The following is a 144179-nucleotide window of genomic DNA, read 5'->3' as shown; positions in this document are numbered from 1 at the left end:
TGGTATATACCCTTTCTAACTATTACAAAAATATTCAATTTATAATTTGAGGAAGGATTTACTTTTAAGAAAGTTTGGTTAAGAGAAAGGGATGAAAAAAAAACATTTCAATCTGAGAACTGTTTTGACATGAATTTTTTTTTCCCAAATTGTTTTTTTTCAGTACGGGTTATTCTTCGCGCTTTGAATAAGTAAGGTTATTATTATTATTATTATTATTATTACATGGACATAGCCGCTCCAGATTGTTGGCAATATCTCAACAACACCACAATCTTTTGAAATATTCACAAATTAGTTTTATAGTTTGTAATTAATACCTTTAATAGGTCCTTTTGGTTCTTTTCAGAACCACCCCTGCCAACTCATTTAGTATATTCATTTTTTTTTATTAACGCTGCTAAAAATGGTACTCTTGAAATAACAAGAAATATATTTGTTTTAATTTTTATTGTGTCATTCTTAAAGATCTTAATAAAAACAAATTCTAGGGAGTGACACAAGACAATAGTGGAACATTCGTTCTTGTTTCAAGAAAACAATTTTTAGCAGTGAGTGCATGGGGCAGTCTGAAATACACACTGTGCATCGTGACTGTAGGAAGCCTGTGTAAATTCCAGGCAAGATTGGGTGGCGTGTAAATTAAAGCTTGCAGGGAAAATGTTAATAATTATTGATATTCGATGACTAACAATGTAAAGCAGATCCCAAACGTGCCCCCTTATTGCTTGCTCTATATCATCCTTGACGGCTCCCGTTACGGGCAATCGACCCTCCATATGAATGCTAATAGAAATAAATTTACAATTAGCAAGACCCAATTTTTGTAGTATGTGCGGGGTGCCGGTGTTTTTTGTCGTCCCTGGCGGGGAGGATATTTCAAACAAGGGGTATGATGAACGAGCTGTAATATAGGTCTACCTTTCCCTTTGTAGGTTTAATTACACTATTTATTTATTTTCATCCACTAAATTTCAGAACTTTTGACAGTGGTGCAATTAACGGATAATAAAACAGAGCTGTCTATAAAGCCACCAATGTCGAGGCTGAGCGTCCTGAAAAGTTATTCCCATCAGTAAAGGCCTACTGATTGCGTGTCTACACTATAGCTTAAAGACAAAGTAAACCTTTGGTTTTTGGAACAATTCGAGATGTTTTACTCAATATAGCTAATAATAATTATCTGAAAATTTCATTTCAAGGGGTGGTCGAGTTTTTGAGATGTCGCCGCCGGAAATCCGGAACGAAATGTCCACGCAGGGAAAAAACTCTCTTCTAGGAATACACAATCTCAGAAGCGGTACTGCGATATTGCATCTCAGATTCATTTTTTTCTGTATTCATAACTACATTACTTTAAAGTGAAATTTGTCTAAAAATGATATACTATCAAACTCTGCTGTAGGCTTCTAACCAAAGTTTGTTTTTTACTGCCACTCATTTCAAAATACATTCCCTTTAAGCCAACGTGTCTATCTTGTTTCTACAGTATACAATGTACTTTGGTGATTATCTTACAACTAGTGTGTTTTGGTTCTTTCAGCATTGACTGGATTTAATTTTATTTATTAATATTGCTGTATCTAATACATTCCCTTTAAGCCAACGTGTCTATCTTGTTTCTACAGTATACAATGTACTTTGGTGATTATCTTACAATTAGTGTATTTTGGCTCTTTCAGCATTGACTGGATTTAATTATATTTATTAATATTGCTGTATCTATGAACACCGGTAATTTATGCAATGTTAATGAAGCAGGCTTGTTTGAGTGGATTTTTCTTCTCTTTCAGACAGGGGGAAATCCCCAAACCCAGAACAAAAAACAAAACATAAGCAAACAAAACATAGGACTGCACCAACAGAAAATATAGTTGAATAATTAAAACGTTCAAAAATACAGCCAAACAGCCAGCAACAAAAAAATTACAAAGATGCATCATTGTGATGGGAATTTGATTGTTATTTCCTTTGTCCCTGTAATTAACATCCATATATAGACGTTGGACAATCCACTTTATTAAAATTCCCCGCATATAAGCCCGTTGTTCCGCTTGTTTAGGTCTATGTACCGTTAATAATAAAAAAAAACACATTTGTATGGCGCCGAATCCATTGCCAAACGCTCCCAGGCACTTGACAGTATTAAAAATTACAAAAACTTTAACATTCAACAAAGAAAAGTAAAATCATAAAAAAAAGTCAGAATAAAATCCACAAATGTGATCGATGTCAAGCAATACAGGATAAAGTAAACAGATATCAAATTATAAGCAAGCTATACCTGGCTTACTTTGGGCCTTGCCTCCACGCGCTTCTTATTCTTTTGTTGTATTTGATTTATACATGTATGCATTACAATGTAGTTCTGTATTATTTGGGGAAATGTGTTTGTGGAAATAAATGTCAATTGAAATGAATTGAATTTACCAAACCACACAGATATGCAGCAAACAATTCGACAGCGCACCAGAACAATACTTTGTCACTTTACGCTTCTCATAACCTTGCAGAACGCAAATCAAGCGAAATATAACTTACCACAACGTGTGGTAGCTTACCACACACAACCCACACATACTTGCTATGGTTGTTCCTCTGTGGATTCCAAGTCTCTAACAAAGAAAAACATGTGTGGGGTCCAATGTGTAAATTACCCCACAACGACACTTCCGTAAGGCCACACCTCTGTGATGCAAACACTGAGTGCCAACGCACTTACGAAAAAGCATATCGTCAACATGTAATAACATATTTTTTTGCAAATCCACATTGTGGTTCGAATCATGATGTGGACTTCTTTTGTTTTCAGGTTTACACTTCATATCTACCGCTAAAACAATGCAACCACCACCCCCCCCCCCTAAAAAAAATAACACAAAAATAGAGCGCAGTAAGGTATTTCGGTATTTAAACTATATAAAATCAATACAAATAAAACCGGTGTTTGGCGAGCAAACGTTGCATCGTGGCAGACCAATAATAGCTATACGGCAGTTTTATCGCTGAGAAGCAATACTTATTTTCCTTCAAACAGACGTGGTTTCGATCATAACTGCATGAAAGAACACGCTTCCGAAATATCATTACTACATATAGAATGGCTGTGGCCAATGATATGCAAGATACTCTCAATGAAACTCCATTGTCTATAATAGTGTTCATCTAAAACCAACACTTTTTCGGTATAAATATGAAAACAAAATCATACTTGTCATGTGCATGCTTCTACAGTTGTTTTTGCATTTGTGCATGTTTGTTATTGTCTCTTGTTCGCTGTGTTTTAATGTGTGATCAAGGGTCTATGTGGGCCTATGCCTATAGAGTATTTGCAATAAAGGTAATAAACTAACAGAAATTTTTGGGAACAGTAAACATAATGTGATACGATATACCATCCTTATACCTCCCCATTCCATCACATTCTAAAAACATTTCAGAAACCCAACCACACCATGTTTTGTACGTACCCTTTTTGTTCATAAAAGTACTTCAAATTACGTAAAAAAAAATATCTATAATAATCTTGGGTGTGTAAAGGTCATTCCGGATAGGGAAGTGTACAGGCAACCAGTTACAGGCAACCTCAAAGAAGAACATAAAACATCCACATGTTTTTTAAAAGTAATTTACTTGGGACAAAACTATCTAGACCAATATATGTTGTGCAACCAAAGTGTTGGTTTTTGTAAGTTGACTGTAAGTGCCCTTTGTGACACGACCTTAAAGCCAACAATGTTTAATATCTTTCATTTCAAGTTGGTTTCTTATTTAAGCAGGTAGCGTACATTGTACCTATTGGCGCATTACCAATCGCACTCGTTAAAATTAATGAGTAATTTGATAATTAAATTTTACTTACAATTTAAAATGTTTGTATTTATTTATATATATATTTATTTATTTATTTATTTATTTATTTATTTATTTATTTATTTATTTATTTATTTATTTATTTCGATAATAAAACATTATACCGCTATTCTGCACCACTTCAGGCGGGTTGTGCTTTATTTTTTAGTAGGCCTATACTTAAACAAGGTCTTTGGAATTGTTGATTATTTGCATTCGGAAAATAATTGTATACTGATTGTTGCTGGTACCTTTAATTAACCGGATGTTGATTCGTTGACATTTTTACCAAAGCAAATAATAACACGAGAAGAGCTCTACTGCATGGCAGTAATGCTAGTATATTCATGTTCATTTAAAAATGCACAGGGCTCATTATCGCGGGTGGGTACTAACATATTAATTGAGATGAGGTTTTTCAAACTAAAATACGGATTTGTATTGTCCGTTGTACTGGACCCTTTTGCATTCACAGAGTGTTTGAAACATGTCATTATGCACAAAATGGCATATTTAGTGGAAAAAGTTACCAGGGCCCAAGTTCATAGAGCTGCTAAGCACAAAAAGTTGCTTAGCATGAAATTTCTTCCTTGATAAAAACAGGTTTACCAACCAAATTTCCATGTGATTTTCAGGATAAGCAAACAAAAGCTGAATACCAGTAACAAGCACTATGCAACAAATGGAAATTTGGCTGGTAATCCTGTTTTTATCGGGGAAGAAATTTCGTGCTTAGCAAATTTTTGTGTCTAAGCAGCTCTATGAAATTGGGCCCAGGGGTGGAGTCGCGGTAAGGAGGGGGCTGACCTAGTACACATGCTTTGTATCGAGAGAGCTGTAACAACATGAGAATAGAAGAACAGGAAAAAAAAACCAAAGAGAGATAAAAGAAAGACAAAATCTTAAACCCCAACTAAAATCAGAAGGAAAAAAAACCCAACAACATTACAACAACACATTAAAGACAATGCATGCGCGCAAAAGGTAGACAGACAAGACTGAACATTCCCCCGTGCTTAATTTTGACCGAAAATTACGTCCAGTAACCACGTGATCAGACAAAACTGGTCACAGCTTTCTAAGTCATACATTTATCGGTAGAAACAAAAATAAGAATTTTATTTGAAAACTAGAAATTCATGATGGTTGTGTAACATTCCATCACACACAAAAGCGAATGTTATAAACCTAAATGTATTCAAGTATCGTTTGACTAATACTATTTCGATATCTTATATGGGATTTAAGGCATTGTATGATTAGTAATCAATATATATTTTGTTTGCGGTAACACCACGTTTGTGTCTACTGCCAGGTAGCGTTTGTTCTTTAGATCTTGATGTTTAAAATTATGGTTTGTTTAACTGTTTACAATCATATCTTTTTTATACTTATAACTAATGACTGGGATGGATGCAGAACAAACAAGGCAATGTTGCAATAATTTATTTAAAAAAAGAAATACCCCTAGACGATTGTAAAAATCTCACATCCCAAGGGTGGTTTTTACGGTAGTTTGTTTGAAATAAATGTCCAACACACGGATCCATACATTGACGTGTCTTTCTATACATTAATGTAAAATGGCTGAACAAACATAGCAACAGCAATAGCAATAGCAAGGGGGCTTTCAGCATTCACCTTCAATTTGCTTTAATTTTTAAATGAAACTTCCAAGCAGCATGACGTGATTTAATCCCTTTGGAATTCTTGAAAGCTTTGCGTCTCAGCATTATGTGAATGCAATGTGATACACCACTGTAGTACATTATGATGTTCAGGCTATGGTCATTTCATATAATTATAGGAGTGAACACTTTTGGTTGTTGTCAAAGACCAGGTTCTAATTTCATGGAGCTGCTTAAAAGCAATGCTGAAGCACGAAAATAGTTGGCTTATATTGCACATGTTACTTGCCGAAATTCCATGTCATATACATTGCATTACTGGTATTTAGCTGGTTTTTTTTTAACGTAGCATAACAATTGAGTGGAAACTTGGCCGGTTATCTTATCTTACTGAAAGGAGGATTTTGCTGCTTAGGCAAAACTTGGTGCTTAAGCAGCTCCATGAAATTGGGCCTAATAGTTGCATACGTATCCCAACATAAAATAACACATCTATATGAAAATTATGACTCAATTGGTAATCGAAGTTGCAAAAACAAAATGAAAGAAAAAACACCTTTATTGACAAAATATGTGTGCTTTTAGATGCCTCATAAAGGCTTATAGGACTTGATGTATTTTAAAAACTTAGTGGGAAATTACGTCATCCTCAAAAATTACGTTACTTCACAGGGAGCCATTTCTACCAACGGTTTATACTATCAATATTTTATACTACCAACAGCTCGACACTGCTCGTGCTAGTAGTGTTTACGCTTGCAGCGCATTCAAATATAAACAAAACGTCGAGTTGAAACCAACGGTTCTTTTCAGAACCACCCCAACTCATTAGAGATAGTCATTACATGGTGTTACCGCAAACCTTTCCATACCGTATTTCCACCATGCAAAGTTTCAAATCCTACTGTCTAGCAAAGCAACAGAACCTTATTTATTTGCATTGATTGTACATGACAAACAGTTTCCTCTCTGATTAAAACAAGTTATGTGCGTGGAATAAAACAACCAAGATGGACAGGTATTTCAAGTCATTTTGTTCTGTTTCACTAAACACCCAGATGCCATGTTTTATTGTGGGGGGGGGGGGGTGATATGATTGATCAGTATGCATATACATCAACTCTCTGTGGTTCTGTGCTATTTGTTCAGCACATCTGCTGATTTGTGAGAGTTCCAGTGCCATTATATCTCCCGGCAAGGCGTTTCTATTTTAAAATTCAATTTAGAAGTCTCGTGATGACGTCTTTCTCTAACACATATCAGGTTTTTTCATAAATAGCTAAGGGCCTATATTACACTATCCGTGTACAAACAACCACATAGAGCTGTCTGTGGTCATTCAGTTTTCATCATCATCAAACCTTTTTACCTTCAAGACTCTTTTTAAACGTCATGTTTACAAATTAACCTTTGCCGTCAGTTTGTCTGTAAAAATAACGCATGCAAAGTCAGATAACAAGAGACTAATGGTGTGGTGGAGAGGCACAACGAAACGCAACGCAATTATAGGGAAGAAAATGGATGTTCTTGGATGGTCTACCCACAATTACGTTACTGTGCCTTCATGCTATGATAACGACTTTACAAATTAGGCAGGTAATGTCTGGTTAGTCAAGTCACTCTTTGTACTATATTGGGAATACAAACGAGAGCAGAATACAACAACAGACCATGGATAATCAAATTAATTTTAGTGTTTTTTTTTATTCAGAGAGAAACATAGCAGCACACATTGGCGTGGTTATACCCAGTAGAAAATATTAAGGGAATGTATTAAATTACGGTACAAAGAGGCGCACTGCATGCTCTTAGAACAGGAAATCTTCAAAATGAATGTAAATTAACACAGCAGGAAACAAACAACATTGACTAATCAAAATGTGTTTTAAGTAACCAGAATAGCATACAGGTCAGTAGGTGAGTGACTTCTTCATATCTGAAGTATAAGCAGAGGCTGAACATGAGAGCCAGGCCTTCTATAAGTGTCTGCCTCGCTTACCTCAATCGTGGTTTTTAATCAAATATATCGAAAGAAGGACAGCAAATTTAGCGAAGACAATTGCCCGGTCTGGCACTACGAGGCAATTAGCATCTGGAAAAACATGTCTCGGATGTCTAAGCACCTACATCGAGAGTAAATGTCAGTGATTCGGGCGTCAATGCTGACGTCACGACTGATGTCATCAACCAAGCGTGCCTTGAATACCAAATTCAACATTTTCTGAAAACAGAACCGTGTGCATATTCCGGATGTCACGTTTTTATTTTGCGAGTACGTGACGGAATTTACTTCAGTTTGTTTGAAGTAATGAAATTTCATGAATTTTTCTTCGTCTTCGAGAGAGATAAAACAAATTAAAATCTAAACACAAGCAAAGGAAACATGTTCTGCAGTCGTCTTTGATTACCATATACTACTTCAGTATTCGATTTCACCAACATGCGTTTCAGACAAACACTCGGTATATGATGGCAAGATTGTATATCTTATATGGTGTTTAAATTGTCTGTGCATTGATCAACAATATTCCATACAGCATGTCTTCTTATCAAACTCGATACGAGAACTTCAACTCACCTCATCAAGTTTTGGCGCGGGGTTGGAGAAACAACAATTTTCCCTCTGAGATCGTTTTCCTCGAGGTATTTTGACAATATCTTTTACCATTTCCCTACAGACTGGGTAGGATGAAAAATAACAGCAATGATTATCAGACGCTCCCCAGTGATAATGAGACAAATCTGACATGCCTTTGGGTATTAGAGACAGTCTTGGCTAAAGGGCATTGTTGATGACAGCTTCATGTGACCGTGTCTCAAGACAATACACAATAGAGAGTATAACAAAACATATCAGTCTCCTTTTAGAAAAGAGCGGGAATTTAAGCCAGACGAGTTCTATGAACAAAAACCACGAGTGTGGAAATGGAATGCATTGAATTAGCTATGCGCATGGTAATTCTAAGGTAACCCGATCTGTTCCTGACATTAAATTGAATAAAACATTACGATGAATTAAACAGCAAGACACTTGTGTTGACCTGCAAGGTGTTTTTAATGGAGAGAATGTCTTGCATTTATTTTTTATATATAGACATACTGCTTCCTCTACAGACATAATAATGCATAACATTTTACATTTGATGTGCTTTTACCTGTGGAAATGAACCTAAGCAAACTATTTCACACATAATTTAATAGAGAATTGAGTCAATTGATTCGTATTTTTTGTTCCCAATGTAGTAGCGTATAGGTTCTTCTTTTAGAAGAAAAAAAGAGAGGGGGGAAAAATACGAAAAAGGGAGCGTCAAGAGGTTTGAATGTATGTAATAGTTTTTATAATAAAGTATTGCCCTATATAAATTATTTGAAATTTACAGACGCATCTTCGACATTATTTTAATTTCCTGACCAACCGAGTATAGTGCTCGAAACGTCGAGTTATCTAAGGTTCTTCTCGGAACCACATACTCAATTAAGATTCAATAAGTGGCGTCACTACCTCGAATATTATGTTCAAAGTGTTTGAAAGTAAACCATTTCCTATATAAATATCACCAAGGAAAAACTTTGAGCTATGCGGTTCTTTCCAGACTCGATTAAAGGTGGATTCTTTAAAACAACTGTAATTTATAAAATATATATGTTTTGATATTTTTGGGTATAACGGTCATCTCACATCTTTCTACCTTGTCTCAGTCATGGTTTTATTTTTTTCATTGTCCAGCCAGAGTCACTGCTGTCGTAGGGAAAACCATAACAGTACTATATGCTTCTCTTTTTGTCTACTTATTGGATATGAGTGTGTAATGCTGTATACTTTAAGGGTTCTTGATGTTTTCACAGATTTTAGTTTTGGTTGCGTTGTTTATTACGTGGAACTTATTAATCACACCTGCATAATAGCATACTGGTAAACAAATACATGTACTTGTCTTTCTAACTGACACCGTGAACAAATTAATATTGAATATAAAATTGAAATTGAACAAAATAAGATTTTCTTCTTAACGTTCCCTCGATTCAATTCAATACACATATGACGGTGAATCACAATTTGTTGTTTTGCGAGATTAGTACGCATTTATCCTTTTACCAAAAAAACTACATCAAGATTGAAACATATTTCTAAGTCGCCTTGAAACCAATCATGCACATTCAAATTACGGTCAAACTTAAGTTGCCAATCGAAGTCACATGATCACATGTTGACCCGTACGATTCTGCTGTGCGTTCAATCTACACATGTCAAAAATTGACGCAGCATTACGACGACTTATTCCCCCATCCCGAGAGAAAAAACACACACAAGAAAGGAACATAGCGAGAGGCTTCACCTGTGGTGAATTGGCCACAAATTAGAACACACTAAACATGGTTCCTCTTCTTCGTTATCTTTAAAACAAAAAGAGATATTGCCAAGACTGTGTCGGGATCTGTGCTCCCGAGGGACGTGGCTATAGGCTATATTCGAGTCACTAAACGCCATGTTCAGACTTGTATCAATAGAGTCTCTAAGGATATATAGGCTAAATATGACTGGCACAAAACGCAACCTGAATATCTAGACTATGTTAATACTGATAGAAGTACGTTGCTCTTATGGGATCTCAGGGGGTAGTTTGTGTTTTTTAGTTCGTGGTTTTAAGGACAAGAGGTATTTGGATAACGAATTCAATGAATCACAAAGTTTGCCCCCAGTAGGTCTACGCGAATATCAACAATCTGCAACTCGCTGTTGTAAAACAACTATCACAAGAAATGTGTTAAGATAACAACGTAGGTGTGGGTTAAGTTACAATGACGGACAGGCCAGTGTTATCAGGGGGTGGTTTAATAAGCATCTTGCCTTGTTTTTTTTTTAGTGTTTTTATAAAAAGTTCATTTCTACATCTCCACAAATGATATGGATATTAGTTTTACCTGAAATACCCCAACATGTCTTTAAAATTGTTAATTGATTCATTAATTTGGCAAACCTTCAATTTGCCAGTTTACGAAAAGATTAAGTTTTTTTTTTTTGCTGCTTCTAATTAGAGTAGTGCGTGATGATTTCGTTCTTCCTTTGTGTTAATTTCTTTCATTTGGTTTATCGAACATGTTTAACTAAACCGTGGTCAATTTCAATAACAACTGTTATTATTTGTATTTTTTTTTTTTTTACTTTTGCAGTGCGCGTCTGAACATATTTTTTATAAAACTTGCACATAATAGATGAATAATTTAGTTATTTTTGGCTTAGTATTCTGCTGTCATTGAAGGTGATCATGTATAATACTTCCAATCAGGTATCCCTTTTACAAGAAAACGGGTTTGTTAAAGCACTGGACACTATTGGTAATAACTCAAATTAGTTAGCACACAAGTTTACTTGGTATCGATTTGGGTACAATCAAACTTTGTGAGAAACAGCTCCCTCTGAAGTATTTTTGAGAAAGGGGTAAATTCTCACTCAAATATTAAACGACTTCAGAACTCAAGCCTTGTATTGTTCCCTTGCAACTTCGATGATCAATTGAGTCCAAATGCTCACAGATTTGTTATTTATGTTGTTATACACCAAGTGAGAAGACTGGTTTTCGACAATGTCTTTAAGGCCAATGTATTTTCTTTGTTAGGCTGCTCAATGGCATTCCACCGTCGTCGTAATGACAGACTTTCAAGTGGAGTATTTATAGCTGCATCTTCTGTATGGTTCAGATACTGACCTAGATGATGAGTGAGCATTACAGGCAGATTTGACAATACATACTTACATCATGTGCATGACTTACTGTTGTGATGAACCTAGTGGTTCGAGGAAATTTTGCCCTTTGGTGTTCGTGTTTAGTAGCTAGACACGCAAAAACAAAATGCATTTTACTGTATTATTATATTTTACATACGACAATAAAACATGAATACAGGGATGGTTGATGGGCCATGGTTGACAGTCGTATCCATGAAGGTTGTGATTTCCAAAATTGCGTCATATATCCAATGATTAAAATTGACACTATGGGTGTGGTCACATTTTTATACAAAATATATAATCAAAATTAGCACCTCATTGTGTTAAAATGACACCAATGTTTGGCAGAATTTACAGTACAACACCATACAACAAATGTTGTATATTATTTCATCAAGAACACAGCGTTTTGTTTTACCCAGGGTGAGCCAAATCAGTAAAAAAATGGTTTCCATTTGGGCCCTGCGAACAAACTAACATGTAAAAAGTAAACATAAAATCACATGATAAAATTACGATAAAAAAAATTACGTAAATATTTAAGAATGTTACGGAAAATTAAAAGCAAAATAAACAAAAAATAAGAGTAAACAAATATTACAAGAGTAAATTTGTATAAACTGTCACAGTCATTAGTGTTATTTTATCACCCTATTTTGTATATTTTGATTCCTATTTTGAGGGATAGGGCCTATAACACCCATGGTGTCAAATTTTAACACCCCAGTTTGTGCAGCGTAAACTTCCTCTATATTTTCCCGAAACCCCCAAATCAAATCTACCTTTTTGATGCCGAAATAACAAGTTGAATACCCTAATAATAGTACACCGCATAGGCAAAGCCACGTATTGTGGAGTCGATGCAAGAAGCGTGTGCCGTTGGAATAGCGCTATATAAAGCTTATTATTGCAGTTTAATTGAATATGTAATTGAATTTCTGTGCGCAGCAACCGACGAATTACACATAGTGTCAAGACATTTCAAGTTGACCTTGCATGGGGATAATAACGTGTTGTTGGAACTAGCGAAACAATAGAGTACAATGCAAAGCGTACGAGACAGTGAGATTCACACCCACACAGATTTGTGTCAAATGAGTGAGAGCCCTTTTACTGATTGCAAAGATAACAGTTGTCATATGTTGATTATGATTTGAAAGTTTCACCATTGATTATATAGTACGACAGGTAGGGGGCTGTGTACTTATTTTCAACTTGAAATGCATTCATACTTGAAGAGCAAAAACATATCATATTATACCGTGGCATTTTGAGAAAAAAAGCAAAAGTAATGCAGTTGTTTGACTGTACACAATCTCTGATGGATCACAGTGATCCAGCTTAGATTATGCTCAAGAAATGTTCATTGGTTTCTGACTTCAGCCTTGGAAATTATAACTCAAAATTCTTACTCCTTTATGTATACTTACTAATTAACTATGTATTTTTTTTTTCGAAATGCAAAGGTTTTAAAAGAAGTGTATTTGATTAGCTTTCAAAGGGAATAAGAGTAAATTAATGTAGATATAAAAAACAAAATTACAAAGTAAATTATAATAGTGCTAAAACAGCTATTTGTCCCGAGAGCGGTAATCATTGTTTGATTTTAATTATTCATTCACTATAAAAACAAAAGTAGTTGTGTAAAAATTCCGTTTTCCTCTTTATGTCTTCCCTTTACCATCGTCCACTTTGCTCTTTTGTTCGTGTTTCAATTAATTATATTGTTGTCTTTTCAAAATGATTACTTGAACCATTTTCCAGCGGAATGTATGTATCATTTATTATACACAAACGGTGAAATAAAACCGAGCACATTAGCTTGAAGGACAATTTATATTCAGCGGAATAGTTTTACGATCTGCCTTCAGATTCTAAAATAATATTTCTGCCTTCAGATTCTAAAATAATATTTTTTAGTAAACATCGTCCTTCAGGAAATTAACCAATGAATGATATTATGGACTGAGTATTAAACGCTTCATTAACTGTACGCAATAAGGGATGTGAAATTATGCAAATCTGTAATAGAATGCCTGCACTTTATAAAAATAGCGAGCTGAAGATACCGATGAAACAGCTGGATTGGAAATTCATTTATTTTATTCAATTTTAAACTCTGAGCAAGGTACACTTATTGCCAATGACCAGTATTCTCACTTGGTGTATCCAAACATATGCATAACATAACAAACCTGTGAAAACATAAATTGCTTAATATTGGTCATCGAAGTTGATAAATAAGAATAGAGTTATGTGCATTCAAAAGCTTCATGCCATGATGCATTATCTCTGATTCAAATTTGAGCGCTAACTTTGTGTTCCACTGTGATGTTATTGATAGAGGCATCATTTCCAGCGCGGCAACAATTTGATTTCATGTTTTAGTTAAATCTGTCCCGTTAAAAAATATGTGGCTTTCACCTTCTGCACATTTTAAGAACGAATACATGCTATAGATACTAGCGTTTGGAAGTCATGTTCCCGTCTCTTTTGTGAAATAATCTAGCACAAAATGCTCAAAAGAAAATGAACCCACCAAACCCACCCCACAGTTATAATCCTCTAATTGTTTTACATTGTACATTTTAAACACCAGTAGCGGTTGGCTTTTTTTCCAGCAATGATACATAATGGTTTCTTGGGTACCCAAACGAAATTTGAGGCTTGATTGACAAATGGTGTCCAAAAGCTAAACTTGTTTAATGGTAGCGACTCTAAACATACTGAGCCATTCAATGTTAGTGAGGTGAAAAAACCCAGCCAATTATTAACGCAGGTAAAATTTGATATTGTCGATGGAACGAGGTTTTCACATATACCCCGCACCATACCCTTCCCTTGAAGGCAATACATGTTTACCTGTGGTTTTGTGGAGCAATTCGATTATTTCAATCCCACATACAATTGTAGATTGTGTGATAAAACTAACCTGTGCAAATTTCATTTAAAAAATTGGTAGGGATTTTGAGATATCGCCGACAATCTGGACCGTTTATAGGTCCACAAGGGAGGAATAACTGAAATTCACAATCTGAGAAACATTTTATCCAAGCAACGTTTCTCAGATTGCTTTTGAATACCTCTCTCTAAAAACTACATTTCTTGAAAGGATTTTTCAAAATATATGATATCAACTGCTGCATTGCTTCTTGGCAAGTAAGTTTTTAAGGTCGTTAATGTTTGAAGCAATTCAAAAGTACACCCTCGACTGAGAAAAGCACAGATGAAGATTACTCCTGAGTATACGACTATTATTTCAGTTTAAAATAATTGAAACTTTGAACAGACTCAATTGAAGCCCAACTCGACAACCTTTAGCATAGACCTACATTAACAGATCGAAGCTAGCCATGGTTAACCAGCATTGGTATGGGAGTACCCTGCAAAGTGCGAAACAATCGTTAGGAATCTAAAGCCATGGCCCAGCTGAGCTCTATGGTCGTACGGGTAATCCAACTGATTATGATCCAAAATTGCCTTTTTGTGCCCACAGTCACTTTGATACATTGGTTTGACTTAAATGAGCTCAGTGCTGAACATTTTCAATTAAAAATAGAAAAAAGCATCACCACAGCTCAAATTACAATCTAGTCGTTATATAGTGAGCCTTATCCATTCATGGCTGCTCAACTTTTGTATTGCCTTAAAAATGAAGTTGTATCTTTAAAGGCACTGATGGACACCTTTGGTAATTGTTGAAGACCAATTATCTCATTATACCAACATATGCATAAAATAACAAATCTGTGAAAATTTTTACTTAATTGGTTATCGAAGTTGCAAGAGAATAACGAAAGAAGAAATACCCTTGTTGCCCAAATGTGTGTGCTTTAAGGATAATGCTTAATAAAAGGCTTCAGGCATGAAATGCTTATTATTTGAGTGAGAAACTACCTCCGTTTTCGCTCGTTACCAAGTGAGTCTTTATAGCAATTATTTTGAGTAATTGCAATGTTGTCAAGTGCCTTTAAATTGAGCCATATTGAGTTTCCCCACCCTACTCTCCACAAAACCACCATCATACCCATTAAAACCAAACCAAGACCCTAAATTCAAACATAAAAATGAAAACACAAAATGGCACAAGCAAGCAAAGCAGCTTTGCCTAAAATATTACTACCCTTTGTTATCTGTCCAGTGAATAAAACTGACCAAGAGACGACGACAAATTCAAAGCACGGGGAGGGGTAATTTAGTTTCGGGGTCAGAGTTCAATCGTCTTGATTTCTTCCTTACTGTTTTTGATCAAACAGTAATACTACCCGGGCATCAAATAACCCCCTTATATATGACAAGCCACGTTAACTGTCGTGGGCTCATCATAAAAGAAACTTGAGAAGGTTGGCCTGGAGATAATGTCAACTTACAATCAATAAACTATATCTCGCTGTATAACAGATATCTACATAAATTTCATTATTTTTTTGAGATATGGGCCTAATACAATGACAAAGACGAAAGAATAAAAGACTTGCAAGATGTTTTTAAAAATACCTGTTAGATTTATTACTACTTCATATAATATGTTCAAGTTATGGTTGATCCAAGTTCACATCGGAATGTTCATTTTATAGTTTATGGTAATCAGTTTAAATATAAGTTACTTTAGCGAGTCTTTTTTTATAGTTCATGATTGCAGGTGGGTTTTCTAAGTGCAGCTTTCATTTCAAGTAGAAACTAACACTCAATATAATAATAACAATTCGGGACTTGAAATAGAACTTTATCATGCTGTCTTCATCTTGGTCATGTTCCTTGTATCAAATAACAATAATGAATGCTAATAATCATTTTGACTATTTAGTTCAACCAGTGGTTTGGTTACACTGATATCGATGGGAAAAATTCAAGATGGCTGCACTGTGATAAAGGTCTATATGAGTCAAGATTGAAACCAAGATGTGTTTTATTGTTTACGACGGAATGTAACACTTCTACTAGACTCGCTGAATTTGGGTCAACTTCATTGCCACACAATGTCTAACTTACTGATAACACACTCTCAATGCCAACTGATAAAACAATTACGAATTTTATCATTGTCAGTATTGTTTTAAGTGGGGTTGTGTGTAACCGGATTTTTGACTGCAATTCATTAGGTAGGAAGTGTCAAAGCAACCATCAACCTATTGAGAGTGGTATATTTATAAGTATTCTCCGTCATCCAGTAAACACAATACTTATAGTGTTATAGTCAAGTAGATGTCTTAAATATAACGATACTCTCTAAATGTAAGAGAGTAAAAAACATCACTCTTTACTTTTCGAGCTGTCCCTTATATGGCGCTTCAAACGTGTGGTGGTTAATTCACTCTTTTAGTGAGGTCTCACTCCAGGACAGAGTGAAAAATCACTCAAAAAGATGCAAACTTCAATCTAAAAGAGTGGAAGACCACTCTAAAAGGAGTTGTCCTTCATATGGCTCTTCAAAGAGTGCTTTTTCACTCCTTTACATCAAGAGAGTACCAATACTAACGAGAGTGGGTTGCAAATGGTCCGTATACAATTGGTAATGACTCTGAAAATTAATGTCATTACAATCCTGCTTTGTTATAGGTTCAGCACCTTTGGATGGTATGATTCATTTTGAGTTTTTTTCTTTTTTTTACTTTCAAGTAATGCGGTTATGGGGAAACAAATCATTTGTTATCCTACCCCGAAAAATAAAAATGAGAAGCGTTACTGGCAGTAACTTTCTCAAGCTGTGTTTTCTTCCTGCATGGCCATAACTGCCATAACATAACTGCTCCAGATTTCATGGAGTACCCTCTTTTTAAATGAATTGTACACAGATACGTTGCATGACACCAACAGTGGGTTACAATCACCAAACGTGTATACAATCCATATGGAAGTCATACAAAGAAGTCACAGTCTCCTAATTACTCGAAGTAAAGCTTGAGAAATGTTCTCATACTTTAGAACATAATAAGTGGAATGACTGGTCAAGACCTATCATGAGGGAAAACATAGATTAACAAAGCTAAACATGGACGTTTCTAAGTGGGGTTGTACAATGCATGCGTATAGTGTTCTTGTTCTAAACACTGTTTATTTGTCACCGTAAACATGGCATGAACTAACATTGAATTAAACAGAATTTGTTGAATATCAATATCAAACAACCAAGACACATTTCTGTAACGTGCCTTTACACTCACGACCCGTGAAATTATCACCGTAATTATATTTATAAACTATGAATCGCAATGGGGAATAGTGGCAATTCATTGATGATTTTAACCTAAGCCAATATACTATTGTTATTTTTCCATCTTTCTAACAAAGGCTATTGCCGATATTATTCTATCCTTTGTTCAAATGTATATCACTTAAACAATGATCCATTGTGTTTATGTAGATAGGCAATTATTGTGGCATTGACGTACACAGTGAATTAAAATTTAATTAATGGCATCTGTAGACAAACTTTTCCTAAATTGGACTTTGAATGTGATACAGTTTTTACATTAGCGAAATCATCAAAGCAATGTGAAGCTATGTGAGACGGGAAATATGAGAACTATGGAAGATCCAAGCTGGCATTATTTGGTCATGTTCACTGTTTGTTGGTCTCATAATTTTTTTTAACTAACGCTTAATTCAATCATTAAAAAATGACGGATAGGAACACGCCCTGTTTGGCCATGGCTGGATACTTCCCAGCGATGTATTAAAGGCAGTGGACACTATTGGTTATTACTCAAAATAATTATTAGCATAAAACCTTACATGGTTATGAGTAATGGGGAGAGGTCGATAGTAAAAAACATTGTGAGAAACGGCCCCTCTGAAGTAAAATAGTTTTCGAGAAAAAAGTAATTTTCCACGAATTTGATTTCAAGACCTCAGATTTAGAATTTGAGGTCTCGAAATCAAGCATCTGAAAGCACACAATTTGGTGTGACAATAATGTTTTTTTCTTTCATTATTATCTCGCAACTTCGACGACCGATTGAGCTCAAATTTTCACAGGTTTGTTATTTTATGCATATGTTGAGATACACCAAGTGGGAAGACTGGTCTTTGATAATTAACAATAGTGTCCAGTGTCTTTAATAGCTTAAAACATATGGAAGTTATTAATCCAGTACATACAGTTTACATCAAATAACCAAGATTCAAGTTGAGTGACATAAAACGTACATTTTGAGCTTTAAGCGTGTTTAATTTAGAGACTTGTGTGTAGGCAATCCAAACTAACGTTCTTTCGTCATTGAGACATGAGCGTAAAATACAACTACTGTTTGTGGTATAACTTCAATAACCTACTTCATTATCCCAAACACAATACGGTATCAAAAACACTGGACCCGTCATTGGTAATTGTCTATCATTCTCACTTGGTGTATCCCAGCAGATGCATAAATTAACAAATCTGTGAAATTTGGACTCAATTGGTCGTCGAAGTTGAGTATAACTGAAGTCTTTCTCAACTATCCTTGTCAAAAACTACGTTACTTCAGAGGGAGCCGTTTCAGGCAACGTTCTATACTATCAACAGCTCCTCGTTGCTCGTTACCAAATAAGTTTGTACGCTTATAATCAAACGTGTTCAATTTCTTTAACACGTGGACGGCTTGCGCAGTGGGCACGACTTTGAAAATCCACGCCCCCACACTCTGTGTATATTTTATTTTTGTGTGCTCCAGAAATAATGCGTTTCCTGCCCCTTCATTGAAAATCATTTTCTTAACCAATGTTTGAAATGTGCTCATGAATATCAACAGTTTCACTCCATGAATTTATCATTTATTCTTAATATCCCCTTGATATGTTTTTACGAACAAGTCGGTTTTGAATTATTTTTAATTTCAACCTAAAACATTTCTTTATGAACAAGTCCGGTTTGAAAATGACGGATCAATTTTTTTTTTAGATCAATTTCCAAAGAGTCATATCTTTAGAAAATGACATCAGGTTTAACTATAAATAAATATATATAAATTTATACTTATGATTGAGACTTTTTGTTATATAAAATAACTTAAACTGTTCATTCTGTATATCTACAGTAACTTAAGTCCAGATTATCCTTATTTTTGTCAAGGCTTTATAACTGATATCTGGAAGTATTTACTTTCATTCTTTATTTTATATTTTAATGGCATCCTCTGGCTTAACATGTTGTTGAATGTGTACTGAAACAAAGGTGAGCAAAAAATTAAAACTGATAGTGAAAATTAGTTAGGCCTATCTACGGTATGAATCTATGGCTTAATTGTATAAAAAAAAGGTTTTAGCGATAACGTGTTATGTACGTTGTAACCTATTACTTCTACATTTATCCCAAATCTATTTGAACTACAAAGCTAGTATAAAGACGACTGTGTGAAGCTAGTCAGATGGCTAAAGCGCTAAGTCCAAAGGGCAAATCCAACTCAAACAGAAAGTTATGAATGACCTTAAAGGCACTCGACACCTTTGGTAATTATTGCACAAAGACCAGTATTCTTACTTGATCTAGCATCATTCTAACACAAATATTTTGAATAAAAAATTTGTGAACAATTTGCCTTAATTTGTCGTCGAAGTTGCGAGAGAGAAAAAACACCCTGGTTGCATAAATGTGTGATGCAAAAACAAAAGAATCAGGCCTGAAGTCCTTTAATATTTGAGTGAGAAGTTACCTATTTCTCAAAAAATGTACGTTATTTCATAGGGAGCCGTTTCTCACTTTATACTATCAACTGCTCTACATGGCCCGTTACGAAGTAAGTTTTTATGCTAACAATTACTTTGAGTAGTTACCAATAGTGTCCAGTGCCTTTAATGAAAGTGTTTGTCCGTTCGCAGACGTGCCGTGCACTCAAAGACGCAGTCTTGCATGGGTGGCTTGCTCGAGTTGTTTGCGATCCGAATTAATTGGAATCACAGAATATCTGAATAAGCCATTTATAGAACTGTCAACGCATCCTAACTAAGATTGTGATAGATGTTGTCACAAACAAACAAGACTCAATGAATTTTTCTGCAACAGACAAGAGTAGGCCTATTTGACCGCTTCTTTCCGCTAAAAAAAGGCAACCGGTTTGAACCAAATCTTTTCAATGACAAATCGCTTGTATGGCGTTATTTTATTTGAAAAGTTTAATGTAAGTGTACTTTTTAGAACAGCTATGAAATACAATAAACATATATCTAATTCTATACAGGTAAGTAACTCTTGGTGGTTACTATTTTAAAAATAATTTACATTTTGTCTGAGTTAAAACACTTTGAGACTAGACATAAACCAATAAATAGAAAGCTAGTTTATATCTTTCCATTGAATCTAGCTCATAAAACAAAGGCACTAACCGTTTACACATAATTGATTTGTAATTTCCACTCCAATGATGTGAATTAGACTTGATTTGATTTCACAGTGACAAACCAAACTGACTTGCGTTCCTTGAAAATTCTAATTATAGACAGTTAGACTCGCTTCTTTAAACAGCTAGTCCTCCCACTGAAAAATCGTATGGAGAAAAAACAATCTACATTTCATGCTTCTTTTTTACTAATGACAAGTGTACATCACAATGATTAGGGCTGACAGAAAACATGATCATTAACAGACGCATTAAATGTGAGACAATTACTTATTTTGGTCCGTGGTCAGTTTTTTCTTTTCTAAAATGTAAGAAGTCATGGTTCACCATTACTTGAACGGAAGACATCGTCGCTTATTTCATTAATAAACAGGACAAACTTTGCTTAGCGGAAATCGTGTGTACCAATAAAACGCCTGAATAAATAACGTGTTTCAAATCAAACGGTTAACCACCGAGCGCTTTCCGACAGCGAGGCGGTCAATAAATACGTTGATTAACTTACGTACAATCAAATTGTCCCAAAAAGTTTGAACAAAAAGGAAAATAAACAAACAAGATTGAATTAAATCATTCTCCGTAGGAATGTACAGTTGTTATAATAATTACAAGATTGGTTAAAAATTCAAGCCCAACTGAATGAATTGCATATGACTTCGTCGGTTTCCCGTACCAACATAACTTATTATTGGTATTGGCCAGTCAAATAAATTGTAAATTTAGGGCATAATAGTCAAAATATAATGTGAGTTATAACATGTCGCTGTGGCTAAACCACCAAACCCATTTGGTCTAACTTAGACTTTAATGTGTCATTGTAAATGAACACTCTTATACTGAGTTAAGATGCACAGTTATATTTGGTACTGTGTTAATTGAAGCAGCAGCTAGCCGCTGAGCGGTGACTGTTACTTATATCTAGTAACTATTGGTCGGCACGAATGCGTTCCGCGGACCATTTATTTATGCTTCGTGTATAAATTGCATCGGGATAGGTCGTGCATTGAAAACCTTGCTTGAAATAGCTCTCTGCTGGCCCTTGAAACGAAACGAGTATGCAAGCCACTGAAAACACCCACAATGTTCATTAATATATAATAAACATAAGAAGCACAGTGCGCTTTACGCTCAGTTGGTTTTTTGGCTCGGGTTATTTTATCAGCTTCTTGTGATGATACGATTATCTCAAAGGTGCTTAAGCTTACTGAGCGAGAAACTCAACCTTTTAACGGGTTTTTCTTGTGTTTCCCATATGCCCGTGTTTGACAGGCCTGACATTTCCCTTGTCTTTTGTTTTTCTTTGCTCGCTGTCTGAACACCTTCCGGCGGGGTAAGTTGAGATAGCTGGCCTGCGATACAAAAGAGCTTCAAATGCAGGCAGCATCGCCGAGCACATTCAAGGAGATCTGATGCGTCAGGGATCTATCTTCAACGACGGATTGAAGGTTGGAGGGATGACAATAACACATCAACGGTGTAGGAGGAACTACTGGTAACAGTCGTCTGTTGTACATCATATTCTATGCAGTCTACAACTGTTTGCGGCATTACATTACTATACATGCACGGCGTTGTGTTAATTGATGAAATTTAACCCGGTCGACACCAGAATTTTGAGAGTTCATATTGTGGCACTGTTAAAAACAAAAGGCTTCTAAAATTATTCTCTCGGAAATCAGAACCCTCTGCATCATCTTATAATTTACATTTTGTCCAATTCATTTTTTTATGTAAAAATATAGTTTATTTCATCAGGTCCTCGTGCAAAAATGAGGAAAACGTGTACAGAATACACAGAGGCCGGCGCTATTCCCGAAGACACGACTTGCTTAAATTCAAAGCCAAGTTTGTCATTGTGGCTGCGGTTTTCATGGAAGAGAGTTTTGTTTGCACCTGAGTACATCAACATCATCATCAGCTCGTGTTATACCTGTCCCTTATTCTCCACAGCCTCTCTGAGCGGTTAACATGTCACTCACTTGATATGCCCGTCTTCAAAAACAGCTTCAAGCATTGGAATAATGCAATGCAAGACATAAACCATCTTGTGTGTGACCCGACAGGATTTAAGGCGAGAGCCAAGAGGGGCTTGTCGGATGTACGGAAGATCTCTTCCCATCAGGCTCGCTCAATAATATAGATCCAATTAACGCTGGCTGGACGTTTAGTTTCCGATCAGACGGACGTGATTCCCGCCAAAACTCTGATGTTAGAATTTCAGCTGTAAGTCTTCCATGTCGGTTGCATCGTTCAAGATGATGTCTTTTTTGGGGACTATGTTCATGTTAGAGTCTACGTCTTTACTTAAGCCGTACAGAGACTGTATGTCATCCAGATCTGATTTCAACTTGACTACGGTATCTGAAAGTGCTTCTATGTAGTTCTTGGCTAGGGTCAGAGTTTCAATTTTTGAGAGTTTTCTCTGGCACGTCACGTGGGGTATGGTGTTTCTCAAATCCTGGAAGGCGTCGTTGAGAGAGTGCATGCGCATGCGCTCTCGCTCATTGCTTTCAAGTCGGCGAGTGTTCCTCTCTCGTGCATTTCCACTTTTCCTGCGCCGGTTCCCGCCAGTTTTACGAGTTGATTTGGCGCGCTTTGTTATACTCTCCGGTTCCTCAGCAATGGATCCTGTGGAAGACTCCCCTTCAGCTGAACCATCATTGGACCCTTCTTCCACAGAGTTCGTTCGGTGTAACTGTCTCTTCTGTACGCGATGTCTGTCGTTGGCGGCGGCCTGCTGCTCCATAGCTGCTGACCAAGCCTCCAAACCTTCCCGGGAATGAAACTCTTCCTCCAATTGACTCCAAGACATTGTGACGCAAAATACAGTCTGTAATACAGAAACAGATTGCAAAAGAAGAAGAAGAGATTAAACCCCCAAACACATCCTAATAAGCGGAAACCATGGACTAATTGGCTCGAGTGGCCACAGTGCCCCCGGGTCAAAACACCGTGCACATCACCTTTTAACTATTTCTCTGATTCCACAGTACTAGATCAGTAATTGCTGCTAACTGGTTCCGATCAGCCACCTAACGGAGTGTAATTTTCTGAGGGCAAACGAATTCATGAATAAAATTAATTCTCCCACCCGCAACACGGCAACATCAAATAATAGTCTGGCACCCCCCCCCCCCTCCCGACTGAAAGCACTTGATGGCTGCTTGGTTGAAGCCTCTGGTTGCAGTAGTTTCCGTTCGTGATGAGAGCTTTACATTCATTCCGTCCCAGAAACTACTCATTCATTCTTCATTGAACTTATCGAGCTACGGCCCGTAAAGAAAAATATCAACGAAGCGCACTGCATTGAAATCTAATTGGAAACTACACACGCGTGACACAATCCTCTTTTTTTTCCTGAGACCTTCTAGCAATTTCAAATTCACAACAAACATTTTCACAATCCAGACATTTTGAGAGAATTTCTCAGCAGAAGCTTATCATAAAATTTTATATCAATAGTTAAAGGTTGTTATCAGTTGGTTATAAAAACCGCACGTGTGCGTTTTTATTTATTTACGCTATAGCCACGCGTACACATGTAAATTAGTATGAACTTAAATGCACACCAAAAAGAGCGAAACGACCTTTTCTCTGCTGATACTAAATTTCTCATCTTTGTTTGATAACTAAGATATTTTTATATAAATATTATTATATTATGGGCATGATTATGTTATGATTCACAGCTCGCCTAAATCTTTTGTTAAGAAATAATTATTTACCTACACAAATTCATTCTGTCCTATTTTTTTTTGAGACCAAAATAATTATGTTTTTTGTCGAGGAGAAGCAAAGTACACCATTTTGCCATCCATCTCACATCCATTTCAAAGGATGCATGTGGACATTATGATCCAACACTTTCTTTCCACTGCCATTAAACATTTGTAAAGGTCATTTTCAAAAATGTGCAATGTGGAAAGAAAACTGTTTCAGATCAATGGTGATGTCTGATTCCTTTTGATCGCCGCTTCTATGCCATTTTGCAAGCATTGAGTCCGTGGCTTCGATCGCTTGAAGACTCCTTGCATATTAACAAGATCGATGGCATGGACCTTGGAATTGGATTCTCTGAATCATATAAATATACATGCAGTAAATTCAAGGAGTTCCAGATAACACTGCTGCAGTAAGAAAGTCATGACAATTGCAGAATTTGAAGTTGCCACTAAACTGCATTTTCGTCGTCTAGTTTTGGAGTTAAATTCATTTAATTGAATAAACATTGTGAATATCGCAAAAGGTTTTTGTATTCAGAATTGTTGAGCGGTCAATCACCAAGAAACATAAATATCCTAATTTCTTAAACATAGCTACGGTTGGTGAGCGTGCTGTGTATTTTGTTTGTACAATTGTTAAGTTATTTTACATAGTTATACACCACTTGCTAGATTTACTGCCCTAAGCTTACTCTAATCTTACACGTACCTTGATTCTTCCGCGCTGGAATCTTGCAGGTGTTCTGCAGGTGGCTACACACGGAGAAAGATGTCCACGTATTATGCACGGGTCTCCAAATACTGCAGTATAGAGAAGATAAAAAACACACCCAAGCAAATTATGACAAGGGTTTTATAGAGCGATACACCAGTAATCCCACTCTTGGTAAAGACCCGCTAGTACTTCGCTCTCGTGGCTGCGCAAGCTAGATGAATAAGGGGGAGTGAGATGGAGTAGAGGAGAGACGCGTGGCTGCGACGCGTGTATAAAGTGCCCTCGCGAGCGAGACGATCTGGTTCAAGTGACGACCGACCGTGGACAGGCATATAACAAACAGGATTACAACCATCGTAATAGCTGACGTCACTACGCGGTCTGACGTCAGCCAATCACAGACTGTGGAACACAACGCCCACGTGATCAGGCTATGAATGGTTGCGCTTGGCTCGCCGGGACACGGCCGCCTCGGCCGCGACCGCCGCCGGAAACAATTGGTGAGCCTTTTTCATATTAATAGTGCACTCAATTTAACCGCCTCCAACCTTACATCCTATATGGTCAGTTTATTAAAAAATATTTATTAACGACAAAGATAGAATTCTCAGCTATTTACAAAGTTATATAGATGGAGATACCATTCAATGTATTCCCTCAATTAGAAAACACAAGACATCCTTCAACAAATGTATTGATCGCGACCTATTTCCTTTACCGAAATATTGAAAAACATGCAGCGGGAGGAAATGCTGCAACAAAATGAACTGGGTCCGCTGTGCCTTTTGAAAGAAAACAGTTACACCGTGCGTGAATGAATTGTTAAATATACCGTGCTTCTAACATGTGGCAACATTGTATGTGTCATTTGTTTGTTGTGTTCCTATTGACTGCATGTCCTATACAGTATAAACAGTCACCGGTGTATGTTGACTCTGCCTTCTATGTAAACCTTCTCGAAGTATATACAGTTCACAAAATTAATACAAATTATATTCCCGCTATGAATAATTTAGCTTTTGTTTCAATCGATGCTTTCAACAACGGCCGTTTACGGGTCCGGTATTTTCTATACACAGTCAGTTAAATTGTATTCAATACCTGTATTGAAAGTGTCATCGTCATATTCAAAAAAGCAAAATTTCACAAAATTAATACCCATGTATTATAATATTTATTCGCTTGTAGTTCGATAACGCAATTAACAGAAGGCAATGCAAGTGATTTTTTACATTGGTTTGTATTGAGGCACTATGTTATTTGAGCATATTATGTCAATCACCTGTTTCCTGACAGACACAATATAAAGAGCCATTATTTTAACTGATGTTAAATCGAACAGTAAATATGTTTTGACTTCACGATTTCCGTTTTAATCTGACGTGCTAAAACTGGACGATATCCCCGAGACTTATAGTAACAGGTGACTGCTGGACCTAACATTCACACGTTGATTGGAAAAATGATAGCATTCTACTTGATGGAGTACATTTCTTTATAAACAGTAATATGATATAGCTTTTCATGGCCATCGGTTGTGGTGAACAAGACAATATTATAATAATGTTAATGATTTACTAGCAAAATGTAATTTAAGGCGCAGCATGCTCTCTAAACAATTTCTGATTGAGTTTATAACTGTAAGTGATTAAATTGCAAAAAGATAAGTCTTCTAATACGTCAATCGTTGGATGAGTGAAATCACCCTTGCAGATAGGGGAAAAAACGCTTCCCAAAGCAACAACATAATTATCGACACATTGTATGGCAAGATTTCTACAGTCTTAAAATATTTTGCCCGAAGTGAAAGGAAAATCTAAGAATGTATTGTCTAAGTAGGGAGTTGATTAAGGGATAACGACGTTTAAAACCACTCATTTTGACCCCAATTAACAGATTGAATGGTACAAGGAGCAAGTCAGTTCAACTGTGCTAAACCCAATAATTATAAAGTTCGTTTTATCGATCCTAAAATAATGTGAAAGTTATTCACAATAGTCTGAAGAAGCTCCTAGCTTAGGAGTGAAACGTAACTTAAAGGCAGTGGATACTATTGGTAATTACTAAAAATATTTATTAGCAAACAAATTTACTTGGTAACAAATAATGGGGAGAGGTTGATAGTACAAAACATTGTGAGAAACGGCTCCCTCTGAAGTAATGTAGTTTTTGAGAAAAAAGGTATTTTTAGAATTTGAGGTCTCGAAATCAAGCATCTGAAAGCACACAACTTCGTGTGACAAGAGTTGTTTTTTTCTTTCATTAATATCTCGCAACTTCGACGACCAATTGAGCTCAAATTTTCACAGAGTGTTATTTTATGCATATGTTGACATACACCAAGTTAGAAGACTGGTCTTTGACAATTACCAATAGTGTCCACTGTCTTTGAATAATATGGAAGTAACGTCTACATTATGTTTGGATTAAAAAAAAAAAAAAAAAAACACGAAACTCTTAATTCATGATAACCAACAATCCAGATGAACTTATTTAATGATGTGTACACCACACTTTTATTAGACACCAAACCTATTTCTTCTTATACTGCTTTTCCATTCCTACATTAGAATTTGTCAGCCATTTTGTTTTATAATACACCTTGTATATCAACGTGATATCTCCTTGTACGTCAGATTAATTTATAATCCCTGGCAAGGCTTTTGTCAAATTTACATCAAGCGTGGGAATTGTGGGTCTTGTGCCGTCATCAGGTGATAACGAAACTGCGTGCCTCTCACTATGAAGCTCCGCTATAAATATACTGAGATGAGAACACACAAACAAGGGTGGCGTGGTAAGGAGGGAACACTATTAAACAAGCGGTTTTTTTTATATTATTTTTTATTAAGCACCTTTGTTTATAGATGTAGATCTGTACTCGTTACAATCCGGAACCTTTGTCATTTTGGGGTTGTACGAAGAAGTTCACCGACAAATCTTTTAAAACTGATTCAGTTTCCCTTGCGGTTTATTATTTTGATATTCCAAGGTGTTTCTTCAATTTTATTTGAATATACTTTTTAATGTTACAACACGCCTTCACTCACTGTAAAAAATATCCGTACAAATTGCGGTACTTTACCTAGCAGCTAGGGTGCAAGGTTAAGTGCCGTGAATTTCACGGATTGTTTTTTTTAGTGTACAGCCTACTACTCCATACATAAAACAAACAGTCACGTGACTGAATAATAATTAATCCAAATTTTGTAGGTAAAATTTTAATAGTTTATATCCAGACTAAAATTGTCCCCAGTGCTAGTAGGTTTATTCTACATTGTAATGACTGAACTGAGTGATTTGAGCAGTCTTTTATTCCAATTTAGTGAGCAACTAACTACATGATCTGAAAACAGATATCCGGTCGTTAAGAACCCACCAAACCATAATAAGGGAATCAATGTGTGGTGAAGAGGTTTTCAACTAGTGGTTTAAACCCAACGAGGCCTGGTTCTTGATAGTTTTACCAAGACGAAGTCGAGGTAAATTATCAAGAACCAGGCCTCGGCGGGTTTAAACCACTAGTTAAAAACCGATTCAACACACTTTGATTCCCATTCATAAATACATTTTCGGTTAAAAAACCGTCGCGCGTATCGCGTGATGTGGCACAACTGTTCCAGCCGTTGCTCTCGACCAATAGGAATGGAGAAACTGTCCCGCTCACAATCGCTCATAAACACTGGTCATTATCAAAGGTTTAAACACCATCACGTGACGCGCACTCCACCAATAGGAATAGCGAAACTGTCTGAGGTATTTATGAATTGATTGTCAAAACTGGAAAACAACTCTTGTATGTGATATTATACATTATGAATATTTTAAAACTGACTTATATGATCACAATTATATTACTTATTGTGACTGCTGAGTGAAAAAAAAAAAAACCGACAACAAGCTTGTTAAAGGAAACTTAAGACAGCTTATTTTTATGTATGTTTTGATCTGTTAAATACATTATATATAAATATATTTTTTTAAAGACAGGGGCTTTTAAAATGTTCTTCATTTCTTGGTTAAAAACAGACCGAGAGAATTTGTTTGTAAAAAAAAAAAACGTTAACCGCGTAAAAAATAATCCAAAACATGTCCGGCCTAATACCATTTATTCGCTTGGTTTAAACAAAGAAATTGTTTCGTGAAAAAAGGTCAACCTTGTAGTGAAGAATTAATTCAAAGACTTTTGTTTCTAGAATGAGGTATCTTAAAGACGTCACTCTTCTAAGAACAGAAATATTGTGCATTTGACAGGCAAGCAATGAAGCTTGGAAGCATTCAAGGTAAGTGAATGACGTAGAAAATAGCCTTTTATTTGTGGCGAAAATAATCTGTAATTTGAGTATTAAAATCGAGTCTGTACTTTGGAACAGCCAATGAAGAAAAATTGAATGATACACAAAGTAATGTGTTATTAGTCATACTGAAAGGTGATATTAATTCAAAAGTGCCATAAATCATGTTCTATGACAACCCAATTTGAATGATTAATATGGTTGGACACGATTGTTGCTATTTGCATGAAACTATGGCCTCAGGTTCTACCAATACTGAAAACAACTATAATTTATGGAAAATATTTCCCATCGGACTAAACAGAAATAAGCAGTAATTGAAGGTGTCATTTGCTGTAAAACTGGACACAATAAAACAAACATAGAACCTTCACAGGTGTTTTATTCTGATGTTAATGGATTTATGTCTGTAAATAACGCACCAAAATATAAGTTTACAAAAAATGTGTCAGCGAGTTGCCATACTTGTTTTCTTTGAATTAAGATATGCGCTAAATAAACAGCAACTCTTGTATTTAAACGTAACGCACACCTATGGTATAATGTGTAGACAAAGGGTTGGTTTTAATTTACATGGACTTCGATGTAGTGTGTTTGAGATGATATAGTTTCAATCAATTATTAGATATTCACACGTGTAAGCCTACATCAGGTTTTGTTCCTAAAGTGTTACTCACGTAAAGGCCTGTAAAAAAGCCATGCTGTTAATTTTGTTTTGTAAGTTTAATAAACTTGGGGTTGAACAAAGCAAAATTGACAATTTTTCTTAATACAATTACCAAATAATTTTCCTGTTATAAGTTTGGGATAACTTAACCAATATTTACAATTCGCCCTGTGTATGATTTTAAGAAACATGCGATGATGTTGATATTTTGAGGGAAATCGCTATGATTTATTATTTATTATTATTATTATTATTATTATTATTTATTATTTATTATTTATTTCACAGAACAGAACGACTTTGTGTTACATTGGGGCGTTCAGATTGGTGAAAGTATGCTATTCATTGAATGATAAAGAAAATTATTTCACTCCAAATAAGCTATTTCTTTTGCAGGGCCCAAACTCATAGAGCTGCTAAAAAAAATTAAAAAAATTATGCTTAAAGGCAGTTGACACTATTTGTAATTACTCAAAATAATTATTATCATAAAACCTTTCGTGATTACGAGTAATGGGGAGAGGTCGATAGTATTAAACATTGTGAGAAACGGCTCCCTCTGAAGTGAAGTAAATTTCGAGAAAGAAGTAATTTTCCACAAATTTGTTTTCGAGACCTCAGGTTTAGAATTTGAGGTCTCGAAATCAAGCGTCCGAAAGCACACAACTTCGTGTACCATGATGCGACAATGGCATTTTTTCTTTCATTAATATCTCGCAACTTTGATGACCGATTGAGCTCAAATTTTTACAGGTTTGTTATTTTATGCATAAGTTGAGATACACCAAGTGTGAAGACTACTAGTCTTGGACAATTACCAATAGTGTCCACTGTCTTTAACATTATGCTCATTAGGAAAAAGTTACCAGCCACAGTACCGCATATCATGTACAATACTGCCTGGTATCCTGCTCATTTCTGCTAAGGAGCAAGCAAACAATTATTAAGAATTGTTTTGGTTCATTAGCCCTATGTAACTGGGCCCTGGTGACAGGAGACAAATATAATGCTTTAAATTAACTGCCTGGACACTATTGGTAATTGTCAAAGACTTGTCTTCTCACTTGGTGTATCTCAACATATGCATAAAATATCAAACCCGTGAAAATTTGATCTCAATTGGTCGTCGAAGCTGCGATATAATAATGAAAGAAAAACACCCTTGTCACACGAAGTTGTGTGCTTTCAGATGCTTGATTTTGAGACCACAAAATCTAATTCTGAGTTCTCGAAATCGAGGGAGCCGTTTATTACAATGTTTTTATACTATCAACCTCTCCCCATAACTCGTTGGCAAGTAAGGCTGTATGCTAATAATTTGTTTTGAGTAATTAACAATAGTGTCCAGTGCCTTTAATATTGCGTCTGTTATGGGACATGTTAATTTGTTTTGTTTTGAAGTGCTCTTCTCTCGTGAAAGCAAACCAAGGCTATAAACAGGCCGGGGTGGAAGAGGGCGAGAATCAGGTGGCCGAACGTCTCCATCAATGGAGACGTGAATATGAAGCAAACTCTATGGACGTCGATTCAAAAGGAGGGGGCGGGTGAAAGGGAAGATATTCGCGCCATTAATCCAACAAGAAATCCCAACCGGCGTGGTCATAGGCCTACACCGCAAAGTCAGGACGACCAAAACAATATTATTTAACATCAACAACATACATTTTAAATTCTCAACGTTACTGTGTGCCTTTGCCAAGCGTTACTACCCGCATGAAGGATGCTACCCGCAACCAACGTGGTTTCAGTTGATTAGCTTAATAAATCAATATTTTGTGAGTGAAGTCTACGAACAATACTAAACAGTAAGATCCTACCATTTACTAAGTGAGAATAAAACAAAAGGAAGACATCAAGTTATCTAGACTCGTCAATGGTATTCTGTGCGTTTCTCAAGCATTACCATCAGCAACCATTTGTGAGAGCATTATTGTGTCAGTTGAGTAGTTAAATCAACATTTTGTGAGTGGAATCTGCAAATGATACTGAACATTCCGAGTGCTAATTTCCCACCTGGTAAAAACCCTTTCAAAATAAGGAGGAAACTTGTCGAACGGAATGGATCGGTAGTCGGTGATTCATTTCAGCGAGGTTGGAACGTGTATAAACATCTTGACGTATCCGACTAACGCCATTGGTTTTGCAGCGAAATAGTGATTGAATTCTCTGTTAGGTTTTTCATGTCGGTACATTTATTTCTTATTTCTATTTCGATATGCTACAAAAGAACTGTAGGTCTACTGTCGAAAAATTTGTTTATTTGAGCATGGACTGTCCAAGGTCCCTAATGAAATCTTGCCGCTCTTTATGGACAAATATTGTTATGCTTTCACACGGGATACAGTTACGCAAACATGCTAAAATTAAGCAATAGACCCTTGCTAAATTGCTGTCGTGTGGAAAGGGCGCAAGTCAATTCTCTCTGCAACGTCTGCATAATGGCCCTTTTTTTTTATTCCACAGGCCGGATGAACAATGGTTAATGGATGCATTAATCAATCAGTTGACTTTGCTGTGATTACCATGTAATGCTGATGTAATGTTAATGTTAAAGAATAATAGAATGTTCTCGCTCGTTCAAGTTCCGAATATTAAAAAGGTTTCGGAGTAAGACAACCCCCCCCCCCCCACTGCAGTATCAGCATAATTTTTTATACCATGCAAAGAAGGACAAGAATGCGGCCGCTTTCACGAAATGGTAGGATTATTCATACCTCGGTTCCGTCGGGCTGTGCTGACAAGATATACATTGTGGGCTGGGGTGATTTTTGGATATCAACTGTACTTATTGTTGTTTATTGGACATTGTGGAGTAACGTCCTAACTTAGGATGAGTTCAACGCATCCTAACGTAGATGAATACAGAACTTAGCTCGTCCTAAGTCCTAAGATAAATCCTAAGTTTGGAGGAGTTTTGTGAAATCGACGGCAGGACTTCCTGCAGGCACAACTTATTTTGTAAACACTCAAAGGAGTCTAATGTCAAAACACATCAAATATGCCGTACCAACACTCTAAAACTTTCGGGTGATCACTTGCCCCGGATCCGGGGCCCCGTGGGTCCTGACCTATATCTGGGTCAGTATAGTCCGGAATGGGTTGGCTCCGGACACCTTTAGAGGCCCTCGTGGCCGTCACAAAACCAACCTACTTGACATTCTACGGAAAGAATCTGAATACTCGTCAGTTGTCCATGAAAACCCACAATGATAATACACGGCTTCGTGACGTAGCTATCCTGTTAGACTCTGCTTAGTTTATCTTAATGTCAAGTTCACACTCCCAGCAAAAAGTCAGATTTAGTTTTTGTTTTTTGAGAAAACAAATACATTGACGGTAATGTCTTTCAAGGTACAATAGGGAGTATGTTATTACAGCTCACTCGCTTGCTTTATTGTTGCCTTTTTTTTCCCGTTGGGCTGTGCTTACAAGATATACATTGTGGGATGGGGTGATTTGTGGATATCAACTGTACATTTTTTTTTTTTACATTGTGAGGTTCACCAACAATGTTTTTAAAGACACTGGACACTATTGTTAATTGTCAAAGACAAGTCTTCTCACTTGGTTTATCTTAACACATACATAAAATAACAAACCTGTGAAAATTTGAGCTCAATCGGTCGTCGAAGTTGCGAGATAATAATGAAAGAAAAAAACACCCTTGTTACACCAAGTTGTGTACTTTCAGATGCTCAAAAACTTAAGATTTTCCCCCAAAACCCGAGATGTTATAATAAGGAACGTTCATCGCACTATCTCACATTGAGCTTATCATTAATATTAGTCGAGTATTGGCACTGTTAATGATGAACACGGGGTAATGCGTAGGCTTGCTCGAATGTAATAATTGCAATGTGGTTTATTTTAGTCAATAATTACAACTTAGCCCACTTCCCCAGTTAAAGGTATGGGGTGGATTTCACAAAGAGTTAAGACTAGTCTTATCTCGAGTTAAGACGAGTAACTCGTCCTCAGTTTAGGACTAGCCATGCGTTTTTTTTTTCTCCCTGGGGTGGATTTCACAAAGAGTTAGGACTAGTCTTATCTCAAGTTAGGACCAGTTACTCGTCCTAACTTAGGACTATCCATGCAATTTGTATATCTCCCAGGACTAGTCCTAAGTTAGGACTAGTCCTAAGTTAGGACTAGTCCTAAGTTAGGACTAGTCCTAACTCTTTGAGAAATCGACCCAGGCTTGGTCCTAAGTTAGGATTTGTAACTCTTTGTGAAATCGACCCTGGATACTATTGGCAATTGTCAAAGACCAGTATTCTCACTTGGTGTATCCCAACATGCATAAAATAACCAATCGGTGAACATTTGACTCAATTGGTCATCGAAGTTGCATGACAGTAATGGACGAAAAAACGACAATGTAGCACAAAATGTGTGTGCCTTCAGATGCCCAAATAAAAGACTTCATCAGGCTTGAAGTTGTTAAAATGTTTGCAAGAAGTTACCCCTTTCTCAAAACTTCTCGTTAGTTCAGAGGGAGCCGTTTCTCACAATGTTTTATGCTATCAACAGCTCTCTATTGCTCATAAAAAAACACATTTGCATGCCAACAAATTTATTTTGAGTAAATACTGATAGTGTCCCGTGTCTTTAAGAGGCTCACCTTTGAAAAGTTATATAACAGATACAACCGTGCTTTATTTTACTACCCCGTAAAGTGATGGAGTTGTCGAGATCGAGTTTGAGAAACTGTGTAACTTGAATGACTTTATCAAACAGTTTCCCGACTTTTAGCGTGTGAACAAACACGTTGAATAACTATCTAAAATTAGCCCCTTGGTCTTTTAAATTAGGCCTCCAGGTTTCTGACTTCGCGATTATAACATTCTTAATTTTCCTACGCATTTATTTTGCATTATTACCCATAGCCGCTAAATGTCAATGTAAAAACCGTTTTAAAAGTCACCGTATGAGGCCTACTGTGGAAATCGTGAACCAAATAATATGAACGGGAAGGATTGTGAATTCATTAAAAGTATAAAGTGCGTTCGGGTCGGAAGCGACTTCGCCTAATATGATATTAAGAACATAAGGCGCATACAATTTCCAATGAAAACCAAACCGCGCTATTTAGCTATTTTGCGTAGGCCCTCCGGATGGGGGGAAATTGGCACATTGTTTTCTATACAAAAAATAACAAGCTCATGGTGATTGCCCGATAACTATAGAAGCTGCAATACGCCTTCGCGCTATCGACATTGTGGAAAATGTCAATTTCAGTAGGCGAATGAAAGCTTTATGTTCTTCACACATTTTGAATTCTTGAGAATGGAGCTTATGATCTGAGTGGGCGGATTAACAATGATGACAGAAACCATCAAGTCATCTCATTGACATCAAGGAAGACACCTCTTAATCTTCAAGCTCGGCTTGCTTTAATGTAAAAGGGGCATCTATTAAAGGCACTGGGCACTGTTGGTAACTACTCAAAATAAAAACTTACGTGGTAACGAGCAATGGAGAACTGTTAATAGTATAAAAAATTGTGAAAACGGCTCCTTCTGGTGTAACGTAGTTTTTTAGAAAGAGGTAATTTCTCACACAGATATTAAAAGACTAAGGGCTAAACCCCCATTTCAGGCATTTGAAACCACACACACTATGCAACAAGGCTGTTTTTTCTTTCATTATTCTCTTGCAACTTCGATGACCAATTGAGTACAATTTTCTTTTTCTTAAGATGTTTTCTTGTACGCATTATTATGTTGGGATACACCAAGTAGGAACACTGGTCTTTGACAATTTCCAAAGGTATCCAGAGCCTTGTGCAGTGTTTTAAATGGCCGTACAACTGGACGGCAACGGTACATTTTTTGTTTGACCCCGTTGTAAAGAGCAGTAGTGTTTGGGATATAAATATTATACTTGTAAGGTTTAAAAGGTTACAATTATTAGTAATAGTCAACAAACCTTCATCATCGCTGTTGTAAATGATGGTGTAACATTTTGAAGTGTTAAATAAATGATACCCAAGCAAAGTCCATGAATTAATGAGTGCGTTGTTTCCGGTTTCCTTTCACAACTCAAATCAGGTTTGATACAAGCACTGTTGACGGTGTGTTCTCGATTGCCATTCGCTGATCTATATTTATCCATCAACCGACATCTGCAAAAGGGTCTTGATGATCTTCCTACAAAATACATCGTCGTCTAATTTTAATCACCACATTATTTCAAAAACACCCACAACAAGAAATAATTACCAGGACGAGTGTCTCTAAAGAGGTCTGTTGGACTGACTCGGGCTAAAGATGCTTAAAAGCATTATTTTCAATTTAGAGAGTTTTGTCTAAGAGTGTGGCGAGCTTGTTCACACGTCATTAGACCACTCGTCACCATACACTCTAAAAACTCCCTGGTCAGACCTGAATTCCGGACAGGAGGCTTGATCCATGTATAGATCCGGTCGACCGTACTGACCCGGAAATGGATCATTAAGTGGGACTTTAACCCGGATTTTGCCTCAATTTGACCCAACTTGCGTCAACTTTACCCAAGGTGCGTCAATTTGAACCAGTCTGCGTCAATTTGACCCAAATGTTAGTCAACTTGAACCAAGTCATACTGACACAAAAATGGGTAAATGCGGTATCCGGATCTGGCTAAATTCTGACCCTGGAGCGAACACCCATAGAGGATTTTTCTTTGAGAAAATAGAATCAGCTAAAATTTCTGGTATTAATGCAAAAAAAAATTAATGGCGTGGCGTTTCGACCATAGCAGAGTCTTTCTCGCAGGCTATGTGACAACACAACAATCATGAACAGGTAACATAAGCATGTTTTGAAACGAGCGATAGTCAGAAAGCACACTGAAAAAAGCAAGGGGTAAACAATGAATAGGGAGACAAGTGGAAGGTTGGCGGGTGGGGGCTGATAGGAGGACTATTGTCATACAATCCTCAGTGCTCAGATTGTCTAAGGTCTCATCTGTATGGAGATTAGCTAAATGAGCACCAAAGTGGTTTATAAATCATGATAATGAGAAAGTGAACGTACATAAACCATACACTGATTACACTGAATGTAATAACGTTGCACCAGCCAAGTACATTCATCATAATTGATGGGGTTTGTTAGTTATTGTGTGTGTGTCAAATGAAGTTCATTAAATATCGTAGACAACTAGACATGTTTTATCAGTATATGACCATACTTCAGCAGCGTGATCTACTTTCATGCTGCAAATCATGTTATATCGAATGGTAAGATAAATGACGATTGAAGGGTTGTGTTGTGGAGCACATCGCGAAATGTCGCCCCACAAAATGGGTAAAATGACGTGTAGATACAAGGTATGGTCTAAAAAGCTGCGACAGGTTCAACACAAAACTATACAAAAAAAATGGAAAGGGGAAGCAAGAGAACACAAACAATCTAAGCTTGCTAAATGCTGTTTAAAGTGAAATACTATGCGGACCATCTGAAACCATCTTAGTAATGAAATCATACCAAAACCAAGCAAAGTTTAAGACAGCAACAAATATATCTCTCTTATTTAAGTAGGTTCTAAATCGACTTAATGTTTTATTCCCACCACGCCTTACCAACATGTTATAAAATAATATGTTTAATATCACATTCACACAGACAGTAACGGTAGTTGATATTTCAATTGTAAATAATCCAAGCTGTATGAATAATTAATAAATGTCTATCAATAAAAGCTTTCCTTTTGATCTAGACTTGCAGAATAATAATATCATTATGTATTTTAAACGGCTGGTTAAGAGTTAACAAGTTCTTTGGTCTCTCTCCAAAGAGCGATCGACAGAAAAGGTAAAAGGAAACATTATTATGTTATTTTCAGTATTCTTTCGACCTCAACATTTCCAAAACAGAAACAACAATAGCAAACAAATATTGACCCAGCCCTAGAAAAATACAGAATATCAATGTACATCAATTTTGATGCCATGGCAACATAAGTATGAGTTATTACCTAGGCGAGAGGGTCATTTTAAAGGCACTTTTTGACACAAATCATAACTAGCGTACTGTTGATTATATAAATTTTTGTAAAAAATGGCTCCCTTTAAAGCAACGTAGTTTTTGAGAAAGAGGTAAGTTCTCACTAAACTATTTGAAGTTGAGAAAGGCTTCAGAAGCATGAAACCTTTCTAAGGCATCTTAAAGCACAACAAATATGTGTGATATTTAGATTTGATAGATTTGATATTTATTACACATACGTAATGTTGGGATGCACCAGGAGAGAATATCGGCGTTTGACGATTTCCAAACGTGTTCAGTGCCTTTAGTTATTCTATTGTTGATGTTATTTGGTTGAAACTAGTGGCTGTTAAACGATAAGTGGTTGTTAAATTAAAGCATGTAGTTGGAATTTTGCATTCTAGGTGCGTGTATTGAATTTACATACCTTACATGTATAACTCATGGGAGGACCCTAGTAGTTCGTGACTTGTAAAATAAATGAATCAGCCCATAGGAAATATATCCTGTTTAACATTTTTAAGGGGGGGGGGGGGAGGCAGCAAATGTTATAACTGCATCATACTGTTCCTGTTTCCATTTACTCAACACTATAATCTGTAGAGAAAAAGAATCAGCTCTCCAATTTCACAGGTCATCATTGACATTAATTAAAGGGAAATAGTCACACTTTTTGATTTTGTTTTAACCTTTTGATTGTTTTATTCCTTTATGTTACCAACCAGTGAATTAAAAGTCATTTCAAAAGGTTGTAGCGATTTTGTTTTATTTTATGGATGTTTGGATACACCAATATGGAGTACCGGGTCGTTGACAATTATCATAAGTTGTCCAGTGCTTTTAAAGTATGGGAACATTCAGTAGAAGAGGGGGGGGGCAGCATCTGATGATGGCGGGCATGTTGTAGAACGCTGTATTGGAACTACGTTCTTGACATGAGATAGTTTCAGTCATGGTTGATTGTGTCTGGTAGCCTGAATGCATGAATGAATTCTGGCATCATCTTGAACTAACCGAGAGTCAACGTGAAAGCACAAACAGCCTCAAGCAGTTATTACACCAAATGTGGAAAACGTATAAATATGCAGTCAAGCATTAGAATAAGTGATAATCAAGAGATTGAAAATTGCATGGACCCTAACAAAACATTGCAGTTCAGCTGAAGTCAAGGTTTTCTGGTTTGCTCAAAAGTATTGCATCTTAAACAACTACTCGAGCAATCATCTTTTAATTGTAATACAATTTAAAATTGCTTGCTTAGTATAATGTGTTTGATTATAATTTAAATGTTATGTTGATATTTGTACACTAATTCTGAATTGTTCGTAAATCGATTTGAAAATTACGCCCCAACTTCAAGGTTTTGAAAAACTAGCAACACTTCTGCCATTGACGGCGTGCGTCGGAATTACAATACTTTGACGTCATGTAGAGGACGCTCCTTTGCCTGCAACAAATCGGCTATTGAAAAACAAAGCTCACATATTACGTAACATGAGTGATGAGGTAATGGGACTATCGCGATTTTTTTCCTTCATAAAACCGGAGGAGAAAGATATCAAACATTATTGTTTTCTGTATCATCACAATTCAAATGTTGTGAACTCCATTTTCTTATTGATTAAATACATGTTCAATGAATTTCAGCAAAGTCACTTGTTGCCGTTTTCGTTCAAGCTTTAAAGACACTGGACTGTACACCACTGGTAATTGTCAAATACCAGTCTTCTCACTTGATGTATCTCAACATAATATGCACAAAATAACAAACGTGTGAAAATTTGAGCTCAATTGGTCGTCGAAGCTGCGAGATAACAATGGAAGAAAAAACACCCTTGCCACACGAAGTTGTGTGCTTTCAGATGCTTGATTTCGGGAGCTCAAAATCTAATTCTGAGGTCTCGAAATTAAATTCAACATTTTAGTGTGAAACTACTTATTTCTTGAAAACTACGTTACTTTCGAGGGAGCCGTTTCTCACATTGTTTAAGTACTATCAACAGCTCTTCATTGCTCGTTATCAAGTAAGTTTTTATGCTGACAATTATTTTAAGTAATAACCAATAGTATTCAGTGCTTACGTTTCACAGTTTACAAAACAGAAATACATTTATATCCCAACACTGGGAGTGTATACAAGCAACTGATTAAAATTATTGTCCGGAAGCTAAACTGTCTACATCTGAAAGGGGCTATTAATAATGTTATGCGCTTTTTATGTTTGGTTTATTAAATAACAATGATGTCATTGTTGTACAAATGAAAAGCACCATTAAAACTTCCGAGGACGCTGGGTTATTAATTTTGGAAAACAAGCGGGTCTGAATGAATAGTTGCTGTTGTAATTAGCTTTTTGTTTTTATAAGAGACCGGCTGGCAGAGAGATATGGGGCAGATGGATCATACAGAACTTGTGTATAGCTAATGATGGATTGCAGTAAGCTTCAATTACAATTGCATGCAACCCAACCGCTACGTACAGTCAGTCCACATAGCACACGGTCTCAGTCAGTGACTTCGGAAATTATGAATTAATAACAAGATACTTTTTGAACTAAAGGTAATTTCAAAATGTGTCTCCGGTGAGACACGTCCATTAAACTTAAAACTCAAAAAGCTAATAACCTTGTTTTTGTTTTATGTTAACCCTACACCGACGTGGAAGAAGGTGAAATGCAAAGTTATTTACCCTGCTCCAATAACTTGCATTGCTTTTACAGCGCCACGTGGTGTTTTTCAAAGTAATTGGAACAAATCTATGTTTCGCGCCAAATCCGCAAACGGACACCCTATAATACACAATGCAGGTCATTAATGTTTATGCAAGAGTAAAACTTAATTTTGTTTACCCCTACCCTACTAGTGGAGTTCATTTATTTAACACTTCACTGTATTTAATGCTAAAAAATTAAACAATTAGAAATACCAGGGGGACTTGATACAACTAAAAAATTAAAGGCAGTGGACACTATTGGTAATTACTCAAAATAATTATTAGCATAAAACCTTTCTTGGTGACAAGTAATGGGGAGAGGTTGGTGGTATAAAACATTGTGAGAAACAGCTCCCTCTGAAGTGCCATAGTTTGTGAGAAAGAAGTAGTTTTCCACGAATTTGATTTCTTGAAGTCTCGAAATCAACCATCCAAACGCACACAACCTCGTGTGACAAGGGTGTTTTCTTCTTTCATTATTATCTCGCAACTTTGATGACCGATTGAGCTCAAATTTTCACAGGTTTGTTATTTTATGCATATGTTGAGATACACCAACTGTGAAGACTAGTCTTTGACAATTACCAATAGTGTCCACTGCCTTTAATCTTGTATGAAATGAAAGATACTGCTAGGAAATCTATATATCTTCGTCGTCAGCTAAAACCATTTAATAATGTCATTCTCCCCACCTTTGCATACTTTAATCGACCAAATCAAGTCTCAACGATACATTTATAGCAACAAATGAGTCCATTTTGTTGGCAAAATGTCTCCATGTGAACGTGTAGTTGTTGGTCATTCTCCAAACTGTTAGTTATCGCCGTTACTGGTTCGCTCCCTGCACGCGCCGCGTCTGGCCCCAGCGGGATCCGATAGCACCGAGCGAAGGCCAGTCGGTCCGGGCTGAACGCTTGTCGTAATAAGCGAGGACAAACGTCTTGATGTTTGCGATGAAGGGTTTGACTTGAAGATGGAAATGAGGACAGGAGGGTGAGGTATAGAGTAGTGTATAAGATTCCCTGGAGGATGCTTAGCTAGAATGACCTCTTCAGCAGCGTCTTAGGATGAAGGAAGTAGTCATACTTCATCTACGATGGGTTAGGCGTTCATCACGCTGTGACCATTAATAGCTCTTCATCACGCACACGCTTTCTATGAGCATATTACATTTCGCGAAATGGCGGCGGCGTTGTTTTGCTATAAATAGTTTAGACTTGTGTGCTTACGTGCGCTTACAACATTATGACATTGTGAGGCTACATTAGTGAGAGATATTAAAACATTTTTTTAGGAGAATACACATGTTATTGTTTGCATCCCTGTGTGGAGACATCTTTTGTTCTTTCCTTTGTCTCTGCAGTTACGAACCTCCGATAGACTTTTGGATTTACCGCGGTGTTTCTGGCAGTGGCTATGGCTGCTGTATGCACTGCAGCACAAGGTTCTACACAATTCACGATTCAAATACTTCAAAAACCCGTCTTCTTAAAAATTATACCCTTTGTTCAAGCGCCTATAATATATGGGTGCGTTCGATTAGCTTCCCTGGGTCTACCCTGTGGTGCTCACGCGGGTGAGCCCCTGACAAGAGCTTAACGAATGATCACATTCACCCCCTCGTGGTGACGGCATGCACCTCAGGTCACCCCCAAGTGACCCACTCCACAAGCAGGGCACTGGGGGCTGATCCGGGTGAGCCCCGTCAAAGCTATTCGAACGCACCTGGGCAGACCGGGGTCGACCCAGGGAAGCTATTAAACGAACGCACCCAGTATAGTGCGCTACAGAATTCGATTACGTTCATCAATGTATTGTATACATTGCGCAAATCAGACGGTTGGATTTATCCAACATTGTATTAAATTGTGGGGTGTATTATTATGTCGAAGAGTACAAAAGGGAGTTTCACACTTCGTGGATTTTCAGTGAAGTAAAGATAAGCTGGCTCGAAGTGCTCAAAAATGAAAAACTAAACCATGGCGAACTCCCAGGAAAAAATAAAATCCCGCATGTGTAGACAGATAATCCGGTGGTTGGCATCTCTTGCGTGTACACTTTCAACCGACAAAAATCGCATCGTGTGAAACTAATTAAGGGGGTGAGGAGGCGGTGGGTTCCAAAATCCCCGGGAATTTCCCGGGGCTACGTGGTTGGTGGTATGCGGTTGGTGTTGTGAAAGGACCCATTTGAGGATATGTAGCATTATTTTGCATGACACCAACAACAATTTTATCGCGTTTAAAACACATGGGTCGTAAATAAAATGTAGTAAATACAGAGGTAATAAAATGACAGTATAGGTGTAGATTACTCTGACGACTGGCATTGGTAATTAATATTATTGGCAGACTTGAATATTGCATTCTGAAATTGTCCGCTTTGAATTTCAATCAAGAAGTCCAAGTTATTACACGGTGCAGCATCATAAAGAACATGGACTGTTTTGTTCTTATATCGCAGTTAACAATATACAATGGGAGATTTTGGGACGCTAGGTGGCAGCAGACTTACCAGGTATATTTCTATTGTTTACGTAGTTCTGAGCGTGCGCACATGACCGAGAACAATGGATTTTACCTGGTAAGTTTGCTGCCACCAAGCGTCCCAAAAGTCTCCCAATGTTGCACGCTGTGACGGGGTCCATGGCGTTTTGTACACCCGAGGGGGGAAAATGGCACCCGAGGCGAAGCCGAGGGTGCCATTTCCCCTCGAGGGTGTACAAAACCCATGGATCTCACTCACAGCGTGCAACAATTGTTTTGTTATACCTTTGAGTTTAACTGTTATTCCTCTTCTCGAAGTTCTGTTGTCATCTTCAAACATTATTACGACGGACTATTCATTGTTTAATAAGCAGACGAACAAGAAACAATTCCCTCGAACCCGCGGTTGTTTCGTACAGAGCGCTGGAAATCGACCAACGCTGGGAACGATCAAGGTGATGTACGCCGGTGTACATCAGTTTTCATGTTACCCGGCCAGTCGAGCCATGTAACAATAACATGCGTTTTTGTTGCGCGTCACGTGATTGGTTCTCGACCAACCAAACTTCACAGTTTGTTACCGAGGTATAACAAGATGTTTTGTTTTTGCCCGAGGAGTGGAGTCAGACTCAAGCATGATTCATAAAATCAAAGTTTGTGTCATCCAAAAATAATATTCATCTTCAATACATTCACGGGATGACAGCCTGTCGTTTTGTATAGATGAACACTGCAATGGTGTGGCGTAGACCTGGAACATTTTGTACAATAATTTAATTACTACGCACTTTTCATATCATCAATTCAGAGCTTTTTCCCTCTTATGAAATTAACAATGATTTAATTTGTACCCTTTCGTATACAACGTCTGTGATCAATGCACGTTTTCAAAGTGCTTTGAGGAAAGCTATCTCGCTTTGAAGTTAAAGTTAAGGTAGTGTACGTGGGGAGATAGTACTTCATGTATAGTCAGTTATATTTTAGTGTATGCTGAGAACTTGAGGTAAAGTAATTTTGTTTTGGGGTAAGTTTCGACTGTTTTAATAATATATAAATGTAGATGTAGGCTGTACAATAAGACTGACATGTGGAATTTCCATTTGAAAGGGTAATCCCGCTGTTATTATTTTTATTTATCAACGGTACAATTACAGAAAATACAAACAAGGCAACAATGTAAGGGACAAAACCCATTACAGAAACGACAACGCTACAAAACAATACGAGTAAACCAAAAAGACAAATAAATGAAAAATAAATAAGTGGGTTAATTAACAAACAATCAGTCAATCAATAAACAATTTAGTGAATAAATAAACAATTAAATAAGTAATATAACTCCACAAACAAACAAGCGAAAAATTAAACAAAATGAAATAACTGAATAAATAAATAAACAGAAAAGAAAGCAAATAAATAAATAAATAGATATCGGCGAAAATCACCCGGAGCGATTGAACACGCAGAAAGAACAATCCCTATTACAAGGTGCTTCTTCTCTCAAATTTGGGAAGATAAAAGACTGATATCTTTGATATTTTATAGGGCCTAACCACGTTACTTCGAAGTCACATGTTTTGAAAATGATTATACACGCTGTTGTAGGCTTCTCCCCACCACCAGCATTTTATAGCAATTAATTATAAGAGTGATTAACATAACTTAATATACCTTGCACCTTATAGGCACTGGACACTGTTGGTAATTATTAGCATAAAAACCTTACTTGGTAACGAGCAATGGGGATCTGTTGATAGCATGACACATTGTGAGAAACGGCTCCCTCTGAAATATTGTGGTTTTTGAGGAAGAAGTAATTTCTCACTAAAATATTTGAATTTGATTTCGAGACCTTACAATTAGATTTTGAGGTCTCAAAATCAAGCATTTGAAAGCACACAAGGGGCATTTTTCCTACCATTATTCTCTCGCAACTTCGACAACCTATAGAGCTCAAATTTGCACAGGTTTGTTATGCATTTAAAGGGAAGGTACACGTTTGGTAATTACTCCAATATTAACTTACAAACTGACTTGGTAACAAGCATTGGAGAGCTGTTGATAGTATAAAACATTGTGGGAAACGACTCCCTCTGAAGTAACACAATTTTTGAGAAAGAGGTAATTTCTCACTTAAATAATAAAAGACTTCTATGCTAGAAGTCTTTTATTCTTATCTGAAAGCACACAATTTCGTCCAACAGGGTATTTTTTCTTTGACAACCTATAGAGCTCAAATTTGCACAGGTTTTTTTATGCATTTAATGAGATACACAAAGTGAGAAGACTGGTCTTTTACAAATACCAAAGGTGTCCAGTGTAAAGTACAGTGGACTGAGCTTCAATTTACCGATATTACTTGGAGGTTGTTTCTTTTCCGGAACGCTATTTGAATGGTACCTGCAGGAAGTTTAATTGACTCCGTAACGTAATTGTTTTTTTGAAATGACACTTTCAGAATGTTTGTATTTTTTGTCTGTTTTGGTGAGAGAGTTTTTTGCAAGATATGAGGGTATACTTATATTTTATTGCATTTCATAGGGGAATAATTGCTTGAAAAATTAATTAAGTTAGGCTTTATTGATTACTCTAATGCTATACCAGTACAGATGAACAAAATATTGTTTGTATCGCCAAGCACGGTGTTATAATGGGACAAACGACAAACAGTGGCTGGTGTCCTCATCAAAGCGTGTATAGATTGCATTGGGGACCTTGTTAGTCTCTGATATATGAATGCTCGCATGACTGCGCCCATTATTAACATTTTGTCTCTTTGTCTTTATTCATTCACAACATGTAGTTAATGAATAGAAAAGGTGACGCTTGGTCCACCTTGGGCGTAGATTTGGAAGCCGGGTCGAATCCTTCTTCCAAGACAACACGTTCGGGTTGTAAACCCAAACCGGAACGTTGGCTTACTGTCAAACCAACCGGAACACCGAACACGCATCTCCATCTTTCTATAATAATGACTGCTCCACATGTACACTTGACTTCTTGAAGATGAAGGAATAAAGATCAGCTTGTGTATCAGTCATCAATGCGTATCCCTGATAATGAAATACCCTTCACTAGTAGAGTTAATGGACGATTCAGAAGAGATTAGGTTTCGGGAAATAGAGAGGTTTGAAGACCGACCGGAACAGATGCTCCTGGTAGAAACAAAACCCATCTTCCCGGTGTCCGGTGAACCGGATGAAGCAGGTTATAAATTAAAATCAGCATCCACAAAATGGCATTTATTGTTACGTGAGATTTCAGACTATCATTTTGGTTGTAAAGAGAATGTGAAATAGAATAAATTATTCTAAGAGTGGAACATTTAAAAACAACATCTGTATAGTTTTCCTCTCAATCTCTTGAGAGCCAACCCCACCATAAATTCAATCCAATTGGCAAATAAATTTGGATGAAAGTAAGTTAGACAAACACCAGTTTCAATTTCAAAAGACATAAGGAAAGTCACAAATCAGCAACGACTATATGCAATATTATATCACCCATTACACAGTGTTAGGAAACCAGGGGTCGATTTCACAAAGAGTTATGACTAGTCCCAACTTAGGACTAGTCCAAACTTAAGGCCAGTCCTAAGTTAGAACGAGTAGCTCGTCCCAATTCGAGACAAGACTAGTTTTATAGGCAGTGGACACTATTGGTAATTACTCAAAATATTTATTAAAGTAAAACCTTACTTAGTAGCGAGTAATGGGGAGAGGTTGGTAGTATAAAACATTGTGAGAAACGGCTTCCTCTGAAGTGACATAGTTTTCGAGAAAGAAGTAATTTTCCACGAATTTGATTTCGAGACCTCAGATTTAGAATTTGAGGTATCGAAATCAACCATCTGAAAGCACACATCACTTCGTGTGACAATGGTGTTTTTTCTTTCATTACTATCTAGCAACTTCGACGACCAATAGTGTCCAGTGTCTTTAACTAGTTTTGGGATCCACCCATGGTCGTTAATATTACATTGTAGGAGGGGACATACATCAGTCAAAGTGCGATGCAGTCCCTATACTAAAATTGAACTCTTTTTTATGTCGGTTATTTTTTTATTTAAAATTGTTTAGCCTATATTATTTTAATTGGTCTTGATTTTTGCCTTTTAGTTTTTATTGTTAGGCGCACTGAGGAATCTTTTATTCATAATGCGCCTTATAAATGTTGTTTACTATTTTATTATTATTTTGTTCTCATTCAGGTTTGATTGCTAGATCTGCGACGGGCCGCTGTTTGATAAAAATTCAGGCATTAAAGCAAATGCTGGACATAGAAGGTTTGACCATCTTGTTTTCACACCCAGCAGCAAAATTAGCGCCAATGAATTGATAAATATAGGTGACGATCAATGGTACTTTTTCAAAATGTCCATAGATTTACATTAAACTAACAGGGTTTGAAGATCATGTTAGTGGAAAGCTTCCCTTCAAATATTACTTACTTGAGGTGCTGTATAGTTTTTGAGAAATGAGTAAAACAATGCCATGAAAAAACGTTTGTAAATCCTAAATTAATGTTGGTCTGATGAGACCAAAATTATGTTCATGACATTGTTTTACTCATTTCCCAAAAACTACAGCACCTTTAGCACGTAATATTTTTAGGGAAGCTTTCTACTATCATTATCTTCAAACTGTGTAAGTTTAATGTAAACCTGTGGACATTGTGTGTTTGTTTGTCCTACAAAAAGTACATTGACCCTTTAAAGGCACTTGCCACCTTTGGTAATTGCCAAAGACGTATCCCAAAACTATGCATAATAAAACAAATCTGTGAAAGTTTTGACTTAATAGGTAATCGAAGTTGCAAGAGAATACTGAATGGAAGACACCACTGTTGCACTCAGTATTGCGTGCTTTCAGATGCCTACAAAGACTTCACAGGCCCTTAAAATCTTTAAAATGACATCCTTCTCAAGAGCTACTTTACTTAAGAGTGAGCCGTTTCTCGCAATGTTTTATACAGCTATTCATTGCTTGTCACCAAGAAGGTTTTTATGTTGACAATTATTTAAGGTAATTACTAATAATGTCCAGGGCCTTTAAGATATGGGAGGGAATCCCACGCTGTTTACACCACTTTGTAATACATGTAATGGGCTTATTGAAGCGCCGTGTTAACATCATTGAAGAGTGATAGAAACGGACATCTCGATCAAAATGTTGCGATTATCGCCTTACACAATACTGCCTCTTTAACTTTAACGAGATTGTCTTGTCATGCATTGCGCTCACTGCAAATCAACCCAACTTCCACTTTCATTTCATGTTACCCACGCGAACTTGCCATTTTTAAATTCTGTTTTGTACAGTTCTATGTGTTCAAGGCATCTTATGATAACATAATTTTCTTTATGAGGTTTGATGCATCGGTTAAAAACGGGCATTCTGTCAACCTGGGTTGATGCTTTGAAGGCACTGGACACTATAGGTAAATTACTCAAAATAATTGAGCTGTTGATAGTATAAAACATTATGAGAAACGCCTCCCTCTGAAGTAACGTAGTTGTTGAGAAGGAGGTAATTTCTCACTCAAATATTTGAATTGATTTCAAGACCTCAGCTGAGGTCTCGTAATCAAGCATTTGAAAGCACACAACTTGTGCGACAAGGGTCTTTTTCTTCCTATATTCTCTAACAATTTTGACAACCAACTGAGTTCAACTTTTTACCGGTTTGTTATTTTATGCATATGTTGGGATACACCAAGTGAGAACACTGGTCTTTGACAATAACCAAAAATGTCCAGTGCCTTTTATACTCTGTATTACAAGTGTCACTCTACACGTCACTGGTTCAAAGAACTATTGTGGGGATGGGGGTGATTGGGGAGGAGGTTGAGATGGAGGTTGATGGGGGGTAAGAAGGAAATAAGATCATGGAATCATGACGTAGGAAAGGACGAGTAGGCTGAGTACACGAGAGTAGAGTGGAGAGTGGGCGAAGTGTCGAGAGTGGGTGATGGGAGATTGCAAGGAGGATGACATGGATGATGGATCGATTATAGGGGACTCAAAATAAACAATACAGCGAATTAAAGGAAATGGAATGATTAAAACGATAAAATAGGACTTTTCTAGAAACACTTGTAGTTTGGGCACCCTCAGAGACAGGTAAACAGAGTGACAAACCATGGCGCTTACGTGTTTGTAGATAATCCATAGCGGTAACCAGTGATCATGTAATTTAACCCAAGCATATCAAACAAGCAGATAACAGTAAGCAGACAGCAAAGAGACACCAAGGATGACACTTAAGTAGAGAGAGAGCTGATGGGGTCAGATGTCTTTTTACATCACAATCGCACACACCAGTCTCCACACAAAAACCATCAAGTGTTCATAGTTCAAAGTTTTCAAGGTCTTTTTTTTGCAATTCAAGCCAATTAATCCCTCTAATATTGCGATATTGTGTATGACAGGACGAGTATTGAAAAATCATTTAATTTTGAACAATAATAAATGCATGGCTCACTCGGCCTGCGCAAGTGTTGTTCAGACTCATTTATGTTTCTTTGTACGTTAATTTTAAAGTGCTCCGATCTTTGTGGGCGCTATATAAATGCTTACACTGTAGTTTTATTTTGGTCAATTTCGGCAAATGAGCAGACAATTTAACCACCAAGCTATTCTATTTCGCGCGAAACCGAATGCAACTGAAAAGGGTCATTCGATTTCGTTTTATGATTAGTCAAAATGTAACGTAATTGCGTCATTCGATTTAACAAAATAATCATTAAATTTAGCAACTCATCAAAGCAGAATTGAAATTCGCAGACACTTCTTGAGGCGTGTTTGTCACGAAAAAGGCGATACTCTAAATTGAACTAAGAGCTAAAGAAATTTGACTTGACCCAAAACGAAATTGAATGGCCGACTTCTGAATTTTAAACGCAGTAACAACTGGAGTGGCGAATTAGCTTTAATTTGAACGCATGAAAATGAAATTGGCTGAGGCTCAATTGCCGAATGTTACCGACATAAACCTATATTATTATTATTTATTATTATTTGTATATATGATTTGTACTAATGAAAGGGCGATGACTTTTGATCATTCCGGGGAATTCTTTGGTTTGTGTGATATTTTGTACCCACTCGGCATCTCTGTTTGAATTGCAATTGCAAATAGTTTCATATGCATTTAGCAACGTAACCATCTCTTGTATATTCTGTTCATAAAGTACTCCTTCTATCGAACATGAAACCTTATGCGAGTCAAAGAACTTTTATAAACAGATTTTAACTATATGCATTATACAAAACGAGTGAATTATTAAAGGCAGTGATGGCGACTATTGGTATAATTACTAAAAATAATTAAACCTTACTTGGTAACGAGTAATAGGGAGAGGTTGATAGTATAACAAATTGTGAGAAACGGCTCCCTCTGAAGTAGCGTGGTTTTTGAGAAATAAGTAATTTAAGACGAATTTGATTTCGAGACCTCAGATTTAGAATTTGAGGTATCGAAACCAACCATCTGAAAGCACACAACTTCGTGTGACAAGGGTTATTTTTCTTTCATTATTATCTCGCAACTTCGACGACCAATTGAGCTCAAATTTTCACAGGTGTGTTATTGTATGCTTATGTTGAGATACACCGAGTGAGAAGACTGGTCTCTGACAATTACCACTAGTGTCCAATGTCTTTAAACACTACCGAACTTACAAAGATAGAGAAATATTGGCAATGAACCAAGATATCTTATAAGATACAAGCAGCGTCGTATACGGGCCACAAAAACACAACAAACCGTCTCTCAGCTTACGTCACCAAACACATGGAAGGAGAAATGGGGGAAGACAAAAGCTCATTTTCAGATTCGATTATACGCTGGCTGCCCTGCAGATGACAATCGGGCGTAAAAGGTGTTTAGTTCAAATCTCTACTGTTAATCACCAGCCATTGCAGCAATGGAACACTGATACATAAGGCTTTGGGGTATACTCGTGACAGAGAATACCAAACTGGGTTGTCTCATGAAAGCCGGTACTAAACCAAATACATCCAACCTCACTGCTAGCGGTAGCGTTTTGTCAAAATGCACTGTGCTTTCCTGTTTGTGTTTTGTCACTGTCTTTTCATTTGTAACTAGTTTTTGTGTCTTCAATTATTTCAGTATAATCTGTTATTGTTCTTTCTCATTCGTATGTATATCCACAAATTCGGGGGGGGGGGTCTCCATCCAACAAGCTTTCTTTTAGGAGACCTCCTCACCCATTGGACACTTTCGGTAAACAGTAATGTCCAAGGCCCACACTTCGTGTATCACACCTTTTATATAAAATAACAAACCTGTGAAAATTTAGGCTCAACCGGTCATGGGAGTCGGGAGAAAATCACGGGAAACCCACGCTTGTTTCCGCACGTTTCGCCGTGTCATGACATGTGTTTAAAATAAATCCGTAATTCTCGATACCGAGAATTTATATTATTTTAATGTTTTCTCAAAAAGTAAAGCATTTCATGGAATAATATTTCACCCTGTAAGTTATTTGTAAATCTGTGAACTTTTAATTTGTTTTCTGTACCGAAAGTGTCCAATGGCTTTATTTTTTATATCAAGTTTTTTTTCTCCGGCAATGTTATATTAAATTTGTCATTTTAAATGATTGAGTGCATTGTTTATCTAGAGAGTGCATTTTAAACAACCGTCTGTTTCGTGCATTTTATCACCCGATTTGGATTACAGTCGTATGGTTGATAAAATTATTCACAGATTGCAGATCCATAACTCAATGAGTGATTCTTGGGACGCTAGGTGGCAGCAGACTGAGCAGGCAAATTGATCTCGGTAATGTGTGCACGCTCACCTGGAAGTATGCTGCCACCTAACGTTCCAAAGTCTCCAATTGGTGGCAACACGTGACTTGCATGATACAAGAGGTCGCTGGTTGTTAAAGAGTGAAACAATGTTCACCCTCTGATTTCATCTAAATTAACCACCTGTTAATAAAGATTTATCTGGACCGATTTATGATTGGGGAGGGATGCAATGAACGTTCACACGTTCTTATTTCGATTGTGACAATCAAAATAGGTGATTGTGAGGTCATCAATGAGATTGTCTCTGCTTTGACACATCATCATAGCAGATGGAGTTTTACTCTTGAGGGTTGGCACTAAAAAATAAATGTCTTCCCTAGGTGTTTACTTATCATGTACTATTTGTCTCTGACACGAGTTGTGTGTGAATAGACATGTTACTATAGCAGGCCCGATACTTCACGGAGGCAACGAAGGCGTTTGCCTTGATGCCACCTGGCCACTGCCGCCTTGTTGCCCTTGAAATGCCCCAGTAGAAGTTTTCGTAGGGTGCACCTTACCATGAAGAACATGCTTTTGTGCCCCTGCCCTTTTAAAGACGAAGCATGCAGGCCTGCTAATAGTACCGTAGGATTCACGATCTATCAGTAAGATGTGTATTCCTAAACCCCGCTATCAACGTCCCCCCAACAAAAGGGGTGGGAGGAAGGGGGGGGGGGTGTAAGTTTGTTTACACCAATATAATAATTTACATCAGGTTTTCTTGTAGGAGAGTCAATACTGTGTCAGATTTATACCAGGGTCTTTCACAATGCTATTCCTAATTGGGGCTTTAGTATGACTACATTTCCGCCTGAACTGATTTTTTTAAATTTTAATTAAGTTACCTTACACGTGTAATTAATAATAAGTGCTGTCGGGTTTATGATTGTTTGATAAACCGTGGCATAGGAGTTCTCGTTTAAAAATGTTGACTTGTATTGGCTGTAGTTTGCAATCCCTGTCTATGGTTTCATCTGTTGTAAATAAAATAAAATCAAATTATTTTGAATTATGATTATTACAAAAGTATTAAATTTTTCATTTTTGTTTTATTTTTCACTCTCGACTCGATTTTTTGATAAACCGTGGGGTGAGAAGTGCTCGATTCACAGTGTTCATTTCATTATTATTATTTTTTTCTGTTATAAATTATTTTTCTCAACCGGTTCTTAATTGTCTTTGGTTTAAATGATTGTATGATTCGTTTGTTATTCTCCCCTTTTCACCAATAGGAAATAAATAATGATTTGATTAAAAATGTTGAATAACTGTGGATGTCCTGCATCCCTTGTCTGCTGTTGAATCTTTGTGTAAAACCAATAATTGTTGATAAGATTCGCTACAAAACATGAACGATTTTATTAATTATTTTTCACTCTTCACTCGAGCGCGAATCCAATAAATGGAAGCGTTTTGTTTTTAAAGCAATTCTGAGAACTCCGCCCGGTTATGCAGCACGACGGTATCTGATATAAGTTTAGTTATAAATAAAGCCCGGTTCATACTTCCTGCGAATGCAAAATGCTATACAAATATTGACGTCACACATTTGCAACGAATAATTTGCATCAACCCAAATGCGCTTGACTGTGGCGAAACTTTCGCTGCAAAAACAGCCATGAGACGTCAAATTTAATTCGCGATCGCGTTCACAGGAATTATTAAATCTGGCCATAACATGGACGTGTGTCGGATTGTGAACAGAGCGGTGTTTCCACTTTCCGGATGGTCTCAAAATGAAAGAGACAGCACTCGTGTTTATCAAAACGTCACAATGGTGAAACGTGTCGTCCTCCCTTTACACTAAAATAAACGAACACTGAGAAATTCTCTAAAACAAGTTGCACGTGTCTTAACCGTACAGTTGGCCCTTAACGAAATACTACAGCATGGACTCCCAACGGCGACATAGGAGCAATTTACCCATACAATTAATTAAAGACCGTGTATTCAGCCTTGGATGGAGTTTATGATAATACAGGTCATAATAAAATCAGACATATATTTAATTTCTCTTTATGAATACAATGTTTATTAGTTCAGATATAAAGGGGCAATAAGGAATTGAAAGTACAGTCCAGTCTTTGCACATGATACACACACGGGTCCTATATATATAGACCACCCTGCACCCGCAATTGCTGCGCGTCGAACCGCCATTGTTTGGACTTTTGGAGCGTGACGTCATTTTGCAAATAATTACGTTGGTAAGCAATAATTGTATCTTCTGCCTTTCTTTACTTTGCGCATCTTCCTTCAACGAATTAAACAACTTCCTGACACTTCACCACAGCACAATAAAAACGAACGTGCTTCAATCAATGATTACAGCTTAACAATGTTTAACATACTGAAATTTTGACCAAAAAACCTTCATGATGTACGCATTTCAAACCGGACCGTGCAATGTTCGTGTAGATAATTATCACACACACAACTAACCTACTGTCGCTGTTGTTTTAAAGTTCAGTTTATGTTCAATTGCAATAATATAAATGGGCGGTGTTCTGTATCATTTGTCATGATATCATGTCAGAGAAAGTGTGTTAATTTAGGAACAAACTTGATTCGCCTAAGACAGAGTGTTTTCCCATGTCTTTGCGTAAACAAATCCTTCTGTTGCCTAGCGTCCTACGATAGTAATGGTAACACAGTGCGCATCATTTTTGCGCATATGGATTGGTCTATATAGGCAAGGTGTGTTTATTTATAGGCAAGATATACCGAGTCGAGTATTTGACAAGACGACCTCCTTCATATCGACGTCACAGAAGTTACTAGATGACGTCATGTTTATTCAGGACGTCAGAGGTAGTAAGTATAAATATTGTCCTTTCAAAGTCAATAATTTAACGGGTTGTTATGGCCGGAGGCTTATATCATTATGGGGGCAAGCTTCCGCAAAGACATTTGCTTTGACAGTGTTACTTGCCTAATATACTGGGTTACAACAAATCAATGTTTGTTTGTAACTCACTAAAAATATTGTCAGTTAATTCGCTGAACGCTATCTGCATCATTCAACTATATGATAATAATACAATTTTATAACGTTATTGGAGGGATAACAAGTGGTAAGGATCATGTGGCAGTTTACACACTGGATTGTTTCTTTCTCGGACACTTCTCTCTTTCTTCTTTCGAAAAAGAAACGTCCTTCTGATACTGTCAACTTCCATATTTTACTGACACTTGAACCAGATTGATTTTTACAATCCAAAGCCGGGATCAAAAATAAAGAACACAAAACAAGAACAACGCGGTTGAGTGGCGTAATATTATTAACAAAGCTAAAAGGGGAGGGCTCAATAGTGGGTTAGGATCGTAATTATCAATAGAGGGCGACATTTCACACAAGCGCTGTGATAAACAGCTATTAGTTCATTATTTTATCCATCGCGAGAGAAATTACAGGTACACATGACAAACACAACGCTAGGCCAAATATTAATTTTAACCAGCTAGATGTATAAAGAGTGTTGAGGGAGAATCGCCTCTAGAATTCCGTGAATTGGAACAGGCAACCAAAGAAATTAATGTTTGTGCACATTTTCTCAATTTATTTTTGTTTACTAAAACAACATTCTTTATAGAAGGGAATCAATTCTGAAAAATGTTATACAAAGCTGGCTGCATTGCTTCTTCTTAGTTTTTTGTTTTGACATGGTCAATAATTAACAGAGGTATAGGCTAACATTCCTTAAAGCACCCTGAAATGGTGAGCTTTGAAACGAAAATCAACAACTACTCGGCTTCATTCGAAATACGTTAAGCTTTCGAAAAACACCCGACCTACATCCGAAGCAACCGACACCTTCACGCATCCCTTGTACGAATTATATATTGAATGTATTGGGGAGGTCGACCTGGTATTTCAAATCAGGTTTAGTAAGACATCACCCATAATCACCGCCAACCACAGGTATCATGCGTCATCCAAACCAAAATGCATATGTATTTTTTTCGCTTGTGTCTTGATCTGGAGATAGGTAACGGGAAGCTAGCAAATCCTGCCTTTTAAATTATGTATGCACTTCTCTACTTCCCGCCCGAGCAGTGAGATATACCCTTTAGCGGGACCAATCAGTCCAGTTTATAGCCTCAACTATACGGTATTTAAGAAGCATCTTTATTAAATAGAAAGCGCCTCCACTCAGATTCTTTCATTAAGCTTCAATTTCACGCAGAGGGTCCCCCTGTACTAGTTGGCTGTGTACTTGGCTGGTAAACGAATACTAAATCGACGGCTTACCATCGGTTAAGGGGACCGGAAAAACGCGTTTCCGCGCCCGGTGAAGTCGCCCTGAGAAACACGCTGCATTGCCGGGTGTTTTATGGTAGAGTGATCCGAGGAAATTTTTTAAAAGGGGTTAGGCCAACTTGTGAGTTGTTTGGATGGGCAAGTATGTAAAAAGAGACTTCAGTGAGACTGTAAATTGCTCAAAATTTATTAAAGTGGATGGGTTGGAGTAGGATTTCCAAAATTGATTTCATAGAGGATCTTTTGTAAAAAAAAACAGTAGTTTTACTTGGTGTATCCAAACACAGCCCTATGCATAAAATAACAAATCTGTGTACATTTTGGCTCAATTGGTCATCGAAGTTGCAAGAGAATTATGAAAAGTGCGCCACTGTTGCACAATGTTGTGCGCATTCAAGATGCCCCAAAAAGGCTTCAGGTCTGAAGTATTTTAAAATCAATTTGAATGTGAAATTATTGTACGTACACATCTTCTGCTTTCATAATTAATTGAATTTGACTAAGGCTGGTCTCACTGTCATTGTCGTGTCCACATCTTTGTCTTTTACATGTGTACAAAGGCAGTATATGCTTATACCTTCCCCCATGTCTGTTGGTTATAGCATGTTATATACACTCGATATTATCTTTGAAATGCTTATAATTATTTATGTTTTATTTAGTTATATTTGTGTTAATTTTTTTATTATACACTTTATTTTCTCTCCATAATTATACTCCTTGTTATTTGTTTCAACTTTATGTTTAGGTTTTCATTGTCAACATACCAAATAATTATGCTTTGCAGTGAAGTTGAGTTGAAGTGCCACATTATTATCAATCATGTGTCATGGATAGTGTGTACATAATTCTGCTATTAGAAGCGCCATAGATTCTAAATAACTGTCGTGTTATTGTACATCTTCTGCTCTCTCAGAAGTGCCACATATTCTAATTCATGTGTCGTTTATTGTTGTACCCTTTAAGGTAATTATCTACGGCTGGGTGACACCACCTTTGGCTAGGTGCTGCTGCTGCTGCATGGATTACAGGGCGAACCATTGAAGCTACAGCACGGAAAGAAAAGCTTGAGTGCCGATCTCAATACCCAAATATAGGTCAAATAGCACGAAATCACCCGTGCAACTACTGTACTCATGTGGGAGATCGTACTGTTACAAAGATTACTTAAAAGGAAGACAGAACGACTTTTTATTCAGTTTATTTTGAGTTTATTTTAATTCCTTGAATATTACAATATTCGAGCAGAGACCGGCATGTATAGCAAACGTTATACAAAAGGGGAATAAAAAGGTAGTTACAAATATTGTGTGCTACCAGACCGTATTCTCTAGAAACAATTATTGGCCTAAAATTTACGATATAGAATACTATAGAATACATACACGGAACACAAAAAATTAATGTTTATAGTGAATATAATGATAAAATAAAAATAATGAGCAGAACCCCCGAAAAGCCAATAAAGTTGAACAATGAAAAACTGTTATATTAAATTTAAATGTTATTCGTATGATACACTCCTTCGCCCAATAAGCAACAACATTCATTCATGGTGAGTTTTTGAAAACTTTAAAATAAAACATGATTATTTCACACTATACGATATTGTATTGCATCAATACACGAAGCGATATTATTGCAAAAAACTGGGCAGTCCTATCAGATCATTGTGGCAACCCAGTGTGGCAACAGAACTGAGCCGAGAGAAGTTCCGGGTTGAAAAGTTATGATTTAAAAGTGTGTGTAGCAATACGAGATATACGTAATAACGTTTGCATTTCACTTTAGTTATTTTGAAGATCGCGTTTTTTTTTGTTTTTTTTTTTTTTATTTGTAATTTTTTTTTTTGGGGGGTAAATTAAAGGTACGGAAATCAAGAACGACGAGGCGAGCTTGATCGCAGTGTGAAGCGACGGCGGATAGACCTACTGCGGGGCCTACTCGCAGGGCTAAATTTCATAAAGCTGTTGAGCAGAAGATGCTGCTTACAAATTTCTTTGCTATGCAAAATTTAAGTCGAGCACCAGCCACAACAATTTAAACTTAAGTAATTTGGGCTGGTAACCTGTTTCTGCTAGGCAATACTATCTTGTGCTTAGCAAGTTTTTGTGCTTAAACATGTTTTATTAAATTGGGCACTGAGGCTACCGACACTGCCCTTTAATGTGCCTCATGCATAACCAAACTGGTAAAATCTGGAAGATAAGACTAGCGCTCTAATAAACCCATTATCTGGTTTTCCTTTTGAGAATAAGAATTTTGACGTGTTTACCCCTTTCCTTGTATTTAGTGGCGCAAAAATTAACATGGAGTCTGTGAGCGTACATTGCGAACACGGCAATAATGCATGGGTTCATCCGGGGTCCAGCTATAGTCAAGGCCAGGTCCCAAGGGGAAGGGGGGGGGGGGGCATTGCGGAGAGCACCCGCTTGCCCCGTGCACGTGTATATGGGGCATCAAATTGTGCAGTTCAGCAAGTCCCAAAGCTCAAATCGAACGAGCCAAGTCTGGGCTTTGTTAAAATGCAGTTTTTTTTCATCACATTCAAGAAATAATATATGTATAATTATGGTTGAAAACAGGGGGTATAGCTTGTGAACAACAGTGGCAATAATGTTGTCAAAGACTACCCATGGTATAATCACCGTCTAAAGAAAGCTGAAGAAGGCTCAAGCGGTCTTTGTAGTTAATTAAATAAAATTAAAAAACAGTATTGGGCAAAGCATTATATGTTTATGTATGTATATTTTCAAACATCAGGTTTTTGATAGTTGAAATTGCGAGATCGAAACTAATTTGATTAATTCTTAAAAACTACAGCACTTCAAGCAAATATTATTTCAATGGACTCAGTGTTCCATCATGACCATCTTTATGCCAGGCATGTGGGTTATGCGCAATTAAGTCAGATAAACATTTTATATTCTCAATCTTACCAATGTTGTGCACACCCGGGCCTTTATAAAGGCACTGGACACTACTGGTAATTACTCAAAATAGTTTCAGCATTACAACTTACTTGGTAACAAGCAGCGGAGAGCTGTTGATAGTATATATTATTGTGAGGAACGGCTCCCACTTAAGTAATGTAGTTTTTGAGAAAGAAGTAATTTCTCAGTAAAATATTTGAAGTGATTTCGAGAACTCGCAAACAAGCAACTGAGAGCACACAATTTCATGTGACAAATGTTTTTTTCTTCCATTACTATCTCGCAGCTTCGACGACCAGTGGAATTCAAATTTTAACAGGTTTATATTTAAGGTATAGTGTTGAGATATACCAAGTGAGAATACTGGTCTTTGACAATTACCAAAGGTGTCTAGTGTCTTTAAATACCTGTTTTGATTTTAGCATTGCTCATTTTAAAATTAGAGCCAAACCCTTTCTTCTGTATAATAGGCTACACAAAAATTCCGAATGCTCCCAATATTAATGTTATAGGTTGATATGTCATTACTTATCATTCCCCAATATTTTTATCCACACACCCTTTCAATGCAGCTTTATTTTTGCAGGTTTTGACCTCAAATAATTTGTTTTGATTGATTCAACACATAATAATATTTTATGCACTCAACTTAAAATCGGAGTCATGCCATTTTCTCCTATAGTTGGCTGCAACTGGAATACGTTCCCGAGTGTTCCGGTATTAAAATGTTATAGATTGAAATGTCAATACTTACCATTTTTGTCGAAGCTTGACACGTGGATTTAAAGGTGTGTGACTCGTCGTTTGTTGTTGATGTATAACACACATGCAGTTTTAATATGGCTAGTTGGAATCAGTCCTGTAGCCTCCATGAACTACACACAATTGGCTCTCGTAATGTATCTGCATTTTAGGTGATCCAGACGGAATGGAATAGTGCACGGGCACTCAGCCCTAAAACGTCTTCGAATTTTAATCCTCTTGCATGTCTCCACAACGTTTAATTCACGAGAAAATATAATTAGCCAAGTCAAAATTGACTAAACCCAATGCTCAGCATCGCCGTGTCTCCGTCGCGCTGGGTACAATATTCTTAAACAGCTCTGCAAAGGAAAGCCACATAAAGCATAATCTTCCAAATAGAATACAGACAGATCACCTGTCGCTAAATTGCAGCGGAGTAGAAAAGCTGCAAGTGAGGATTAACTATACCTGTTTCTTGCAGAATTGAGCAGCAGTTACTTGAAATATTTAACTGACACATATAATCACATAATCGGTGTGCCCATAGAAACTGCTGACTACCAGATTATATAAAAAAGAAAAAGGTTATGACTCTCGATATGGATCGCCCCCTTGTGTACAGAGCTTTCGACAACTCCATGGTGTACCTGTGTACTGCACGGTGACCTCCCTCGTCATAATTTCGCCTGCTGTAAAATGAATTAGGCCCAATAGAAACTGAATATTGGAAGCCGTGGCCAATTTACTTGTTAAATAGGTTAGGCTTGTCCACCTGAAGAGTAAAACTCGACGTTTTGATCTTGCTCATTTCATGAGATTTTTTTTGGAACGGCTTGAAAATGGTGTGTCCCTGAATTTGAGCTGGGGGTGGAGGGCCATGATACATTACGTACATTATGCCTATATACGGCATACGGAGAACATCAGCAAAATACACATATCTGATGACAAACAGTTAATATCAACTGTCTGTTTGTGTCAGCAAAATCCAGTGCCTGGTGAGTATTCTGTAGCTGAAATATGTCGCACAGCATTCTTTCAGATAGTCTATGTATACGATTTGTTATTTCGATCTATAAATAAAATAAAAAATAAATAAGTAAAAAACTACATGTACCCTGGTCGATCAACCAAATGCACATGTGTTCTTAGAATTATATAATAGAACAAGAGGGCGTAAAAGCTTTGTTACACGGCCAGGCCAACAAACTAAAGGAATTTGTAACTTAGGTGAAGTTCGAACCCGCGATCCATTTTGAGCATGCAAGATGTCTTAAAGGCAGTGGACACTATTGGTAATTACTCAAAATAATTATTGGCATAAAACCTTACTTTGTAACAAGTAATGGGGAGAGGTTGATGGTATAAAACATTGTGAGAAACGGCTCCCTCTGAAGTGACCTAGTTTTGGAGAAAGGAGTAATTTTTCACGAATTTGATTTCGAGACCTCAAGTTTAGAACTTGAGGTCTCTCGAAATCAACCATCTAAATGCACACAAGGGTGTTTTTTTTTTTCATAGTTATCTTGCAACTCCGACGACCGATCGAGCTCAAATTTTCACAGGTTTGTTATTTTATGCATATGTTGAGATACACCAAGTGAGAAGACTGGTGTTTGACAATTACCAATAGTGTACACTGTCTTTAAGTGCCAGGAGCGACTATTTCAAAACATTGTCAAAGATAAAATATCAATTTGAGCTCATCTCATGAGGTGCGGAAACGCACAGCAAGGTCCAATTTCGAGTGATGCAACGGTAAGCAAATGTTCGTGCTTACTGTGGCAGTTGCTCGGATGTACATACTCTCCTAAAAAATGTAAAAGAGTGAAAAAATCACTCTTTTGTCCGAGTGGTGGCATTTTCGCTCTTTTGAGAGTGAAGGTCAATCTGTATCACCCTTTTCGTGAAATTGGAACGAACTTCACTCTAAATCGAGTTGAACGCACCCGTCTTTCACTCCATAAAGAGTTGTCCGTCACATGGCTCGTTGCAATAGTGGTATTGCCGCAAAACGAGTGGATTTTCACTCTTTTACATTAAGATAGTATTTCACAGGTTAGCGAGGCAATAGGCGGAAATCTTGCACGTTCATCACCATGTATTTGTTTTGACGCAATTCGTTTTCGTGCGGTAAGCACCGGAAACTTTGGCATTGAATTTTAGCTCTATGAAAGAACACCTTGTGGGGTAGCACTGTTCCAGTGTTAAAATTTACCCCGTAAATTGGAGTGTGAGGAGTAAGGACATCATGCCGTGCGAGATCGTTCTTGATGACAAAAAACTGCTCCCACCACCTCACAGCCCCAAACCCCCTCCAATTATGTCTTCCATAAGCTAGCACCAGCAAGTGAAGCCCATCAACATTGTTCCTATGAAATATACATCTATGACTCTGTTTGTTTTCTCATCTCCCAGATGGATGATCCTTAAGCACACGGATAAAACTCCACGCATGGTTGACTCTTTTAATATAATAATCGAATGGATGTATTTGAGGCCAGCCAATCCTATTAGACGGTGAATCGAATCTTGTCTTAATTCCACTCGCCTGAGCATCAAAGTCAATAAAAGGCATTTGCTTCTAATACCAACGGTCGGGCCTGTAACAGTGTATACTTGGATGACCTTGCCTGTTGATTTGAGGCCCGCGGGTCAGTATAAAATACAGTGATGTCCCTTTGAGCTGGAGAACAGGTAAAACAATGTGAAAATTTAATATTATTTTTAAGTCTTCCCTCACGCAGTCAAAAGTAAAAATCAAAACAAACCTCAAAACACACTTAAGCACATATTGGACACTGTATTCACTTTAAATAATTATTGTTAGCATCAAACCTTACTTTGTAAACGAGCAATGAGCTGTTGATAAAACACTGTGAGCGAAATGGCTCCATCTAAAAGTTTTTGAGAAAGAGAAAATACTTCAAGCCTAAGCCTTATAATCAGGGGCTAATTTCATAGAGCTGCTTAAGCAAAACATTTGCTTAAGCACGAAAATAGCTCGATTGTTTTACACATTTACTGGTCAAAATTTCATGCCATATACATTGCTTGTGACTGGTATTTAGCTGTTGTTTACTTAGCATAACAATTGAGTTGAGTCTTGGCCAGTAATCTTATTTTACAAAGCAAGGATATTTTTGCTTAAGCAAAATTTTGTGCTTAAGCAGCTCTATGAAATTGGGCCCAGGTATATATGAAAGCACACGATTTTGCTCAACAATGATGTTTTATCTTTATCCCCGATGCAAATTTAACATCTATTAGATGTTTTATCTGTTAGTATTCTCTTGTCTAGGTTTTCGCCGTTGTTATTTTATACACAAAAGCATTTGGGACACACCAATATTTAGTATATTGGTACTCAATAGCTAATATTATTATTAGTCTCCAGTGCCTTTAAAGGCAGTGGACACTATTGGTAATTACTCAAAATAATTATCAGCTAAAACCTCACTTGGTAACGAGTAATGGGGAGAGGTTGATAATACAAAACATTGTGAGAAACGGCTCCCTCTGAAGTGACGTAGTTTTCGAGAAAGAAGTAATTTTCCACGAATTTGATTTCGAGACCTCAAGTTTAGAATTTGAGGTCTCGAAATCAAGCATCTGAAAGCACACAACTTCGTGTGACAAGGGTGTTTTTTTTATTTCATAGTTATCTCGCAACTCCCACGACCAATCAATCTCAAATGTTCACAGGTTCGTTATATTGTATGCATATTATGTTGAGATACACCAAGTGAGTAGACTGGTCTTTGACAATATTACCAATAGTGTCCACTGCCTTTAAGCAAGTTCGTCTGGTATTGGTATAAAATTTGGGCCCTGGTAAGAAAAAAACCGGATATTTCGCTCGTATAATATACCATGACAGGAAATGTCACAACGGGGAATTTTTTTTCAGATCTCTAACTATGGTTTCAGTTTTGTCAAACAAATTTAGCGAGTGTTCGGTGAGTGGTAAGATGTCGTCTTTATCTATAGCAGTTTTTGTTGGTACAGAGCTGCAGTGAATGACCGTTTTTTCAGTCGAGCACTTGCCCGATCCTATCGTTACTTTTTGTTAGGAAATAAGCGACTGTACTTTGATAGATCATTTGCATCGGGGATAAATAATAATAATGTTGGTTTGACCATGGAGGTAGAAATACAACGATGTTGTTAGCACTACTGTCACGGTGTTTGTATTACTCGCTAGGCATATAGGCCTACTGTGTTTTCTCAAATTCCGAAGAATTTGGTAAGATAAGATACGATAATAATAATAATAATAATAAGACTTGTAATGCGCACATATCCACCCTGCTGGGTGTTCAAGGCGCAGTAAAACCAAAAACAAAACAAAAACAAAACACAACACAAAGAAAAACAGACACAACAAAATTAGTCATTGAAAACCTGTGACATAAGATAAGTTTTGAGAAGAGACTTGAATTTTGCAGTACAAAGACAAGATCGAAGATTAAGTGGTAGAGAGTTCCAGATGCGTGGCGCGGCTGAAGAAAAAGACCTGTCACCCCATGAGTGTCGAGACTTGGGTTCAATGAGGAGAAGCATAGAACTTGATCGAAGATTCCTTGATGGAGTGTAAACTTGAAGCAGTTCAGAAATATAGTGGGGAGCCTTGCCATTAAGAGCTTTGTGGACAATGAGCATCAGCTTGAAGATGATTCGTGGGAGCCAGTGTAGTTGTTTCAGAATGCTGGGGGTGATAGAACACGATTTTCTAGACAGTGTCACAATGCGGGCAGCAGTATTTTGGAGCCGTTGAAGTCTGGAAATCTGGTTGTTAGGAAGACTGTAGAGAAGAGCATTGCAGTTGTCAAGACGAGAAGTAACAAATGCGTGAATGACCTTTTCAGTGGCACTTTTGTCCAAGTACTTGCGAATCTTACCTATATTCCTGATGTGATATGATGATAAACGAACAATGTTGTTGATGTGTGGCTGAAGTGTCATTGATGAATAAAAAATAACCCCTAAGTTCCGAGCTTTCAGCGAGGGAGCTATCCGAGCATCACCGATGGAGATGTATGGCACTGAAACCTTAGTTAACTGTTGACGTGACCCAAATAGAAGGAACTCTGTCTTATCATCATTTAACTTCAGGAAGTTTTGTTGTGTCCAACGTCGAAATCTCTTGGATGCATTTCTCACGATGTTTTATTATGAAGATGGACAATGTTGCAATCCCTGCACCATGCAGGTACAGTCATTGCATATAGTAAAAATTACGGATGCCCGCGTTTGAATACTAACTTGGTCTTAATTAAATACTTGTGATGTTTTTCAATACATTGGCTTCTGATTGGCACCCATACCACGAAGAGGCTGCGGCATGACTGGCACTCACACGATGGACACTATGGGACAAGAGAGCTTAGTTAATCCAGAGGTCGCTGACCCCAAACTAAGCAATTAGAATTGGTGCATTATGATTAAGTTGAAAGTGAATAGATTGAAGTAAAACACGCTTATGTTGTTCACAAGTTAAACCCCAGGCTAGCGTAATATAAGTCCCCATCCCCGCGTTCATACATCAACCCCAAAGCAAAAACTTTTGTTAGTTTTGGCCACTCCCGGAGGACATTTAGGCCGTTCTTGGCATTGGTCAAGGTGACACCAATTAACATCTTGGAATTTTATAGCACCCCGCCCCACTTTTAAGTTGTAAATGCACCCCCCCCCCCCCCCCCACCGGCGCCGCCCACCCCCTCCCCAATAGATAGGTACCTGAATTGTTATTGTGTGTTCTGGAATTTAGCCTATTGAAACGGGTACCATTCAATTAAAAAAGTAGGGATAGGTACCTGTCTATATCATTGCATAGATAAATTAAAAAATTGAGTCTGGCACCCAGTGCGGTTTACAAGCCCACAAAACGCGTACGAAAGTGTGACATTCGCTGCGTAGTGTGTGAATCGAATACACGTGGTGGTTTCGTCGTCGGGTCGGGTTTTATTTTATCGCAATAATTCCACTTCCAGTGAGAAACGGCTCGTGACGGATGAGTGATGGCTACCTCAAATTCGATTTCAGGATTCACAGGTAGATTACATGAATTGAAAGTTCCCGTTTATTTAAATAAGAACGTGCGTTATAAATTAATAACCATTCGTCCGATGATAAAAAAATCTCATCACATCAGTCAGTGCCATAGAAAAGACAACTCGTCCTTTACTGTAGTCACATTAAAATCCAAACTGGAGCCAGCCCACGCTCCGCTCCGCTTGGCCCTTGCAGATGATTTTGTTTTGGTATTGAAACCCATGTTTTTTGCCGATTTTTTAAAAATGACCATATCCTGACACTACTTTTTGCTTTCGTTACTAAACAAATAAGTATTTAATTCGGATAGCTTTCCGTATGGCGCCACATCTTTTTCACTCATTTTTACAAAAAGTGATATCTCACTGAGGTAAATTAGTTAGATAAGATACTATATTATTTCATATTGAATGAAAAAGTGGTGGCGCCATCAAAAACACTTTTCCTTTAATTTCTCCCCCCCCCCCCAGCAAAAAATAAAAATAAAATAAAATAATGAGAAATTCCTTTTTTGATTTTTAAGTGCATTTTAAAAATCTTTCTTGATTTTTATCTCAGTTGTAACTATGCTTTTTTTTAGTAACTAATATTATAATATTAAATAACACTAAAAATGGCAATGCTCCAATCCAATAGGCAAGCTCGTGTAGCCGTAGGTCGATTTGGTGGCATTTTATAAAAAAAAAACTGAGCTGACATTTGCTTGATTTTAATGGTGGTCGTTCAGATTGCGGTCCTACTAAAAGCTGACAACAAGCCGACAACGCCGACAACAAGTCCAGAGCGCCGCCAACACGCCGCCAACAAGTTTTAAATACCTCAAAAATGGCAAATAAACCATAGATATAAATATTAGAACTTCTTCTAGAAACTATAAGGCTCCCTTGTGAGAGCCTTATAGTTTCTAGAAGTATATTAGAACTATGTGTGCTCTGTAACGGTCCTACTAAAAGCCGACAACTCGCCGACAACGCCGACAACAAGTCCAGAGCGCCGACAACTCGTCGCCAACAAGTTTTAATTACCTCAAAAATGGCCAATAAACCATAGATGTATTAGAACTATATGTGTTCTGTAATATAAACATAAAGTTAATGGAAAAACTTCACAATTTATGTTTATATAACAGAGCACACATAGTTCTAATATATCTATGGTTTATTTGTCATTTTTTAGGTATTTAAAACTTGTTGGCGGCGCTCTGGACTTGTTGTCGGCGTTGTCGGCTTGTGGTCGGCTTTTAGTAGGACCCTCAGATTGCTCATTCATAGTTAAAATAACTGAAGTTAAGATTAGAGTCTAATCTTAACTTAAGTTATTTTATCTATGGCAAATGTTCACCAATCATTCGCTATCCTAAATGTATTGTTACTTGTAGACCCATTAATGATAAGGCTCATTATGATTCTAGAAGTACTCCAACCCCATCACCATGTGTTTTGTATTGGTTTTATTTTTTGTTTTCTGTTTATTATCATTATATGATTGCCTTTGCTTGTTTTTTTGTATGTAATTGTTTGTTTTAATTGTAAATGTATACTTCATTGCATATACATGTACTTCATATTCATTATTTTTTTTACATTGCATTTGCTTGTGAAATATTATTCTGTATTCACTACCCTGGGTTTTGTTTACTTGATTGGATTTGATAAAATAGTGAATTGAATTGAACTGAATTGAGTTGATCGTCATTGGCGTCTTGAATACTGATATGATGCCTTTAGCTTAATGTGATTTGTTGGGACAACATGGTAGTGGTAGTGTGGCCGTAAGTCGGGCATGTCGGGAGTCGAAGGGCTTTTAGTTTAAGTTTTAGAACAACCCAGAAACTTGCGATTTCATTGTTTTCTGTCATCTTCTTTTAGTTCTTCCAATCCAGTTGAACGTGAAGAGTAAAGCAGGACATGTTCTGTATTATAGAGAACACAGAGTGAGAGAAGAAGACATCACTAAACCAGCGAACAGAACACTCTTTGTCGTTAATATTCCACCTTTCTGCAACCAGGTAAAAAATCCAGGTGTAAAGACATTACTGCAAACGATATCTCATGATTTTGAGCCACTCAATACTAAGCCTGTGTGACTAGGATAGTAGTCGCGACTATTGATTGCTTAGTTGAGTTGCAACTCACTACCATTTTTCAACTACTCCCGTGCCGATAGGACTAATACAAAAAAGGCACAAGTACCTGTTTGGTGAACCAAATGTGTCACTAACGACTATTCGCTGTAACATAAAATACTTATGACACACAGTCAGACACCAGTGACACAATCCTTTCTGTGTGAATTTTACTTTTGTGTCTGCGGCAAACACTATGCTGCAATGCATCTTGGGAATTAAAAATTAGTGGCGGCAAGTGCCAAATTTGTGACTACTTGAGGTGCGACTAGTCAAGTAGTAAATTTCACTGTTCGCCCAGGCCTACTTAATACTAAGAAAAGAAATGTTGTTTCTGAATACTTTCACAATCTTGTGTCGAACAAAGATTGTTGGCTGATGTAGGTGGTTCCCCCCCTTATATTGTTGATGTCTTTGCTCAAGGATGCCAGTCAGAAACTAGGGAGGACTTTATCTTTGTTAAATTTACTAAAAAGGTGTCTTGAAACTTAATAAGTTGAAGTGAAACAGTCACTTCAATGTTATTTTTTTTTAAATGTTTCAACCGCTTTTTCCCTTGTTAAAAAAATCATAACACTTTGTTTTTATATCAAAGTTTCATTTAAAATAAAACAGATTTTAGGTTTTATAAAGTTTTGAAATTTGGAAATATAGAACATTTTTTTCTTCATTTAATTAAAAGTGTGAAAGAATGATTGCACTTTTTGTCAACAGTTTGTCTTAAATAATGAATTAATCTTTTGTTATTTGTGTAGGAATGTCTTGAGAGACTGTTTGAACATTGTGGGACAGTTGAGAGCGTCGTCTTGCAGGACAAACCCACATCATCACACACTTCATCAGTGAATTCCTCTAAGTATTTCACCTCTCCTTCAGAAAAGTCAGAGGTAAGTCTTAACTAGGCCTGGGCGAATTATTTGAATATCCGGTTAATGGTGAATAGGTTTTCCTATCCGTAACCCATATGCCTTTTTTTTCTTAACCGGATATCCGCATAGGGCGCGAATAGCTATTTATAAACCGGATAGTTCTGTAATTACAATCAAGTAACCGGATATTCTTTTAATATCCGAATATCCGCGGACGTCGGGCGACAACTGGTAGGAATGTTTTGTCTGAATCCTTATGAAACTTCTAATAAGACAGCATAAAACAGCATAAATTAAGTATTTAACTACGCTCACCTCCGTGAAGAGTTAAACAATGACATTTCTGACGTAATTTGTTCAACGATTACGAAAGTTTTCCTTCACGTAGAGTCAACCACAATCAAAAGAAAAAGCAAATCGCCATCTTTAAATTAGATCCAGTTATTTTTATGAATGAACCGAGTGACACTGTCTAAAACTAATATCAATCCGCCCATACGATGTCATTCACAAACGAACAGCGCCCTCTAGCGGCAAAAAAAATAATATTTTTTTTAAATTTCTTTTTTAAATAGCGCCCTCTAGCGGCGAAAAAAACTATTCGAATATCCGGTTAATTTCTGATAGTTGGCCAGCGGTATCCGAATATCAAAATTTCACTATTCGCACAGCACTAGTCTTAAAGAAATTTTCCTTATTCATGAAAGATTTGAAAGTGATGCTTGTTTGGAAATTCATGGTTAACCTGATACATAATTCCTTTCTCAATAGGGTTTCCAGTTTGCATTTGTAGTATTTGAGAAGTCCTCGTCGTTACTGAAGGCAAAGCAGCTACCAAGCATGTTATCCAAGCCATTTTTGTTATCAACAGAGAATCGCCCTATCCTGACTGGTTACAAAAGTGAGTTTTCATTGGTGCATAATGCAGTGTACCGACAGGCTGCGTCTTGCTAGCTCGTCTTAAAACGCAGGAAAGCCTGCAGTCGATTTCACGAAATGCTGGGATTAATCCTATCTCGAGTTAGGACGTCGTCCTAACTTAGGATGGGTTCAATGTGTCCAACGTCTATTGATATAATAATAGTAATAATTTGGGGGGCTAATCATCCTTACTCACAGCTAAGAGCTGAATTGCAAAGGATGCGGCCTAAGATTAATCCTAGGTTTGGGAGAGTTTGGTGAAATCGATGGCAGCAGGGACATTCCTTACAGAGCAACATTGAAATTGAGTACAGTGTACAGAGAATAAGACTCTGCTGATCTGAAACGCCAGAGTTTGAATTCGGTGCTCTTACCCGCTCTGCCTTGACACTTCCGACTTCTTGCATGTATTTGAACATTGGGACTTGTTTAAGTGCACGGTTTGTTTTTGTCACGAATTACCGTTATGTACAATTCCCAAAAATATTAGAATTTTGGTGAGATGTGCAAGTTCTATAGACATACTTGTATCTGTTAAGAGAAGCATTGATGGTGGACAAAGTTCAGATAAGAAGCTGTTATTCAAGTACATTGTGACTCCAAATGTTTCTTAGCCGGTCAAAATCTCCCCCAGATTCACATAGACCTGAAATATCTTCACTGTTTCCTTCTTGTAAATGCAGAGTGGTGTTCAGAGTACTCAAAAGGTCGTCCAAATTCAGAAGATCTCCAAAAAGATATTGACGATTTCATGCAAGATCATGACACCAAAGTACATGAGGTAAGTTTATTGCATAGCTGATGGCAGGACATCGGTTAGTCCTTTTCATAAAAACAAAATGCTTACCATTAATAAAAATAATAATAATATCAAAGTCTTATATAGTGCAGATCTACCAATCTACAAGGTACTCAAGGCGCTGAGTATATACAAACTTTCAGAAAGATAGGTTATTGCAGTGATGAATTTAGAGACCCAATTAGATTAGCACCTAATAAGGATTTACAATTGTTCAAGTGAATCATTTCTTTTTTGTCCGACCATATCTTTTTTCTGGTCTAAACTGATGTTTTCTGTCGTTGATATAGGCTGAGAAGGAAAGCGAGGCACAAGAGGGCGTCCCAGATGACGAGGGTTGGGTGACGGTAACGAGGAAGAGCGCTAAGCCAGCCGTAGCAAGAACTGAAAAGAATCAACGACGACTACGAGCCAAGGAGAGGAAGAAGAGAGAGAAGACAGAGTTACTCAACTTCTATACCTTCCAAATGCGGGAGACAAAGCGGGAACGTAAGTTGACAATTTCATCGTTTGTGATGTATTCCAGTAAACCCGGGCAAAGTTTCTGCATTGTATTTAGATTCCATGCCTTTCCTCAAAATTGGTGGTGACTTAAAGAGGGGCACTAAGGTAAAATTCAGTTTTTCTTTTTTGGCGTGTCATGGTTGATTGGTCTAGTTAGTTTGGACCCAAGCTGCGGTGTTTTCAGCAACGGACTTTAATTGCCAATGCCATTCTTGCATACTTTTTTTACTCTTACTCCAACTTTCAATTGAATTAGTTTAACCCTCTCATTACAAAAATATTGTTTTGACATCAGCAACCGCTCGTGAAAAGTTGTTAAAAGTCACTGGACACTATTGGTAATTGTCAAAGACTAGTCTTCACAGTGTATCTCAACATAAGCATAAAATAACAAACCTGTGAAAATTTGAGCTCAATCTGTCTTCCAAGTTGTGAGATACATGTATTAATGAAAGAAAAAATCACCCTTGTCGCACCATGGTCACACAAAGTTGTGTGCTTTCAGATGCTTGATTTCAGACCTCAAATGTTAAATCTGAGGTCTCAAAATCAAATTCGTGGAAAATTACTTTCTTTCTCGAAAACTACGTCACTTCAGAGAGAGCTGTTTCTCACAATGTTTTATACTTTCAATCTCTCCCATTACTCGTTACCAAGTAAAGTTTCCTGCTAATAATTATTTTGAGTAAATACCAATATTGTCCACTGCCTTTAACCACTCACAAACGTAAAACACATTTTAATACACTATAGCGTGCGTTGTTTGTTATTTTGACACACTCTATTCAAAACAGTTTGACTCAATTTTATTTTCTTTAAATCTTTCTATTTATTTGTAGATATTGCCGAGCTGCGCAAGAAGTTTGAGGAAGACAAAGTGAAGATAGCCGAGATGAAAGCTGCAAGGAAATTTAAACCTTTCTAAGTATCGCAAAAGTAAAGTGAGTTTTTATATCATCTGCAATCTTACTGCCTATAAGAGATAGAATACATTGGCTTCATGTACATGTACATCCATTAAATCATGTCTCAACCAGAAACAAATCCAATTGGTTTAAAGGAACACATGGCCTTGGATTGGACGAGTTGGTCTATAAAAAGCATTTGAAAACCGTTTGTTATGAAATGCTTATGGTTAATAAGATGTTTAATAGTAGAATATAATGATTCACACAAGTATCACTCACAATTGCACGGTTTTCCTTTTACTTCGCAAACCATCACGGTCGGACATTTGGCCGACCGTTTTAGTTGAAGAGGTAAAGAGAAAACCACGCAATTTCGAGGCATATTTGTGTTGATCATTGTATTCTACTTTTACAACTTCTTTCTAACCATATGCATTTTATACCAAAGGTTACAGAACGCTTTTCAACTCGACCGATCCAAGGCAACGTGTTCCTTTAAGGCTAGCAATAAGCTTGGGCGATATCACGATATTATCGAATATTGCGATATTAATTTGGAAACGATTTCGATATCGGATGGATTTGGTTTTAATCGAAATATCAATATATCGCGATATATCGCGATAATCACGATATATTGCGATAATCACGATATATTGCGATATCGATTAAGTATCACGATGTATTTGCTAGCTTAGACATCTTGCACCCCATGGGTTTGAAGTAAAACCAGAAGAATAGGTCATTAGAACACCTCTCTTATGCTATGACTGTCTCATCTACAACTTTTACTTGGAGTTTGAAGACTGATGATGTCAAATTTAATTAATCGCGATTATATCGAATATCGCGATATATGTCGGCGATATATAACGAATAAAATAAATCGATATCGCCCAAGCTTAGCTAGCAATAGCAGGCATGAAGTGTTAACAACGGTGCATACTGTGTATGTCTTTGTAAACTGTTATAGACTTTCCTGTTGGCTTCTAAAAGGACCAAGTCTATGACCCTGTTAGGATGTTTACACTTATTGTTGTTTTTAGGACACTATTTAATAAATTTTGTGTTGCTGTCTTAAAGCAATTGGACCCTTTCGGTAAACAGTGTTGTCCAAGGCCCACACTTTGTGTACCACAACTTCTATATCAAATAACAAACCTGTGAAAATTTAGGCTCAATCGGAGTCGGGAGAAAACAACGGAAAAACCCACCCTTGTTTCTGCGCGTTTCGCCGTGTCATGACATGTGTTTAATAAATCCGTAATTCTCGTTAACGAGAATTTATATTGTTTTGCTGTTTACTCAAAAAGTAAAGCATTTCATGGAATAATATTTCAAGAGAAGTCTTTCACCATTGCCTTCTGTAAACCCTGTAAGTTATTTGTAAATCTGTGATTTTTTTAAATTTTTTTTTCTGAACCGAAAGGGTCCAATGGCTTTAAGTATAAGTGTAGTGAAATTTGAAGTACTTGCATTTGTAATAAGGTGTTCTGAATGTCCTCGATGAGTAATGTAGCAGTTTGTAAGACATCTCACATTACAAAAATACCACCATCCCAAGAATTCTACTCCACCCTAGCCTTCAGCAAGGCATTGGCGGTTTTTGAATTTGTTTCAAATCTATTTTCTTTATTTATTATACTTGCGCTGCGCTACTGACTCGAGCTACCAACCCAGCCGGAGCTGTGTGCAAGGTGGTTGTGTTTGCAGTATCAGTGTGTACGTATTTTTAACGAATCAAAGGTTTGGCGATTCTGTGATGTAGCCAATTATTCTTATTACTATAGAGTTTTAATTACTAACCAGTAAGGAAATTGTGTACTTATGGAATTTGGTGCTTAGCATCTCTTCCCGCCTGCCGCTCTCCTGTACAAGTTCCTGAATGTGTCATGGGGGGGGGGGGGCTTCATATTGGACGACAGTGCAAAGGGCTTTCACGTCAACCCCCATTCCAAAAGCCACGGTGGCAAACAGAAGTCGGATGTGACTTTTCTCATCCCTCATTGCAGTTTGGATATAGCTCTTTATGTCTTCATCTGTCTGAGAGTGCTTGGTACCTTTAAAGGGGTGCCTGTTGGCTCTGATGTCCTTGCTGCCTATAGTGGTCAGTTAAATAACTAGTGAAAGTGGGTGAAAACATAAAGTGCCCCCACCCCTCCCCTCATATGACCTCATATGAGAGTCTTTGGAAGCAGGATTAAGAATATTATTCAGTTCAAAACGAAACTTTGGAAATACATATTTTTTATTGTAATACCGCAATCTTAAAAAATTCACAATTGTTCATACACAAACTAAACCATCTGTATTTTTCTTGGGTTGATTTTTTAAGTGAGATGTCTTAGGAATTGCAAGAACATAATTGCAAGGTATTCAGAGTATTGTTTAATGGGAATTTCAATGCAATAGAAGATGACACCCATAAAATTATACTTGAACAGTAACCAGAAACAGAAGAAAATTTAACTTTTGAAACAAAGTAATAATTTTTGCAGTATGTTATTTATTACATAGGTCATGCACTCTGTGACATCAGTGTTTACAAAAAAAGGCACGGAATCTGGGGTCGATTACACAAAGATAGTCCCAACTTAGGACAAGTTCCAGGTGTTTAATAAACATTTAGGGCTAGTCCTAATATTTGTCCTGACTCTTTCTGAAATCTACCCCTTTTTCCTGGCAGTACGAGTTACACACAGCTCAATAGAAAACTAATAGAGATTAAACTATAATCTGATTTTCAACTTTTAATATGACAAAAAGGGCGGTGTCTTTTTCAGATGTTATTTTTACACTTCTTGTTGTATTACAGTAGGTATTAATAATGATAGATAAAGGAACTTCTTTATCAGGGCCCAAAGTAGCTAAGCATAACAAAAAATGCTTACAAGTATAAGGTTACCAGCTAAACTATGTATAATGTCACATGGATGATTTTGGACTGGTATCCTGCTCATTTCGCTTAATAGCAGTGGTCACTATTGGTAATTACTAAAAAATAACTATCAGCATAAAACCTCACTTGATACTGAGCAATGGGGAGATGTTGATGGTATAAAACATTGTGAGAAATGGCTCCCTCTGAAGTGCACAGTTTTCGAGAAAGAAGTAATTTTCCAGGAATTTGATTTTGAGGTCTCAAAATCAAGCATCTGAAAGCACAAACTTTGTGTGACATGGGTGTTTTTTTCTTTCATAGTTATCTCGCAACTCCGACGACCAATGGAGCTCAAATTTTCACTGGTTTCTTATTTAATGCATATGTTGAAATACACCAAGTGAGAAGACTGGTCTTTGACAATTACCAACAGTGTCCACTGCCTTTAAGCAACTCGACCCAGACTAGTGCAGTATCCAGGAAATTCGGTGGAATATACATTAAAAGGTCATGTTTTTTTTTCATAAACAAGTTGACAACTTTGTACAAATGTACACTTTGTAAAAATTACAAAACGGAAATGATTAATGAATAGAAATACATACTATGTTATTTCATGAAAAATATTTTGTAATAAACTGATTTAAAAAAGTACAGTTTTTATTTAGTGTTTCTTTCTGAACGCAGTCTGATTTAATAGTTGTATTTAAGTAGACTTCTAAGTTAACATATTGGCTTTGTTTAGATGATGTTCCCATTAAGGGAACTCGGTAAACTCCAACAAGGGGATATAGATACCAAGCTGGCAACAGCCAATTTCTCTTAGTCATACAAAACATTGGAACCTCTATGCACAAATCAAAATACATTTCCCTTTGAAATTAAATGGTACAGTTTAGTTTTATTGTATATACATTTACATGTATAGGATTCAAACAATCAAATGGTTTATCTATCCAAAAACCAAAGGTAAACTTTCCCTTTAATTTAAAGTTGACCAATCAAGGATTAAGTCCACCTTGCTGAGTGTAGTTCAATTTACTTTATGGGAGCCCAAATGCAGTCAATAGACCTTCATCATTGCATCTTGCAATCAGGGATTTTTTTTCAAATTTGCTCATCAGTTTATTTTCAGGGCACCAGGGGCCTTTCGTGGCACTGCTTTCACATAAGCAAAGAATCCACACTTACAAAAGCAGAGAATGCCGCGATAAAATCAAGCGAATTTTACAGGTTGAGCAGGGAACTGTTTGCTTGTGCACAGGTGTATGCCATTATACATTGTACTAGGCATATACTTTGCAAAAACAGCTAGTGCAGAAATTCGGCGCTTGCACAGTAAGCGGAGAATGGTGAGCGCCGAATTTAGCAATTAGCAGAGCCACGAGACTTGGCCCTTTCCTGATGCAAAGAAATAGTAAAATATACTTCTTCATAAATCTTAAAAGAATACAAATTACTTTAAAACATGTACCAGTGCGCAAACCCGATCAGGAAAAACATACACTGACCTACAATGTACTTCATTCCAAAAACTGGTTATTATTATGTACATAAAAATAACTTGATGTATTAACAATGCCATGAGTTTCTCTTCAGATTATCATGTACACATAAGCCACACACAATGTAGAAATATTAAGTGTTCTCCACATGCTATGGTCCTTATTCATTGACTTCATAACGCCGCCATCTTAGAGGTTAAAAGGTGATGAAACATTAGCCCTGTCCGAGGCTCTTTACACAAGAACAGACCCCCTCTGAATTCACGAACTGCAGATACTATACTGCATGGAGTGTGTACATAGCAGTACTTGATACCGCTGGGTCGAAGTATGGTTTTTCAAGGTTGTTGTACCTCGTACAAACCAAGCTGCAACTGACCTGGCCTTGTTGTACGAGGTTAAAACCTTGAAAAAACATGCTTTGACCCCACGGTATCAAGTACTGTTATGTGCCGTGCGATATAGTATCTAGGCATTTCGTGAAGTCGGAGCGGGCCGGTGCTTGCATAAAGAGCCTTGGACAAAGCTAATGAAACAATGGATAACACACAAGTTGTACGCATGGCGCAGATCAGGGGCCAATGAACTAGCATCCTCCGACCTCTAGCTGAGGGCGCCCTACTCATTATGTTGTCATTGCTGTGATAAGTCTCCTGGGCCAATTCTTATGAAGCTGCTCAATCAGAAAACATTGACTTACAATTTTACAGCTCAGCAAAACTAAGCAGGATACCAGTTACAAGTACTGAACATGGAATGCTATTTTGGCTGGCAACCTTATTGTGGTAAACAGGATTGTGTTGTGCTTAAGCAGCTCTATGAAAATGGTCCCTGATTACAACAAGTCCAATTCCACAATCTGTACACTGCACTGTTAGCTTGGTATAGCGCCCTCATGGTCCAAAACCAGAGACAGTAACCTGCAGAGAAGAAAGAGAAAGATTAAGAGAGGCCTATGGAGTGTTTTAAGTTATTAAAGGCAGTGGACACTATTGGTAATTACTCAAAATAATTATTAGCATAAAACCTTACTTGGTAACGAGTAGGCCTAATGGGGAGAGGTTGATAGTATAAAACATTGTGAGAAACGGCTCCCTCTGAGGTGGAGTAGTTTTCGAGAAAGAAGTAATTTTCCACGAATTTGATTTAGAGACCTCAAGTTTAAAATTTAAAGTCTCAAAATCAAGCATCTGAAAGCACACAACTACGTGTGACAAGGGTGTTTTTTTTCTTCCAATAATATCTCGCAACTTTGACGACCAATTGAGCTCAAATTTTCAAAGGTTTGTCATTTTATGCATATGTTGAGATATACAGCAAGTGAGAAGACTGGTCGTTGACATTTATACCAATAGTGTCCACTGTCTTTAAGGAGTACATGTAAACCTTGTAATAAGTACAGCATGGTATATGAATGGGCATGACATAAGTTACTTCAGACAACAGGCCCTCTATTAAAGCCTTAGATCGGATGAGTTGGTCTACAAAAAGCATTTGAAACCGTTTGTTTTAAAAGTAGAATATAATGATCCACACAAGTATCACTCAAAATTGCACGGTTTTCTTTTTACGTCACGAACTATCACGGTCGGTCATTTATGGGAGTCAAAATTTTGACTCCCATAAATGGCCGACCGTGTTATTGGACGAGGTTAAAAGAAACCACGCAATTTCGAGGCATATTTGTGTAGATCATTGTATTCTACTTTTACAACATCTTTCTAACCATATGCATTTTATAACAAACGGTTACAAAATGCTTTTCAAAGACCAACTCGACCGATCCAAGGCAACGTGTTCCTTTAAAATCTCGCATAACCTTTGAAATGCTAGCATTTTTCCAGAGGAGCAATGCTAGCATTTCTCTAGAGGAGCTACATAACTTCCTGCCTATGCCTGCCAAACTATAAATAAGGTACAATGTATGACATTTCACTGTGAGAGCTGCACAACTTCCTTCATATGCATATAGATAAAAGCTAACTTGAGCCCTGGCTCTTTGCTAATTTCTTATTCTTGTCATTTTGCTTAATATCTACATAACTACCTTTAAAGCCAGTGGACACTATTGGTCATTGTCAAAGACTAGCCTTCTAACTTGGTGTATCTCAACATTATATGCATAAAATAGCAACAATTTGAACTAAATTGGTCGTCGAAGTTGCTAGATATGAAAAAAAAACCTAGTCACACGAAGTTGTGTGCTTTCAGATGCTTGAATTCGAGACCTCAAAATCTAATTATGAGGTCTCTTTTTCTCTCGAAAACTCTGTTACTTCAGAGGGAGCCGTTTCTCACAATGTTTTATACTATCAAGCAGGACTATTACGTTGAGTACAGGGGCTGACCTGCATGTACTCATTCATATGGTGTAGGTTTTAATAGACTTTTGTGGCTATAACTAATCACAGTTTTTCTTCAAAGAAAATCATAAATCAGACAAAAGTATAAATAATATCATGCCTGTAGACATAAGAGAAGGTGAATTCAAATCATAGGCCTAAGTGTTGGAGAATTTAATAGAATCTGAATTGTTACTAAACAGTTATGTAACAAAATCCAACCCTGCCTACAAAACGTGTGTAAGTTCAGTGATTTTCCTCAGTGGACATTTTTCACACTGCTAATCTCCTGTATGTCACCCATCACCCCCAGTGATTGCTAGATTGAATTGAGCTTGACATTTATAGATAGCATCCTCACAGGAAATCTGGTTCTTATCCAGAAATTGGAAATTGGCAACAGACTTGGCAGGAAGTACTTCCTGTCAAGTAGTTCTGGGTTCAAGGATAAAAATAAAAGGGCGAAACCTTTTTAGTCTGTCTCTGTATCACCGTGACTATCTCTACTTTTTGGTTTGCTCAGTTGCTGCTCAAGTACCATACATTTTAAGGCACTGGACACCTTTTGTAATTGTCAAAGACCAGTATTCTCACTTGGTGTATCCCAACATATGCATAACAAAATCTGGCCTCAATTGGTCATCGAAATTGCAAGAGAATAATGAAAGAAAAAACACCCTTGTTGGTTGCACAATTTGTGTGCTTTCAGTCGACAACCCCAGCAGGTCACTTATTGGGCAACATTATTACACTGTATCCCTTTGGGTGCGTTCGTTTAGCTTCCCTGGGTCGACCCCGGTGTGTGACTTTTTTTTTCCAGGATGAACGTGGGTAATTATCTGCACACGTTCGTCCTGGAAAAAGAAAACGCCACACACCGGGGTCGACCCAGGGAAGCTAAACGAACGCACCCTTTATCTGTCTAGTAAATATAGAATATTTTGAGGGCCTACATGTACAACCTATTAATGAGGCCAGTGCTCTGTTTTCTCTCATTTTATTTTGTTTAGTGGGGTGCACCCTTTTAGTTAAATCAAGTGATAGAGAAGTACAATTGTACCAGAGGGACACCGTTGCACATGTGATCAGACGTTGAACCACGTTGGATTGATTAGTTGGTTGTAAGGTCAGTAAACAAACATGATTGATCCATGACTGGGTAAGAGTTTGTAGATTCTCCTGGGGTGGATGTGGGAGGTACAGAGGAAGGACTGGGAGGGGATGATACATTAACCTGTTTCACTAACACATTTAAAGGCAGTGGACACAATTGGTAATTACTCAATATATTAATTAGCATAAAACCTTTCTTGGTAACGAGTATTATGGGGAGAGGTTGATAGTATAAAACATTGTGAGAAACGGCTCCCTCTTAAGTAATGTAGTTTTCGAGAAACAAGTAATTTTTCATGAATTTGACTTTGAAACCTCAGATTTAGAATTTGAGGTCTCGAAATCAAGCATCTGAAAGCACACAACTACATGTGACAAGGTTTTTTTTTTCTTCCATTAATATCTAACGGTGCTTGGTGCCCTTGAAATGCTACAATAAAAATTAACAATTTTCTCACATGGTGCACTTTACCAACGAACAATTTAATGCCTTGGTGCCCTTTCAAAAACGAGGCTTACAGTACATGCCTGCTAGGGCTGTTAGCAAAAACCAAAATGCGTCAAATTAATGGGTTAAAAGAGGTGTAAAGAAACAAAAGAAGAAAAAAACTTACTGATTGTTGGGAAGACCATCAAATGCTGTCTTAAGAGTACCTGAGAAAACAGAAAGAACATCCGATTACCAAAAACAATAAAGCAGACTATTAATTGTTAATGTTTTTGTTTTTATTTAATTTTAGCAGTGCCCTGTATCACAATTGTGATATGCCATGCTAAATCATCTGTTAATTACTTTTTATTTAATTCACATATTTTTTGTTTATTTCTTGTGAGGGAGGGGGGTTGGTGAACAAAGACAAAATGAGTGCGATGTGAACCTATGACTTATGAAATGACATGCTGGTGCTCTACCAACTGAGCTATCGGGCCCATATGTTGGTGGTCTCCCCCATATCTCAATAGCATTCAACCTGTAACTGCTGTGTAGCCAGGGATTACTCTCAAGTTAACAAAAACTACCTGTGAAGCGGCAGCAGAGGGACCACCTTAAAGGTAGGCGACTTTTCAATTTTAAAGTAATAAACCACTTCGCAGAAAGGCCCTTTGTAAAAATGAAAATAGTCTTGCCCTCTCAGCTCCAAGGCTTGGTGTTTTATACAAAGTCTGTTGCCAATTTAATCGGGGCGGCACACTGCTTAGGTTAATTGCAGTTAGGCAAAATACAGCATAATTGTGACAGAAAAATGTTGGGACAATTCTTATAGAAAGGTTATGAACAAATAGAAAGGTTTCGAAAGGAACTTACTTTTAGAACAGGCTAGTGCCCCTGTCGACATGGCTACCTGCACTACTTGAGCAAGTCTATCCAAGGAAATACGAATAACCTCTTCGTCAACAACATGGCCTCCATTCAGCATCTTCTGCAGGCTGTTAATAGCGCCCTCCATGTCCCTAACTGACACCAGTTCGTCAAGCTTGACTTTGGAGGGAAGTGACGACCGTTGTTTTTGTCTGTTCTGTGTTGCGAGGAGCGCCTGGAGAATGCCTAGATGGAGCTTGGAGTAGAGATGATGCTCTGTGGATTGCTCCTCTCTGTGGGTAGTGACGTCAGTCTTGGAGATTGGTCTGTTGAGGACCAGCGGAGAGGTGACGCACGCCTTGATCAATCCCGGGAAGGGTCCCTGGAGCCGTGATGACCCCTGGTCCTGACCTCCGCTGTGGAATGATGGGATACCTGGTGGTGGGTTCAGGAGATGCTCGATGAATATGAGTGGACGTTTGTTGATCCAACTGGCAATTACCTCAAGTAATGACACTGGTGGTAAATTCTTCTTCTTTGGATCTGAAATGTCAACCAAAAACAACTAAGCAACTACAAGTTTCTGTAATCATAAATTCACTAAGAAATAAGTTTTCAATAAAAAACACCCATCATAAAAATTATATATATAGTTAACAGTAATGATGACAGAATTTCGAGAAACAAAATTTAATTTGGAAAAAGTGAATTAGATTAGATTAGATTAGATTAGATTTATTTATTTGTCCACGTTAAAAACATAGAAACTTGACATCCACTGGCCAAATACAATGTAATCAAAAAGCTTATTGCACCACTTGTTTACAATCAGTTCCCTATTAAATTGTTGCTTATCAGGGAACTCTATCTGTTCTTAACTGCTCAGCAAATACCAATCATTTATTCATTGGTGGTTGATTCATTCAAAATACTCCATAGCAGCCAAAGACTGAATTATTTGATCAAGTCAAAAAGACCTGGTTGGGTAGGGATACATGAAGGGGCTCTTTGCAAACCGAGCAGCATTGGCTACAACTAAGGCCGTTGGAAGCAGCTACAGGGCAGAATAATGGTGTAATAGGCAATTGACTGTGTCCAACAGAATGAGGGGGTGTGGCCAGAAAAATAAGAGAGAGTATGAAATGGGGGGCAAAGTGCAGTCAGACAACGGGAGCAAAAGCCAATCGTTTGACCCAGTTTGCAGTCATGTACCTACCTCTATCCACATCATACAGTGCAGCCAGACATGCCATGAGCCGACTCACAAACAAGGGTGAAGAATCCACAAGGTCCTTGAGCAGTGTTTTAGCATCTGGAATCAAGATGCAAAAGTCTTGCACGATACTCTGAGTGAGTGCCAGAGTGGCCTCTGATGCTCCCTGTGGATTAACAACAGACAGGATTTATACAGTATTCAACTACTATTTTATGTTTACTATTTAAGACATTTGCACAACACTCTGATTGTGTGACAGAGTGGCCTCGACGCTCCATGTGGATTAACAACAGCCAGGATTTATACACAGTCAACTACATGTTTTCAACTACTATTTCATGTTTATACCATTTAAAGACATTTGCACAATAACCTGAGTGGGTGACAGAGTGGTCCCTGTGTATTAACAACAGCCAGTAGGTCAACTATTCCAAGCTACTTCATGTTCACCATTTAAGACATTTGCTTTGAATGTACATGGTAAAAGGGCATACACAAGGCAAACTAGCATTCCAAAGCAGGATTTAAGGGTTTGGGCACTTTTTATACAACACAAAACAAAAGTGTCCACAGATTTTAGATTAAACTTACACAGTTTAAAGATAACGATAGAAGAAAGCTTCCCTTGAAATATTATATGCTGGATACTTTTTGATAATTAATAAGTAAAATAATTTCACTGAAAAAAGTTTTTGTCTCAAGTGAGACGAAAATTATTTTAGCATGTACAACTGATTTACGCGACTTTCCTGAAAATATTGCTCTGTATATAAAAGATCTGCAAAGAGTTACTCAATAGTTACCTTTTGTTCATTTGGTGTCTTTGTAACAAAAAGTGTAATAATGATTGTAGCTATGCACATCTAGTATGAAAGTTTTGCAAAGTGCTAAAAAGGACAATAATATTAAGACTATTTGGTTTGCGGTAACACCGTATTTTTCTACTTGCCAGGTAGAGTTTGTTCTTTAGACAACTGTCTTTCTATATTCTACTACTGCGGAGTAGAATTATCAGATTGTTCGGGAGACTTCTGAAAAGAACTGTCCTGCTTTTTAACTACTACCTGGGCGGAAGGTAGATAAAAATGGCTGGGACTACTACATGTACTTTAGCTAATAGGATCGTTATGAACTGCACTACCGCGGAGTGAGTCCTTAAATTGGTCTATAAATGAACTTTGAAAACTAAACTGATAACTATTTGTGTACCTGGTTGTGGATCAACACAGCAGCACAGTCAAGAACGGGGATACAATTAACAGCAACAGCCATGGAGACTAGTTTACTCAGTGCTCCAGTCCTGTGTTCATCGCCGATCTGTACGGGTCCTGCCTTACAACCAAAGAAGGCATCAAAGACATTGTGTCTTGTGATCAGGTTCTTGCTGATCTGAAAATGGTTGCAAAGTTCTTCCAAGAGTCGCAGTTCTTGAATGGCCGACAATTTTTGCTGTGAATGGAAGAGGGGTATTAGTTTCTTGTTTAAAACAAACACATCGCTAAATCACCAAAGTAAAATACCTATTTGTATTTCTTTTTCTGACACAGGTGACTGAATGTTGGTAAACAGAATGAATGTCTCATTTGGGAAAAGGAAGACACAATTAGTTGGATATCAGGAATGAAATGTGAACCTTTGTCTTTAGTTTATTATATCGGAATCAAAATGAGTTAAACAAGTACTAAGAGATGATCTTTCTCATTTGTGTTTTTATTTATCCTCACCAAGTCGTCAGATTCATGTGTCTTTTGTGCTTCTTTTACTTAGTTTGACTGTCTAATAAACAAACAAACAAAAGTACCTGCACTCTACTTGTACCAGAATTTCTGTAGAACACAAACTCTGCGATGAGTTGACGGACGCATTCCTGATTAGGGAATTTCCCGGGAGGAAAATTCTCACATTGTACAAAGTAGCGATGAATCCACTCTAGTAATGTACGCGTTGCTCGGGGGAAATCTTGGCGCTGTAGAGTTTTACGAAGCTCTGGGAGTCTTAGGTGGGTGTCAGAGTACCACAAACAGACGTCCTCTGAAAAGATATCAAATTGGTTTAAAACTGATTAAATAGGCCTACCATCCACTGCGGTTTTATAAATACACAAGTAGATAAATCCTTCTTAAGTTCCATAGATAATCTGTGCCAGCCTGCAATGTATAAACCTACCACAGTTAATCTTCTAAAAACTAACAATATAACATTCTCATTGTCTGATCTTTAATATCATCCATTGTCATGTACGTCATGACTTTAAATGCTTAAAAAAAACATGTCCATGTTTAGAGTAGACACTTCGGGTGTGTAAAGGAAAGCGCTATATAAAAATCATTAATTATTATTATTTGGGGAAGTCAAAAACCCTTATGGAGCTACAAAGTCAGAAAAAGAAGAAAGGGTTTGGACCAATAGTCAATACTGAAATAAATAGACCATCCATTTATGAGTTTAATTAAAGTAGCAACCACTTTTTCATTCGATATGAATTAAATAGTATTTAATTTACCCGATTGATATATCCCTTTTTGTAAAAATGAGTGAAAAAGTGGTGGCGCCATACAGAAAGTTATCCAATTTATAGACTGTAAAATTCCACAATACATGTAATAAACTCATTCAAAACAAAACTAAAATGCACGTAAATACACACCTGGACCAATCGTGTAGGACGCCATTTCTTGTCTAATCGCAAGGGCGCCACCAATAGTTGAATATTCACTAGGGTCTGCGAAATAACTGCATTGATTATTATTGGTCTCCATGATTATTATTTTTTTATGAGCCTGAAATTCCCTGAAACAGTGCACAGCAGGCGCTGCAACAGCTGCACTGATGTAAGGTTATTACTTGTTTCTTCCTTGAAGATAAAATAGGGTCACAACCTATGTTAACATAATCGAAATACTGACAAATCTCGCTGGAAAATGAGTTTCAGCTGCCAGAACTATATGGTAAGCCTACACAGTGTATTACATGCCTAGGCCTACTGCACGCAGCAATCAAAGCACTCGAGTGTGGAGTGTGCATGCCTGAGACCCTGAGTGTGCATCTGTGAACAAAAGAGGTCCAACAATGGACCTAGAGACATTCCGTTGACTTACCAGCACCAAGGTGCTGTTAGTTCTGTCTTTTGAAGAAGAAAAAACAGGAGCACCACCAATGCTCCTGCCGCCGAACAATAATATTTGCTTCAATCCCCCGAAAACTCCGAAACCCTGCTCATGATTTCCCGTGACCCGCACAACCGAAATTAAATAATGGATCAGATGCATTGTCCCCGCTCAACCACCCCTCCCCACCGGCCAGATAATATTATTTAGTTTTCCCACCACAACATTACTGCAGCCTGCATGATCAAGGTTCTCACTCCCTTATTGCAACGGCAAATCTGATGCGAGGACCATTTTTTGGACGATTCAACCCAAAATAATGTAGATTTAAATATTTGTTGGCTATTGTTTTTGTGTATCCACTGATGATGGTATAGTTAGTTAAAAACTAAAAAGTGCTTGGGATTCTATCATTATCTCACACCACATCAGCCATTTTTGTCCGTTCTCATGTGAAAGTATGGTTTTTGTTTTGAAGACGGCATCATCAGCTGTTAACTTTTGAGCAATGCAACTCATTGAATTATAAACAACTATGGAAGGATGCCCCCGATTTACTGCCAACAATTAAAGTGGCAGTTAATCGGTAGCCGGCATCTTTTCAATGACATGTTTTAGGCCGATACGCCTCTGACCATGTCTGACCTGACCCAGCTTGACCTGACCCGACCCGATCCGACCTGACCCGGTTTACCTCATACTATGGCAACATGATCATGTCATGCAACATGATCCAAAATATTGATATCAGAGCAAATAATTCAATATTCTTCCAATCTTCGGTTTGATTTCCCTTAAATCCAAGTTCAACTGCTAAACGTATGTTTGACCCTGGCCCCATTTAAACCGATCAAGCATCATTGAGAAACACGTGTTATTGTGATCAACACTGGTTTATACGGAAAACGACACTGCACTCTTGTGGGGCCTCGTACCGAACAATCACGGACTCTCGAGCCTGGTCCTATAAAACACACATTCTCACTTTCGGTATTAATATTACTCGGTTTGAGAAGTGGAACTTCACATAATTACAGAAAAACTACTTTTTGTAGTGGTGTCGGTCTTGTTTATTCGCAAACTGGGATCTACAATTTTGAACGAAATGTCATGCAGGGAAAGGAAGTTCGTCTCCATGTTAGTTTGTCTTGTAATGACTTTTATAGTCTGTGATTCTGTACCTGTATACACGGATCTTTTGATGAACCCGGATGATATTTCTACACTCGTCAAAGCTGCGGTATGTATTACCATATTTTAGGCCAGTACTCTGCATACTTAAAGGCACTAGCTGGACACGTTTTACTCAACATAATTGTTGGTAGTAAAACTTTGTGGTGAGGAGCAATGTAGAGCTGTTGATAATTGTGAGAAACTGCTCCCTTTGAAGTAACGTAGTTTATGAGAAAGGGGTAATTTCTCACTAAAATAAAATAAAATAAAATACTTCAGGCCCGAAGCCTTCTATAATTAAATGCATCTGAAGGCACACAAAGTTTTGCGACATGGTGTTTTTTCTTCTTTCTTATTATTCTCTTGCAATTTTGATGTGACCAATAATTGAGTCCACAATTTTCACCGATTTCTTGTATGCATGCTGTGAAACACTTTTTAAATATTGAGAACACTGGCCTTTGACATAAGTTTTACCAAAAGGTGTCCAACAGTGCCTTTAAGCATTGTCGATACGTTCTTGTGTGATTATCTAACTTGTACGATGTATAATCTTTGGCAAGGTTGAAGGTTTTGGTACAGTTGCTAAAATAAACGATTAACAATAATTATTGAAGGAAAATTGGTGGAAGACAAAAGCTCTTCATAGTTGACAGGGACGTGTTTCCTCCAACAGTGTTCAGGCAGTGTTCAGAAAATAATTGTGAGCATTTGGTGAGAGTAGAAACGGCCCCCACTGAAGTATTAACGTAGTTTTTGAGAATGAAGCAATGTCTCACAAATTAATTGTCTTAGAGGAGGAGGTCTTGAATTAAAGGCATCTGAAAGCACAACACTTGTGCGACGAGGGTGTTTGTTTTCTACCAATGCTCTCTCGCAACTACGACGACCAATTGTTATTTTGTGCATAATGTTGAGATACACAAGTGAGAAGACTGGTCTTTGACAATTGCCAAAAGTGTCCAGTGTCTTAAAAGGTGTCGAGGGACGAGTACATAGCTGATTTCGACTCTGTCGACCAGGGAAAGAGATTTTTTTATGTTCTTTCTATTTCAATTTCACCCTTCAGAGCTTTCTGGCTGATTACGGCTTTATTTCACCGGATAAGGGAAACGCCCCTCCAGACCGAATGGACGTAGCGGAAATGACCATAGCTGTAAAGAAGATGCAGAAATACGCAGCGGTCAACCAGACGGGTCGACTTGACCAGGCTACCGTGAAGATGATGAAGACGGCCCGATGTGGTGTGCACGATGAACCTGATGAATTAATGGATACGAGGATAGAGAGTACAGACGCACCCGGAGAAGAAGGAAACCAACGGCACAAGAGATACGCCGTGGCTGGTTTGAAATATAAATGGGACAAAACGAATCTTAAATACAAGTAAATAATAAATAATTTTTTTTTTGCATTCTTAGGGAGGACATATCATTGGTAAATATTGGAGAACTGTTGATAAAACACCGTTGGAAACGGCACTTTGAAGTCATGTTTAGAGAAAGATGTTCTCTCACCCATAATGTTTGATCTTGAGACAGGCTTAAGGCACAAAGCCTTTCTCAAAAATCTGAAAACACACAATTCTAAGCAACAATGGTTCTTTATTTTCCCTTGCAGCTTCGATAACCAGTGAGCCCAAATTTCCAAATGTTTATTCACCACGTGAGGAAACTGGTCTTGGACAAAGTACCAAAAGTATACACTGCCAATATTTATAAAAAATGCCACTTTTATTTCATTATTTAAAGTTCATGTTTTCTTACTACGGGGACACTAGTAAATATATTTTAAGCTTCATGTTTAAAAACATACTTGATTTGAAGAATTAGATGTGTTTTAAACTATTCCTACGAAGAATCGGTGTAATATTTTGAATGATAAATCTATGCTTCGAAACCCCTTTTAAAAAGTTTAATATTACTTGACTTCATTTAAGGATAACTAATTACCCAGACAGCTCAAAGTCCCGAATCACCCCAGCTCAGGTAGAGCAAGATACAGAAAGGGCATTTCAACTGTGGAGTGACGTCACACCTCTGTCCTTCGCTAAGGTAAAACGCATTACGTCATCTTTTCGGGAAGCCTGTTATCTTAAACACTCATTCAGTGGTTTACATTTTCAAACCATTTCATAATATAGCCTAACCCACAATTACTGGTAATAAACCATGCTTGGGTTACATGGACAGTCGAATGTTAGCAGAGCATTCAATCATTTTAACATACGAAGTGACCAAACTAAACATTATCTGCAAACTTTCAATCAATAAAATAGTTCATTACATGATTTGTTGCTTTGTTCCCCCAACAACACTATTTCTAAATCTAGAATTGATAGAAACTATTGCTACATAGCAATAGTTTGCTATTGCTATTGCTGTTTGCTATTGCTATAAACTATTGCTATTGCTATTGCTATAGCAATAGTTTGCTTTGCCAGTGCAAAGCAAAAGCAGTATCTGCTTTGCTTTGCATCTATGGCTTCACATAGTTTCCCAACCATGGTTGGCAAAAACTCGGGCTGTGACGTTGCAATAGAAAGGTATATTAAGAGGTCAACCAGTGCAGTGGCCCTCAAATTTTCCCATCGCTACTACAAACTGTAAGGGACTACAAAAGGAGCAAGACTCATACTGTGGCTGCATTGGTTCGATTTGAGAAGTCTCGCGCGTATTTGAACACTGAGACCGCTAAAGTGAGCAAGTTTGAGAAACATGTAGAAATAGGTGTCCCAAAAAATGTCCGAATGATATGCGCACGACTTGCCCAGTCTGTTTACAATGTTTTATACAAGACAATGGCACATCTGTTTTGTAACACGTATCACTATGCATTGGCCGCCATCTTTGATGAAACGTGCACGCCTGAAAGGCTATCATTGAACTTTCCCCATTGCTTTACATCAAAGATGGGGGCCAATGACGTCATGCGTAATCCATCTATTGTGTATGTTCCACCATAGGTAGAGGGGGACGAACAAGCCGATTTGAATATTTTATTTGGCGCCTTTTACCACACCGAAATAGTACGAGACCCGTTGTTTGACGGTCTGAAAGGGACACTGGGCCATGCTTTCTACCCCAATAGTGGTTGGGGAGACGCGGACGGTGATGTGCATCTGGATGACTCTGAGGTATTCACCCATCAAGAACATGCAGAAGGTAGACACATTCCCCCAGTCCTCCCTCCAAACGTACCTTTTATTTGGGTTTGCTATTAATTTTTCTTCTGAAAACCGTTCCGCAAAACTTTAGTATAACACCACGGGGTAACATATCTGCGATTTTGTTATGGTCGAGAACCAATCACGTGATGTGATCCTTAGCCATTGTACCAGCCTCGCTACCATGGGCAGCGCGCTTTATCGAGTACCTCTCGTCACTAACAATGCCATGGGTTTTGTACACCCTCGGGGCAAAATGACACACATGCGCTAGCGACCTAACCGATGTTGGCCCCGTGGTGGCCAAATGTTGGCCTTATGTTTGTTCAGAGGTTTGAGTCAAGGTCCAATTTCATAGCACTGCTTAGCGGCCTATTTTGTGCTTACTGTGCGATTTCTATTTTATAGCGCTGCTAACCGTTAGCACACGAAAATGCATGCTAACCTTCCGGGGCTTACCGCACAAAAATGACGTCACAATGTTGGCCCCATGGTGGCATAAAGTTGGCCTAATGTTTGTTTAGGGGTAGGAGTCGGGGCCCAATTTCATAGCACTGCTTAGCGGCCTACGTTGTGCTTACTGTGCGATTTCCATTTCATAGCGCTGCTACAGTAAGCGATCGAAAAGGCATGCTAACCTTTCGGTGCTTACCGAACGAAAATGACGTTACAATGCAAGTCCATAGTAAACGCGCAATAAATGTTCGCCCAATTATTCTACTAAGCACGAAAATTTGCTTTCCGTTAAGCATGGCTATGAAGTTGGGCCCAGATGCCAAACACCATTCAAATGCCCTTTATATAGTTTAATCCAATTCTTTATCTTGAATTACTAGGAACTGATTACCTGTATACGGTAACTCATGAGATAGGTCACGCTCTTGGGTTGGCTCATGCTTCAGAAAAGAGCTCACTGATGTTCCCCTACGACAAGGGTTATATCCCTGACCTCAGACTACCCAAAGATGATGTCCAAGGGATTCAGCTTTTATACGGTAATTTAATCTCTTGAACACTTATTGCGGATCAACTTAAAGATTAATCTCTGCCAATAACTGACATGATTGCATAATTATTTTACCCCATACGAAAATTATAGCGATTCCATACGTTTGGAATCCAATATGTGTTTCAATCTTTAAAGATACAAACTAACCTATAATAAACCAATGATAATCTGTTGCCGAAAATTTAGTGAGAAATTATCTCTTTCTCAAAAACTACATTACTTCAGAGGGAGCCGTTTCTCACAATGTTTTATACTTTCAATTAGCTCTCCATTGCTTGTTAAGAAGTAGGTTTTTATGCTAACAATTATTTTGCGAACCAAAAAGTGTTCAGTGCCTTTAAAGACAGTGGACACTATTGGTAATAATTGTGAAAGACCAGTCTTCTGTGTATATCAACATATGCATAACATAACAAACCTGTTAAAATTTGCGCTCGATTGGTCGTCTATGGTAAAAAAAAAAACATTGTCACACGAAGTTGTGTGCTTTTAGATGCTTGATTTCGAGACCTCAAATTCTTAACTTGAGGTCTCGAAATCAAATTCGTGGAAAATTACTTCTTTCTCGAAAACTATGTCACTTCAGAGGGAGCCGTTTCTCACAATGTTTTATAATATCAACCTCTCCCCATTACTCGTTACCAGCGCTTTGATCTTGATGTAAAGGCGCTTTATAAATATTTAGTTGTATGTATGTATGTATGTACCAAGTGAGGTTTTATGCTGATACCTTTACCAATAGTGTCCAGTGCCTTTAATGATGCGGTAGTCAGTGTTTTTCCACTCCAAGCACCCTCCCACCCTTTCGTCGAATAAACCTAGCCAAACCGTCTACGGTGTTTCCTGTAATTTGACGAAGCCATTCCTCGGAAAAAAACACCACAATGACACGGTGTGACGTAAAGAACCGTGACCCTTTGTAAATGTCTCGATAGGATTTTAATGTCTCTAAAGTGGAATTCGGAGAATTAGTATTTGTGTTAAAAAACAATTCAAGTTTGGAGTTCACCTAACATATGGATCATTTATAGTTTTCCCATTTATTAAGCCCATTTGTTGGTATAGGGCCTACTGTATAATTCAACAGTCACGTTTAAAGCCATTGGACCTTTTCGGTAAACAGTGTTGTCCACGGCCCACACTTTGTGTACCACAACTTCTATATCAAATAACAAACCTGTGAAAATTTAGGCTCAATCGGTCATCGGAGTCGGGAGAAAACAACGGAAAAACCCACCCTTGTTTCCGCGCGTTTCGCCGTGTCATGACATGTGTTTAAAATAAATCCGTAACTTTTAGTTGTTTTTTTCTGAACCGAAAGGGTCCAATGGCTTTAAACTATTTCTGTGATGTCACTCTATTGATGAAAGTGTATTGTTATTTTTTTACGAATCTACACTCAACTCAGGACTTTTCGTTGTTTTTTTCAAAAGTGAACGATAACATGATGTGCATACTCAGTTGGAAACGTGTTATATTTCAATTTCCAAAAACATGTCCAAGGCAAGCAATTTACTTTTATATTACAAATATAATGGTACAATCATCAAACAAATTGTACTCGAGAAATGTCTGTAAAATAGTATGCTTGTAATTTTTGCAATAAAGCTTTGACTGTTACCAAACGTCTCCCCATTACTAGTCACCAAGAAAGGTTTTATGCTAATTTTTGAGTAATTACCAATAGTGTCCACTGCCTTTAAAAGTAATAGAATGATCCACACAAGTATCACTTCAAATTGCGTGGTTTTCTTTTTACCTCGTCGACAACGTAACCATAATGGCCGACCGTGTTAGTTCCCACAGTAAAAGGAAAACCACCCAATTTCGAGGCAAATGTGTGAGGGTCATTGTATTATACGTTTTAAACATCTTTCAAACCATATGCATTTTATAGCAAACGGTTACAAACGCTTTTCAAAGACCAACTCGACCGATCCAAGGCAACGTGTTCATTTAACGTTTATGTATTCTGTGCATTATAGGACGGAATCCAAGGGTTCTAGATGTACCTGACGTGGTTCCAGAGCATCCAATATGCATCATTGGTATCCACAGCCTGACAATGGTCAAGAAAATACTCTACGTATTCACAGTAAGTAAAACGACCGAATGTTTTGTATGTCACGTCACTGAAACTATACTCTTATTCTCGACTTAATGCCTTGCATTGTATCTTAGGCATGAAGGCGCAGGATTGATGAGATGCAATCCAAGTGGAAATTAAAGGGTCTATGTACTTTTTTTGTAGGACTAAAACACAATGTCCACAGATTTACACTAAACTTACAAAGTTTGAAGGTAATGATAGTAGAAAGCTTCCCTGAAAATATTACGTGCTGAGGTGCTGCAGTTTTGGGGAAATGGGTAAAACAATGTCATGGAAATAATTTTCGTCTCATGAGACGAAAATTATTTTAAGCATTTACAAACGTATTTTCATGACATTGTTTTACTCATTTCTCCAAAACTACATCACCTCAGTACGTAATATTTGAAGGAAAGCTTTCCACTATCATTATCTTCAAACCCTGTACATTTTGAAAAAGTACCCAAATCCTTTACGGGCCAGAATATGAATGGGAAAGCCCCTCATCAATCAGGGCCCAGTTTCATATAGAGCTGCTGAAGCAGAAAATATTGCTTAACAATAATTGTTTGCTAAGCAGAAATGATAAGGATACCAGTCAAGTTGTACAATGGAGCATGTTATTTTGACTGGTAACCTAATTCTGGTAAGCATGTGCTTAGCTACTTTGAGAAATTGGGCACATGGTGGTACTATAGGGACTGAAAATCCTATCCACATGCAAGGCCCTGGTCCGAAGCAGGATGTGAACGGGGTCCAGGGCGAAAGAAAGGCAGTAAAAGCCAACCTGAATTCAAATTGTCAGACCACAAACACACCTGTCCATAAAAATTACACCAATTACTGTGTTTTAAACTTGAAGGGAAACAAGTTCTGGAAACTCTCGATGTCTAAAAATGTAATCGGTCCGGAGGAAGGCACTTTAGCTAAGGACTACTTCCATAATGTTAAGGATGGCTCGTCGGCTGTGTATACACGATGGGACGGTAAAACTGTCTTCTTTCGAGGTAGGTCATGAGTTCTTCATAAACATGCACACAACACTGATAACGGGAGTTTTCATTTGATATTGGAAAGGTTATACCCCTATGTTCTGACACACATAGGGTTTTTCCAATAATATTCCAATAACCCGGACCCCAACCCTAACCCTAACGTTAACCCTATAGACAATATAGTATGTATGAGAGGGGTTTGAAATAATGTCAGAACGTGGTTGTCTGAATATAGAGCAGTCACATGTGGAAAACCGTGTTAAATTATATCTATTTAGATTTGAGAAATTATGACAAAAACTCTGCTTGAAATAGTGGTGGTGGCTGCTTTGAAAATGATAGAAACTACTCGACGTTTCGATCAGTATGATGCTTTGACCGTCAGGAAAAAGCTCGAACCTGCTGTTATAGTATTCCATCATGGCTAAACAAAAACAGAATGGACATTTTGTAAAGCCTGAATGAACAAATAATCATACTTTCTTTTGTGCATAAAGGTAGAAATTACTGGATCTACGATGGCACGACAAAGGAGCAGAGAACACCTCTTAAAATAGCTGAACTTGGAGTACCTAAGGGGCCTTCTGCAGTCATGCATGACAGCAATGAACGACATACATACTTCTTCAAGTGGGCTAAGGTAGCTTCAACGAATGATACGATTTAACTTATCACCTTACAATGATGTAAATGTGGCACGGACATCTCTTAAACAAATTACCACATACCATAAGATCATCTTCAACAGTTTTTTTTAAATTTTATTTCAAACGCAACCTCAAAGCATATTTATTCCAGTGTATTATAATTGCTAATGTTTTTCTATGATTTGTTTTTTTTTGAAGGTTTGGAAGTACGACGAGACAACCCTGAGCATTGTAGATGGTTTCCCCACGGCAGCTCACAAAGTATTCCAAGGGTTGCCAGCAAAGAGCAGAGTACAAGCAGCATTCGTTGATAAATCAGGTATATCATGATTTCAAAGTAAATTAAAATTGAGCGTAATTTGTTTTTCATAAAACTCGGGAAAGACATGAGTATACAGTGCTAACACACGTCGGCGTATAGGGGCCGGTGAAATCAAACAAATATTTGTATTTATCCCCGGTGATGCAAAGTTTTTTTGTGATCTTTAATTTGATGGAGCCTTCTTTTGTCGAACAATAAACTCTTTTAAAGACAGTGGACACTATTGGTAGTGCCAGAGACCAGTCTTCTCACTTGGTGTATTAAAAAACATTGAGATAACTGCTGCACCATTGGTTTTCAAACTGTTGTTCGTAAACACGGACGCGTACAAATTGTGTTCCCTTGATTAGTTGTGGCTCTGGACCAAGGCAGATATCTTTAGTTCATTAAAGGGACACGCTAATTTATGGAGTCAAGAATTGACTCCATAAAATTGCCGATGTGTTAGTTCGCAAAGTTAAAGAAAAACCGTGCAATTTTGACGCATGTTTGTGTTGATCATTGTATTATACTTTTAAAACATCAATCTAACCATTGCATTTTAATAACAAACGGTTTCAAACGCTTTTCACACACCAACTTGCCCGATCCAAGGCTTCGTGTCCCTTTCAGTTTTTTTGAAATACATAATTTGTTAATCGCTGGACATTTTTGGTTTGATGATTCTACAGGTGCCATATATCTTCTTGTTGGGCGTGAGTACTACCGGTTCGCGAATGGGCAGGAGTTAGACCCCGGCTATCCCAAAGATTTCCTCGTTGATTATTTTGGCTGTCAGCCACATTAGTCTACATAACAAAGGTCCCATTTGGAGACAACAGTTTTATGTAAACTTTTTTTTTATTATAAACTTATTATAAAATTATATTTGTTTAAAACAAGAAAACAGTTTTATTGTGAAGTTATTTCAGTATTTAGACTTCGATGAATATTAATTTGCATGATTAAAAGTAAATGATACCAACGTCAATTTAAGTAAAAATCGGTCAATTTGATAAACACACTCACGCACTTTCCCCAAATGTATCAAATTATGGTTTCTTTTAATAAGCAGGACATAATAACGCATCAGATTTCCTTTTCGTGAACACATAATTTTGTTTTTCTCATCAGATTCTTTTCAGTCATTCCATTTCGTTTTAGGCATTCACAACTGCGTAACGCTGTGATCGTTCTTGGGTGGAGTTTATACTATCTTTTTACACACTTGTGGCTGGCTTTTACGAAACTGAACGAATCTTGCGGGCCTAGTTGACTATTGAGTGATCGTTCCGGCCAGTGACGGTTGAATGTTGATTTAAAGGAGCATTAATTTTGAAACGAAATTGAATGAGCTGCAAGAAAATTATTCCTAAATAATTTGAATATACTTTTTTTTATAGAAATCAAGAAATGTGACCCAATTAATTACTTTGTACATGAATCGACATGAACAATTGGTTAATTTATACTAAACGTAAGTGTGTTGCAATGCTGATTTACAAAGCTTGTTATTTCCAGAAATTCCAGAAAGACAATGCTGATATCGTGCTGTAGACAAAAGTGGGGTCAAGTTCACCACCTGTTTGTACCGGTCGAACGTACCTGCACTTGAACTTCCTAATACAGCACGCTATGATACTAAAGTACATGCACCCCCATTATCCGAATCAAACACCCCTTAGCATGACTCAAGGTAACCAGACACTTCAAATTGTTCATTATTAATAAACGATTGCCATGGCGACCCTTACATCCGAGTAGGACCAGCTCGCTGTGACCGTCTCTTTAAGCTGAAGTCGCAGCAGTGGGTCTTGATTCATATAGGATTCAAGCAGTGGCGAAGATCGAAAGAAAGGGCTTCGCCAAGTTCACGGAATGAGAAACTGTTTTTCCAAGCCTGTCAGCTGGCCACATTGACCTCAATTCATATGACTTTATATGACAACTCATCACTGTGTACTTTAACAAGTGTATTCTGATTCAAACGGTGAAAACAATCAATTATGATATCCTATTCCAGGAAAACTTCGTCCCTTCAAACACTTTCATTAGTTTTTCTGGTTTAAGTTCATGTGCGGACATATGGACCCAGTTTCATAGAAAGTAGCTCGGCACCTTAAAATGGAGCCTCTGAGAGGCAGGAAATTGTTAAGCAATATTTTCTGCTTAAGCAGCTCTTTGAAACTGGACCCTGGTTTGATTTATCAGGGCTGCCAGTCGCATTTACTGTTTACATTGTTTTGTAAGATATACCAGGGCATGTTTTTCAATGGTTTAAACTGGCAACCGCCCTCTATTGAGCAGCAAAGTCCTGGGAGGTGGTAAATAAATTTCGTAGTGTGTTCAAAATCCTGTTTTGTTTTTTTGAGTAATACGCGGCTGCAGGCAAGATGGCATGACAGTAGCAACGCTGGTTGATAAAACGGGTGAAAAGGGAATAATAATTCTCAATATTATTTGCCTCAAGAGGATGGGAGTGTGCGGTTTACCATGCACCAACTTGGGACCTTTCGTCTGATTTATTACTAACTTCCCACATTTATCACGGTTTTCAAATGGGTACAAAATGTCTCATATTATTGTACAGTTTCCATAGTTATGTACCGAGCGTATAGGTAAGTTGAATAAAGGTGTTGGTTTAAAACCTTACGATTGTGTTGTATTGCATTGTACCATGGAGGTAGAAATAGCCCATGATTGTACGTACAGTAGGATTACACATTCCTCCAGCTGTATACTCTAATTGTCGTTTACGGGTTACGTAACCAATTCGTTATAATAAATAACCTAGCTTACTGCCTTTGATCAGGGCAGTTGTTGCTCTGGCGTGATGCCGCCAACATGTCCCACACCTTCTATTAATGTGTGACTCCAGTGTACAACATGTAGTTTTTTAAACAAAACCTCTGGACCCAGAACTGACGATCAACTTGTCTTCGTCAATCCTACTACCTCCCCTGGTAACAACAAAATAATTGGAATAAATGCACTCTCAAATAAACGGTAAATGAACGATAAATTCAACTAGAAGGCGCATTACCTGAAGGTGTACACAGAGGGCGCTACACATGATCAAATGGTTCTCTCCCACATTAAGTCAATCATGACGTCATAGATTAATTTAAACCCCCGCCGGACTCCACAAGATATGCTCCAAGGTATATAAATGGACACACTTCTATCGAACTCCACAAGATCGTCTTAGTGTGTGTTTGTTGGTGTTAGCAGTTTTCTCGAGACAGAGTTGATCTTAGCTTTGGTGGCACTTAAGCAGGTGGATTTTGTTACTAAAAGCTGAAAGTGCAAATGGTAAGAATGTTGTTTTTGGTATTTTGTTCATTATTCAGTAAATGTGTATTTTAGGGCAATGATTAGCTTTTATTTGGATTTATATCAAGACATCACAAAGAAAATCCAGACATGATTCAATCTCTTGACATTCATGTTTTGTTTCATTTTATTTATTGTCAGAATCGATACACATGTTATGAATTTGAATTTTTTTCCTCAAAACCTCCGAAAATGGAGAAGATAACAATATTTTAACAAATTACAACAAATATACAATATAGGGGATATTGTAAAAAATTACAACAAATATACAATATAGGGGATATTTTAATATTGCATATTTGTTGTAATTTTTTAAAACACGTAAATGAAGAAACGGGATAACCCCGACACTCTCGGACGTCCCCCAGACCATCTTGACAAAGTATGAAACAGAAGGATTGTCAGAACGATCTGAGTAGCCGACTGAGAGTATCAAGGTCATCACATTCAAGAAACTGATTACGAAACAAAACTGTTAACGATTTTATGTTCAAAAAAACAATAAGTGTGCAGGGCATGCAGATTCATGCCTGGACTCATACCCACTTTTAGAGTTAGTGATCATGATGTAATGTTTTTAACAGTTAGGTACTGGCCCGTTCTTGTAGTTTGAGAATATAAAGGCACTAGACACTATTGGTATAAATATTACCCAAAATAATTGTTATAAAAGCTTACTTGGTAACGAGCGATGGGGAGCTGTTGATAGTTTAAAGATGCTATGTCAGATTTTTGGCCCCAAACATAAAAAAAAAAAAAAAAAATTGTGAATAGTATTTCAAAGAGTATCACCCGCTCTAACGAAAACAAGTTTAACTTTTACTTCTAATGGTCAGGAACCATGACAACAATTTAAAACGTTTCTTATAAAACACATAAGAATTGGTCACGTGATATATTGTCGGGATCCCGACAAAATTAATGTTGAGCACTTTATTTCACTGCTACTAATAATTGGCGGACTTTTTCGAGCACTGGCTCAAATGAAAACTTGTAACTTTCTCGACCCCCATCAAAATACCTATTGAATTTTAAATCAACAATTTTGGGTCAAATCGGCCAAAAATCTGACATAGCATCTTTAAAACATTGTGAGAAAAACGGCTCCCTTTGAAGTAATTTAGTTTTAACTCAAATATTAAAAGACTTTAGACCCGAGGCCTTTTTATATGCATTGCATGAAAACACACAAATTTGTGCATTTTATATGTATATTTATGTTAGGATACACCAAGTGAGAATACTGGTCTTTGACAATCCAGGGGTGTCCTGGGGTTGATTTCACAAAGAGTTAGGACTAGTCTTATCTCGAGTTTGTAAGAGTAACTCGCCCTAACTTAGGACTAGCTGTACGTTTTTGATATCTCTTAGGACTAGGACTAGTTCTAACTCTTTGTGAAATCGACCCCTGTTCCTTATCCAAAATTGGGCCAAGGACACTCGGAATGGTATTCTAAGTATTGTTGCCAACAAACGGACATGCCCGCTTGGTTTGCAACAAAACAGCGACGGGTTACAACAATTTCATTAGAAAACAAGTTATTCAACTGATCTCTTAACTGTCATTGATCGCGACTTGCAATTCGTAAACCTAGATCATACCGCAAATATCCGTCAGAAACCATTATGTCATTTCTTGCCTGTTCACAATGACAAGCAAAATATTTGTTTCCAAGTATTGAAGTCAATACTGCACGCAGGAAGTCTGCAAAGAAGGATACACAAAAACGTTCACCTACTGTATTCAAATAGTGAGGATTACAAAATAAGTGGCGAAAAGTGATTCATTGTCCCGGAGATTATGGTAGTTTGTAAGTTTCAAGTGGCAAACCAGTTTGTCCGAAGATAAATCCACCCTTGACTGTGAACTCCGTGGAACTTCAATCAATGGTTGCATGATGCAAAGAAGCCGTCTTTGGACAAACAAGTTTTCCACACGAAACTTTTATGACCACACAACTATCCCAGAAACAAAAACGCATTTGCAAGCAGTTTTCGTCACTTATGTTTAACTACACATATTTTTCGACTAATTCTGAATGTTTTAAGTATTCTATTACAGGTGACTGTCAAAGACCAGTCTTCTCACTTGGTGTATCTCAACATATGCATAAAATAACAAACCTGTGAAAATTTGAGCTCAATTGGTCGTCGAAGTTGCGAGATAATAATGAAAGAAAAAACACCCTTGTCAAACGACGTTGTGTGCTTTCAGATGATTGATTTCGAGACCTCAAAATCTATTTCTGAGGTCTCGGAATCAAATTCGTGGAAAATGAATTCTTTCTCAAAAACTACGTTACTTCAGACGGAGCCGTTTCTCACAGTGTTTTAGACTATTAACAGCTCTCCATTTCTCGTTACCAAGTAAGTTTTTATGCTAAACATTATTTTAAAAGATAATATGTACATTGCCGTTAATGTATTTTCCTTCTTTTTTAACCACTCTGTATAGAGATGAAGCAAGAAGAAACAAACGATTCTTTCATCTTTTGTAAGATATATGTAGAATCATGGAAGTTACAAGTTATGAAATCATAATGATTGTTTATATCTTGGCAAAAGTTGTTTGGTATGGAATCGATTACAAAACTGCTGATTTATTATAAGTTTAGATCTGCAACTCTCCAAGATACAATTCAGATTATTCCAATCTATTTTTGTATTCACCAACCCGCGGCGATCCTTTCACCACCCGCTGCCTTACGGTTACAGCACGGATGGCATCCATTGTACATTGTTAATGGTGTTTGCCTACAGGTGATCCTGTAGTTTCACCCATACCTCGGATGAGCGGTAAATTTCGTAATAACCCTTGACCAACGAGGTCTATAAGGTCATCCGTCATGTTGACTTAGGGCCTATTTGCAGTGTATTAATAAACATAAAAACATTGGACATGGGATTAATCTGTTAGTATGACCTTAAAGGCACTGTACACGTTTAACTTTGGTAATCGTCCAAGACCAGTGTTCTCACTTGGTGTATCCAATCATAAGCATGAAATAACAAGCCTGTGAAATTTTGGCTCAATCGGTCATCGAAGTAGCGAGAAAATCGTGTAAGAAAAAAAACACCCTTGTTGGACGAATTTGTGTGCTTTCAGATAGGAATAAAAGACTTCTAGCTAGAAGCCTTTTATTAATTTTAGCGAGAAATTATCTCTTTCTAAAAAACTGCGTTACTTCAGAGGGAGTCATTTTCCACAATGTTTTATACTATCAACAGCTCTCTAATGCTCGTTACTAAGTCAGTTTTTAAGCTATTTGTTGAATCATCTTTGGAAGAAAGATTTGAATGCGTAACATTTAGTGCATCTCTTGGGGTGGAAGGGGGGGCGCTGTTTACGTCAAGCTTACCAGACGTCGGAGAATAACTCGCATTTTGTCCCTATGCATTTTACAGAACAGAATGTTTTTTTTTTTTTTTTTTAATGTTAATTATGTAACGTTCATGGAAGAGGTCTATAGATGGATTTTACATGCCATCATTGACCACCATGCTTGATATAAAACAATGGAAAAGTGCACGCCTGTATGCACTGCGCGCAACTTGCATGGCACGTTTCGTCAAATATAGCGTTCAATGACGTCATGTGCAATTCATCTATCTTCAGACAGTTGCCGTTCTAATGCCGACGGGGGCGATATGTGGATGAACGGGGAAAAGAGCTAGCCAAACATTCCTATTTGATAATTTTACATCCAGCAAAGAAAACAAAGGGAATGGAAGGTCAGTTTGGTAACCATTAATTTCTAACTACTAAGTGCACTGTACTCATTCGACACAGGAACTGCACCAGGTTCAATCGTCCAGAAGAGAGATCCGGTAAACCTTGATCAAAGTCGTTCAAAACAATGAACTAAACGCCTTTAAAGGCACTGGACACTATTGGTTCAAAGACCCTGGACACGTTTGGTAATTGTCAAAGACCCGTCTTCTCATCACTTGGTGTATCTTAACATATGCATAAAATAACAAATCTGTGCAAACTTGAGCTCAATTGGTCGTCGAAATTGCAAGATAATACTGAAAGAAAAAAAAATACCCGTGTCACACGAAGTTGTGTGCTTTCAGATGCTTGATTTCGAGACCCCAAATTCTAAATCTGAGGCCTCGAAATCAAATTCGTGGGAAATTACTTCTTTTTCGAAAACTACGCTACTTCAGAAGGAGCCGTTTCCCATGATGTTTTATTCCATCAACCTCTCCCCATTACTCGTTACCAAGTAAGGTTTTATGCTAATTATTATTTTTAGTAATTACCAATAGTGTTCACTGCCTTTAAATGCTCATGACATAAAAACTTCAGTATCTGCACTTAATGTGACCAAACACATATACCTGAAATAACAAGCGATCATTGGAGTACGATACAACATTTTGTATAGTTGTGTTCATTGTTTTATAAACAGTTTTGGTTTCGCGAGAGCAAAGCTTGTTTTATTAGTTTCTAAGAAATGGTAGTGTTTCAGACAAAACTATAGCTCAATATAACGTCTTTCAACATGACTATTTTTATTTTTATAGGGGGTAAGGTGGTGCAAAATCAAATGTGAACACAGTTTTTCTTATTTTACCAATGTTGAGTAAAGCTTGTTTTGCTAGTTTCCCAGAAATTGTAGCGTTTCAGACAAAAGAGCTAAACTTCATTTAACATGACTACCGTTATACCAGTTTATTTATGTCAAAATGTAAACACCTTTAGCCATTAAATGTCACCATTGTTGAGCAAACCCTTTGAGTATAGGTTATTATTACTTAATAGACACCAAACCCAACTTGGGTTTATGGAACAATGTGTGAAAATGATTGATTACAGTGGGGCTATTTGTGGTTAAGCCATTCTGCTTTGGTCGTTTGACTCGACTAGGGAAAAGGTGTGGAGCTTAGGCGAAAAAAACAAACTATTCTAGGAGATAACGTCATATTGTTCATTATGTTTTTTTTCCAATAAATTGTTTTCCTCCAAATCTCGTGCAACAAGGAGCACCTGTTTTTCGTGAAACTTGTCACCGCACAGGCCAATCGGAATTGGAGCGTCCGCTATATTGTGCTTTTCTCATTAACCGAAAACGCATAAAGTGCTAAAATTTACAGATGTTTGGTCATTCTGATTTTCTGATCAAGCAAGGTGTATTTTATTATAACTTCAAATTGCTTGTCAAAAACAGCTGGTGTAGACCTACTTATTGAGGTACTGGGCATTAAAACATCATTAGAAAATCTTAGGGCAATGTCACACGAGGCATGGCAACCAGTTCCAGACAATCTCAAAGTGTTTCGAGTATTCAAATATTCTTCTTGAGGATCGGAACACATTGTTTGAAAAATAACTCATGTTCAACCAAGCGGTGGTGTAGCATGCACTGCAGTTGGTTGCCTCAAAAGATATAAAGCGCCGAATTTGTCTCTCTGCAGTCTTTGGTTACCCCACATTGCCTGCAAAGTTGCCTCGTGTAACAAGGCCCTTAGGTTAAGAACATGTTCTTTGAGGAAAATGTTAATCTTGGTGATTTCTTTTGGGGGTTTCATTTACTTGATAGATCAAGATGAGGTATCGAGTTTGTGTTGGTTTGATCCTGATGATGATCGTCAGTGCTGTGAGTTCGAAGCGAGCACCGGCAGTGCTATCCAATGGGTCAATTCTCGACCTGGTTGCAGCGCCGTTACTCCCCGGTGAACTGAACGAAGGAGACGGTAGCACCAGCATGACACCCAGGGATGTTCAGAGAACAGTTGATCGACATAATGAGTACAGGAAATACAGGGAAGCCAGCAACATGAAGCACATGGTAAGTCTTCCTTAGCATTAGTTTGAGGATTGCAAGATTTGACCACATGTTTTTTTCTGGGGTTCGTAAATTGGTGACAAGAATCGTGAATTGAGAAATATTTCTGAGTGAAAAACTCTCATTATGAACTTAATGAACTCACTTAAAAAGTGTCATCGCTTGCTGCTCTTTAAAAAAAACCCAAGAAAAACAAAAAACAACATAATTATCTGCTCTCAAATAGAAAATGCTTTCAAGGGAAAAGTTTACTATAGTGACATTAAAACTACACATCATACCACCATATCACTAGGAACGCCGGTTTCTCAATGAGGTACAGAAGCACCAAAAAGTTTCCGCGAATATATTTCTTAAGACTGTTGTTTTATAAAATGAAACAGATAGAACTTCTTCATGAAAGTGTAATGTGATTTGGAAATAGGCCGAGTTGCAAACTTACCCTGTCAGTATGTCCTAGATTTGTGTAGCCTCTGTTTCCTACTCTGTTCTCGTTTCCCCCTTGACTTATTTTGTAATTTATATAGTTTTTTTTATATTGATTGTGTATACTTGTATTTGGCCAGTGGATGTCAAGTTTCTATGTTTTTAACGTGGACAAACAAATAAATCTAAATCTAAATCAAAGTATGTAACCCTTTTAATTCAATTGCTTTGCATCGTAATTTTTTTGCTAGAATTGTTTTTTAAACCCTGTACAAAGTTTGTGTTCTTTCGTAATTTATAAAATGTGTACACAGTTTTCGTGGTGTAAATTTGTAAATTGTTGTGTCTCTAAGAACCTGATCCTGTTGCCTCCATCTTGATCATGTTTCTCGTATCGAATAACACAAATGAATGCTTTCAATCGTTTTGAAATTAGGAACCAGACTCATTTGTTCCTCCAGCATCGGTTTGGTAACATTTATACCAATGGGAGAAATTCAAGATGGCTGCACCGTGATAAAGGTATATAAGCTGTATGACCTGTGACCCATTGGAGACCAGTGATTGATATAGAAAGGGTCACTCAGTTGAAAACTCCAACCTAGTAGTCATCTTCTGTTTTGTCTTCACCCTTTATAGACTTGGGATGCCTCCCTCGCCACGATGGCACAGCAATGGGCAGAGCGATGTGAGTTTGCTCACGGGGTGGGTAACAATATCTCCCCGTATACGTCGATTGGACAGAATCTCTGGCTGCGGACTGGCGATCCTAACAAACCAGCATCTGGAGTCATTGCTACTGATGACTGGCACGACGAGATCAAAGATTATAACTACGAGAATAATTACTGCGGTAATGTCTGTGGGCATTATACACAGGTAATTTTCGATGTTTGCCTATTGAATGGCTTCATATTGTCATACACTGAATAACAAAGCAATACCTGAAGCAAACCATCTATTTTATGTAAGGCCTACGTGATGTCAAACTTTGTAGTTTAGTCAATAATGGTGACAATCTTAGCCAGCTGGGTATTTTTTTCTTGTGTTTGTTAATACAAATATTTTTTTGTTTAACTGACTTTGTTGAATAATATTATTGTTAACATAGTTATATTTCGATGATTGATATTTCTGTGACAAAACAACATTGGGTTTGAGTTTTCCCCCCCAAAAAGAAAATGTTTCTGTACGAAGCCATTGTTCGGTCTCTATCAAAACGTTTGTATCAATATTATATCACATGCTTCCGATGTAACTTTTGAACCATTGAAGCAATGTTTTGAGCAATTATTGAACAGATCTGGTAACCAATTTGACAATGATGGTTATTTATCTGTTTACTTACGTCATAGGTTGTGTGGGCGGAGACAGATAAAGTGGGGTGCGGCATCGCATTTTGTAATTATATCTCTGGCAACCAAAATGCTTGGAACATCGTATGTAACTATGGCCCAGCGTAAGTAAAACAATGTCTTAAAGTTTATCCTCGATTTTAAAAAATTGACGTTTATCAAATCGTTGTACTACCCGCTACAACATAATGATTCGAGCTGCCTCAAGCAACTGGGCTAGCTCATTGGTCCAGTGGTAAAACGTCAGCAAATGTTGTGGGTTCGAATTCCACCAGAGCGATTTGCCTGTGGTGTTTTTTTCTTTCTTCACATTACTCAGGAAAGCAGTAAAAATCGGTGACTAGGGTAAAACAAATTGTATTGAAATGAATGTGATGATGACATACTTGTTTCCCCGGTGGGGTAATACTACATAAGGAGTATCGGCTGATGTAAATCATTTATACATTGTGAGATCTCAAAGTTAAACATATTAAGAGTTTACTTTTTCTATGACGTGTTAACAATTTTAGCTTAAGTTTCTTCACTTTCCTCTCAATTATCGAGCCCGAGACCTTGAGTTGATTTGGGTTATTAAATGTTTTTTGTTTACAGGGGAAACTACTTTGGCGAGAAGCCCTATAAGACTGGAGGTGTGTGTACAGACTGTCCCAAAGAAACACCATTCTGCTACAATGGACTCTGCCGTAAGTGTAGGCTTGTCATGGTCCGATTTCATGGAGATTCTTAAGCATACAGAACTGGTGTATTGGTTAAAACCAAAATTAATATTCTTTATCCCCGATGCAAATTTAACATCTAATTTATATCGTCGCGGTACCCGCTGCCAAAACATAGGATTTGAACTGCCTCTATCTACCGGGCAATCTCGGTGGTCTAGTTGGTAAGACACTGCTCTAGAATTGCAAGGGTCGTGGCTTCGAATCCCACCCGAGTAATATTCCTGTGTTATTTTTTTCACAGGACTCGGGAAAGTACTGAGTATACAGTGCTAACACTGGGTAAAAACCAAAATTAATATTCTTTATTCCCGATGCAAATTTAACATCTATTTACAGACAAAACTGCTTATCACAATTTTGCTTAGCAACATTAAGCAGGATACCAGCCACAGATAGTAATTGTGAGATGTTATTTTGGCTGATAACTCTATTGTAATAAGCATAATTTTGTTGTGCTTAGCTACTTTTTGTGCTGAAGCAGCTCGACGATATTATAGTGGGCCCTGTGTATACTATTGTCAAAGACCAATATTCTCACTTGGTGTTATTATTTGCATAACAAACCTCGAAGTTGAAAGATAAAGAAAACACTTTGTTGCAAAGAATTGTGTGCTTTAAAATGCCCGAGAAAGGCTGCATACAAGCCTGAAGCCGTTCTCTGATATCAAATGTTTGAGGTGAGGAAAAATATAAAGGGAGTCGTTTATCACAATGTTTTGTACTTTGTACAACTCTCAGCGCTCCTTACCAAGTACATGTAGTAAGTTTCGTTGGTATTTACAATACAGTAGTTGTAAAAAAAAATACCAAACTGAAAGGAAATGGTACCGAGTTTAATATTGACCAAGTCAATCAAACAGTCAAACTTACCCTTAAACCTTCCTAACCCGATGAAACATAACCCACTACTACGTTAACTCAATCTCCACTGATTGTGTTTCAATCTACAGGTCTATGTAACTTGGAGGAGGCGGGCTGTTGTAAGTATTTTCATTTGACAAATTAACACTTAGGTATAGCCCGAATGAAAAAGTCAAAGTTGACAAGTCTATCGTATACTTAAATATGCGTTTTACTTCAACATTTTATAAGTATTTTGCAAACTTTTATGTCTTTGCTGTTGTTGGATTTTTTAATTTCAGCATGCACTTTGACCTGTCAGAACTGTGGGGTGTTGAACAAAGACAAGTGTTACTGTGAGTGTCCGAACGGATTTACAGGAGCCTCATGCGCGGGTAAGTTTTCCATTAATTGCTTCTCTCCACTATGGAGTGCAAAGTGCTACTTTTTTTTTATTATTCCGGGGGTTATACTTCTTTCTCCTAGTCAAACTATTTGAAGTGTTATATTTGAGGTATAGTTGTCTAAAGTCATGTCAACTTGTCTGTAGATGGAGTGTCGAGACATTGGCTATCCTAGTTCTCCATTAATTGCTTCTCTCCACTAAGTAGTACAAATTGCTTTTTTTTTTTTTTTTTTTTAATCCCGGGGATAATATTTTATTTCTTTTTTATAAGTCAAACTATTTGAAGTTCTATATGTTTTGTATGGTTCTCTAAAATGATTTTAATAAAAATACTTTATTTTATGTAAATTTTGAATTGTTTCTTATCTGCAGAAGAGTGTCGGGATAACGATCCTAAGTGTGGTGCAAACCCTGGCTACCCAGGTCCCTATGCTTGCTCATGGTTCCCAGAGGTACCAAAGGCTTGTCCACTCATGTGCGGGTCGTGTAGTGAGTATATTTTATAATTAATTCTAGTATCACATAATTATTTTTAAAAGTTTATATTTTGTAAAAATATAAGTTTGATATATTTCTGATAATAATGAAACCAAGGATGACCTAGGCCTATAAGTGAACTTAAGTACTGTAACTCGCAAGCCTGAGGAAACTTGTACAAGAGTGTACTTGCTAGGAAAAGAAACAAAAGGCTTCTCTAGCCCTGGCGACCTTACACTTTCGTATTATACTACAGTGACAGCACATAGTAAGAGTCCTATCTTTTTAGGGCTGGTTTACCCCTACTCTTCCACGATCTTGGGTGGATTTCACACAGAGTTAAGATCAGTCTTATATCGAGTAAGAACGAGTTATGACTAGCTGTCATCAAGAGTCTTAGGACTAGTCTTAAGTTAGGACACCTTTGTGAAATCGACCCCTGGTTTCTCTTACGTGCACTCCAATCCTAACACACGGAACCTATAGCTTCATGTCCCATCCGAAGGACAGAGCAATTATCGTGAAGGATCTTGTTCAAGGATAAAAGTGTCTTGTGACTTGAACCCACACTCTGCTGGTCAGAAACAACAGAGCTTGAGTCCGGTGCCTTTAACCAATCGGCCACGACCAGCCCCCAAAATAAAGGAGATAGCTGTTTTATAATTTAACCCGTAACCAAAATTTACAACATCAACATCGTTCGCCAGTGCCAATTAATAATGGTATTTTTTTTTGCTCAAATTTCAGGCGCACGTGATCCTGGTTTTACATGTGGTGAGTTGTATACTATTATGCCTGACCTAAAAGTTGCACATTGTGGTGACTTTTCTATCTTTAATGTGTTTATTTCATAATGATAATACACCCTCATAACGAATTATGATTTCATGTATTTATCGGACCTTGACCAAGCTATACTGAATTACTGTTATGTGATTTCACTTATTCACACAAACAAGTCAAACAGCCAGGGCTTATTTCTTCTCACATAATAACATAACGATTTCGGATTATTCACAATAAATCTAAGAAGTACATTCGTATACTATGGTTGCTAAGTTGTTGAATGGTGCCTCTTTCATTGTTCTGCTCAGATCCCAACCAACCATCTGGAGGGGTCGATGTGGTGCAGACACCAGACCTGTTGTGTAAGACCGTGTTTGATTCAGTAGCTATGATCAATGGAGAGTTGAATGTAATAAAGGTAAGGAACGGTCATCCCTTTACATTCCCTGTAAGGAACGGTCATCCCTTTACATTCCCTGTAAGGAACGGTCATCCCTTTACATTCCCTGTAAGGAACGGTCATCCCTTTACATTCCCAGTAAGGAACGGTCATCCCTTTACATTCCCAGGTAAGGAACGGTCATCCCTTTACATTCCCAGGTAAGGAACGGTCATCCCTTTACATTCCCAGTAAGGAACGGTCATCCCTTTACATTCCCAGTAAGGAACGGTCATCCCTCTACATTCCCAGTAAGGAACGGTCATCCCTTTACATTCCCAGGTAAGGAACGGTCATCCCTTTACATTCCCAGGTAAGGAATGGACATCCCTTTACATTCCCTGTAAGCAGCAGGTTATTTTGTAAAAGTATTTGTATCTTTCATGGAGTTCTACACAGCTCGATTCAGTCTCTATCAGTTTAGCCGATATTGCCACAGGGTAAAGTGGTAACCTTATTCTGGTAAGGAAAGTTTGGTTGTGCTTAGCTACTTTTTCTGCTTAAGCAGCAGTTTGAATTTGGGCCCTGAACTGATGGGCGTGGTCTCTCTGGTCCCCGACAAATAATATTGATATTGTCCTTGTGCTTGAATCCTTCTGCGTAGGGTAAGAAGTATTGGCGGTTTGACCATCAAGGAAACCTCTTATCATCCCCGGCTGGTGAGCTACTCAAGAACTACCATTCTTCAGTCAAGAAGGGCGTGAAAGCTTTGTATCAGATAACGAACGGAGCAGGAGATCTCCCGGATACCATTACGATGATCAGAGGTGAGTGTCAGCTGATGGGGATTCCTTGATTATAGGTGGTGGTGGTGGTGTTGGGGTGGGGCAACATGGATTGGCCCAAAATTGCACACAGATAAAAAAAATAAGCACTTGTTTCTGATTTGGGTAAAAAGTATGTTTTGCTCTTTGCATTCCCCCCTCATGCTGTGCCCGAGTTGTTCATACTGTTTTGCCTAATTTTTCTTCTTCTTCTTGTTTTACCATTTGTTGATGGGCGCAGGGGGGAGGGAGGGGGAGTGAGTTCCCTTCCCGCATGCGTCCTCGTGGAAGACACCCGAGTAGTGTAATTGGGCGCTCTCTGATATTCCAAGCAAACCGGTATACTTCTATATTGCGCTAATTACATTTTTGGACACTAAGGGCTTTTTAAAAGGAACTTTCTAAAAGTGGCCGCAAGGCTTATGGAATGCGGTTTTAAAAGGTTTTCGACTCGTCGATTTCAGGGAAGAAGATGACTCGGTTTAGCAACAACCGTCGTCGTTTACCAGGGTGGCCCATAAATCTATACACTGACAAAGGTATAACAGTGCCTATAGTCGCCGCGGTACACGACGGCAGGTCTGACGTAACCTACATGATAGCTGCTAAAACATCTCAAGTGTACACGTATGACGAAATCAGCCAATCACTCTCCAGGAACAACCCAGAAGAGATTGACTCAATCTTTAGTGGTGTACCGCAGAGAATAACTGCTGCTTTCCGTCAGGGTGGTGAGTACCAATCATTCAGATTCACACAAAGTATTGCCAACATTTTTGAAAATGTTTGTAGTCATAGCGCCCTCTTGTAAGTAGAACTAGAGGATTTTTTTCCCTGTTTGGCCGTGTCCGAAATGGCTGCTACTTTAGGAGTTGCAGAGTTCTGCGTCATCATGTGTTGTCCTATTAGTACGTCCCTGCAACGCCCTCAGCACCAGCCGTAGCTGTAGATGCCAATTCGGATGCGACCTGAGCTTTTCATATCTGTGTTATTGACACGTTTATCCAATAAAACGATCCAATGAAATCATTGGGTTCTAAAAAGCAAATACCTTTTCTTTAAAGGAACACGTTGCCTTGGATCGGACGAGTTGGTCTTTTAAAAGCGTTTGAAACCGTTAGTTATGAAATTCATATGGTTAGAAAGATGTTTTAAAAGTAGAATATAATGATCCACACAAGTATCACTCGAAACTGCACGGTTTTCCTTTTACGTCGCGAACTATCACGGTCGGCCATTTATGGGAGTCAAAATTTTGACTCCCATAAATGGCCGACCGTGTTAGTCGACAGGGTAAAAAGAAAACCACTATTGGTAATTTTCAAAGTTGGTGTATAAAGTAACAAACCTATGAAAATTTGAGCTCAATCGGTCATCGAACTTGCGAGATAATAATGAAAGAAAAAACACCCTTGTCACACGAAGTTATGAGGTCTCAAATTAGATTCGTGGAAAATTGCTTCTTTCTCGAAAACTATGTCACTTCAGTGGGAGCCGTTTCTCACCATGTTTTATACTATCAACCTCTCCCCATTACTCGTCACCAAGTAAGGTTTTAGGCTAATAACTATTTTGAGTAATTACCAATAGTGTCCACTGCCTTTATAGACAGAGGAAAACCAGTCTAAATCTTTGCAGCTAAAAACAAACCCCTGCAAAGTTTTATATTCAAGCTAATATTCTGGTCTCAGTTTGTCGATATATTGTTTTGAATACCACTGGATACCTATCGTGTCTCTTCTGGAAAGGACTACGGCTTAATGGGTGTATGTACTTTTTGTAGGACAAAAAACACAATGTCCACAGATTTACACTAAATTTACACAGTTTGAAGATACTGATAGTAGAAAGCTTCCCTGAAAATATTACGTGCTGAGGTGCTGTAGTTTTGGGGTAATGAGTAAAACAATGTCATGAAAATAGTTTTCGTCCCATGAGACGAAAATTATTTTATGCATTTACAAGCGTATTCTCATGACATTGTTTTACTCATTTCTCAAAAACTACAGCACCTCAGTAAAGTAATATTTAAAGGGAAGCTTTCCACTATCAAGTTCAAACCCTGTAAGTTTAATGTAAATCTATGGACAGTTTGAAAAAGTACCCAAATGCTTTAAGTTTATTGTGACAAAGGGTCCGTAACAGTTGAATTTTCTCAGCGTTACAAAGTCCGATGAATAATGTTTTTTTTTTTGTGTCATGAAAGCAATCACATCATTCCACGAGAATACAACCGTATTGTCATCCGATCCCATTCCTTCTGTCTCAGCATCTCATCATTTACATTTAAATAATGAATGTGTTCTTTGTATTCTATTTTACCAGCATATTTCTACTTCGTACGAGGAAAGCTCGTCTACAAGGTAAACTCGAACACCATGGCCGTTGAGGGCGCAGGACAGAACTTTGCAAAGACATTCATTGGATGTTGAAGCAACACTCCAGTCAAGCACTGATGGGAAGGTTTGAAGCTCTTCAAAGTAAAAAAAAAAAAAAAAAAAAGACATAGACTGTATTTTTATATAGGACTTTTAAAGTAAAGATTTTGATATGGGTTTAGAGTTACTTTAATTGCACGTACCTTTAGGTAATAGTTACAAGTAAGCGGTTTGATAACACTTGAAAGAAGTATAAACACGGTGGAACCATAAATACAGTTTTTTAACAGTTTCCCTTTTTTAATGCACATTACAAATTCCGATTTAAAAAATTTCACGATTTTTTTAAATGCACATAAAATAAATGTGAAGACCTTTGGTTATTGACAAAGACCAGTATTCTCACTTGGTGTATCCCAACATTTGTGCATGAAATTTATTATTATTTATTATGTATTTTTATTTGTTTAAAATCTTCGGACATAATTCTTTGTTGGCAGGGGCTGTCCAAGGTAAGGCAGAAGTTTAAAAAAAATGTCATCAAAGCGAAATAACAAATTCTTGAAAATTTAGACTCAACTCGTCATCGGATAATGAAAGACCCTTGTTGCACGCTTTCAGATGCCTAATAAAAGGCTTCAGGCCTGAAGTTTTTTGTTCATACTTGAGTGAGAAAATACCTCTTTCTCAAAAACTATACTAAACTTCAGAATGAGCCGTTTCCCACAATGTTTTATACATCAACAGCTCATTGCTCGTTACCTCGTAAAATTAATGTTTATGCTAACAATGTTTGAATAGTTATAATATATAACCAATAGTATCTAGTGCCTTTAAACAAATATTTTACAAACCAACCGAACTGGCTGAAATGTACGTGCTGAGGTGCTGTTGTTTTTGAAAAATTTGTTAAAACAATGTCATGAAAATAATTTTCGTCTCACTGATCATGAGACGAAAATTATTTTAGCATGTAAAAACGTATTTTCGTGACGTTGTTTTACTTATTTCTGCGTTCATCAAGTTTAAACTGTATTTTGTGGAATGTTGCTACCTTGAACAGATAGTAGAAAGCTTCCCTGAAAAATGTACGTGCTGAGGTGCTGTAGTTTTTGAAAATTTTGTAAAACAATGTCATGAAAATAATTTTCGTCTCACTGATCATGAGACGAAAATTATTTTAGCATGTAAAAACGTCTTTTCATGAAATTGTTTTACTCATTTCTGCGTTCATCAAGTTTAAAATGTATTTTGTGGAATGTTGCTATCGTTAACAGCGGAAAATTGGCAACAAAACTGCGTGTTACAAACAATTGCAGGTATGTTTAAATAGTTATCACAAGTTACCCAACTGACCTTGTTGTGATTCGTTATGACTTTCAACATTTCTTTAAATAAAAAAAAAATTATTACACATAATTCAAACTTGAGTATTATGCAGAGCTTGACCATTATACCACTTATGATTTACTATAATAACAGAACATAAATTCTATGGTAATAACATTGACATGAATAAATATTATTCGAGAGTAAATATTTATTATGTTGTCTGTAACTTTTGGTCGATCTTTTCACACTACAAAAAAACTCCTATGATTTTCTCGGGAAATAACTTATTCCCGGAAACTAAATAACCCTGCTCAGGGGGTAGGGTTAAGGGTGTTAACCCCTGGGTAAAACGGGGGGGGGGTGGGGGGTGGGGGTGGAGAGAGAAGCTAGTGAGAACAAAAGTGGGTTTAACTTACCCCCAAGTGTAGGGACGCAGCATGAGCTGACAGGGTTTGATCGTATGTGTGCAGCGACCGAGCGTATTCCTGGGAAATAGTACACAGGAGTTTATGGGGTGGGGAACGGTTGCTATGGATGGCAGTGGGGTTAAAAACTCAGGGGATTTTCTCGGGAGTTTATTTCCCGGGAAATTTCTCTGTGGTGTGAAAAGGGCTTTAGATACCTTTAGGGTCCATGGTCAAAACAGAAAAGGGGAACATGAAAGGTCTCATCGTGGACTTTCTAAAGACCGGCGGTGAGACACTAGGAAATTTGTGTTCAAATTAATAGTACCGGTTCATGTGTAAGGGAAAAAATATGAGGCTGTGTTTGGTTTCATTCAAGCCTAACTGTTCTAGTTCAGTCGTTATAATGTGTTACAACTCTGATAGGCGCAATGCTAACCATTTTGCACTCGATTAATAGGACATTTTTTTGGAGTTGCAAACTGTCTTTAAAGTTTAAGAGCACTTGTAAATATCACCAAACTAGTCGGAAACTCAATTTGAAAGTCAAACCTGAAAATAAATGAACCTTTACTGATTGAAAACGTATGCGGAAAAAGAAGGTTGGCTGATAAAGGAACAATCCACATGGTTTCAATCTTGATACTTATAGGTGGACAAATCGGTCGGTATATGAAGGTCATGAAGGGCCATCTCCCTGATTTAAGGTGTTTGCGCCCTCTGCCATATTTCCGCTGCCTGTTTTTTTTTTTTTTTTTTTTTTTTCTTTTTTTTCTTTTTAGGAAGTTCGCCCCAAGCAAGGCAAAGCCACTCTTGAAAACAAAAATAGTTAATGTGAAACGAACTAGGGCCTGGGAGCTGAAGGTAAGAATATTGGTATTCCTCTTAAAACAGTAGAATGGTGGGGGGGGGGGGGGGGAGATGCAGAACGTGGAATAAAGAACATAATGTATATGTTCAAATGTAGCCTTTAAGATTTTTGCTGCATGTCATATTATTTCCTGAATGTTAATTTTAGTAAGCCATCCTTTGTGGGCTGAGGAGAGTGACCAAGGGAGTTGAGACCAAAGGGATAATGCTGTTCAATTTTGCTCTGGGTTTACTTTTATGTCGTATTTCTCGTCGATAAGTAAGCACCTTTAAACATCCCAGAAGATATTTACAGGCAATGACCTTTACTTTAACAACGAATGTTTTAAAGAAATAACGTCTACTACTAGTTTAGTTTTAACCCTACGCCAACAAGTTTGATGTATGATTCAGTGCTTTCCCGAGTCAAGCGGGAAAAACACACAAAATGACATACCAGGGTGGGGTTCGAACACACGACACACGGGTCACATTCAGCAGTCGTGGTGGTCTAGTGGTCAAGATGTCTGCTCTAGAGTGGCGGGGGTCGTTGCTTCGAATCCCATTCGAGTACAGTGATTTTCACTCATCAACGCCGAATGTTTAGTTTAACAAAATAACGTTAGAGGTTTGTTCACAATAACTGAAGAAGCTGTTGGTAACTGTCAAAGATCTCCCCCCATGTGGTTGACAGAGATACTAAGTAATCAATGACAATCTTCTGCTGAACAAGATACGATTCAAAGGTGCATTTGGCTGGTAACCTATTTCTTATAAGCATATCTTCGTTGTGCTTATAATAGCTGTACCTTTGATGCTTTAAAGGCAGTGGACACTATTGGTAATTGTCAAAGACTAGCCCTAACAGTTGGTGTATCTCAATATAAGCATAACATAACAAACCTGTGAAAATTTGAGCTCAATCGGTCATCGAACTTGCGAGATAATAATGAAAGAAAAAACACCCTTGTCACACGAAGTTGTGTGCGTTTAGATGTTTGCTTTCGAGACCTCAAGTTCTTAATCTGAGGTCTCGAAATCAAATTCGTGGAAAATTACGTCTTTGTCTAAAACTATGGCACTTCAGATGGAGCCGTTTCTCACAATGTTTTATACCATCAACCTCTCCCCATTACTCGTCACCAAGTAAGGTTTTATGCCAATAATTATTGTGTGAGTAATTACCGATAGTGTCCACTGCCTTTAAAGGCACTGGACACTATTGATAACTACTCAAAGGTGTCCCGTGTCTTTAAGCGGCCCTATCCGAAATTTGGCCCCGAGAGTGGTGAACTTTTACGGTCTTTCCGTTTATCGTAAGCTGTCTGCTCCGCAGTCAGTCAACTTAAAACCCAGCCTTTCTAACCAGGGCCTTGGTTGTCATGGCTACTGAGACTCAATCTTGCCTGTTCCCCTTCCCACAAGTTCAGAAAACCTATTCACGATAATGTGCAACTTGAGAGCGAGGTTATTTCGGGACAACCCGCTGTGGGGGGAAATCCAGGCACGCGATCACGTGACTTTAGGGGTCCTCAGTTAGGCCAAGATAGTTCTATCATCGACGGGTGCGATGATGCAGCTTGATAATATACAGACAAGGTGATGTTAAATTTAGTTCGTCCTTAAAAAGGATAAACAATCTCAGTCTGGCAGTCAGAGAAGAGTTGTTTTTCACAGCTCAACATGGGGCGCTCTTGGTTCACATTGCTAGCAGTGTACTTGTACATGTTTGTGTTCTGTGCTGGTTGCAATCCCAAGACGTTTGGTGATGAGCACCTGGTGAAGTCTTCCAAGACGCTGGGAGGTTTGCCGGCGTTTGTCCGGGGAGGTTCGCGGACAGCGCGAGGTGTAACCACCGGACAGACGGACTTTGACGTACGTGCGGTGAAGGAGATCGTGAACCAACATAATGAGTTTCGAAGCGGAGTGTCACCCAGTGCCTCCAACATGCAGTATATGGTTAGTAAACTCAGTTTGCTTTGACTATAAAAATATATGACGAAGACAAACAAACTTGCACAATTTTTCAACTATTGTCAAGGCCCCAAATGGATCTGGGAAAGCATGAACAAACGAGTCCCATAAGTCCCAAGGTTGTAGTTAATCAATGGTATTTTGCCGAATGTTCTTTTTCTTTCGGTGCGTGTTGGGGGGGGGGGGTTGTCATGAAAACAGATGCCTATTAAAATAATTTTCGTTAATCTAGACTTTCCGTCAATTTATTGAGACAAATCAAACCGCAAACATAAAAATAATCTGCAAAGCAAATTGGGAATACACAATCTGAAAAACGTTACTGTTCAAATTTTGGGGGATATTAAAATAAGTGGTAGATTTTCCATATTACCCCAGTATCTTGGAAGTGGAATGTTTCTCAAATAACGACTACACGATCCAAAGCTGCAGAACACTTCTCACCCAAAAAGTGGTTATTGCCATTAATTTTCAGTCATTACCTAACGTATACAAACCGTTTAACGTAAAGGCAGTGGACACTATTGGTAATTGTCAAAGACTAGTCTTCCCACTTGGTGTATCTCAACATATGCATAAAATAACCAATCTGTGAACATTCGAGCTCAACTGGTCTTCGAAGTTGCGAGATAATAATGAAAGAAAAAAACACCATTGGCACACAAAGTTGTGTGCGTTTAGATGGTTGATTTCGAGACCTCAAATTCTAAATCGGAGGTCTCGAATGAAATTCGTGAAAAATTACTTCTTTCTCGAAAACTATGTCACTTCAGAGGGAGCTGTTTCTCACAATGTTTTATACCATCATCCTCTCCCCATTACTCGTCACCAAGTAAGGTTTTATGCTAAGAATGATTTTGAGTAATTACCGATAGTGTCCACTGCCTTTAAGACTCCCACCCTTCCACATAAGAAAGATATTTCATGTTCCCATGTTAGGCTGAATCCTTGTTGACGTCTTTTGGGAAACGCCCGAGTAGTTTACGTCATGTCTAATTTCCGGCCAACAGTAATAAAATTATTGGGAAGGTCTTTGCCTGTCCTCTTTGCTTTATCACTGCCGTGATCACAGAGCGTTTCACGGTCAAAGTTTTAGTGTAGTCGGAGGGGATGTGAAGACTGGGCCCAATTTCATAGAGCTTAAGCACTAAAGTTGCTAAGGATAACAAAATCATGCTTACCGGAATAAGGTTATCAACTAAAATACTATCTCACTGTCTGTGGCTGATCCCCTGCTTATTTTTGCCTAGCAAATTTTTTAAAGCAGTAGTTTCTGCTTAAGCAGCTCTGTGATTTTTGTCCTGTACGTTCTGATGCAATTAGTGTGAAGGGTAAACGACTGCATGTTATTGTAAGGCATGTTTTTCGTACTTAATTTAATCCAACACAAACAATAACAAACATAATAATGGACATTGTATCACCCAACAACAAAGACGGGTAAAAAAAAAAACTATATAAAAAAACAGTTTATTGAAGACTTGATAACATGGAAGTGATTTTTTTCTGAAAAACAAAACAAAACAAACCCCAAATAAACGCAAAAATATTTTTCGTAAAACTGACGCCCGTTGAAATGTAAGGGAAAAGGAGAGATAAATATTGATAAATAAACAAACAAGAAGCTAGAAGAAAGATAAAGGAGCTATTGAGAGTTGTGTACACCGAATGTTTTGGTTTTGTTTTTGCTTTGATTTTATGTTTTCGTATGTTGCGAGATCTCCATTTAGACTGGTAATAAGCTGGTAATAACCTGGTAACCTGACCCACTTGTGTTGCCTGATGGTAAACACGGATTCAGTATGCGTGCGGTGTGGCAATGGGCGGTCTGTTTGTATAGTAATATGACTTAATAATATGCATTTCTCAGTTGTTAAAAGACTATTAAATTTGATTTTGAAATTCAATGGGTGGTCCATTTGTATAATAATTTAATTTAAGCACTTCTCAGTTTTAAACAAAAATGTTAAGAAAAATCTTAAGTTTGGTGTTGAAGTTCAAAAACAGGTGTGCGCTTTATTATTGTATTCATAACCTCGGCCACTGATACTTAATTTCATGTGAACTTCATGAACTTGAAATTGGTGTTTCACCCAATCCCGAATTACTCCGTAGGACTTAGATTGATTTTCACTGTGTATCAGTCTTAATAAAGCAAAGTGTGATATCACAATACACATCACTATGGCATCCAACCCATCCTACGGTAAGATGAATCTTAGTTTGTTTTTGTGAAAACGTACCCTGGATGTAAAGTGTGGCCGCAATAGAAGACATGCCTGAGAAACCCAAGTACAATCGTCACCATGACGAAATACACCTAAACGTTTGTAGGCCTACTCCAAAGATTATTGAGCTCCGAAGGCGCAATTGAAGTTGTATTGGGTGTGTTCGATTAGCTTCCCATGGTCGACCCCGCGGTGCTCACTCGGGTGAGCCCCTGCTATAAGCTAATCGAACGATCACACTCGCCCTCTCGTGGTGACGTCATGCACCTCGGGTCACCCTAAGTGACCAACTCCACAAGCAGGACACTTGGGGGCTGACCCGGGTGAGCCCCTGGAATGACGTCAAGGCTATTCGAACGCACGTGGGGTCGACCCAGGGAAGCTAATCGAACGCACCCACTGTTAAACGTGAAATACAGCTGGGCGCCATTTAAGCAAGTGAATGTTTTGTTTCCCATTGATAAGAATGTTCATTGTCTGCACTGATCTACACTTATCTAGTGTTTTATCAAAAGAGTTACTTGCCGAAATGGCGTCCAATGGGATTTAACATTTCAGCTCGTGATTCGCATCTTGCGCCTTCGTCGCTTTATAATCTTTGGCCTACTCCTAAATACTGTCCTTATTGGGTTTTTTAAGAGCAATAACAAATCTGAATTCGGAAAAGTTTGTAATTTCTTCTCATCAAACGAGTAACTTCTTTATATTCATGGTTTATTTATTAAAACACTGCAATACAGCGGCTAAAAAGCCGAAATGCACAGTTTACAAAAAGTCATTGGAAAACATTACTATTAAAAATATTAATGTATAAACTTAAAAAGAGCAAACAAACAATTTGATAAGATTAGAAAACCAACCATCGCTCACTTAGAAAAACCAATATAATTGTCATTAAAGTTACAGCAATGATTACTTATGAGACTAGGAGTCGCTACATGGCAAAAAAATAAAGAAATGGCAAATCACTATATATGTGTCTTTCACCAGACCTGGGATGCTGAACTTGCCACTTTGGCCCAGCAGTGGGCAGGCAGGTGCCGCTTCGAGCACGGTAACGTCGGTGACCCATCTACGTACCCATTTGAAAACATCGGACAGAACATTTTCTACCGTGGAGGAAAAGCAGACAGACCCACTCCTGCCTCTGATTTCGTTGCGTTCTGGCATTCTGAGGTATCCAACTTTGATTACAACAGCAACACGTGCACTGGTGGAGAGTGTGGACACTATACACAGGTAAATAGGCATCACCTATAGACTCATCTTGAATAGATTAATTATGAGTGAGTGCCCATTACAATTTTCAGATCATGGGGTAAAGATGTTCATTAATTTACCAATTCCAATGGATGGAAAATGGAGAACAAACTCACAAAATCACGCCCTCTGTAGTTGGTCTCTGAAAACTGACCACTAGACAAGGAGAACACTAGCTGTAATGCATTGCCAGTCTGATGATGGAGCCACTACTCTGTGTAAGTTTGTTCTGACGTTTTTAATCCATATTGGAATTGGCAAAAATGAACGTCTTCAATGAAGAAGTCATTGAACAACGCGCAGAGCATTCTAAACGGGCCATATCTTGTCCTCCAATTTGTAAAAAAAAATTGTTTCCCAAGTAACTATGTAACGTGCATTTTTATAGGAGGTGCGCTCCGCATTTTACGACGGCTCTATAAAAACAATTTCAACGTAGATCACATCCACACGTGTAACTAAACCAAGTTATTGAAATTTCTTTGTAAAAATCACAAGAGTTAACTTAAAAGTTTTCCGTAAATCAACACTGCTTGCAAAATAATTGTTAAAATGTGATGACGTCACAGTGGCAGAGGTTCACTACATCTTTCACTATGCCTTGCCTTCACACGATGGGGTCAAACGTCCACCAACACTGAGTTAATTGCTTTCCACACTCCAAAGTATGGTTTATGTCAGATGTGGGTCCAATTGTTAAAAATGTTGCACCATGAAGTTCCCATCACCTTGAGCGCCTGTACAAGCGACCCCCAGTGTGTTAAAAATATGTGATTTTTTTTACCTCCATCTGTGACAAACGTGCATTTTTATTTACATTGGTCCACTAAAGTTAAAATAGACATCTGAAATAAACCAGCTTTGAAACTACAAGCACGTAGAGTGATCTAAGCTGACTTTTCACCCCCGATCACTGGGCACAAGGGACTAGTTTATGTGTGCTGGCTGCTCTTGAGACTTTTATTCGCAATGGTTTAGAAAAAATGTTTTTCAATGACAAACTCTAAATAATTTATGAACCGCAAGAGAATACCAACAGCATAAATACAATGAACCGACCATTGTTGTATCATGTGTCATGTTTAAACCTGTCCGATGTTTGGATCATAAGAACATCTATAGATTGGCGGGTACAAGCATGTATACAAGTTTTCAGATAGAAGTGACTGTTCTGAAGACGAGATGCTGTCTTCAAAACGTCGAGACCACCACCTCTAAACAGAACCAACACTTCTCAAAAAAAAAATAATAATAATATGCATGTTGTACCCGCAAGTTTACCACTTAAGTTTTTCTCAAAGACATTTTGAGGAAGCGGGAAGTTGGAGGTTTATACCGGCTGCTAGGTCATAGGATTCGAACTGCCTCTTTCCGACGCCCTAAATCGGTGGTTTAGTGGTAATTAAGATATCTGCTGTAGCAATGCAAAGGTCATGGGTTCGAATCTCATCCAAGTGATTTGCATGTAGATTTAACTGAGTATATACAGTGCTTAAATCACATCAGTGAAAGGGTAAAAACAGATTATGATCTTAGTCCCCGATGCATATGTGAAACAAATTAAACACCCAAATCCATTGTTGTCTGTAAGTGTCATTTACTGTCGAGAATTTATAGGTTCAGGGTTACACTCACAGGCTTGTATCGTTAGCTTCAAAATTCACATCAATTACTTCACAATGCTAGAATATAACCTATGATTGACATGAAACAACTGTTTTCTGAGACAGAGTTTGTTTTTGTTTCGGTGAGGTGTAAGCTGACAAAGACCTCGTCCGATTGGAGTTCCGTAACTGAAGTTGAAAACAATCGTTAAACAATGATTCACGAGGGTTAAACATGATCTCGTTTGATCTCCTAATAAAGGTGGTATGGGCGAAATCAAGGACAGTGGGATGTGGTCTGAAGTTCTGCGACAGAATTGGAGGGGAAACTAATGCTTGGTTCGTCGTATGCAATTATGGACCTGCGTAAGTATTTTTCTTTAAGATTTGTTTAATGAGAAATCACCTAAAACTTCATAAGGCAAGACGGCCACTTCGGGGTGAGGGCTACCTAAACTGATTTGGACTATCAACCCAAATCCACTGTCACCAGGGGCTCGTTGGCACCTACTCCAATGGCTGAAACATCGTTGCCCCCTTCACAGTCCATAAAGATGTAGGCATGGGTGTCATCCATTAGGATGCCTGACTGGTATAGCAGAATCCACAACTTTCCCATTTTTTTTCAACAGATTTATAGTAAAATGTCAAGTGTCATGACCGGGGTTCGAACCCACACTTTGCTGCTGACAACACTAAAGTTGTGCTATGTGAACTAGATCGCTCGTCTCAAGTCATCCACTTGATGATTTTACGTTTTACTAAAATTAGAGTATTCTGACTTGCTTATTTTTATGAACGTCAATATTCCGTCTATTCCTTTTCAGTGGTAATTTCTACGGTGAGATACCGTTTGAGGCAGGAGAACCATGCAGTCAGTGTGACGCTTCGGCCCCGTTTTGTTATCGCAATATGTGCCGTGAGTAGTATCTTTTAATTTGAGTATAAATTCTAATGTAGGAGCTAGTCTGGTTTAGGGTTTTGCTTATATTTGCTGTATTCGTACTGATGTGAAGCTGTATGGCTGACATATCACTTAGTATTTTGTCCAATGCCTTCGTGGCTTGGTTCCCAAGCGACTGGAAGGAAATACCACGCGTGCACACGAGCGGCATGTTCGCCATCCGACTGACTCGAGTGCGTGGTCTCCCTTCCCAGTCGCTCCGCTGGTTTACGAAGCTGTCCGTGCCACGAAGGCCTTGACAAAAAGGCTACATTTCACCCAGATGACTCTTTCTTCTCTTTGCTCATCATCAAAACCAAAACAATTTGGAAACGAGAACGATGATTAGCCTTCATGACTTTAACTTCAATTTTATGAAATATCTCTGTTATTTTGTCAGAGCTTCCGAATCATTCATCATTTTAAAATGTTATCGTAAATCGTGGCACAATGGTGCAATACGTGAGGCGGGGTTAAACCAATGCCAAGGTGAATTATTAAGGTACCATAGTAATCCCAATTGAATCATTCAGTGAGGCAGGTAGAAAAATACTTAGCTTTTGTGAAAAGGTGAAAGGAATGGGGTCATCTAATCGAAGGGGTTCTTGGTTCTTGTGCTATTTGTGAAATTACGGCTTAGGATTTGGCTTTATAAGATACTGTGTCCGCCTGTTGAAGTTCGTATCAAGAAAAGTTCGTTTTAAAAATTACTGTCAGAACCCAAGCCAGCCTAAGCCTAAGCCACGATTTCGAAAGGGCCATTTAAACAACTTTTAGGTGCACGGAGTGACCTACATTATAGGCGTTATTGTTGATAAACAAACCGTGCTGGATGGCATGGTGGCCGAATGCTGGCAAAAGGTTCAATCAACAGATGTTGTGACACAAATATTTTCAAGATTTCTGCAAACGTTCAATTACAAAACAATTATATCCCATGATTGATTGCTTTGTTTCCAACTGAGTCAGCACCATTTTTGAATATTTTTTATGAGATTGCTACAAACTGTTGGTATGTGTTTTGCTTTGCATTGTTTCCAAATTGGCCATTTCAAATAACAACAATGGCGACACTATTTTTGTTATTTTTTTCTCAGATAACTGTAACCCTGCGAAGGATCCTGAATGTCGTAAGTATGATTTGTCAATTTCGTGTAATATTTGAAAGTTAAATCTATAAAAACAAGACTCCAAAATTTGATCATCTGAGATTGTAAATTTACACTGCTCCGTGTCTAGACCACAGGGGAAGTGGCCAGTTTCTGGCCATAAATTGTTGTCACATCACTTTCTGAACAGTGCTGTTAAATAAGTGGATCAGGATCAATTGTGCTGGAGTGAGTCGAACAAGCGAAAATCTCTGCCGTAGTTTTTAACTCTTGCGGATGTGAACTAACTGAGACGCTGGATGTTTTCTTGATGAGCAGTTTTAGAATGTAGTGTTATCCTTCTACGTTTCGTGTGAACGTGCACGTCAGAAAGTGTGTCCCGTTAAAATCTTACTTTTTTTAACGTCATGTACATACGTGTGCGCAGACGTCAGACGTGAGCATGCAATAAGCCCAAAGTGGTGACGTAACCCAGAAACAAAACAATTTTTGACGTCCCCCTTTCATGTATTTTGCTCGCGTAGCGTGCACCTAAACCTCGCTATTGATTGTCTTGTAAGCGTCCGCGTTTCATCGAAGATGGTGGTAAATGACGTCGTGTGCAATCCATCCATTGATCTCGCGGCCAAGTTGTTTTATTAAACCAAGGAGCACATCTTGCCATGATGATTTATTTGGCCAAGTCGAAGAATCACAATCGTATTTCCAATTGCTGGTGGTTGTAAGGTACGGACATTTATTTTATTTTCAGGATGTACAAAGAATTGCAAAAACTGTGGAACTCTTGACGTAGACGAATGCGTTTGCAGCTGTGCCCCTGGATTCATTGGACCAAACTGTGAAGGTAACGGAACTCAATTTTAACGTTTTGAATATATAGCCTGATTTGAATAGAGGAATCTTCTTAATTCTGAATTCTGAATGACTGTTTACAGTTCACAAAGCTGTGCACGGTCATTTCAAAGTTTCAAATGCTTAAAGGAACACGTTGCCTTGGATCGGACGAGTTGGTCTTTGAAAAGCTTTTGTAACCGTTTGTTATAAAATGCATATTAGTGGAAAGATGTTGTAAAAGTAGAATACAATGATCCACATAAACATGCCTTGAAATTGCACCGTTTTCCATTTACCTCGTCGACAAACATGGTCGGCCATTTATGGGAGTCAAATATTTGACTCCCATAAATGGCCGACCGTGTTAGTTCGCAAAATAAAAAGAAAACCACGCAATTTCGGGGCAAACTTGTGTGGTCCATTGTATTCTACTTTTAAAACACTTTTCTAACCATTAGGCCTATGCATTTTATTACAAACGGTTTCAAACGCTTTTTACAGACCAACTCGTCCGATCCAAGGCAACGTGTTCCTTAACTGTGCATGGACATTGGTCTATTTTACACCTTAGTCCGGTTTAAATGAAGGGGAAAAAACCCCGGAAACTTGTGTTTAATTTCGAGAAAGGCAAGTAGCCTACAGAGATAAGCTGTTTTTCCATAAAACAGGACTACCGTGTATATGCAATCGGTATGAGTGGCATTCATTCAAAAGGCAGTGAAGAATGACGACGGTTAAAGGTACGTAATTATTGGTTAAATGGTTACTTCCACAAAGCGAAGCTCGTTCCAGGGGCCACTGGTGATCAATTACATGCACTCTAGACGACGTAATTCTGACATTACCGTGTACATGTTACCGGATTCCACCGGAACTGAGATAATAGTTGACGTTTTGGTTTTCGGATGTGATCAGTAATACTTACATGCCTTATAGGATATAGAATACAGCAATCACGTAGTCTCAAGGACGTGGGATTAACATGAAACACAAGATTTAAAAATACATGCTTTACAAGTTACATTGTGAGGAAGCGCATTGCCGCCACATGAATACCAAAATATCCTCTCTTATCGTGTACGTACACGATAAGTCCAGACCATATCGTGTACGTACACGACTGATGGAATTTATTTGTTCATGTCGCCACAATACGCTTCGGTAACTTTGAACCAATGCCGTTTTGTGAGAACGTCTTTGTTTATAGATGCGTTCTCAGTTTCGATTCGTTCAATAAGGCCTTCGTTAATGGAGGGTTTGCTGCACTAATGTTTTATGTGTCCTTTCTATAATTATACACAACGTTCAAAACTTAAATTGAGTCTGTCAGGTTATCGCCTTGTTCAGAATAACATGGACTTTATTTTGGACCTTTGGCTTAGCTAGTTACTCCCCTATGTTCCAACACCCCTATTCGACATGTTCCGACACCCCTATTCGTCACCCCTGTGTTCCGATACCCCTATTCGACACCCCTGTGTTCCGATACCCCTATTCGACACCCCTGTGTTCCGACACCCCTATTCGACACCCGTACGTTCAGACACCCCTATTCGACACCCCTGTGTTCCGATTACCCTATTCGACACCCCTGTGTTCCGACACCCCTATTCGACACCCCTGTATTCCGATACCCCTATTCGACACCCCTGTGTTCCGATACCCCTATTTGAAACCCCTGTGTTCCGACACCCCTATTCGACATCCCTGTGTTCCGATACCCCTATTTGACACCCCTGTGTTCCGATACCCCTATTTGACACCCCTGTGTTCCGACACCCCTATTCGACACCCCTGTGTTCCGATACCCCTATTCGACACCCCTGTGTTCAGATACCCCTATTCGACACCCCTGTGTTCCGACACCCCTATTCGACACCCCTGTGTTCCGACACCCCTATTCGACACCCCTGTGTTCCGATACCCCTATTCGACACCCCTGTGTTCCGACAACCCTTGTGCATTTTGCCGGTATAATTACTAGCCTTAACCCTAACCCTAAGACTCCCCTAGCGTGTAAATCACCATGGGTTTTTCGGAACATAGGGTTATCGGAACAAACGGGTGCCGGAATATAGAGAAATCATCATATAAATCAATTATTCTGATCATTGTTTGTCATTTTTAGAGACATGCAGAGATAAACACGAGATGTGTGGCCAGAACCCTGGCTGGCCCGATGCATCCTTCTGCAGCTTTGATCCTGCCATCCCGGCTGGCTGTCCGCTCATGTGTGGCCAATGCAGTAAGATATTTGAGTATTAGATAACTATTCGGGGTTGACCAAAAAAAATATTTATTAAAGGGGATCTGAACCAACGACCTCCGGATTACGTGCCGGAGGTCGTTGGTTCAAAACCCGTTTTATTCTTTTGTTTTTTATTCAACCACAATTATGTAAAATTTCCCCAGTCATGAAGCTTCCCTTGTAGTTAGATTGCCATTCATTTACCATAAAGTATAAATAAAAAATGTACTGCAGACTAGCTGTGTCCTCATTTCATCAGCTGCATCATTAGGGACTGAACAATTAACCAACCCCGTATTACTTGAAACAATTTAATTCATTACTGCAATTCTTTCAAGAGCTTTGTTTTTAATATTGTATTATTGTCTTTGTTGTAGGTCCCCCTGATCGAAACTTCCAATGTGGTAAGTTTTGTTTAATAACCCTAACATTTGTTTTTCTTACAAAACCGTTTTGCGGAACCGTCACAGAAAACAAATTTCATGATTTTGTTTATGATAATAATTTTTGTTTAATCTTAATTTAATCTTAAATCTTAAATCTGTGAAAATGTTAGCATTTGGTCGTCGAAGTTGCGAGATAATAATCGAAGAAAAAATACCCGTGTCACACGAAGTTGTGTGCTTTCAGTTTTTTTTTTTGATTTCGGGACCTCAAAATCTAATCCCGAGGTCTCGAAATCAAATAAAAATATTTCAGTGGAAAATTACTTATTTTTGGAAAACTACGTTACTTCAGAGGGAGCCGTTTCTCGTGTGTTATTCTATCAAACAGCTCTCCACTGCTTGTTACAAAGTAAGTTTTTATGCTAATAATTATTTTGAGTAATTACCAATAGTGCTCACTGCCTTCAATTTCGTTTTTTTTTTACACAAAAGACAAATTTCATGTTTTTTTTCCTTTGATACGGACATATTGTACAGCAGACTGATTTTAAAAAGGGCCTAAATTTTACAACAATGCTACAATTTAGCAAGAAACCCTTCCTAAATTTGACTCGATAATGATAAAGACTATTAAAGTTGAGCTTCTTTTGTTTGTCATCACAGCTAATCCTGAAGGTTCCGGACCCGCGCGGCCCGGGAGAGTGCAGCCAGCACCCACCCAGACAAAGAAGAAGCCTGGAAAGAACCCTTCACCAACCCAGCTGAAGAAGAAGAATAAGAAGGGGAAGAAAGGAAAGAAGGGCAAGGGTAAGAGAAAAGGGAAAGGCAAAGGAAAGAAGAGCAAAAAAGTAAACTAAGCTCCAATTATTGCTCTTGATGCAATTAATTGTTTTTCTTTTATAAAAGAGGTGCCAAGTTGATGATGAATGTGTTTCTTTTGTATTATTGTCAGTTACTGATTTTGCATAATTATACTCGTTACGACACATATATGGAATGCATTTCGAAAGTTTTTTGAAAACTGAAACTCGATAACATTGTTTTTGTATACTGGGCCAAATCCTCAGAAGAAATATTGAAAGAATACCGTGAAAGTCGCACTGGGAAATAGCTATGTTAATCAAACAAACTTTAATCAAAGTTGCTTATTGATTGCCGAATTCGAAATATGCTTGGTGTATGTATTGTGTGATATAGTAAACATACACAAAATCCAATACAAACAAAAGAAGTTTCACAGTTAGTTTGTTTGTTTGTTTGTTTGTTTGTTACAACAAGGTTGGGGTGTTTGGAATCTAGATTTGTAAAAGAATTTACTCTACCAAAAAACAATGATGCATGACTGTAGGCCTACATGTGCACTGTGTATTATGAAACTGGAATACAATGAGTATTGGTCGTTTTCCATGGGATTAGACCACTGATCCACAACTGTTTTATCAAAATCGCAACTGGTCATCGCTCTACCATACGTGTGTTTAAACTTGCAAATTCATTGATATGTTGCTTAAAATTAATCAGATAAGTAAATCAATAAAAACTGCATTTTATATTATGATAATGTCTGAATTTGTATTTGCCAGTGGTTGTTTCGAACATAGCATCGTGTTCTTGAGTTTATAATGTTTTCAGAGGTATATTTTACCGAATACAAATAAAATGATAATTAAAGGCAGTGGACACTATTGGTAAATGCCAAAGCCTCCACAGTTGGCATATCTTAACATCTGCATAAAATAACAAACCTGTACAAATTTGAGTTCAATCGGTCATCAAACTTGCGAGATAATAATGAAAGAAAAAACACCATTGTTTCACGAAGTTATGGGCGTTTAGATGGTTGATTTCGAGTCCTCAAATTCTAAACCTGAGGTCTCGAAATCAAATTCGTGGAAAATAACTACTTTCTCGAAAACTATGTCACTTCAGAGGGAGCCGTTTCTCACAATGATTTATACCATCAACCTCTCCCCATTACTTGTCACCAAGAAAGGTTTTATGCTAATCATTATTTTGAGTAATTACCAATAGTGTCCACAGCCTCTTTAAAGGAGGATGTGCCCTTCATATGAGGGGACTTTAGAGGGGACCTCTAAGCATGAGCCCCTTTAAAAACAAATCAAGGCAGGACTCATTTCTCAGTCTCTTCCTGTTCGTTCGATACAGCGAAAGTTTTTTTCTTCATTTGGCCAAAATTACGTCCAGGTTGATTTTAAATTTTCAAGGACCAGAAAAGACATTTTGTAACCCACCAAGTGTGCTTATCTTCTAGCGAGTTTTTGTTAAGATTTTTAAGAGAACGTTGTTTAGTTCAAAGTTAACATTTAGTACAACATTTTCTGAAAAAGGATCCTTAAAGCAGTTTACCGCCCCACGCTCATGAAATATACAGCTTCCACCTTTTTGCATTTTCCAAAATACATTTTCACAATAACTTTTGCAAGAACAATTTCAAATGACTTTGTCTAAAATTTGTTTTATTGCGATTTAATATCAAAATAGTTCGATTATATAAAATAATAATATTTGTACATTATTCTTTAAACATAATATCTTACAATACTTCGTGAAAGAAAAACCAAGCATGAACATTTCAAGAATATCGCCCAAGTGATTCTACGTTGGTCTGGTTTAACTAATCGGCACTACTAATGTCCCAACTTTGTATCCATGAAACCTCAATGAACTTTCTTGTAGAAATACTATTTTCACAAGAATTTAAATTTAAATAAATACAGTCATTTTAAATGGTTTAGAAGAATAAATACTTATCTTAAAACAATAAAGCAACAGCTCTCAAAAGCGAGCATGTATACCCATCAAGTCGGGCCAAATATATTGTGCTTATTAAGCAAAACATTATTAAAAATGTCGGAAGTAATAAACCATAAGGGAAACTGACTGGGTAAGTTTAATAAATAGTGTGGGTCTGAACAAAGACGAAAAATTGCTTAAACGCGACTTGAACCAACGACCTTTTGGATTAACATACCGTCGCTAATACCAACTGAGCCTCACAGGCCTAGCTTTGAGGTTTACCTACTATTAGAAATAATAAATAGTAAACAAATCTCTCAGAAATTGGCTGTCATGCATTTCAGCTATCCCATACCGACTAAAAAGAAAGTTATTTCCTCGGGGTTTTAAAGGCACTGGACACCTCTGGCATTAATTTGTCAAAGACCAGTATCCCAACATATAATAAAATAACAAACCTCAATATTGAGCTGAATTGGTCATCGAAGTTGCAACAGAGTAATGACATAAAAAGCACCCTTGTTGCACAAATGTGTGCACTTTCGAATGCATAACAAACGTCTTCAGGCCTGAAGTCTTTTAATAATAATTTGAGTGAAAATATTACCGCTTAAAAAAAGAAAATACGTTACTTCAGAGGGAGCTGTTTCTCACAATGTTTTATGCTATCAACGACAGCTCTCCATTGCTCGTTACCAAAACAATTTATGGTATCAATTACTTTGAGTAATAACCAATATAATGTCCAGTGCCTTTAAATGATTAATATTGTTCGGTGAGTTATTAATAGACAAAGGAGGTGTGTAGACTAGTCTCTAGACGACAGGACAGCGCAAGAACTCCACAGCAAAGTTTCGTGGGTAGCCATTGAGAGCAACAAACGTTGAAGTCTTGAAGTCATAGACGTAACGGTAGTAGTCGTCACCCGTCAAAATGTTTGCAAATCCTAGACAATAACGAAAAAAAAAATAAAAAATAAAAAGGGTTTCACAATTATGTTTTTATTTTTTTTGTCGTTGTTGTTGCAGCTGTTGTTGCTGTTTTCCTCTTTTTTTTTTTAGTAACCGAGTTGCACGGGTAAAACTGTGGGCAGCTTGCTTCAATTTCCAGGGGACAGATTTCCAATGCTTGAACCCTCTCTGCAGACCACATGTAAAAACTCCAATGGGAGACTTTCTGGGACGATAGAGGGCAGCAGACTTACCGGGTAAATCCATTGTTCTCAGAATTATGCGCATGTTCGGAACTACGTAAACAATAGACCTTTTCGCAAATACCGGGGCGCGCGCGTAAAGCTTGGGATTAGGTGCATTGTGGTCTTGCTGGTATCCAAATTTGATCCATATACATCCCACAATGCACCTCATTCAACAGTCTGCGCTTGCGCATTGGTATTTGCGATAAGGTCTATGGAAATTTACCCGGTATGTCTGCTGCCACCTAGCGTTGGAAAGTCTCCTAAAAGTTTAAAGCTTATAGCTTTCTTTTGCTCCCAACACGCTGCAGCAGTTAATAAACGACATCCCAAAATTCGAAGTTGGTTGGTTCCTTCTCAAGTCTTATGTAATCATCACACTGATAAACAAATGAGGGAAATAATTCTAGCATGATTTCGACTAGAAATATTATAAAATCAAACTAACCTTCTGCGAAAAATGAAACAGTGGGCCTCTCCGTGACTCCTTCAAATACCGTCTTGACACTCACGCTGTTAGGGGACTTTGAGGGTTCATTCTCTTTACGTGTGAACACTTTCTTCCCTCTGACGACGTAGGAGAAGTTAACCTTGGGTATATGTACTACCCCTGTCACAGCCTTTGGAAAGGCTATATCCCGAACGTGTTGAGGAAAGTCTGTCTTTGTTGAGGGGTCGATGTCCTTTTGTTGAAAGAGTGGTGAGGATGAGGTTGAGAATAGGGATTCCTCGTACCTCCAGTAATTTTTCCCTATTTGATGAAAAAGAAGAAATGCATGGTTAAATATTTAAATATAAATAAACAACAACAGAGGAAAATTCACTCAAATATCTCGTAAAAAAAATATATTTTAGCAACTCCAAAGTATGCCAAGTTGTCCGTTCTTTTCGTGCATCCTATGGTCGGGATTATTTGGACACAAAGAAGCGAATGAGGGCGCTATTTTAACAGCCATGTTGGGCAAACCGGATGTTTACAATGTGAAGGCTTCGCTCTGATTTTCTTAGAAAACATGACAACAACATCAGAAATGTTCAAGGTAAGTGGAAATTTTGATACATTTCCCACTCTACATACTTTGTATTAATACTCGGAAAGCATTCTAACAGAATTTAAGGGCAAAAAATAGAAAATTGTGTTCTGACGAGCTCAACATAATGGGCGGGCATGCACATGTGTCGGTCGTCTGCTATATTCAACTTGCTGTATTTAAGACATGACATGTGCTACTGCTAGTCACCGTGACCATTGATTGGGTGTGTTACGGATGGTTGGTAGTGCGAAATTATTACCAATGAGTCCAACATGGTCCAACCATGGAGGTAGAATTCCTCCATGGTCCAACCAAGTAGGCCAAGCTAGATCTAACAATGACAACAGACCTAGGTGTCACATTCTCCCTATTTTGTCATTTCCGGAATAAATAACAGAACACTCTAACACTAGGTTTGAATTTGAACGTCATGCATGCTCATTTCAAAGGATGCTGTAGTTGTTCTTTCTCAAGTTTCTGTTGTGGAAATCAGTGTGTTCGCCTATATTTGTGCGAGCCATGCACGGTGAGTGAGGCAAAAGGTTGATGTGGCTATTGTATGGACTGGTTTAAAAAAATACCTGGGTACATAAAGACAATTACAAGAAAGAATGCTAGATATGTTCATGACCATTTAACTGCTGACAATAATGGGTGGGCAAAGGTTGCAACATAAGTGGATAGCAAAGGTTAATGTTTCTTTTTCTCACAATTGTGGGGTGTTTTATGGTCTCTGAGTACATAAACCATGGGGGTAGAAATAAACCAAGCCTTACCTTTGAATACAATGACCTCTTTGGTTCTGTTGATTTGGTAAACCGCTTTGACACCTGTAAGAGGGAACTTGGGGAATACATCTCGTGGAGATTGGCCCTCTGGAGGCGAGAGAAGGTTACGGTTGGCATCAAATCTCCATAGCATACCATTCTGTGAAAAGAAAACAAAAATATTTATTTAAAAAACTGCAAATAGGCTGAATTTTTATCTAAAACAAAATTGAGAAACAATCTGGAAATAAAAACCTTGAACAACTTATTTCCAAGAATTAATAGTTTAGTATTATCTTATTATTTTGTAAAGTATAGTCAGGTTTTGTTTATAATTTGATTTGTTGTCCCTTCCTTTTTTATTTACAATAGAATACTCAGTCTGCTTGTAGGTATTTTAGTTGCTTTTTGAACAATTAAAACTAAAATAGTATGACAGTATAACATTCAACGTCTCTGTTGACGCTGTTCAATGTCCAAGTGGGCAAATACCATACAACAATACACTAATTTTTTTGTATACAATTTGGCGCCAGATTTGTGATTAAACAACATCAAGGAAACATGAACTTGATGATGACCTTCGTATTCCATCAGCATGCTGACACCAGACCACTTACCCCAAACACGAAATACTGTTTGTTGATGAAGGCAATTGCATTAAAGGTTGTTGAGCAGAAGATCGGGGCGTCCACCTTGGGTGCTTCTGTGTCTGGAGCCACGTTATTGTTAGGTCCTGTTGGATGAAAGACAACCCAAGACAATCATTAAAAACATCATTCATGTTTACTGCCTCATGGTGAACCATCAAGGACGGTCGATCGTGAGTCCGAATGTTCACAGATTTGTTGTTTCATGCTTTGGGGATACACCGAGTTAGAACCCTGGTCTTTGACAATTACCAAAAGGTGCCAAGTGCCTTTTAAGCTTAACTAGGATTTGGTAAAAGGGTATCCAAAGTTCCAAACTTGATAGAAATTAAAAAATTAGGTGTCAGAATTCTTCTCTTACAATACATATACGTAGACAGATCAAACAGAGTGTCAACATTTTAAACAGTGTCCAAAAGATACACAGAAACCCATCTGGCTAACAACGTGTATGTGGAATTTCATAACTTTACCAACGTATGGTTAGAGATGGCTAAGTGTAGAATGAGAAAAGACGGTTGTGTAATTAGTGACTAACAACTTCACACTTCAGCCTGGTTTTCAGCCGTTCGAAGATTGTCTCCCTAAGACTTCACTCAGCATTGTATAAAGTTATGTAGCCTTGTGTCAGGCATGGATAATAGCAATACAATACATCATGAAAAGCAAGACATAGCCTGCAGCCTAGGTCAAGTAAAACAATCACAACAACCATCCAAGGTGATGGGACGACATTGAAAATCTAGCCAAAACAACTTGATTTGACGGCCGTGTCTATTACCATAAAGCTCTTGAATTCCGAGGATGTCGTCTTCGGGTAGTGTAAAATTCGGGTCGTAGCCGCGGGAGTATGGCCCCATCAAGGCCCCTTGGACGTCAGAGTGGAACAATCCAAGGGCGTGGCCGATTTCATGGGTGAGGGTGTAAAGTAAGTTGGTACCTATAAAAACAAGATAAACATTAATAAATAAAAAAAGTATTTTCTAAATGACCACAGTCGTATATCCGGGGGGAAGGGGCGTGGGGAAGGGGATGTGAGAGTAATGTCACGGAGTAAACTTTAAGGGTGAAAATCCGTGAAGATGTGTGGTATGCTTGTTCATGAGTGATGCAATTTTTTACAAGTAGCCATATTTTTTAAAACACGGATCACCGCCAATGATTTCGGTTATATGGTTAACATGTTAATGTCGACTCGTGAACCAATCACATCGACTGCAGACATCTCCGTCATAATTATAAGCCAATCACATCGCAGTTAACACTGAATGGTTTTGCGTTCTTCATTATTCATGTAACAGTACAACTCGGCAAACCACTGAGAAACGACCCACCTTTAAATGGTCAAACCAATCAATGTTCAACTGCAAAAGTCGTGGGTTCGAACTCCTGTCTGATACTATTTTCACAGAACTCGGGAAAGTATTGGGTATTATAGAGTGCTAACACACATCGGTTGAAGGGTATAAACAAAACCATCAAATGATAAAACTCACCGCTGTACACACCATGCGAGAACGTCTCATCATCATCCAGATGCACATCACCGTCTGTGTCTCCCCATCCCGAATTGGGGGTAAACGCATGAGCCAGAGTGCCTCCTGGCCCGTCAAAGGGTGGATCACCCTCGACCCTAGTATGTGCTCGAGACCCAAACAGTATCTTAATATCTGCGTCATCAGTGTGAACCTCACTGAACCGTAAGGGGGTGACGTCACTCCACACTTTGAAGGCTGCGACGATGTCCTCGTCAACCTCGTCACGTGTGGCTGTGGCTGCCTCACCGGGATAATTAACGATCCTGGGGTAAAGGTTGAATCCATTCAAAATCACAATAAGAATACATTCACGTTTAGATTTACGATGTGGCAATTATTGGATCTGCAGGTTCACTCTGTTATGATATTCATGGTCACGATGAATAAATTTTGATACTCAACACTACAACAAAACTATATCCCCCTGGTATTGTGTTGGAAAAATCTGAATACTTTAACAATTGTTTGCAATACAAAAATCATGATAAGATTCTCATTTTAAAGGGAGGGCCCTAATGGTAGTTTTAGAGAAAGAGGTAATTAATTTTTTAGACAACAATTGAAGTCTTTCACATGTTTGTTATTTATACATATGTGATGATGCTGGTCTTTGACGGTTACCAACCAACAGTTTTGTGTGAGCGTTGCTTGTCAAGTATACGGTTATCTCAACAGGCTGCTACAAAAGGTTAAAACAATGCAATTGAGTAAAACAATGCAATTAATGTTCCGGAAACTGTTTGTATAATAAACTTACTTGTACGTAAGTTGAGTCTTGTCATCCGCCCACTTGTAGGGATCTCCCAAGACGGAGTAGCGTCTCAGACGGTTGCCTGATCCTTTGATGAGTTGTCGTGGGTTACCGTCCTTGACACCACAGCGTGGTTTGTTGAGCATCTCCGCCGTTAGTTCGTCCATTTCCCCCGTAGCAGGTAGACCGGCCATACGCTGCATCGACCGGACCGCGTCTTTCTCCTCGTTAGGGGTTAGTGGCTCACCGTCCGTCTTTGACGCCAAATCTTCATCGAAGTAACCATATTTCAACAGAAACTCCTGTAAAATTTAACCAAAAACATCAGATTTAGAATTGAAAACAACCTGTCAAACTTCATGTATTGGGCATAATTTGGTATGGTTTTGATTTTTTTTTTTTTTTTTTTTTAACCATAGAGCAAGGACTTTGCTCTATGGTTAAACCAAACAAAAACGTCCAAAGTGGAGTCAGAAACTGGAAGTTTTAATGCTTACATAAAACTTTGCCTTCAACTGTAGTGTGTTTGCAGGCATAGCCGACGATTCTTGAACTTGTAATGAACACCAAAGCAATGCTGTCACTGCCGCAACAAACCCAAGTGTCTTCATAGTGTATGTATTGTATAGACGTTTATTCGTGAATGATGTTGATACGATGCTTTATTCTAAGTCAATTGAAGGACTACCGACCCACAGCCAGTTTATATAGCCATCTTCAAGGCCACCAGCCTACGGGTTTACGGATCTAGAAACTTGCGCTGAAGAAAAAGTTAGCCGGGCTCATTAGATCGTCATTTCCTTGGAATAAATATTGAGTGTTTGTGACCAACATTGACCGCATCAGGTGAATTTGAGAGCCAATTGCATGTTTTGAGTTTGTGTCACCCCTTTTTTTTCGACACCCCCTCCGATAGGTTGATCTTGTTGGGATAATAATGATGACGTCACTTCCTGTTTGGTGCATCAATTGTCTGGAGAGGAAACACTACCACCGCTTCTGTGGTATCAGCATCCACGACTTACAACCGGTTGTTCAATTGGTTTACAATAGCATGCAGTGTGCAAGCCACAGACAATGACAAGGTTGACAGTTAAATCCCTCATGAGTAATGCTAATGCCATAACTGTTATAGACCCCTTTATGTGTGGATGTATTTACCTAGGATTTGGGCAGATGCTTTGTGTCCCAACTCATGAATCGACTTAACAATAATTAGTTCTCATTTCTGGATGGATGCACTCCACTTTGATTACAAAATGTAATGTGAAATCCCCTGTAAACAGCACTGAGGACCCTTTCCATGGAGTGTGTGGGTTTGGGGAAGGAGGAGGGGGGGGGGGGGTCAGCACAGTGTGACTATAGAAAAGGAGAAGGGGTGCTTCCGTCTGGTTATGTCATTTTGTTGTTGTCCGAATTATGACTTGATATTATCTGTATGGTTTGCTATTGTGTTGATGCGTTGGAGTTTTCAAATGCTGCGCAAACCATGACGTGATTGAGTACCACTGAATTGTTTACTTCCGATTCCCCCAGGGTCTCAGCCAAACAAGTGAAGTTCATTATTTGCGATAGGACCTATTTCTTTGTAATGTGTACTTCACTCAAGTTCAAAAAAATGGGTTACTTCAGTAAATATACAGAGTAGTCACTGACAAAAATGGGGCGTTAAAGTTGACACTTGTCACATATCCGAAGAGAGAATCGAAACTCACACCATAATTTATATTTGTTAAAATAACACAAATGTGTATTGTTTCGGCAGAGGGTATAGAGACTAAGCGCACGAAATTCACAATATTTTTATTTGTGAAATGGACTTTGAGTCAAACAACCCTAGCTCAGTTTCGAAAAATGACATCATGAACTATTTTTAAACACGTACGTCATCCCTCCATTGACCAATCACTGCTCGTTCTGATGCGTGTTGTACTGATTCATGTGGACGCCGTTTACTTCCGCGATCAGTCGTGGCCCCCGACCCCTGTTCCCGTGTTCAAGGAATCTGTTCCCGTGTACAAGGAATCAACAGGGCTGGTATGTTTCCGTGAAACTCGTACACCGCAATAAGTAGGTTGTCTAATACCCTGCCATTCTGATAAAACGGGGATTATTTGTTAGTTAATGTCGAGGAAAGGAAAAAGAGAGAAACGAAGCAAATAAAAACATTAATTTCTGTTAAACTCAACAATTTTTGGAATAATTCTTTGCAGCAGCTGACTGATTTTCTTGAGAATGTTTTTTTTTAAATTTGTTATTCATAATCTTACCAGAAAGAAAATAATGCACGACTAATCCTAAATACCACATTGACAAGAATACAAATGTTCAGATGTGTGCTATCATGAAAGAATGTGTTCTTAGAAATTTGACTTCATTCTGAAAACTCACTCTCTATTGACGGGGGTGGGTGGATCTAGATTTTGTGTGTTTTGTCAACAAACTTGGCAAGATCGTTGGATGACCTTACCTGAGGTATGTCTTGGTCAGTCAGGGGAATTGAATTACACCGTGGAGAAGTGATTATTGGCAAATGAAGCGTAGCCCAAGGCCGTGACGTGAGCTTTGATGACGGCGAATCGGCAAGGGCAGTAAACGAGGGTACTCTTTCATGATACTTTGTCATAGTATTATTCAACAGCCTTCAGCTGTACTGACAGGAGCAATAGGAACACGAAAACATGAAGCCCGATTTTGTAAAACGGATTGTAATAATACAGGTCATCATGAAACCCTATTCTTAAAACTAAACATTGGAGAGCTGTTGATAGTATAAAACATTGTGAGAAACGGCTCCCTCTGAAGTAGCATAGATTTTGAGAAAGAGGTAATTTCTCACTAAAGTATTAAAAGATTTATTCCTATCTGAAAGCACACAAATTGCAAACAAGGGTGGTTTTTTTCATCTCAATTGAGCTCAAATTTTCACAGGCTTGTTATTTTATGCTTATGTTGGGATAGACCAAGTGAAGTCTTTGACAAGTACCAACGTGTTCAGTTCCTTTAAAGGAACATTTTACAAAAATTGATAAGAAGAAAAAAACCTTGTCTAAGACCACAGATTAACATAAAACTTACACGATCAAATGATGATGATAGTAGAACACATCCCTTGAAATATTTCTGACTGAAATGTTATACTGATAAGAAATAAATAAAACTAATTTCCCGTTCGGAGTTTATCGCTCCGTGAGCATTTTATTCATTTTTGTTGATCGATGTCATGCAATACATGTGTGATCGATTTGTTTCTCTCACTTTTTTTCTCGTGACCCGGATGGCCGATCGATCTCAACTACCTTCAGGTTTGTCAGTTTATGTATAAAATTATGATGGATTGCATAAAGAGCTTACACTGCCAGCAACTGTTTTGTTATAGCAAAAAAACAATTATGCAATATTCCTTTAAAGTCACCAGGAAGTGGTATCTTGTCAAACTAAGCTTTTGTCACTAATATGTGTGTTTTGATGAGTGGAAAGTGAATAAACAGTTAACTAAGGTTCTAAACACATTAGTTCTTATCTTATTTACAAATTTAAGAGTAGTCCCCGACCCCAGAAGGCGCTGTTCGTGACGTCAATCGAGGCGCGATATTTGAAGAGAAAAAAACGCTGCACAGTGCTGAAAAAGACGTTGGACCGGACCACTAGGCACTATTGCTCTTGTGAGTCTGACCAGCCATGCAGACTGACCCCATCTTTAGTTGTTTTGCTGCATCCAGCAGCAATACACTTGGTCGGCATTGCTGGGAAAATGCAAGAATTTGTTTTTTCGGAACCAACAAACTCACGGCTTGGACTTGACGTCACAAAAGGAGTAGGCGGAGTCAAACCCCAAGCAACTTTATCTATTTTTTAATCATATAAACCGTGACAAACAATCACTAAAAAAAATTGTTTTATTGTTACTAAACATATACTCTTAATATGTTTGAAAAAAAAAAAGTTCTATTTCCAGGTGATTTTAAGGCCCATCACAACTGAAGAAAAAAGCTCGCCTCGCGCGATGGTCCTAACATAGAGAAGGCTAGTGTCCTTTCTCGATGGTCCCAACGTGACCATACACGGACGTTTGACGTCGTTAAATGGTGTTACTGTATAAAGTTGAATAGATTGACTTCTATCCAATGCCACGCATTATTGTTTTTTTTTTCAAGCCAAACTCAAGGTTCGTCTTGATTGAGTGAAGAAGAACATAACAATTCTCCTTTTCGGAACTTGAAATATTAGTTTGAGTCAAAGAGTCAGCGCATGCTAATAGTGGTTTGGTCTCCCCAACCCAACGTACACCTCACCACAACACCAGGACATGCCCCCCCCCCCTTTTTTTCCCATATATGAATCATCATTTACCAGTTTTCGTATAATGAGAGGGTTCCTATGTACACCATGTTTCAATCCAACTTAGTAACTATTTGATTAATATAACTTAAGTTATCAATATAAACCACAAGGGAAACTGACTAAAGTTATAACTATTCACTTTGTTCGCATCCTTGAATGTTGATGTGTGTCTTGAAACTCCTTCTAAACATACATGTTCCCACACGTTTGTTTCCTTTTATTTTATAATAAACATTATGCACATGACGTCATAGAAGTAGGGCGCCCTCGCCTGAGAGGTCTAAAGGAGGTTGTTCATTGGCCAATCATATCGTCGCGCAAACACATCTGTGCGCTTCCATTGCTCTTCATTGAGCAAATTCTGGTGGCGACTAGACTTGATTACACCGACTATAGACTAACAAGAAACCAGCCTAGGGAGATTGACTACATCGAACGTCGATATGGTCAATTCGAGAGCTATATCACAGTTTCTGTTAAAATATAGTATTAGTAGCTTTAACCCCAAACTTGCTCATGGCTCCTTGATGACGCGATGCGTGAGGTCTTTATACTTTTAGACCTTGCATCATGACGTAATCAAGTTGCCATCTTACAGGTAAACCATGTATAAAGTTGCCACCTTACAGGTAAACTCTATGATATCAGACAACAATCCAAAAAAACTCAAAAGTTAAGGGCCATAAATCTATGTGACATGCAAGGCCAACTCGGGACTTGATCTAATATTACATTAATCCCTCTCTTTTTTCCCCACGACACAAGAGTGTCATATTGTGTTTGTCATTGATTTGGGATGTGGTCAGACACATGTTGATTCACGGAACTTCCCCACACATTACCACATTATGCCATACTGCATTTCACTTTGCTAGTTTCATGTCCATTGAAATGATATTCCATGAACAGCAAGAAATGAAAGCCTGAGATGTCACTTGATTGGATTATGTATGAATTCTGGTATGCAACCTAAAGACCTCATTCCAGAAAGATTTGAGAGTTATAGGTTAGAGTAATTATTTCGATTTTCCGTGATTGTTAGATTCGTTTTAGTAAAAAAAAAAACTTGCCGGATATCAATATAACAGATGTTAAATTTGCATCAGGGATAAAGAATATTAATTTTGTTTTTGTTTACCCATACACCGATGTGTATTAGCACTGTTTACTCAGTACTTTCCAGAGTCCTGTGAAAAAAAACATCACAGGCATGTTACTCGGGTGGGATTCGAGCACACGATCCTTGCAATTCTAGATATCAATATGCTTTCTGTAGTATAAAATTGCCACCCTTGAAAATTGTCCTGATTTTGTTTAAGGATTCCCTTTTTTGAATAGAGTTAATAGAAGAACACAAAATTCCCAAAAATGAAAAGCACAACGGTAGTGGCAATTTTGATTCACAGTAAATAAAGCATTGTGATGCTACCGAAGGGTTACATCACAGTCCGGTAAAAATGACTATGTACAGTAAATTAAACCCAACTCATCACTCAGGGTGTTTTGCTTTTATTATTTATCGCTATGTTTAATTTGAATCGGATATTTAATTTTGTTAAAGACACTGGACTCTATTGTTAATTGTCAAGACCAGTCTTCACACTTGCTGTATCTCAACATTTGCATAAAATACAAACCCGTGAAAATTTGAGCTCAATCGGTCGTCGAAGTTGCGAGATAATAACGAAAGAAAAAACACCCTTGTCACACGAAGTTGTGTGCCTTCAGATGGTTGATTTCGAGACCTCAAGTTCTAAATCTGAGGTCTCGAAATCAAATTCAGTGGAAATGTACCTTTTTCTCGAAAACTACTCCACTTCAGAGGGAGCCGTTTCTCACAATGTTTTTTACTACCAACCTCTCCCCATTACTCGTCACCAAGTAAGGTGTTATGCTAATAAATATTTTGAGTAATTACCAATAGTGTCCACTGCCTTTAACTTTATACAGACCTCTTTTGACGGGGAAAAGAGGAAGAATATTGGTATACAGTTATATACACTTAGTGCCACAAAGTTACCCAACTTTTATGTAGGCCTACTGAACAGGCAGTGAGCAAAACCAGGCACACTACTGTTCCTGCTTAAGTCTGATTTCCGAATTTTTTTTGTACTTGTAACAATCAGAAAAACTGTGATTAAATAGCCTGAAAGTCCAATAAATCCTTGTCCTTATGAACAAGTAAACTGCAGCTCTTGTGCCCTAAAAGATTGTCCTACTTTTTTTAAAAGGATCAAATTCACGCCTGAAAAACAATAACCGGACTTTAAGTTCACAGCTCCTTATATCAAAAGGCGGTGCGGTTAAGTGCGCATTACTTCCTCTACCGACACATAGGCTACCTATCCTGTCTTTGTTTTACCTTTTCAATTTACTGCTTGATCGTCCATTACATCGGGTATATATGGTTGAATTGAACCTTTGATGACACATGCTTCAAGACAATGTCTAATTTTGCTGACTACTCCTCAATTTTTGGCCATAAAAATGTACTTGGTAAAAAGAGCACCGGAGAGCTGTTGATATGCCATACAATTGTATTCTGTTAAGAGTTTCAGGTATGAGCGTTTCGTAGGCATCTTTCCTGCAACATCGATTATCTGCCAACTTTTCACAGGTTTGTTATGATTGCTGGGTTGCACCAATGAGGATAGTGGTCGTTGACCATTACCATCCTGCATTACAAAATTATAGAAATAAAATGCAATTTTCTTGTCGATAGTTCTTTTCGCTTCGATTAGGGGGAGGGGGCTATGACTGCCGAATACTCACCCATTGTACTACATTAGCCGGAGCCAATTCAGCCATCAGAGGCCTTCTCCGAAACTCGGCATGTCCCAGAATACCTTTGCACTGGCAGTAGCATTCTGATAGAGGGCGGTGTTCACTGTTCACCAAACTAGGTTGCATTAAAACGTTACTGTTTTTGTTCAATTGAGTATTAAGGAAGTGGAGGTTCAGTATACATTCACCATGTATACCATGTGATGTGGACTTGTCTGTGTCTGACCCTGAAGAGACGTGGCTTAACCTTTCAACAATTGTTGATCAACAAACCGCCCTTGTTAAATTCTACAAACTTTCAATTAAATAAAAAATACCTCCCTAATTAATTACTTTGTTTTAAAGAAAATCAACTCAATGTTTGAATATCGTTACAAAACAGAAACTGTCTGTTTTTGTTTTGCATTCATTTATGGCTTTTTATGGTTTTCCAGCGTAGGTTGGCTCGACAACTCGGACGTTGGCATTGAATAAACATGTCTATGGTATTTGGAACCATTGTGGTTCTCGGTATAGGGCATGGTGCTTATGGTATCCCAATTTCTATTGTGTATTTATTGTGTACTTAGAATCTGAGGAATGTGGTAG

General features: G+C 37.9%; 7 protein-coding genes across 12 annotated transcripts; 4 read left to right on the top strand and 3 right to left on the bottom strand.

Moving 5' to 3' along the window:
- Window positions 1-20258: 20258 nt before the first annotated feature.
- On the bottom strand, window positions 20259-25271 carry LOC117292908 (protein dimmed-like). Its single transcript, XM_033775084.1, has 2 exons — window positions 24960-25271; window positions 20259-23358 (listed from the first exon to the last, which is right to left on the bottom strand). The coding sequence occupies exon 2, from the start codon at window positions 23338-23340 to the stop codon at window positions 22738-22740; it is 603 nt and encodes a 200-aa protein (XP_033630975.1). The 5' UTR covers window positions 23341-23358; window positions 24960-25271; the 3' UTR covers window positions 20259-22737.
- A 40499-nt stretch (window positions 25272-65770) lies between these two features.
- LOC117292847 (ribosomal RNA-processing protein 7 homolog A-like) lies at window positions 65771-72230 on the top strand. The gene is made up of 7 exons (XM_033775017.1): window positions 65771-65909; window positions 67778-67917; window positions 68790-68921; window positions 69675-69804; window positions 70508-70605; window positions 70914-71112; window positions 71967-72230. Exons 1-7 carry the CDS (start codon window positions 65876-65878, stop codon window positions 72050-72052), a joined length of 819 nt encoding a protein of 272 aa, XP_033630908.1. The 5' UTR covers window positions 65771-65875; the 3' UTR covers window positions 72053-72230.
- A 4280-nt stretch (window positions 72231-76510) lies between these two features.
- LOC117292972 (uncharacterized protein C7orf26-like) lies at window positions 76511-85477 on the bottom strand. The gene is made up of 7 exons (XM_033775154.1): window positions 85040-85477; window positions 84194-84423; window positions 83602-83841; window positions 82393-82555; window positions 81183-81719; window positions 80491-80530; window positions 76511-77341 (listed from the first exon to the last, which is right to left on the bottom strand). The coding sequence occupies exons 1-7, from the start codon at window positions 85149-85151 to the stop codon at window positions 77296-77298; spliced, it is 1368 nt and encodes a 455-aa protein (XP_033631045.1). The 5' UTR covers window positions 85152-85477; the 3' UTR covers window positions 76511-77295.
- A 728-nt stretch (window positions 85478-86205) lies between these two features.
- On the top strand, window positions 86206-96997 carry LOC117292616 (matrix metalloproteinase-16-like). The gene is made up of 10 exons (XM_033774737.1): window positions 86206-86739; window positions 87742-88058; window positions 88612-88726; window positions 89638-89836; window positions 90675-90833; window positions 92833-92942; window positions 93799-93943; window positions 94429-94571; window positions 94777-94897; window positions 95572-96997. The coding sequence occupies exons 1-10, from the start codon at window positions 86605-86607 to the stop codon at window positions 95685-95687; spliced, it is 1560 nt and encodes a 519-aa protein (XP_033630628.1). The 5' UTR covers window positions 86206-86604; the 3' UTR covers window positions 95688-96997.
- Window positions 96998-97861: 864 nt separating this feature from the next.
- LOC117292615 (cysteine-rich venom protein Mr30-like) lies at window positions 97862-113015 on the top strand. Of its 5 annotated transcripts, none has more exons than XM_033774732.1 (13): window positions 97862-98191; window positions 103762-104010; window positions 105073-105312; window positions 105789-105892; window positions 106383-106474; window positions 107461-107490; window positions 107653-107745; window positions 108129-108245; window positions 108981-109007; window positions 109328-109437; window positions 110063-110225; window positions 110687-110953; window positions 112548-113015. In XM_033774732.1, exons 1-13 carry the CDS (start codon window positions 98189-98191, stop codon window positions 112652-112654), a joined length of 1602 nt encoding a protein of 533 aa, XP_033630623.1. In that variant the 5' UTR covers window positions 97862-98188; the 3' UTR covers window positions 112655-113015. The 5 variants fall into 5 exon arrangements, with proteins under 5 accessions (XP_033630623.1, XP_033630626.1, XP_033630624.1 ...); XM_033774735.1 differs by lacking the exon at window positions 97862-98191 and adding an exon at window positions 103246-103268; XM_033774733.1 differs by lacking the exon at window positions 97862-98191 and adding an exon at window positions 103282-103412.
- A 3775-nt stretch (window positions 113016-116790) lies between these two features.
- LOC117292727 (cysteine-rich secretory protein 3-like) lies at window positions 116791-129336 on the top strand. The gene is made up of 9 exons (XM_033774873.1): window positions 116791-117144; window positions 120378-120626; window positions 122514-122617; window positions 123079-123170; window positions 124292-124324; window positions 125055-125147; window positions 127266-127382; window positions 127763-127789; window positions 128435-129336. The coding sequence occupies exons 1-9, from the start codon at window positions 116869-116871 to the stop codon at window positions 128626-128628; spliced, it is 1185 nt and encodes a 394-aa protein (XP_033630764.1). The 5' UTR covers window positions 116791-116868; the 3' UTR covers window positions 128629-129336.
- A 1884-nt stretch (window positions 129337-131220) lies between these two features.
- On the bottom strand, window positions 131221-139096 carry LOC117292131 (matrix metalloproteinase-18-like). Of its 2 annotated transcripts, none has more exons than XM_033774057.1 (8): window positions 138934-139096; window positions 136470-136765; window positions 135671-135975; window positions 134956-135114; window positions 134145-134260; window positions 133534-133684; window positions 132172-132474; window positions 131221-131474 (listed from the first exon to the last, which is right to left on the bottom strand). In XM_033774057.1, the coding sequence occupies exons 1-8, from the start codon at window positions 139087-139089 to the stop codon at window positions 131344-131346; spliced, it is 1617 nt and encodes a 538-aa protein (XP_033629948.1). In that variant the 5' UTR covers window positions 139090-139096; the 3' UTR covers window positions 131221-131343. The 2 variants fall into 2 exon arrangements, with proteins under 2 accessions (XP_033629948.1, XP_033629949.1); XM_033774058.1 differs by lacking the exon at window positions 138934-139096 and adding an exon at window positions 136961-137246.
- Window positions 139097-144179: the final 5083 nt, after the last annotated feature.

The sequence above is a fragment of the Asterias rubens genome, chromosome 7, assembly GCF_902459465.1.
Source record: "Asterias rubens chromosome 7, eAstRub1.3, whole genome shotgun sequence".
In the NCBI taxonomy this organism is placed as follows: domain Eukaryota; kingdom Metazoa; phylum Echinodermata; class Asteroidea; order Forcipulatida; family Asteriidae; genus Asterias; species Asterias rubens.
This window is presented reverse-complemented; position numbering and strand designations above follow the sequence as displayed.

Coding starts and splice junctions, on each gene's coding strand:
- LOC117292908 (XM_033775084.1), bottom strand. CDS start 23,340: ATGTCTTGGAGTCAATTGGAGGAAGAGTTTCATTCCCGGGAAGGTTTG.
- LOC117292847 (XM_033775017.1), top strand. CDS start 65,876: ATGGCTACCTCAAATTCGATTTCAGGATTCACAG. Junction 65,910..67,777: donor TTCGATTTCAGGATTCACAG/GTAGATTACATG, acceptor ATCTTCTTTTAG/TTCTTCCAATCCAGTTGAAC. Junction 68,922..69,674: donor CTCCTTCAGAAAAGTCAGAG/GTAAGTCTTAAC, acceptor CTTTCTCAATAG/GGTTTCCAGTTTGCATTTGT.
- LOC117292972 (XM_033775154.1), bottom strand. CDS start 85,151: ATGGAGACCAATAATAATCAATGCAGTTATTTCGCAGACCCTAGTGAA. Junction 82,556..83,601: donor CTGTGTTGATCCACAACCAG/GTACACAAATAG, acceptor GTTAATCCACAG/GGAGCATCAGAGGCCACTCT. Junction 80,531..81,182: donor GGCACTAGCCTGTTCTAAAA/GTAAGTTCCTTT, acceptor CTGTTTTCTCAG/GTACTCTTAAGACAGCATTT.
- LOC117292616 (XM_033774737.1), top strand. CDS start 86,605: ATGTCATGCAGGGAAAGGAAGTTCGTCTCCATGTTAGTTTGTCTTGTA. Junction 92,943..93,798: donor AAATACTCTACGTATTCACA/GTAAGTAAAACG, acceptor TTAAACTTGAAG/GGAAACAAGTTCTGGAAACT. Junction 94,898..95,571: donor AGCATTCGTTGATAAATCAG/GTATATCATGAT, acceptor ATGATTCTACAG/GTGCCATATATCTTCTTGTT.
- LOC117292615 (XM_033774732.1), top strand. Junction 105,893..106,382: donor GTATGTAACTATGGCCCAGC/GTAAGTAAAACA, acceptor TTTTGTTTACAG/GGGAAACTACTTTGGCGAGA. Junction 108,246..108,980: donor ACTCATGTGCGGGTCGTGTA/GTGAGTATATTT, acceptor CTCAAATTTCAG/GCGCACGTGATCCTGGTTTT.
- LOC117292727 (XM_033774873.1), top strand. CDS start 116,869: ATGGGGCGCTCTTGGTTCACATTGCTAGCAGTGTACTTGTACATGTTT. Junction 120,627..122,513: donor AGTGTGGACACTATACACAG/GTAAATAGGCAT, acceptor CTCCTAATAAAG/GTGGTATGGGCGAAATCAAG. Junction 124,325..125,054: donor TGCGAAGGATCCTGAATGTC/GTAAGTATGATT, acceptor TTTTATTTTCAG/GATGTACAAAGAATTGCAAA.
- LOC117292131 (XM_033774057.1), bottom strand. CDS start 139,089: ATGACAAAGTATCATGAAAGAGTACCCTCGTTTACTGCCCTTGCCGAT. Junction 132,475..133,533: donor AGAGGTCATTGTATTCAAAG/GTAAGGCTTGGT, acceptor TTCATCAAATAG/GGAAAAATTACTGGAGGTAC. Junction 131,475..132,171: donor TGTTTCATTTTTCGCAGAAG/GTTAGTTTGATT, acceptor GTTATTGTCTAG/GATTTGCAAACATTTTGACG.